General features: G+C 31.2%; 3 protein-coding genes across 3 annotated transcripts; 2 read left to right on the top strand and 1 right to left on the bottom strand.

Annotated features, from left to right (window-relative positions):
* Positions 1-21378: 21378 nt before the first annotated feature.
* On the bottom strand, positions 21379-112592 carry 5-HT2B (5-hydroxytryptamine receptor 2B). Its single transcript, XM_012493090.3, has 6 exons — positions 112166-112592; positions 53874-54106; positions 41380-41596; positions 33055-33385; positions 25116-25633; positions 21379-24567 (listed from the first exon to the last, which is right to left on the bottom strand). Exons 1-6 carry the CDS (start codon positions 112545-112547, stop codon positions 24071-24073), a joined length of 2178 nt encoding a protein of 725 aa, XP_012348544.2. The 5' UTR covers positions 112548-112592; the 3' UTR covers positions 21379-24070.
* Rpn2 (Regulatory particle non-ATPase 2) lies at positions 42772-46135 on the top strand. Its single transcript, XM_086910465.1, has 5 exons — positions 42772-42776; positions 42869-43203; positions 43940-44292; positions 44785-45127; positions 45771-46135. Exons 1-5 carry the CDS (start codon positions 42772-42774, stop codon positions 45839-45841), a joined length of 1107 nt encoding a protein of 368 aa, XP_086766591.1. The 3' UTR covers positions 45842-46135.
* LOC147657315 (uncharacterized) lies at positions 61743-69811 on the top strand. The gene is made up of 2 exons (XM_086910463.1): positions 61743-61788; positions 68997-69811. The coding sequence occupies exons 1-2, from the start codon at positions 61743-61745 to the stop codon at positions 69809-69811; spliced, it is 861 nt and encodes a 286-aa protein (XP_086766589.1).
* Positions 112593-143005: the final 30413 nt, after the last annotated feature.

Below are 143005 nucleotides of genomic sequence, written 5' to 3'. Positions count from 1 at the left end.
GCGAGATATTTAAGAAAAAAGACGAATATCGAAATTCCTGGGAACGAATAAAAATTTTTGTCCAAAAATGCGACTTTGTATTAGGAGAACATGATACGATAGGAGGTCGATCGAAACTTTTCGACAAAAATTCGCTGTATCTCGCTTGTTTGAGGAGATATCAAAAAATGTTTCGAATAAAAGTTACTTGGTTTCGAGGGGGGCACGTCCTGCTGCCGTTCATTTTTTTATAGATAGAAGGGTTAAGGAGTTATAAACTCGAATGTGGTTTTTTTAAATGGGACTGTATATTTTTTAACGGTTCTGTTGATGCCTCTTGGCATTCTCTATAAAAAAGTATTAAGCTATATATAGCAAAAAACTAATAGTTTAAAAAATAAACAAAGTTAAAGAATAAAAAATAAACAAATGTAAATATCTTTTTAAAAAATGGTTTTTTACTATAAATGGTCTAATACTTTTTTATAGAAAATACTACCGTGCATCGACTGATACCTTCAAAAGTATATGGTGTCATTTAAAAAAATAAAGTTGTCCTTGAGAAGTTTTTTATGCGGCCACCTACGAAAAAAATTAGAGCACCAAAACATAGCCCTTTTTAAATCGTGCAACTTTTGTTCGAAACTTTTTTCGATATTGTTAATAATAAGCGAGATATTTAAGAAAAAAGACGAATATCGAAATTCCTGGGAACGAATAAAAATTTTTGTCCAAAAATGCGACTTTGTATTAGGAGAACATGATACGATAGGAGGTCGATCGAAACTTTTCGACAAAAATTCGCTGTATCTCGCTTGTTTGAGGAGATATCAAAAAATGTTTCGAATAAAAGTTACTTGGTTTCGAGGGGGGCACGTCCTGCTGCCGTTCATTTTTTTATAGATAGAAGGGTTAAGGAGTTATAAACTCGAATGTGGTTTTTTTAAATGGGACTGTATATTTTTTAACGGTTCTGTTGATGCCTCTTGGCATTCTCTATAAAAAAGTATTAAGCTATATATAGCAAAAAACTAATAGTTTAAAAAATAAACAAAGTTAAAGAATAAAAAATAAACAAATGTAAATATCTTTTTAAAAAATGGTTTTTTACTATAAATGGTCTAATACTTTTTTATAGAAAATACTACCGTGCATCGACTGATACCTTCAAAAGTATATGGTGTCATTTAAAAAAATAAAGTTGTCCTTGAGAAGTTTTTTATGCGGCCACCTACGAAAAAAATTAGAGCACCAAAACATAGCCCTTTTTAAATCGTGCAACTTTTGTTCGAAACTTTTTTCGATATTGTTAATAATAAGCGAGATATTTAAGAAAAAAGACGAATATCGAAATTCCTGGGAACGAATAAAAATTTTTGTCCAAAAATGCGACTTTGTATTAGGAGAACATGATACGATAGGAGGTCGATCGAAACTTTTCGACAAAAATTCGCTGTATCTCGCTTGTTTGAGGAGATATCAAAAAATGTTTCGAATAAAAGTTACTTGGTTTCGAGGGGGGCACGTCCTGCTGCCGTTCATTTTTTTATAGATAGAAGGGTTAAGGAGTTATAAACTCGAATGTGGTTTTTTTAAATGGGACTGTATATTTTTTAACGGTTCTGTTGATGCCTCTTGGCATTCTCTATAAAAAAGTATTAAGCTATATATAGCAAAAAACTAATAGTTTAAAAAATAAACAAAGTTAAAGAATAAAAAATAAACAAATGTAAATATCTTTTTAAAAAATGGTTTTTTACTATAAATGGTCTAATACTTTTTTATAGAAAATACTACCGTGCATCGACTGATACCTTCAAAAGTATATGGTGTCATTTAAAAAAATAAAGTTGTCCTTGAGAAGTTTTTTATGCGGCCACCTACGAAAAAAATTAGAGCACCAAAACATAGCCCTTTTTAAATCGTGCAACTTTTGTTCGAAACTTTTTTCGATATTGTTAATAATAAGCGAGATATTTAAGAAAAAAGACGAATATCGAAATTCCTGGGAACGAATAAAAATTTTTGTCCAAAAATGCGACTTTGTATTAGGAGAACATGATACGATAGGAGGTCGATCGAAACTTTTCGACAAAAATTCGCTGTATCTCGCTTGTTTGAGGAGATATCAAAAAATGTTTCGAATAAAAGTTACTTGGTTTCGAGGGGGGCACGTCCTGCTGCCGTTCATTTTTTTATAGATAGAAGGGTTAAGGAGTTATAAACTCGAATGTGGTTTTTTTAAATGGGACTGTATATTTTTTAACGGTTCTGTTGATGCCTCTTGGCATTCTCTATAAAAAAGTATTAAGCTATATATAGCAAAAAACTAATAGTTTAAAAAATAAACAAAGTTAAAGAATAAAAAATAAACAAATGTAAATATCTTTTTAAAAAATGGTTTTTTACTATAAATGGTCTAATACTTTTTTATAGAAAATACTACCGTGCATCGACTGATACCTTCAAAAGTATATGGTGTCATTTAAAAAAATAAAGTTGTCCTTGAGAAGTTTTTTATGCGGCCACCTACGAAAAAAATTAGAGCACCAAAACATAGCCCTTTTTAAATCGTGCAACTTTTGTTCGAAACTTTTTTCGATATTGTTAATAATAAGCGAGATATTTAAGAAAAAAGACGAATATCGAAATTCCTGGGAACGAATAAAAATTTTTGTCCAAAAATGCGACTTTGTATTAGGAGAACATGATACGATAGGAGGTCGATCGAAACTTTTCGACAAAAATTCGCTGTATCTCGCTTGTTTGAGGAGATATCAAAAAATGTTTCGAATAAAAGTTACTTGGTTTCGAGGGGGGCACGTCCTGCTGCCGTTCATTTTTTTATAGATAGAAGGGTTAAGGAGTTATAAACTCGAATGTGGTTTTTTTAAATGGGACTGTATATTTTTTAACGGTTCTGTTGATGCCTCTTGGCATTCTCTATAAAAAAGTATTAAGCTATATATAGCAAAAAACTAATAGTTTAAAAAATAAACAAAGTTAAAGAATAAAAAATAAACAAATGTAAATATCTTTTTAAAAAATGGTTTTTTACTATAAATGGTCTAATACTTTTTTATAGAAAATACTACCGTGCATCGACTGATACCTTCAAAAGTATATGGTGTCATTTAAAAAAATAAAGTTGTCCTTGAGAAGTTTTTTATGCGGCCACCTACGAAAAAAATTAGAGCACCAAAACATAGCCCTTTTTAAATCGTGCAACTTTTGTTCGAAACTTTTTTCGATATTGTTAATAATAAGCGAGATATTTAAGAAAAAAGACGAATATCGAAATTCCTGGGAACGAATAAAAATTTTTGTCCAAAAATGCGACTTTGTATTAGGAGAACATGATACGATAGGAGGTCGATCGAAACTTTTCGACAAAAATTCGCTGTATCTCGCTTGTTTGAGGAGATATCAAAAAATGTTTCGAATAAAAGTTACTTGGTTTCGAGGGGGGCACGTCCTGCTGCCGTTCATTTTTTTATAGATAGAAGGGTTAAGGAGTTATAAACTCGAATGTGGTTTTTTTAAATGGGACTGTATATTTTTTAACGGTTCTGTTGATGCCTCTTGGCATTCTCTATAAAAAAGTATTAAGCTATATATAGCAAAAAACTAATAGTTTAAAAAATAAACAAAGTTAAAGAATAAAAAATAAACAAATGTAAATATCTTTTTAAAAAATGGTTTTTTACTATAAATGGTCTAATACTTTTTTATAGAAAATACTACCGTGCATCGACTGATACCTTCAAAAGTATATGGTGTCATTTAAAAAAATAAAGTTGTCCTTGAGAAGTTTTTTATGCGGCCACCTACGAAAAAAATTAGAGCACCAAAACATAGCCCTTTTTAAATCGTGCAACTTTTGTTCGAAACTTTTTTCGATATTGTTAATAATAAGCGAGATATTTAAGAAAAAAGACGAATATCGAAATTCCTGGGAACGAATAAAAATTTTTGTCCAAAAATGCGACTTTGTATTAGGAGAACATGATACGATAGGAGGTCGATCGAAACTTTTCGACAAAAATTCGCTGTATCTCGCTTGTTTGAGGAGATATCAAAAAATGTTTCGAATAAAAGTTACTTGGTTTCGAGGGGGGCACGTCCTGCTGCCGTTCATTTTTTTATAGATAGAAGGGTTAAGGAGTTATAAACTCGAATGTGGTTTTTTTAAATGGGACTGTATATTTTTTAACGGTTCTGTTGATGCCTCTTGGCATTCTCTATAAAAAAGTATTAAGCTATATATAGCAAAAAACTAATAGTTTAAAAAATAAACAAAGTTAAAGAATAAAAAATAAACAAATGTAAATATCTTTTTAAAAAATGGTTTTTTACTATAAATGGTCTAATACTTTTTTATAGAAAATACTACCGTGCATCGACTGATACCTTCAAAAGTATATGGTGTCATTTAAAAAAATAAAGTTGTCCTTGAGAAGTTTTTTATGCGGCCACCTACGAAAAAAATTAGAGCACCAAAACATAGCCCTTTTTAAATCGTGCAACTTTTGTTCGAAACTTTTTTCGATATTGTTAATAATAAGCGAGATATTTAAGAAAAAAGACGAATATCGAAATTCCTGGGAACGAATAAAAATTTTTGTCCAAAAATGCGACTTTGTATTAGGAGAACATGATACGATAGGAGGTCGATCGAAACTTTTCGACAAAAATTCGCTGTATCTCGCTTGTTTGAGGAGATATCAAAAAATGTTTCGAATAAAAGTTACTTGGTTTCGAGGGGGGCACGTCCTGCTGCCGTTCATTTTTTTATAGATAGAAGGGTTAAGGAGTTATAAACTCGAATGTGGTTTTTTTAAATGGGACTGTATATTTTTTAACGGTTCTGTTGATGCCTCTTGGCATTCTCTATAAAAAAGTATTAAGCTATATATAGCAAAAAACTAATAGTTTAAAAAATAAACAAAGTTAAAGAATAAAAAATAAACAAATGTAAATATCTTTTTAAAAAATGGTTTTTTACTATAAATGGTCTAATACTTTTTTATAGAAAATACTACCGTGCATCGACTGATACCTTCAAAAGTATATGGTGTCATTTAAAAAAATAAAGTTGTCCTTGAGAAGTTTTTTATGCGGCCACCTACGAAAAAAATTAGAGCACCAAAACATAGCCCTTTTTAAATCGTGCAACTTTTGTTCGAAACTTTTTTCGATATTGTTAATAATAAGCGAGATATTTAAGAAAAAAGACGAATATCGAAATTCCTGGGAACGAATAAAAATTTTTGTCCAAAAATGCGACTTTGTATTAGGAGAACATGATACGATAGGAGGTCGATCGAAACTTTTCGACAAAAATTCGCTGTATCTCGCTTGTTTGAGGAGATATCAAAAAATGTTTCGAATAAAAGTTACTTGGTTTCGAGGGGGGCACGTCCTGCTGCCGTTCATTTTTTTATAGATAGAAGGGTTAAGGAGTTATAAACTCGAATGTGGTTTTTTTAAATGGGACTGTATATTTTTTAACGGTTCTGTTGATGCCTCTTGGCATTCTCTATAAAAAAGTATTAAGCTATATATAGCAAAAAACTAATAGTTTAAAAAATAAACAAAGTTAAAGAATAAAAAATAAACAAATGTAAATATCTTTTTAAAAAATGGTTTTTTACTATAAATGGTCTAATACTTTTTTATAGAAAATACTACCGTGCATCGACTGATACCTTCAAAAGTATATGGTGTCATTTAAAAAAATAAAGTTGTCCTTGAGAAGTTTTTTATGCGGCCACCTACGAAAAAAATTAGAGCACCAAAACATAGCCCTTTTTAAATCGTGCAACTTTTGTTCGAAACTTTTTTCGATATTGTTAATAATAAGCGAGATATTTAAGAAAAAAGACGAATATCGAAATTCCTGGGAACGAATAAAAATTTTTGTCCAAAAATGCGACTTTGTATTAGGAGAACATGATACGATAGGAGGTCGATCGAAACTTTTCGACAAAAATTCGCTGTATCTCGCTTGTTTGAGGAGATATCAAAAAATGTTTCGAATAAAAGTTACTTGGTTTCGAGGGGGGCACGTCCTGCTGCCGTTCATTTTTTTATAGATAGAAGGGTTAAGGAGTTATAAACTCGAATGTGGTTTTTTTAAATGGGACTGTATATTTTTTAACGGTTCTGTTGATGCCTCTTGGCATTCTCTATAAAAAAGTATTAAGCTATATATAGCAAAAAACTAATAGTTTAAAAAATAAACAAAGTTAAAGAATAAAAAATAAACAAATGTAAATATCTTTTTAAAAAATGGTTTTTTACTATAAATGGTCTAATACTTTTTTATAGAAAATACTACCGTGCATTGACTGATACCTTCAAAAGTATATGGTGTCATTTAAAAAAATAAAGTTGTCCTTGAGAAGTTTTTTATGCGGCCACCTACGAAAAAAATTAGAGCACCAAAACATAGCCCTTTTTAAATCGTGCAACTTTTGTTCGAAACTTTTTTCGATATTGTTAATAATAAGCGAGATATTTAAGAAAAAAGACGAATATCGAAATTCCTGGGAACGAATAAAAATTTTTGTCCAAAAATGCGACTTTGTATTAGGAGAACATGATACGATAGGAGGTCGATCGAAACTTTTCGACAAAAATTCGCTGTATCTCGCTTGTTTGAGGAGATATCAAAAAATGTTTCGAATAAAAGTTACTTGGTTTCGAGGGGGGCACGTCCTGCTGCCGTTCATTTTTTTATAGATAGAAGGGTTAAGGAGTTATAAACTCGAATGTGGTTTTTTTAAATGGGACTGTATATTTTTTAACGGTTCTGTTGATGCCTCTTGGCATTCTCTATAAAAAAGTATTAAGCTATATATAGCAAAAAACTAATAGTTTAAAAAATAAACAAAGTTAAAGAATAAAAAATAAACAAATGTAAATATCTTTTTAAAAAATGGTTTTTTACTATAAATGGTCTAATACTTTTTTATAGAAAATACTACCGTGCATCGACTGATACCTTCAAAAGTATATGGTGTCATTTAAAAAAATAAAGTTGTCCTTGAGAAGTTTTTTATGCGGCCACCTACGAAAAAAATTAGAGCACCAAAACATAGCCCTTTTTAAATCGTGCAACTTTTGTTCGAAACTTTTTTCGATATTGTTAATAATAAGCGAGATATTTAAGAAAAAAGACGAATATCGAAATTCCTGGGAACGAATAAAAATTTTTGTCCAAAAATGCGACTTTGTATTAGGAGAACATGATACGATAGGAGGTCGATCGAAACTTTTCGACAAAAATTCGCTGTATCTCGCTTGTTTGAGGAGATATCAAAAAATGTTTCGAATAAAAGTTACTTGGTTTCGAGGGGGGCACGTCCTGCTGCCGTTCATTTTTTTATAGATAGAAGGGTTAAGGAGTTATAAACTCGAATGTGGTTTTTTTAAATGGGACTGTATATTTTTTAACGGTTCTGTTGATGCCTCTTGGCATTCTCTATAAAAAAGTATTAAGCTATATATAGCAAAAAACTAATAGTTTAAAAAATAAACAAAGTTAAAGAATAAAAAATAAACAAATGTAAATATCTTTTTAAAAAATGGTTTTTTACTATAAATGGTCTAATACTTTTTTATAGAAAATACTACCGTGCATCGACTGATACCTTCAAAAGTATATGGTGTCATTTAAAAAAATAAAGTTGTCCTTGAGAAGTTTTTTATGCGGCCACCTACGAAAAAAATTAGAGCACCAAAACATAGCCCTTTTTAAATCGTGCAACTTTTGTTCGAAACTTTTTTCGATATTGTTAATAATAAGCGAGATATTTAAGAAAAAAGACGAATATCGAAATTCCTGGGAACGAATAAAAATTTTTGTCCAAAAATGCGACTTTGTATTAGGAGAACATGATACGATAGGAGGTCGATCGAAACTTTTCGACAAAAATTCGCTGTATCTCGCTTGTTTGAGGAGATATCAAAAAATGTTTCGAATAAAAGTTACTTGGTTTCGAGGGGGGCACGTCCTGCTGTCGTTCATTTTTTTATAGATAGAAGGGTTAAGGAGTTATAAACTCGAATGTGGTTTTTTTAAATGGGACTGTATATTTTTTAACGGTTCTGTTGATGCCTCTTGGCATTCTCTATAAAAAAGTATTAAGCTATATATAGCAAAAAACTAATAGTTTAAAAAATAAACAAAGTTAAAGAATAAAAAATAAACAAATGTAAATATCTTTTTAAAAAATGGTTTTTTACTATAAATGGTCTAATACTTTTTTATAGAAAATACTACCGTGCATGGACTGATACCTTCAAAAGTATATGGTGTCATTTAAAAAAATAAAGTTGTCCTTGAGAAGTTTTTTATGCGGCCACCTACGAAAAAAATTAGAGCACCAAAACATAGCCCTTTTTAAATCGTGCAACTTTTGTTCGAAACTTTTTTCGATATTGTTAATAATAAGCGAGATATTTAAGAAAAAAGACGAATATCGAAATTCCTGGGAACGAATAAAAATTTTTGTCCAAAAATGCGACTTTGTATTAGGAGAACATGATACGATAGGAGGTCGATCGAAACTTTTCGACAAAAATTCGCTGTATCTCGCTTGTTTGAGGAGATATCAAAAAATGTTTCGAATAAAAGTTACTTGGTTTCGAGGGGGGCACGTCCTGCTGCCGTTCATTTTTTTATAGATAGAAGGGTTAAGGAGTTATAAACTCGAATGTGGTTTTTTTAAATGGGACTGTATATTTTTTAACGGTTCTGTTGATGCCTCTTGGCATTCTCTATAAAAAAGTATTAAGCTATATATAGCAAAAAACTAATAGTTTAAAAAATAAACAAAGTTAAAGAATAAAAAATAAACAAATGTAAATATCTTTTTAAAAAAGGGTTTTTTACTATAAATGGTATAATACTTTTTTATAGAAAATACTACCGTGCATCTACTGATACCTTCAAAAGTATATGGTGTCATTTAAAAAAATAAAGTTGTCCTTGAGAAGTTTTTTATGCGGCCACCTACGAAAAAAATTAGAGCACCAAAACATAGCCCTTTTTAAATCGTGCAACTTTTGTTCGAAACTTTTTTCGATATTGTTAATAATAAGCGAGATATTTAAGAAAAAAGACGAATATCGTAATTTCTGGGAACGAATAAAAATTTTTGTCCAAAAATGCGACTTTGTATTAGGAGAACATGATACGATAGGAGGTCGTTCGAGAAATTTTTCCAAGAAATGACGTCAAATTCTCGGAATCCCAGAAATTCTTGGAAATGACGTCAAATTCTCGGAATCTCTAAATTTCTTGGAAATGACGTCAAGTTTCCCGAATTTCTAATATTCTTGGAAGTGACGTCAAATTCTTAGAATTTTTAGAATCGGTTGAACGAGCGAACGTTTTGGCCAAAAATTCGACTTTGTATTAGGAGAATATAAGCTGATAGGAGGTTGATCGAGAAATTTTTCCAAGAAATTACGTCAAATTCTCGGAATCTGTGAAATTCTTGGAAATGACGTCATATTCTCGGAATTTTTAAATTTCTTGGAAATGACGTCTAATTCTCCGAATTTTTAAAATTCTTGGAACTGACGCCAAATACTTAGAATTTTTTAAATTTCTTGAAATAACGTTAAACTTATAAAATTTTCTTCTGTTTATAAAATTAGCCTGTTTATTTACATTTTCCGTTTATATATTTTAATTTTCAATGTTTATTTACATTCTCGGTTTGTTTATTTACATTTTCAATGTTTATTTTGAAAATTTTTGAATGTTGTCCATAATTTATTTAAGATACTTACCTTTACTTACCTTTTTATGATTATTGGTTTTCGAAGCATTTTTTCAACAGTTTTCTTAATTCTAAAAATACTTACCATTATTTATCTTGTTTTTACTTACCTTTTTTACAGCTACTATTTCTGGACGTATTAATTGTTTTTCAACAGTTTTCTTAATTCTAATGGAACAAGGAATATATCGGGTATCCTATGTAACATTATTACCTACAATATCTTGTTTTTCATATTCCATGTGATAAAGTTACATAGAATACCCGATAGGAAAATAGGGGAATATAAAAATGAAAATGTATTTTAAGATTAAAAAATAATCATTTATTCACGAAATTTAATTACAATTTTATTGTTATTGTAACAATAATAATAAATTACAATATCGTACAATATACATCACAATACAATAACATTTAATTACATAAATTTACGAGCTACGATTTACAATATTTTTCTACCCATCTGTCCCTGCTTCTCGTCCCATCAATATTGGTACACGTGGCCACGTATTATTGGTATATATCACTGGCTCGTTTCACATTATGCTTTATACGGCGCTCACTTATTATAATTTTCTCCACTTTTTGACTTATATATCCATATTACAATTTTCTCCATTCTTCTCAGAGAAAAATCACGAATTTCACCCATCCATAACATCTTTCAGCTCCATCATCAAACTCAATCTCTCTCCACAAAGTGATCCGTTCGCTTGTTCCGTGCCCGCAATTCCTCTCGACGTAGGCTGGTTAGCGTGAAAAATCGGGGGGGGGGGGGGGATATTTTCGAGGTGGTGGCCGTTGTTGATGAATCGACGTCATTCGGGGAACGAACATATTTTTCTTGAGGGTGTTGTGCGCCTTCTTTGAAAAAATAGATCCGTGCCAGCTTACAAAAGCAAGCAGTAGTAGGAACGGCTGCCAGTTGTAAAAGATCCGCCTCTTTATTGTCTTCCTCTTCCCTTCTGTTGTTGCTTTTTTTTTCCTCTCCCTTCTTTTTCCCCTTTTTCCTCGTTTGCCGGTTACTCCGCTAACAATGAGCCGAGGGCTTTGAAGTCGAAGGCCTCTTTCGCCTCTCTCCAATGTTCGTTTCTTGTTTATGCGATCGGTTCCGGATTGCAAGATTTCGGCGCGTGATTAAAAGTCCGCTCTGTTTGTCCACGAATTTCGTTTCCTCTTCGATTTGGATGAAATTGATAGGCGAAATTATGGATGGAGTTGCTCGGTCGGGGATGATGAGGGAGAAAGTTATTAATGGTCAGGTTTGTCTTCTGTGGGATGCTCCTTTGCAGGCTGAAACAAACGTGAAACAAATATTATTTATTACGTTGTGAGAAATTGAAGTGAGATGGAGAGAGAACGAGATAGTCTCTGTTATATATAATTACTGATGAAAAATTATTATACATAATATATAATTTTTGTGTTTTGTTTGCAGTATTGTAGAAAAAATGTAGATCGAATTTTGCAATAAATCCATTGTTAAATATTCGATATTGAATTTTGAATTTTGCAAATCACCAATTTTCAGATTTTCAATTTTCATGCTCGAAATCGTATCACGTGCATCGAAGAACACCGAAGGATTTCGTTTTCCTACTTTTCCTAAATTTTGTCAAAATATTTCAATAAAATATCTTCTTCGAGTAAATTTTAAAAATTATACTCTCAAAGGAATTAAAACGAAAATAATACGAGATTGTTCTATATATCCCTCCAATGATCGAAGATGTACTTTTTTTTGCATGCGAGAGCGGACACGTTCGTTGCCGATGAAAAATCCGTTTCTATTCTTGATACGAGATTTCCCTCGAAATAACGAAATTCGTGGGTAATCAGTACAGAAGGATATGATATATATTCCAACGATGATCCGACCAGCTGAATATATCTCGCATCGCCAACTTTATTCGACCTACTTCGTCGTCTAATACGAATTGATTCCCGGATATTAGAGATACAATGCGAAATATCACATCTTTCCTAATATTTCCTCGAATATTAACTCTTTCATGCTTCATTTTCCATACGTGCAAGTATTCTATTGCTCAACTTGCTTACTGATTCGTTCAATGATTGTCTGTCTTTCTACAAAAGTATCAGAATCTATTTCTACGATTGGATTTTTGCTTTTGAGGAAGAGAATTGAATTGATTTTTAGTAATATAATTGTAGATAACAATAGTGATTGATAATTAAAATAAATACGTAATATGCAATTTTTTGAAATGTGAAATTTCCAAATTGATATATCGATATGCTTCTTAATCACATCTCTCTAAAAATTTAAATATCTATCATTTATTGAACATCTCCATGCCAAATCGATCACTTTCGACTTGTATGATATATCAGAAATTTTATTCACAATTCAAATATGAAGTTGGTCTCGAATTTATTTAACAATTTGTATAGATAATTAAATCATACAGTGATTTGAATTTAAAATAAAAGAGATCATTCTTTAAAATTATTTAATTATCTAAAAATATTTTCGAATTATTTTATATATATATATGTGTGTGTGTGGAAATGATTGATCGATGACTTGGAAAATAGTGGAATTTCGAGGAGAGGAATACTTTGCTTTCTCGTCGTCGAAAGTTTGTTGTCGAATCGATCGAGTGATTATTTCCACGAAGTTACACGAGTTGATCAACAATGCTAATTACACGAGTGGAACAATCGACTACGGGGAATTTATTTGCTCGATGTGTGATTCTGATAGTGCGATCATCCACACGCAGGGAGAGAGGCATATTTCTGTGTGAAAACAAAATATTCTTTTTCTTTTGCAAGAATTACTTTGGAGAAAAATATGAGATAAAATCAAAGGTTCATTGAGAAATTTTTAAGAATTGTAATTTTTTTTTTATAATAAATAGAATTTTAAATTAAAATGTTGAAGTGTAAAGAAAAAAAAAAAGAAATAAATTTTTATATATTTATTTTGTCAATCTGTAAAATTTTGGTTATAAAATATAAATATAAATATATAAAAATTCCCAATGAATTCTTCCAAAAATGAATTAATGAATATTTCTTTCATTCGATTCGATGAATTCTCTTAATCTCTAAAAAAATTAAAATATTTTATATCACGATAATTGTTAACAAATTTTCCGAATGAATGACTTGAAAAAAAAAAGGAATAGTTACATCGAAAGGGGAAAAAATTGCAATGTAAATTAGGTGCAATCATTATTGGAATTGACCTTTTAACTTATTAGGTAACTTTACTAAAGCGTTCATTAAAGAAATCGCGTTTTCTCGATTAATTAAACATTATTTGTACAATAATTTGGTTAAAATTTGATCAAAATTGGTTCAAAGCTGGTTCGAGAGAAAATGGGTCAGCCTGCCTGCGAGGATATAGCTTGTATTTCTTTAAATAGAAAGTGAGAGAAAGAAGAAGTAAACAGAGATGAAAGTAGAGTGAAAGTATCGATAAAGGAAAGATGCAAGAAGTAAACCAGAATTCTTTTTGCGGACGGAATGAAACGAAATCTTTAAAAACGAAAAAAAAAAAAAAGTATTATCTTAAAAGATGCGCAAAAAGTATTTTTCAAGAATCCCCTCTTTCCAACTCTCGAAATTTGCTAATTATCTCAAGAGCATCGAAGTATCCACTTTAATTACTCGACCAAACTTAAGAAACTTCGATCCTCTTCAATGATCTTAACAACTTGCCATTTTTCAATAGCTTGCTCGCGTCCAACCCACTCGAATCGAAAACTGAGATCCCTCTCTCAAACAAGATCGAAAATCGAGTGCCTTAAAGAAATTCTATTAATTTAATATCCTTGATGCAATATTATGGGGAATGTATTTATAGTGAAAACATATATTTATAATACGAAATAATTACATATAAATTACAAAGTGAAACAAACACCTGTTCACAATTCCTTTTATCATAATCATTTATGAGAAAAAGAACGTGATTGGAGAAATTTCTAAATTGTTATAATTAAAATAATATATATATTATTCTGAAAAATTTCGCAGAATATTCTATCTGAATGTTAAACATTTTGCCATATTTTATGTCAAAATTGATTAATGAAACTGCGACTAGAAAATCTGCAGTGGGAACATAATTCAAGGATGAATTGTCGTTAAAGTTGCTAATTAATCGAAGGAAGCGAGGAAATGCTGAAAGAAAGGTGATCTAAACAAGAGAAGACAATACGCTTATATTAAGGGAGACGATGTCCAATGAATAATGAGGAACGATCATGTTGTAACATTTGATAGCTCGAGTCTTGTTTAATTCTTTATCGATATTCAATTTTCATTATGTAAAATCGCTGTAGTCGCAGTTTCATTAATCAATTTTGACATAAAATATGACAAAATGTTTAACATTCAGATAGAATATTTTGCGAAATTTTTCAGAATAATATATATATATATTATTTTAATTAGTTTATTTTAATTATAATGATTTAAAAATTATTCCAATCAATGTTATCAATAATCATGGCGTTGAGGTCACTTATTGCTTCAGATCCCGATATTTAAATCGATTATCAAGATGTGAGGGCGTCAAGCGTCTGTGAGACAATAGTTTTAAGCGTCGAGGAAACCCTTTTTTTACGATTGACTCTTTCTGGTTGTAATAGGTGTCTATAGACGCAGCACTCTGTTAATATTATTTATTAATTTAACGATCAAGTCGTTCTACGAGTCATTTATGATGATAGATTAGAAATTATGTTTCATATCTATTCTTTCTTCTTCATGTATCTATTTTTTCAATAATTAGTTATAATAATGACATATCTAAAATAATTGAAAATTCAATGGTTAATTGTATCCAGAATTTGTTTAAACTCTGTCACAATTTACTTTTAAAATTTCTATAATCATCACTGCATTTTTCTTCTTTCTTTAACGATGATGATCGAATCATTTATTCTTCGATATAAATACATTTCTTTCTTCGATTCTCATATTTTCAGAAATTTCGAAATCTGATATTTATTTGATTATTCCACGAGAAACGCAATCTTTTTCATTTCTGAAAGTTATGTTTGCGAGTGAGGGATGAATGTCTATGTATCTATCTCGCTTCTGTCTGTCAATTGGAAAAGAATCCATTTTTCAGTTGAATTGATAGAGAAAACGAGATATGGATGGTATATGAGAGTATTATACGCGCATCAGATAATGCATTGACAGCTATGATGAGATAGAAAATCGAAAACGAAAGTAAAGATTTTGTTTGGGAGAAGTTCTCAAAAAAAAAAAAAAAATCCATAATCATTCACGTTTGAAAGATAAAACCAAAATTTGAAAAGATTTTTTGAAGCGTTTGATGATTTGTAAAAATGTTATTTGTCAAAACAAATAGTATATTTTAAAGAAAGAAAAATTAATATTTCTCTATTGAGATTTTTATTAAGAGAATATATTGGTGAATTTCAAAAATGAAATCAGTTCGGTAACTGAGGGTGTTCTTACACTTTAGAATCGAATAAGTTTATCATGAATAAATAAAAAGAACGGAATAATGTTTAACCATTTGTTCTTGAATTTTCTTGGAACGAAACGAATCAATTCTGTCGCGCCAGAAACCATTGCAATGTACAACTGTTGAATCTTTTATAAGTAAACGTCTATATGGAATAGAATAACGAATGAGCAGAAATAACTATTTGTTGCGGAATATGATACGTTGATGAAATATAATAACGTCATACACGAAATTATGATACTATTGATGATGATATTAAACGGTTGAAAATAATTTCATCCTTTAATTGATATAACTTTAATAACCATAATAACTTTTTAAATTTTCATATATTTCATAAAATTACCCTTTTTGCAAAAATTAAAATAATTATTTTTCATTTTCAAGTAAAGCCTTTTAAAGTTAATTTCATTTTCGTTTAACACAATTTAATGTTAATATAATTCAGAAAAATTAATTTTTTTCACAATATCTGATCACATGATTTATAATACATATAACGATTATTTTATTCAAGATATAAATTTGTTTACCATTTCTATTATTGTTATTGCCATTTCTTGTTAACTGTATCTTTATTTAATCATTTTCCAGTAATCTTTTATTATCCCATCTTTTCCTTTCAATTTTCACTTGACCATTCTCCATCCACATTTGAAGCGAAACTGTTTTTCACCTTTCACTTTATCCTGTCATTTTTTTCCCCCTCCTCTTTAATTTTTCATAATTTTTCTTGCTTTACCTTTCACCTTTATGTATTATAACCATTATGTATTTCCTTTATTTCTGCTTTAAACCTTTTGTTCTCCCTTCTTATTCTGTCTCATTTCTTCTTTCTACAATTTTTTACTTCATTACGTTTTCCTTTTTTTTTTTCCTTTTCATTTTAATACTTCTTTTATTTTACATCATTTTATCATGTCTAATTTTAATTTTAATTTTTATTCCATCGCTTTTCAATATTTATGGTTCAAATTTTTATCTTTCTTCCTCTTTGACCTTTTTATTTATTACATACTCAATTTTATCTCTTAATAATAATTTCAACATTATTATTATTATTATTATATATATTTTTTAATTAATTTCTTCTTCTTTTTAATTTTAATTATTTTATTTCTAGCATGTATTCCAGTACACATTCGTTTCTTCCATTCTGTTTCTTTTATTCTTCTATTGATTATTATCGTTTTTTCAACTTCTTTTTTCTAATTAATCGCCATATATATTTTATTCCACGAAAATTTTCCATTTCACCTTGTTTCCATTTTATTTGTCCAGGTCAAAAGTTGAGCCATCCTCAAATTGTAAAATCAATTTTAACACAGAAAGCCACATTTGTTGTTTATTTATACCGTGACCACGTTAATCATTCTATTTAGACGTTACTCTCCTAGTGATTAATTGCAACCATCTGAAAGGCCGTTTAACAAATTCGTGTTACCCAAATACTATTTACAATTAACTATTTATTCAATTGTTGTTCTCGACTCGTTTATTGTTCTTATTAAATTGTTCACCATTTTTTTTTTCTTTAATCATAATTTTCAACTATTTATTTCATCCATCATATTCAAAAATAAATTTAAAATCTTGTTTTTACTTATTTGAAGAAAATTTATTAAAAATGATTGTAATTTTTAAAATATGAGATATTAAAATTATTCGTATAAAGAAAAAACAACTTAAATTTCCTTTTTTCTTTTTTGGCAAGAAAAAATAACAAAAAAGAATTCAGAAACACTATTAATAATAAAAAAAATTTTTTTCCTGGATTCTTGCCAATTTTTACTTCAGTCAATTTCATTTTTGCATTCTGCTCTATCTTGATAATAAACCAAAAAATTTAAATTAAATTTCCTTTGCTCGATTCAATAATTCCTATATATTTATCTTTTCATTTATATTTTATGAATTTCACATTGAGAGGGCCATTGCAGAATTAAACAAAAATTGAATGTGAAAACGCGGTGGCGAAAATTTTCAAAGAGCAAGATTTTTTAAAAAAAAAAAAAAAAAAAAAAAAGAAAAAAAATGAAACATCGAAGAAAAGTTTCTCGTTGCTGTTAGAACTTAATTTGGAAGAATGGTGGTGTAATGTAACGATAAATATCGGTGGAACGAAACGACATTTGGCGATCGAAGGTTCCCACTTGTGATTGCAATCGAGTTCAGGATTAGTGAAAGGGATTTCTGAATTCGGTTGGCCTTCCAATCTTCGGTTGGGATCTCTTCGAGATTCCTGTTGCTCTCTCACGCTAAGCTAGATTAACTAGTTTTCCAACTCCATTTGTTCCTTTCTTCCTTCGAATCTTCGCACAAAATTGCGATTTTTCATAGCAGTTTTCACACGATTGATGCATTGATGCAAATTGCACAAAAAGGATTTCGAACTTTATTTGATACGTTTCATTAACGATAAGATAGATTCGATTATTTTTTGCTATGTACAGTTGATTCTTGAAATAATATGATTTCAATTTTTGTCCGATCAACTGGTACGATGAAATTAAATTACACATATTAATCCTTTAACGACGATAAAAAATAAAGATATAGAATTTTTTTCTTATAAAAATCTAACATGTGGATATCTAAATTATACAATATCCAGATTATATAGTATAAATTAGAATTAATTAAATAAATCTAAACTTACTTAAGAACTTGCCACACAAATCACAAACATTTAAAAAAAATCTAATAAAATATCTAAACCGAATTAGTTATCGAAAAAATAAAATAAATTTTGAAGTAACATCTTCAAAAATTTCTTCCAATCCTCGTTATTCTATCTCAAAAAAATTTCATATAACGCCATAAAGTCCGTTCTTACGTTCTACCATCAATTGTTCGAATCATCCCCATATGTTCTTCTCAAATTTTTCGAGCCAAATTGCAATATCCACGAATAGACTCCTTAATATTCCATACATTTTTTTATATCCAATTGTTTGCTTTACGACACGAGCTCGAAGGATTCTGCAACGTGCACAGTTTCAATTTCCACCCTTCACAACTTCCGGTATCTTTGCTCTCGAGATCGATACGATTTTATGTGGGTTTTTTATCGCAGCAACCCTTGTTTGCTACGAGAATCTTTCACCGATCAATGTGATCAGTTCCTCTTGCTGGAATCGTGTTCTGGAAGAGGACCCCTATTTACGACCCCTCTTCTTCTTTCGTTCCCTCTTGGTGATCCAACTCGTTCGTGATTTGCTTGAAATGTGTTCGATTCCACGTGTAATTTGCCCATTTCTCGTGCTCTATTGCGAATAAAATGAATTTCGCTCTCTTTCACACACTCGAGATGCATCACGAGCATTTCCTGTTCTCGTGATCGATTTCACGAAAGAAACGAGTGAAAAAAGGAGAAAAAGAATTTTTCTTTTGTGCTCGATGCAGATTGTTATGCATAATCATTTTGGATTTTCGTTTCGCATTCTTTTCTCGATTTACAATTGTCTTTTATCGAAAATCAATATTTGGTATATTCGATCTTTAATATCGAAGAATTATGGAAAACTTTGAAAATATATCGTTTGCAAATTTAAGTAGTTAAACTAACAATAAGAATTGGAGAAATTTAGAAAAAGGATTTTTTTCTATTAATTATGAAAATATTTTCGCTGAAAAAATGTAGGTACATATCGTCGTCGCTCAAACGAAATAGTTAGAATATTTTTATTTTTAGTAAAATTTCATTGTATATCACTGATACATACAGTAGAAGCAAAAATAAATGGAGATATTTTTTTGATACAGATGCAAGAAAAGATATCAGGGATTGTCAATTGTGTTTGTTTCGTTTAATTGAATATTTTAACATAATTTTTCTTGAACTTTAATTTATAATTCAATCGAGAGGACACGGAACGTATTGAAAGTTGATTTAAGGAACCTCTTATATATTCTCTCTTATCACTTATTTAAGAAACAGAATAACAATTTGTATATATTATTAATCATTTCGATTAATAGAACTTTCTTAAGAGTTCTTTCGTCGGAATTATTTTTAAAATTCCATTGTTATTTGTATTTTTCGATTTGGAATAATCTTAATCCCATGTGGACTCATTGTAACACTGTATTATAATTATCAGGGCAAAAGTATACATTCACTAATGAAAACAAAAAAATTATTATTATTTTAACACGTTTCTATTTAATAGCAAAGATTTTGAAATGAAAAGTTCAGACCGAGATGTTGATATTATCGTGATTGTTCGTCAAAAATTTATCAAAATTTGTCCACAAAGGATTAATTATTTCGTTACAACTGTTAATCACTGAGCAATTTATTATAATAATAATAGAATTCTAATCGTAGCATTTTCGACAGGAACAATCGCATGTAACTCGAGAACGATAAACTATCAAGTGCACTTAATAGGAATTCAATTATCAACGCTTGTATCGATACATCGTTCTTTTTTTTTTCTTTTTTCTTTTTTTTTTTTTATTGTTAAACATTCTGCAACGATTCTTCATTATCTAGCGAGTAAAATGAAACAGCGGTTCCACCGATTTTACAATAATTTAATTCAAGATTAATATTTCATTACTTGCTCCTGTTTCCATAAGCGCCACTCAGCATCTACTTATTCTACTATATATCTTCGCGTTCGTTCAAACAAATCTCAGTCTCCATAAATTTCGTCGAAGCAATAATATTCTCCTTCTTTATTTCAACTTCAGTAAAATTGAACACGATATTAACGAAGAATGCAAAAGTTTCCAGTCGAATAGACTTTTTTGCACGAAATTTTTTGAACGAAATTTTATTATAAATTAATTATCGGTTTCATAATCTATATACGATTCGTGTTGAAAGTATTCCACTATTTTGAATAGCTCGAGAATGAGTCACGTGATCTCGATGTAATCGTAACCTAATCATTTAAAACAAACATAGTACGTAAAATAGTATATTTAGAAAAGAATAATGAGATTAATTCTTTGAAAGTATTTATTCGATATCAAATATATCTTTTTTTTTTTCAATTTTTTTTCAGAAACAAATATTCTTCACGATCAAAAACTCCTTCATTCATAAAAGTCTTTTAGACTGAATACTTTTGCATATCACTGCGAAAACGAAACAAAGAATCTTTCTTCTACATCATTTTTATCAATCATTTTCCTTAATCCTAATTAATCCTCTTTGACCCAACTCGTATGCTATTTTCACTCACGAAATTTCACGAGGCGACAAGTATAAAGAAGTTATCAACAGAGAATGTTGTTATGTACATATTATCATTGTCAACGTTGCAATTTCCTGTTGAAATTAGTGTTAATCTTTCAAAGGAGCGCGTGGAAAAGTCGTCAAAGATCGCGGAGCAGAGTTAAGCGAACACGAAGATTCGAAATTCGCGCCAAAAATACGATACGAGGCACGGGCAAAACGCGCGTTCGTTTGAAAACGTTCGTTTCGATTGGACGCCTCTCTCCGCGGCGTGAAACTGCGTAAAATTCGCCGGAAACGAAGCAGGCGATAACAATTCATCAGGCGAGGTTAATTATGCGGCGAATTCGTGTTTACAGGCCGCCATTACGGCGAATTCATCACGGACGAGCACATATTCGACGATTGATTTAACAGTTCTTGCTCGTTAAAAGTTCGAGGGCATTCCGTGCGCGAATTATAGCAATTCTCTGTGCCCTGGAATCTTGGGAATATCTTAAGAACGATGTAGCACTTAAGAACACAGCAAACTAACGATTAAGTTAGGTTAGGTTAGATCGACTAATAATGGTAATGGTTCCAACATCGAGCTTAACCTAGAAGTGAAGTTTATTTAAGAGGAAATTATTATGGACAAGAAAGGAGAATTGTTCTTTATTTTTTCGAGGGAAAAAAGGTGGGCGTAATGATTTTTCTTACGTAAACAATGATAGTTAAAAATTTGAAATCAATACGTGATACCTAAAAGTAAAGAAATTTATAAAATAAAAGATAATTCTGCTTAAGAAAAGCTCGTTTATAGCTTCAAATTCTAAAATTTGAAATCAAATAGCGATTTCTTCTATTTCGTATAACCTAAAAATTAGCAAAATTACTATGCTATTTTGAATTAATAATTAATAAGATAGTCGGTATAAATACAATTGATAAGATGATTTCAAATTTTCGATTGGTAATATAATACAAATTACTTAGATTCTTATTATACATTGTGCGTATATTGTACATAAATGTAACAAATCAATCCCTCCATTGCAACGAATCTTATCATTCTAAATGAGCTTACTTATATGAACTTTATTTACGTTGCAATTGTTTACACGATTATCTAATTTTCCTCAATTTATGCGCAATAAATCTTCTATGAGATTTTTTCCCCCAATCAGAATTGGATTTGTGATTGCGTTTTATAAAGAATATTTCCTTTATTTTCAATACTTAAATTTTTTTTAATATCTTCTATATGTTTCCTAATTTCTCTTTATTGCTTCCACGAATAATTGCTCTCTTGCAGTAATATTTTTCTACTAGCCGTAGCGGAAGGGTTAAAGCACGTATTTCAGCACGCAACCATTATTCGCGAGAAATCTTTGCCAAGCTTTTTATTGTAGCTCTTTCAAGCAGCGCATTTACTTTAATCGTTATTTAATCTTTTAATCTTAGAATGGCGAGTTAACCCCTTTAATGCTATTCAAAAGTATCTTTATTTTCTTAATTTAATTTTATTTATTATTTATCGTAATATTGTTGCATTTAATTTCTATCGTTGCTTCGGAATTAAGCAGTTTATATCAATGTTTATCTGATTAAAATAAGGAACTGCGATGTTTCTCTGGTAGTCTACGAAAGAATATCTCTTATTAAGTGACAACATGTAATTGGAAAATGGTGGTTTTATAGCATTTAAAAGAAGTTAACTCTCGTACATTCATAACGACACAATTTCCAAAAAATTATTTTTCAATAAAATTTTGTACTCAGATATAGAACCTGAAAATGTAGAAAACATATCTATTTACTATTAATTTCTACAATTTGTTGAACAATGATCAATTAAAATAATTTTGTGATAGAGAAAAATATAAAAGTAAAATCTATCCAACGATATGTGAAGTAAAGTAACGTGTCATCTTTATTTTCTAATTTTCTATTTTCTTCCTTCTTATCAATTACTTCGAGACAAAATGTTTATCGTATATTTTAATACCGGAATTCCAAAGTGTCAGACTCAGATAACAGATTGAAAGTCACATACATAGGAATTGTGTCTGATGAGGTAACTTCTGAGGTTTTAATAGGCCAATCCTTTCACAGTGTGTTGTTATACGAAACACGGAATAGCAAGTAAATATCTCGTCGAGGATGTAGTCTATTATCATCCAAAATATCTATCAAGTTTTCGTAATATTGGTTTGAAAATATTTACAGGATTAAGAGAACGTATAATACTCTCCATGAAACGATGAAAAGTGAATATCGTTCAGACACTCTTTGATATTTATCATTCCGAAATTTCAAATTTTTGCTTGCTGTGTTGTTAAGTGTTCAATGATTCCTCGTTTTAACAATTCTCATATTATTAAATAATAATCGAAGCGAATTCGTAGTGAAAGTGATTCTAGTCAAACTTTTGACTTTTCAGATAAGAATCTTCCGTTCGAAGGATTTTACAAATGTATAAATTATAAAAAAATAACATTGGATAAATTGATAATTGCTAAAAATATGATTATCATTAATTCTTATCGGATGAATGAAAATTAATTGTTTTCACGTCTGTTTCAAAACGTCTGTTTTTCTTGTTAAAAGTGAATAGAGCTACTATTTTATTTCATCTCAAATCATTGTTTTCTTAATTATGATTCAACAACAATAGAGAAAACAATACGATATTTTTAATTATTTCCTGTTATTTCATTCCTTGAGCTCGAACGAGGATACATCTATCGTTCATTTATCCATCTAGTTCGAAAATGTATAAGCAAAATTATCGAGTTAACATCGATTATACAATTAGAAAAATCACGTGTTCACTACGAATCCTTCAATTATTACTACACCAACTGTTGCAAGACTGGAATTTTCGAATTCCTCTTCGATTTAATCCATAATATCTAAGCGAATTTCATCCGAAAGATTCACTGGCAAAATTCGATGCTCGCTTATTATTAGGAAGCTCTTTCTCCTCGTCTTAACCCTACTTCACCCTAGTTCCCTTTATCGATATTGCAAAAGCTTGTCGAACCACTTTTCGAAGATGAAAACGCCCGCCTGGAAATCTTAATCATCGAAACTCCCTCTCTCGCTTATCCTAAACTTCTTAATCTAAATTGCGTGTCCCGACTTCTCGATCGAAAATCCGCCCTCCAGGAGGAAGAAACGTTTATTGCATCTCTTCGATCACTTGTGAACAACAACTTCCCTTCGATAATTTACAACATATACCGTCGTCTCAAAATTTCTAATAAAATAATCAATAAAACGAAAGATTTTCCACGTCACTTTCCACGAAAAAAAAAAAAATCTCAATTCGAATACAATCCTCAAAACTTTCTCCCTCGTTTCATTATTTTCAAAATTATTCCCCGATACTTTGATCGAACGAAACGATTCTTCGTCGCACAATAATTCAAACAATAACATCACTCTGCACTCATTTCTGGAAAACGATTTATCATATAACACCATCTTCTCTTCTCCAAATCTTATCTACGTTCCAAAGTATCTCCTCTTTCTTCACAACACGTTAAGGAGCAATCGACGATCGAGCGCGGTTCCTCCGCTTCCGGCCGGAAGTCGACGTTAAACCCTGGTGACAGCGATCCCCGGTCTCCCGGGGCCGAATGCCTACCTGGACGGTCTCCACGCTTGATTCCTGTACCTGCAGAGCAACACCTTCTTGAACGCTTGCCTGAACACCTTGTTGAAGATGGTGTAGAAGATGGGGTTCACCATGGAGCTGGCGTAGCCCAGCCAGGTGGCCAGGTCGAAGATCTTGTGGTCGATCTGCCTCTCGCAGTTGGGGCACACGGCCGGGATCAGGTTGAGGACGAAGAAAGGCGCCCACAGGATGACGAACGTGAAGAACACGACCCCCAGCACCTTGGTGGCCTTCTGCTCGAGCCTGATGATCCGCCCGTGACGCGAGCTGTTGCGTGACACCACGCTGCTCGTCCTCGAATGGTGGTGGCTGCGCACCGTCGTTTGGTATCTGTGGGGGCAAGGGGACGACGAGTTGCTGCTCTGCCTCGAGCTGACGCTCGCCGCTCCGTTGTGGGCACGCATGGTCGCCGCGCGGCGGATCGGGGCAGGCCTTGACGCGAGCAGAGAGGTCCTCGTGCTTCCTGCGGAGTAGATTTTTAAAAGAAACTGGGCTAGGTTTCTAAAAGGACGATTTCTTCCTCCTTTTCTCATATCGTATAATAACTTAAGGTTTTTATCGATATCATTCGCTCTTGTGTCTAAAGTTAGATTCTCTAGCGCGTCTATCATATTCATTTGAGATTCGATAATTCATATATGTCAGGTATTTCAACAAAGAAGACTTGTTTTCTTGAGAGATCGATCAATCTCTTATTTACATTCACATTTTCTCCTCCAATCCTGGAACAATTTCGATCCTCACGCAAAAATAATCAACAAGCTTGTCAAACACTTCGATATTACATAGAGTTTCCTCTTATGATCGGGAAAAGGATAATACTTTTAACAATTCGATATTACATCCAAATGTCCTGTCTTACTATATTATTAATTGCAATTAATTATTCGTCTCTTGCATTACGAAAAAAGGAAACGTTTGAATTCACATTTTCAATCCCGATAACCTGGATCAACCGTGAAAGAAAAAGCAATTGACAGAAACTGAAGAAAAGCACCTCCTCTTACCCACCTCCCAAACTAGACCCCCTCCTGCACCCCCTCCACGTAACAACGGAATTCAGCTCGTAGCTTCTGCTCCCCTCCATCCTGCCGCTGTTGCTCCTTCCCAGGAAAGCCGCCTCGAGATTCTTACCCGAGATCGGCTTCATCGTATCGCTGGAAACGATCACGATCTCGGTCGACGGTTGGGGCGGCGGCCTCCTCGACGATTCGCCGAAATATGGGCACGTGCACGGTGGGGGGAGGGCGATCTCGCCCTCCTGCTTGTCGCTCGACTTCCTCTGCGGCGTTTCCTCGTTCGAGGAGCTCTTCCTGGAGGAACCGCCGCGGCCGAACACCGGCTGCTCGTGGAAGCTGAACGATCGTTTCCTCGGCGAGGATCCCGATTCGCTCCTCTCCAAGTGTGCCTCGTTGAACGTGGACGCGCGTCGCCGTGGGTGCTTCCACGGCGTTGGGGAGCTGAGGTCTTCTTGGATCGAGAGGCTCGTCCTGGAACCGGAAGCGCTGCTGCCGCCGCTCTCTCCGCTCCTGAAATTTTCAACCGACGTGGTTAGAATGGTTCTGGAATGGCTAGGAAGTTTAGTCTTTACTTTTTTACAATTGGTGAATAGAAGAAGGTGGAGTAGCTTGTGGTGGATGAAATGAGGGGGAGAGAGGATTTTGTTTTTTGTTTTTTTTTTTATTGGAACTTTTGGTGGATATATTTGGATTATTGGAAGAAATGTTTTTTCTTTGGAAAGAAGAATGGTTTTTTCTTGAGAGAGTTTGTAGAATTTATTTTATTCTTGTGTGAGGAATGAAGGTATATATGATGGATGTTGAAAGGTTTGTAATGCGTATATATAGGAAAATTGGGTAAATTTTAAAGGACGAAGTTTTTAAATGATTCATTTATGAAAATTTAATGAATTAATATCATTTATCAGAATTCCTCGTTTTTTCGTACCCAAGGATTTACCGTGTTCCTGTGCTGAAAGATGTGCTATTTAATCATCAAAGTTTACAATTTATGTGCGATGGCGGCCCATCATATTTTCTTGTCGGGTTCTCAAGAAATATGATCCGTAGAAAGTAGATAGAATTTATACTTCACGAATTTATTAGTGATTTTGAAGTGCAATCTCGCAACTTTCATTACAACTTCTATTACAACGAGATTTATACAGTATTAATAATTACACCAAAATATAATATTTCATACACGAATAATTCACCTATCTTAAATTTAAATCTTTTATCTTAAATTTAAAATTCAAATCCATGAACCAATAATTTCGTAACCATCTCTCAAACCACTTATCAATGATTATCCGGTACATTAAAAACTCTCTCTCCAATTATCAATCTCCATTCCACCCTTTAATCGTATAATAATCGAATTTTTTCTTCTTTTTATTATCTCTTACCGATAAAATCATACCAAATTCTAACGTTGAATCAACAATCGGTAAATCTTCAAAATTTTATATCATAGTCGACCAACGTTAATACAAAAATTACAGCAGAAAGTTTTAAATCCTTCCACACACTCCTCCCTCATTTTATCCAAAACAAAAAATATAAAGTTCGTAGTGGTGGAAACAATTCTTCTCTACCGGAAGGCAGCATTTTTAGATCGACTTTCTCATTTCTCCACACTCTTTATCCCCCTATGTTGCTACAGAAAATAGTAATGGAACGGTCTGATTGAAAAAAGAAGGGAAAAAAAAAATACGAAGGGACGACGTGCACCCTCTGGACGAAAAAAGGTCGATGGATGCCGCGTGGTCGCTATAAATCCGACACATATGAAACGCAGCTGCACTTTTGACGCGTTCTATCCATTATTGGGGATCGGCCAGCCATTATTACATATCGCGGCTTTCCGTCCACGGCCAAAAGCAGTCGATGAAGTAACGTGATTCGTGACCTTCGAGTCAAGCTTAAAACACGGCGAAATTAAAGGTGAAAGATTCTGAGATCGATCTGAAAATTTGCTCGATTGTTAATCATACAAAAATATTTAGCTCGAGTGGAATGAAGATTAGCAATTGAGCTGCCAGATATTTCCAGTGGTGTAATTTAGAAACGATCACGTTTCAAATTTAAAAAAAGAATTAAAAAAAACTCTGTAATTCTTCGCATTAAGTTGAGCCTAATTATAAGGGATATTCAGAATATCTAGTTTCCCCCATCTCTGACAAATATAAATTCAAAAGGGAAAATTGGCGAAAAAAGGGGGAATTTATTATCCGATATAACCCTTTTCCTATATCCCTCGCTAAGTTATTTAATAATGCTGCCACGAAATACTGTACAATACTATCATCGAAGATTCTTCACCACGCGGCTTTTCATTTCCTCGGCAGGTTCATTATTGCACGAATTCTTCGGATAACTTCACCGGTGTTTTTTAAAATTTCATAGAAAACTTCCGACCATGTCCCATACAACTTCATAATAGCTTTAACATTTCTTTTCAAAGGGGCGATGGACAAAAGACGCGCCCGTGAACAGCGGGACAAAGGAATGTCGAGATTTTTGAAGTTGGAAAATGTTCCAATGATTTTTATAAAAACTAAAAATTCGTAAAAATGTATATGCTCGTGTAATGAGTAGAGAAACATTTGTAGAAAGTGTAAGGAATCTGAAGAAATTGTAAAAATCTTTGACAATTATTCCCTCCTTTTGAATTTTGAATTTACACATACGATAAAAATCGAAATTAGATTTATTTCGTGTATATTTCGTTCACCAATTGGTAAATTATGTTAACTTTGACAATTCATTATCTTGCTATGGTTCTCTCTTTAATCATTAGCCATAAATTGCATTCTCTATTATAGTTTCCATTCTCGCCACTAGAGGGGCACTTTAACCACGATTCTCGCATGTATTTATCCACTCACAACATTCATAACGAATTAGACACTAATTCTAAATTTTGTCTTTAAAATTAAGAATTTTTCAAGAGATTAAAATTGATCATTCGAGTGAAAGAATTACCATAGATCTCCGATCTCAAGTCTTATTATCGTTATTAAAAGAAATCTTTTTAATAAATTCTAACTTGTGAAATTTCACCAATATAATTATATTTTGATTGTGCAAAAAGGGCCGAGTAACACTTATGAAAAAAAAAAAAAAAAAAAGGATACACGTGGAAATGGTGGAAAAACATTGTTGTGAGGGAATTTCAGTTTCTCGATAGAACGATGCCGAAATACTTTCGAAATTGAAACTCGAATAGGATATTGTTGCCGAAATCGATTGTCGGCTGAGTAATCGTTGACCAAGGTCTTCCCATTCGGTCGACCGATGCGGTTGATTGAAGATGCCTCGAGTGGCTGCGGTAAAATCAAAAACGCGAACGTATCCGTTCCATCGACACTTCACATTTTTCCTCGTTCATGAATCACGTTTCAGTACCAGATATTCGTCCATTTTCCAAAGGAAAATGGCCTCGATGAGTCAAGAAGAGATTGAAAGAATTTTAGAAGCTTGGAACAGAGCTCTTGAAGATTCGGTTGAAGGCTCGATTCAGATTCGAAACAGTGAAAATATAATGGAAGTCACTTCAATTTCCATTTCAAATTCACTTTCCTTTCTTTTTTTCCTTTTGTATTTATTATAACTTGAAATGTAATTTGACACTTTTTAAAATTCCAATTTCGATATTATACACTGCTTAAATAAGTGCTTAATTTATTATTTTTTTCTTTCATTCAAAATGCAAACAATTATAATTAAACAATATTTTTAATTAAAAAGACAAGAATTGAGTTTTGAAAAAACCACAAATAAATGGCTAATACCACGAATTTAGAAAGACTAATTTCTAATTGAAAGAAATAGAAGAGAGAATTGAAATAAGGGGAATAAAAATCCTTCCATCTAAAATTATCGTTTGGAAAGGACATTATTTACGGGATAACCCAATATATATTGCGGTTCCCTTAGCGAATCGCACTTAGCTCGTAGCAAAGTGCAAAACGTAGGGGCGGCCACTTAAGTAAACTGCTCTTACCTGGCCCTCTCTCTAATAAAGGAATGCACTTAGCCGTATCCACAAAGGATTCGCGCTTTCCTCGTCACTTTGAAACCCTCTTTGAACGCGATCCAAGTTCAGAAGAACTTGGTCGAGTCTGGTAATTGTCCTGGAAACGATCGTCGTCTTTTTCCACCCATCCGGAAACCTTTCTAACCTTTCGAGAAGAGGAGAGAGAAAAGGAGTCGTCCACTTGTCCATGTCGAAACAACGATTCAATTAACGCGGATGGAACGGGCATTCTTTGTTTCCTGTCGTTTGACACGATCCCTGTCTTTCACGACACCTGTTCGATCGTTGTGGGAAACTGAGATTGGCGTTCTTTCTTCGTTTCATCCATTTTTGTGATTAATTTGGAGAATATTTTTTTGAGAAACGTTCGAGGAAGAATTGCAATTGATTTTTGGGATTCAATGTTGATTTGAATTTGGACGATGCAGAGAATATCTTTTGAATTGTGTGATTATTTATCGATCAAATACTTTTATTTTTGTGGATCTAAAGAGACTCTATCGCGATATCTTTTTATCAGATTCACGAATTATATTTAAATGATTTATCGTTGTATTTAGATAGATTGTAATTTAATGCACGTGTGTATAATTTTTTTTTTTATGTCTGACCTTTATACACGGATTTCGTTCAACTGTATAATAATTTTAACAAAAGTTTCGATCTCCCATAAAATTTCATGAATATTAACATGTACTTTCCATTATAATTTGCATATGGATTTCACTCAACAATTTGAAATCGATTACGTTTTATCTAAAAATACCAAACGATTCCTTTTTTCGATCGAACTCGATTTATCCATTGCTTTCATCTTATTTTATCGAACAGTACCATCCCTTTTCTCCACCGCGATTTTCAGTCTATCCTCCTTTATTATTGCTGAAACGTCAGGGGAGGGTGTTGTTTTCCGCGAACTGACTTTTTCTCTTCGCAAAAAAGAAAAGGGGGAAAAAAGGAAGAGGAAAAGGGTGGTCCCGGTTGAAAGGACTGACACGATCCTCTTTCCAGCGAGGTATACTATAAAGATAACAAGAGGTTCTTTCACTTGGCGTAACATCGCGTGTGAGATAAAGTTCTTATCATTCGTTTTGCGTCAGAAAGTCGTCAGCATCGAATGGAATTCGAATAATTGGATATTATTAGCGGCTCTGTAGATGCAGATTTATTTCGTCGTCACTTACAAGCCATCAGTTTTTTTGGAACAAAATAAAAAAATGTCAAATTTTGCATATTTCTGAAATATTTTCAATTTTGAAGAGCAATGATTAAATTCCTTTTTCAATCTTCTTGATAAAAATTCCATCATCATCGTGTCAAATTTCGTCAATATTTCACCACCAAAATCCCTTCGATCGATGGTAATTAGCGCACCCTAATTTCCGATGCTAGGCCAAGTTTCGCATATTTCAACCGAATGTGACTCCAAGTATTAGGCGAACTGTCTCGCGGCCCATACTTCATCGAACTCTGCATACCAGAAACGCTTGAGGGGGCGAGAAGTTGCGATATTATCGGGGGGGATACAGCCACTGGAGGAGGGGTGAATGTGGCTGCATCGGCATGCGACGTCGCTACCACGAGTCTACGTCATCCTTGATCGACAGTTTCGAGAATGGTGAAAGGATCGAGATTCAATCGTGATTCTTACGAGGTATTAGCCTCATCTTGCGTGGTTTATCGTTGAGAGTATTTATATAATCATTGCGTTCCGTTGTTATTATCTTTGTTGATATTGTGGTATTAGATTAGGTAAGAATTTTCGTAATGTATTACACATCGTGATCGATAGAGGAAAGAAGAATAAATAAAAAGAAAATTCTTTGAAGTTTCTCGTGACGAGTAAAATTTGAATTTTTAATAATAATATTGAATTATCAATTTTTTGAAAAATTTGCTTAAGAATTGTTTTCGTTGATTTTTATTTTGAATGTTTGTTTTCGCGTTGGAGATGGAATAATAAAAGAAATATTATAATATAGAATAAAAAATATTTAAAAATAAGTCAGAATTTTTGTATAATTTTAACAATTAATTTTTGAATATCTTCAAAGAAATTTTATTAAATAATAATCATACATTTTTTATTTCTTCGTTCAATCATAATAAATATCTCTTGATTTCCTTCTATCTTGAATTCGTTAAGCTTCTTCATTGTTTAACGGAGAAACGATTGGGCAAATTTTGTTATTGTTCCTTGGAACGAAGCTCGAGTTTAAGTACCTTCTCTCTTTTTAGTTGTTCGATTCTTCGCATGGTAATTGGTATATTCTGAACTGAAACTTTTGACGTTTCGAATGTTAAACATTTGATTACTAGTTCGAAGAAAATTTAACTTTTAAAAATAAATTAGCTTCTCTTCTCCCTAACTTGATAATTAGTAAAAGTTTTCGATATTTCAAATCAAAATTGACAAAATATTGTACAATACTTTTCACTTTCAACTGTATTGGAACAGATAGAATTAAGTTTTTTTGAAGTAATTTATCATTAAATTGTGTAATTGAAAAAATTTCTCTGATTTTCGTTATCCAGTTGAAAGTGAATATTGATTATCGATCGATGCAACGATTATTTTTCATTTATTTAATTGTTCTACCTTTTTCTTTTATATGCATTTTTATTCCTTAACCCGTTAATCGGATTCAAATCTTTATTCAAAATCCTCGACAATTATGAAAAATTAATCAAATTATAACCATATTGATGCGATTCAAAATTTCTAAAACCAAAAACTCTTCGATCCAAATTAATTTCCATCGAACCTCGAGTATCTTTGATTAATCGAGAAATCTTCGACGAATCGACACACAGTTCAATTTTCAAAAAGATATAAGAGGCGAAAAAGCACGAAAATATATTCTCTCGTGTTTCCTCCAAAATCGTGGAGAAAGATATTCACGAATCGCGGATTTCTCGCGCGGAAGATATTTTCCGAGTGGATGCAGTTCACCATGGGTGACAGTTTGTTTCGAAACTGGGATCGACAGTCAAGCGTCTTATATTTCATCTTCGAGTGAGGGATGTTCAATTTGCTGGAACGATCGAGACGAGGTAGGAATTGTCGTTTGGAATTTTATTTCACACGTGTCTCGTATTTGAGTGTCGATGACGAGGAGGTTAAATCGCGTTTCATGTTGGTTTTTTTTTTTTTTTTTTTTGTTATATTCGAAGAGAATGATTTGATCGTATGTGATTTTTCCCCCTTTCAATCAAATTTATTGTTTTCCTCGTTTCGAAAAATCCTGAAGAGCGGATTCAGATTTCAAATTTTTCAAATGAAACTATTCTGTGATTATTGAATGTTTGTTAATTTTATTTTATTTTATTTTTTTTTTTTTTATGGCAGATGTAACTTCGTTCGATAAGAAACGCGTATCGTTGAGTAAATTTCTACGTTCCACGTGTATATTTGTAGTAAACAATGGTATTGAACACAAATATGAGTGGGTGATTCAACTGTAGCTCAATTTCAATATTTAAATGTCTATAGAACGCAAACAAGCAAATATTGGCCACTGGTGAAAAATATCCAAACACTTGCCTGCTTTCGATTCAATTTAATTTACTTATATAAAATTATATAAATAAAACGATCGCTTCTTACGATCACTATTTCTCCCAACAACTATAATTTCTACTACATTCCTATAACTTTTAACTTATAAAATTTCACCATTTTATCTATCTATGTAACATCAAAGAATGAACATCATATCCGACCAATCTGACCAATCCTGAATAAATATAAACACATAACTCAATATCCAAATTTCACAAATTTTCACAAACGCGAAATTGCGAAAGACAGAAGTGAATGAGTTGCATCTTGTATCTTTCCTCGCATCTCTCTGAAAAAAAAAACCTACAAAAAAAGAGCAACCTCGTCACTGAAAATATCCACTCTTACCCGTGACGAAAGCTGCACCTGTGCGATGCTGACTGTTGCTGATGCTGCTGGATCGAGTGTTGGGGCGTGGACCTCGGCGTGGCCATAGGGCTTCCAGGGCTGGTGATGCCCTCCAGGCCCCTCGACAACTTGAGCATCTCAGCGCCGAAGGCGTGAAGGGCGAACATGGCCGAGGGCGGCGGCTCGCTCTCCGGAAGCCAGAGTTCGTGGGTGTCGAGCGTCGTCAGCTCGGTGTCTGTCGACGTGCCGGAAGTGTGCTGCGGCGTGCCGCCGCTTCCGGCCGGGCTTTTGCTCAACAGGAACCGCTTCCACGTACCTTTTCTGTCCAGGCCTGAGAGAAAATTAAATTAATCGAGATAATTCTTCTTTTAAGCACGGTTCAACACTATGCCTTCTGTCTACGCTTTTAGTGATTCTAAAGAGTTGAATCTGGATTGAAGCAAGGATAATGAGATCGATGAAAGATTCTTCTTTGTGGTTGCAGTTTTTTGATGAGCAAGATGAATATGTGGATTAAATGTGGTTTATATATTGTGATTCTGGGAGTGTGATTGGAACTTTGAAAGAAATTTGAAGAAGTTATGAGGGTGATAGTATTTGATGAAGAATTGGATTTAAAAATATACGCAGGTTTTAGCGAGTGATTTATGGAAGAAAGTGTTCGAATTGATACGCAAAAAGTACTAATGAAACTGTAAAATGTACAGCTTCCAGTATTTCTGGAATTCGCTGTTTAAGAGTTGTTCGATGTGGAAGCATCAAACGGGATGAAATTTAATCTGAAACTCGTTTAAATAACCGAGCAAACTTCGATAATTCTACTTCGAAATCCTTTAATTTCTCGTCGTAGTTTATCCAATTCTCCGATTGAAAAATATTGAAACGCAAATCAATGCGAATTTAAAAATCATCATAAATTACATTCATTAACAAACTATATAAACATTGTTAACTAAAATTTATCAAAATTAATCAAAATTTATCGTTCCTCATACATCTATCTAGATCTACAAAAGAAAAAGAATGCAACTTCTTCTATTATTCGTCGCGATATAGAATCGAACGTGTCACTGAAGAAATATTATATTTTTGGATACAAGTTTGCATAAAATCGAGGTATACTGAAAAATGTCGGATAGTATTATCGAGATATTTACATTGGAAATTGGATTTTTATTCCTGTTATAGGAACTAGATTCACTTATTGGAAATGGACAATTTTATTTTACATACATGTATAAAAAGATAACAAATGAATTTCCCATTCTTATGTATTTTTAATTGTAATTTTTCATCTTCTTGTAATTTTCTTATTACTCGCAACAAGCTTCTCCACTATTTACTCTACTCGATTCATTCCTTTCAATCGTTCTTTCAACGTCTCACCTTCATTCACCTATTCCAAAAATGAAAAGAAACGAAAGACTCGAGTGTTTCTCTGATTTCGCTTGATTTATATCCCTACACCGCCTTCTCCCTCGTGTCTGTATCGATTAATTTCGCCCAACGATTATTCGGAAGCGTCCTTTTTACCATACCGTGCCGACTTTTGCATAATGGGCCACGATTTGCATGAAATTTCTTATCGTCCATCGTTGGATGCAAAAGGAAGTGATAAGAAGTGACACGCGCCCGATGGACAAAGAAAAATGTCGGCCAACAACAATCCTGTCGTACAGGAGAACACGAATAGCCGGATCAAAACTTGATTTGTGATCCAAGATGAGTAACTGCACGATCGAAAGTTTCGAATTCTGACTCTCGAAATTGACGAACGAATTTTTTCGATCCAAAAAATTGCAGAATGCTGAATATTCATTGACACGATCAGAAATAAGTATTCAAAAGTATTGGACACTTATGGAATAATGAGACAACTAGTGTTACAAGATAATTGCACGATCGAAAGTTTCGAATTCTAACTCTCGAAATGATTGATTGACGAACGAACTTTTTCGATCCAAAAAATTGCAGAATGCTGAATATTCATTGACACGATCAGAAATAAGTATTCAAAAGTATTGGATACTTATGGAATAATGGAACACCTAGTGTTACATTTTGTTAGATGTGGATATATCGTCCGTTTCAACTGGTGAAATGTGTGTCAAGAGAAATCTTATAATTGGAGAGATAGACCACCCAACATTAGATCGTCTCAATTGATTATCTAATATTGTACACACTGCGCCAAGTACTCGGTGCCACTTGGGAATATCACGTGTTGGTGGTTCAAAATCCACTTTCAATTGTAAGTTTCTTGATGACCATCGATTGATGCTAGTTAATAACAGTAACAATAATAACAATCGTGAAATTTTATGCAATGATGCTATTATATTCGATGGATCGATTAAGATCGTTTTCAACTCTCGTGGATGATTATTTCTATTTCGAAGCGAAGCAACATGGATTAATTTCACTTAAACTTGTCATTAAGAAAAAGGATACTTGAGATAATGAGAACAGTAGTAAAATTTCGTCAAATTATTAAATTTGGTTAAAATTTTCATTTCATCAGAAGAGATTAATATCCTTCGTTTTTAAATGTGACTAAAATGATGTGTTTTAAAATGTGATTATATTAAAACCGTTAAAAACTTGATCAAAATTAAACGTTTTCTTTAAAGAGTGTCACTTCTGTATTTAAAGAAGTTCCTAATTAAGACACGATCCACTTAAGGAGTTAATTATTAATAAGCATTATATCACGTTTATATTAGCAAAGATTAAATTCGCCTTTATTAAGTTTTAGCTCCGTGTCTAACGTAATTTCTGATTAAAAAGCAGCTAGAGGTTACTGGGTTAACCTAATAGAAAAATGCTTCATGACACTTCTTCGTTACCACGTTTATAAAGATAAAAAGTGAATCACAAAAATGTTATTAATTAATCGTCACGTTAAAACTAAATAATTAAATTTAATTCCCTTTTATTGTTATCACTACTGAAATGAAAATTAAAATTCTTATTTCGTTTCAGAAATTTTTCTATTTTTACCCTCTGCCACGATTTCTTAAAACATTTTCGACGATCGAATATTCGATATTTCGAGAGGGAGAGGTATATCTCTTCTCTCTTCGAATCGAAATACAGTATTCATTTTCTTCGAATATACCAATGTCATCCTCTACATATTTCAAACCAGTTCTGTAATTTATATCATCCGATATAACCGCCAACACAGGATTTCGAGAGTTTCTCCAGTCCGTGCAATGTCTGGAAGCACGGATTGACAGTTAATTTCCTTCTTTCGATTTTAGAAAACAGTATACGCATTTTTAAAAACTAGTCCATTGTCGTGGAAATATCGCGAGACGAAATTTAGATTATTTTATGAAGAAAAATATCAACATTATCATCACTAAACGAAATTTTATTAATTTTGTTCGTGAACGAGGAATTAATGAGTTGATTGGTCGGATTCTAAATCCAACAGTTTCTTTATCAATTTTTCGTAAATAAATAATATTTTATCAGGTTACTTATCGACAATTTCGAGGGTAAAAAATTGGGTAATTAATCTTCCTTTACAAAATTAATTAAGATTCTCATTATCCTGTTCATTAGTTGGATTTCAAGGTAGACATCTTTGATCAATTATGGTTCCGAACAAAATATTGAAATTCGTCGTTTAAATTTCAAATTGAAGTAAACATCTATGATTAATTACGTAATATATTTGTTTTTGAAAAATTTCTACGATCATAGAGGGTTAACCAATTCCGAAAATCTTCTCGCCGAAATTAGAGAATTCAGCCGGAGGAATCTGGAGCAAGTCTGATTTCTTAAACCGTTGCCTTTTGTTTTATCGACACTTTTGGCGCATGTTGCGAAACACGAACGATCAATTTGCAAGTGAAATCGTTCGATGCAAATGTACGAGTCGAAGGAGGCGTCGGTTTGCGCCCCAATTTATGCCCCGCTTTAGGCTCACGAAACTTTTTCGGTATTCGTTGCAATTTGTCAAACTTTGTGTCGAACAATAGAAGGAGTATCGTTACTTGCAAGAATTGCGATTTTTTCCTTTTCTTCTCCTGTTTGTCGAACGAATTTACTTAATTCTCTTTTATAATTTTAATACAGGATAGACTTTTATTTTTGTAAAAGTTAATTGTCGTCAACTTGATAAGGTTGATTAAAAAATTATTATTAGTATTGATTTATTAATATAACTAAATTGATAATAAACAGAAATTTGAATTATTTTCTATTTATATAAAATTAAATTAAATCTAATAATTCCACCTACTATTTACATTATAATATATACTTTACATCTCGAGAATTGATAATTTAACATTCTTAAAGAAACAGAAATTTCGTAGATATTGTTTGAAAAAGAAAAAAAAAAAACTTTAGCCAGGATAATAAATCATGCGAAATAATAATTGGAATAAAAATTTAAATACGACGACACCAAGATCTCGATTCGAAGGATAAGGAAAAGGATTTAATTTCTTTCCTCGAGGAGGCTGCACCCTCGAATAAAGAGGGCAGGCCGATCTATAGAATTTCTTAATCGCAATCTCCGCCGAATATCTGGCCTTGGATTACAACGAAATTCCACGTAATACTCTCTCCTCGTTCAACCTCCTTGTTCGACACTGTCGGCTACTCGCGTTTACGTTCGATTCTCTCTTTCGGTTTTGATTAAAAATCGACCTCTGCCACCGAAAATGTCGTTATCCGACTTTGATCCGACGACCAGACAAAATCGGATAGGATTTTATCGTCTTCCATCCCCTGTTTCATTGTCTTCTTCTTTTTCTTCTCTTCTTGTTTCTTCTCTTTTATTTTATGAGTTGAATTTGAAAAAATATTTTTGACATTGTTTTTGTTTTTTTTTTTTTTTTTTGGTTATTATTAATTAAAAATCAATCGAAATACCTTTGAATACGAAAAATTGCCAAGTAATTTAAACTCGATGAAAAAAATATATTAAAAATTAGGAAAATCTTGAATCGCTATCACTTCGAAGATATTGACTTTTCATCAATGAATGAATGATCATTAGAAACGCGAAAGCTTAAAAATGCATTTTTATTTATCTCGATACGATTTTCGATCTTCGAGAAAGAAATGAGAATAAAGAAATATGCGAAAGAAAGGATAATTTTTATCGTTTACTATTTTCATTCTTGTTGGTCTTATTCAAACTTTTCTCGTTTCGTTGATCTATCCTAAACTCCAGACAAATGAGATTCTTGAAAGATCTTAATACGCATTTTTCGCAAGAAGGAAAAAAAATACTTCAATGGTTTCCACCATCTTTCGAGTGTGATTTAATAAATAATTTTCAGTCGAGTTATATTGTTTTATAATTAATTGGAAAATATCTACGAAGGAATTCAATTAATCCATTTATATCACGAGGATAATAATTCTTTTTTTTTTTTTTTATTTTATGACTTTGAAATTGTATTGCAATTTTGTCTCGAGTTATTGGGGAATATCGATGAGAGAATTTGCGTTGAATTGATGAGACAATCAATTTGTATTATAATTTTATTTCGAAACGATCGATATCATTGGGTTACAGAAGATCGAAATAGTTTTCATTCGAATCGAGTTAGATGGTTCGATTTTGATTTGCATTTAATTGAAGTATATATAAGATAATTTAAGTAAATCAATTTCCTATCAAAATCATTGCTAAAATCGAAATTAGAAAATTTGAATAAATCAATCTCTATTCGTGATATTAAACGTCGATATCATTTGGAATTATGGAATTAAGTTACATTCATTTAAAAAAAAAAATCTTATTATTTTTGTACTTTTTGTCGATAACATATATACGTTCTTCTGTGCTCATTTTACAAGATTTTCTGTCGTCCATCGAGGAAAACAATTCGTGCTCTAAAAAATAGCACGATAACTCGCCTCGTTACGTTGAAATCCAGAAAAATGGCGTCTAAAAAACTGTCTCTTGGAGGTGCAAGTTACCAAGCGTGACATTTCATTCTTTCACAAAAAAAAGAAAAAACTTTTCGTTTGAACAGGGATAATTCTTGCATCTAAACAAAGAAAATGTTAATAATGATTAAACGGACGAGCAAGAAGATAAAATTCTTCTATTGCTTCAATTAAATAAAATTGTGGAAAAGAAAGGAAGGAAGGAGAATTTTCAACGAATTTGTACTATTGCACGATTTTCATAAAACTCGTTGCAATATCCTCCTAGTTATTACTTCGTTGCTTGTTGCTTGGATTATTTCGAACGATTTTTTTCCATTTGTTTTTATGCTCTGTGCTCTCTCTTTCATCATTGAGCACAAATATAATTTACTTTGTATCGTTTTTGTAAAAATAAGATACATAGTCTTTAAATTCGATACGTTAATTTTCTTTCTTCTTTTCTTTTTCTCTCTCGTGAAATTCGCAATTAATAAATATAAATTCATTCATTTTTATTAAGAGATACAATAACTTTCTTATTTTTTTTATGAAAAATGTTAATAGAAATAATTCTGAATGAGAAATTATGACAAATCACATGTGGCCAGTCTCAATGGAAAAGCATCCTGAATTTATTACATCGATGATAATTTAATAATAAAGTATATATTTGGAATAATATTGATCGAATTCTGTTGGGAATTATTTCGAAACAGTAGATGCTTTAAAATTATTTATTTTTTTTTATGACAAATTAAAATTTATTAAAATTTTTTATCAAAGATAATAATTTTGTTAGTCTTTTTAAATTACTTTGTCTAAATAATTCCAAATAAAAATTTATACAAAAAATTTCTTACATTTAATAATAGAATATAACAACAATATTTCTCTAAAATGATTGATTTCTTCATTATCTCTATATCTCTTGAGATATAACATTAACCTTTTTACATTAAATTATTCTCGAAAGTTTTCTTCGCCAAGAATTCTCCCAAGAATTTTAAAAAGTTCTCACAAATGATAGGAAAAAAAAAAGCATAAGCTAATTAAACTTAGTATCCTTATAAATATCTTGTTACAACTTCTTCTTCGTCAGATCGATTCGATTGTCTGCCTTTATAAAATCAATAACCCTCGAACAATCTGAATTCCTCTTAATGGATTAATCGTAAGTAACAGGCAATCATGTAAACTTTTGCTTTTTATAAGCGTTACACTCTTTTATCTCGTGCTTGTAGTTCAATCTTCCCCTTCCCTCTCGAAACAAATAATTGCAAGAACTTTCTTTCTTGCAAGAAACGCGTTTGCTATAAGCCAAAGCTCTTGTAAACTTCACCGTGTACCGTGATATTGGAATTCTAAGCGCCAAGAAGCTCGTTGAGAACACTTTGTAAAAATCTGATATCCTGCTATTACTTTATCCTTAGTTTTAAAACTCAAGTCGATTTGATCATGTTTTAGAGTAAATAATTCAAGTCGATTGTGTATTGGCAGTTAATCTTTATTTTTTTTTTTTTTTTTTTTGTGTACATCGTTGGATCTGTCGTTTCCTTTTCATCGTGGTGGGATTTTGATTAATTTTATTTTTGTAATTATATATTATTTATACTTTCTGCTTGAAAAATATTTTGTCTTCTTTAATATTCGTCTGTTTTAAAGATTTTTGGTATAATATAAGTTTCACAATTCTTTTTTTGAATATTTTAAAAAAAAATAAATAAATCTGTTGATTTTTTTATTATTTAGCAGAGCTTGGAACTTATATATCCTAATTTCCAAGCTTCGATAAATAATATATGTCAAAAAATCAACAGTTTTCACTTAAAACTGTTATTTAAAAACGAAGCATGATGACTAATTTTTATAAAAAAAATTTTCAACCTCCAAATTCATTATAATTTACATCTTAAAAAAATTCTCATGGAAAACCATCACTAACGAATAACAGAACCTAAAATATTTTTCGTTAATAAAATTTTTTTCTTTTAAAAATATATACGTCGCACAAGATACAAAAATAAAATTGTATTATATAAATCAGACACGAAATGGATCAATCATGATACATCAACCTCTCGAAGATGGGCCCTTAAAATAAAATCAAACACACACACAAAATAGATAGAAAAGAAATCACACCAGAGTCTATTTCATACGAATCAAAGAGATAAAGCAGAGACACGATACGAATGCATCGATAACGAAATGAGCCTTTGGAGGATCGTATCTGATAATACTGATAACTAACCTCTCCAAGATGGAGAGATTCTTGAAATAAAATTATCGAAACGAAACGCAAGAAGAATAGAAGAAGCTACATCGTACGAATCGAAAGGGATAAAGCAGAGAGACAGACGTGAATACGAATGGATCGATATGCCTTTGGAGGATTGCATCCTGTGTACCTGATAATACACTAACCTCCCGAAGATGGGCCCTGCGGGCCACCCAGCCATCCGGAGGACCAGCCAGTAGTTCCTCCAATATTCTGTTGCTGTTTCGCCAGCAATCTCACTGTCAACGCGTACGTAAGCAGCATCACGCCCAACGGTATGTAAAAGCAGATTATGCTGCCGATCAACTTGTACAGAGGATCCGGTATTTGACAGGCGCCGTCCACCAGCACCGAGTCGTCCTCCTGGAACACGGAATTATGCACTTAGTGCGGAATTATGTATTCGTGCTTTGATCTTCCATTCGGGAAAAAATTGAATTTTGACGTTGGGGGATTGATATTATTTTATTTTTGGACGATAAAAACCGATGGAAGGGATTCTATTGTAATTTTTTTTTTTTTTTTTAGGAAGAAACGAATAGATATTGGTTTAATTTCTAATTTTTTTCTAAGTATTTGGAACGTCCAAGTATTTGGAAATTTTTGCGAAAAAATTTTCTTCAACAGCAATTTTTTTTAATTTAACGTTATGGAAAGATAGGAAATCGCAAGGAAGTATAAAATATGAAATTTTAGTAAAAAAAAAAAAAAAAAAAAAAAGAAATTAACAAGACGTTTAACCTTTTTCTTTTGATTCGAATAAGAATAATAAAATCGTTTTGCGCTTAAAAATATTAAAATTATGTTCCTGCAGAAATATAAAATAAAAGATTAAAACAATCTGAAAAAATCTTAAAACTCCATAATTTTATATATTTCATAAATATATTATTATTATAAAACGTATTATTTCTTAAATACACACGATTCATATTTATAAATAATAAAATATTCCGAAGATGGTATAATTTTACAAAAATAAAATCGAAATAACGAGAGAAATCAAAAAATACAAAAATACGTATTTTATTAAAATTATTACTTAATTATATACTTAATTATATATAAATATTGTTAAAAATGAGATATTTTATCTTTTTCCAAATTATAGACGAGATATTCCACGATCGTATCGTTCGTGACACCACGGTCGACGTTTCATACAAGATTGAATGTCGAGGGCACGGCGAACGTCGACTCTCGTCTTAATAACAAAACGAGCTACGCCGTTCGTGACATCGTGCAAATTATATTCTATCGCGGATTATCTCGCTTAATACTTTATTTATCTACCTAAATAGAGTAATGAGAAGAAATGTATCGCCGTGTTGACTCATTTTTCGATTATTTAGTTACGGAATTGGTCAGTTTAATTTATCGTAGCTATATTTATTGGTAAAAAAAAAAAAAAAAAAGTACGATGGACGACTACAACGTATGAGCATTGTAGTTATGTTTTATATATATATATATATATATATTTATATATTAAATATTTTATAATTACATACGAAAATTCGATGTATGAAAGGAATACAATGGTGTTAAATAATTTAAATATAATAATTCTATAATTTCTGAAAAAAAAAACGATAATAACGAAAATATTCAATGGAAAAACTTGTTTTATTCCAGAACGCCGGAACAGTGTCCCAGCGTGGTCTCACTGTTGGCAGAGAGCTACAATCCTCACGTAAGATACGGGGCAGCAATGGCTCTAGGAATCGCTTGTGCTGGCACCGGTCTCAAGGAAGCCATAGCCCTTTTAGACCCAATGACGAACGATTCGGTGAATTTCGTCCGCCAAGGTGCTCTGATCGCCTCTGCGATGATTCTGATTCAACAAACGGAGGCCACCTGTCCACGTGTCAAGGATTTCAGGGCATTATACGCGAAGGTCGTGGTGGACAAGCACGAGGATGTAATGGCGAAATTCGGCGCCATTTTGGCGCAAGGGATCATCGATGCTGGTGAGTACTCGACGATTCTTGGGACGTTAAACCTGGTCCTTTTCGATGCTCTTTCCGATAAGACTCTTAGCTGGAAATATGATACAGATCGTCGATCAAAGAATTTCTTATTTCGAGGCAGTTGTCGACAGAAAATAGCGAAATCGAAGATCCTCCGTTGAACGTTGGTCGTGATGGTGTTATTGGAGCATTGTTCAAAGAATTGACGAGGATGTTGACGAGCTCCTTCCGTTACGATCGATGGATTCAACGTGTTCCGATGGTAAACGGATTGCGGATTTGTTTTATTTGTAATAGTCTTCGATTTTTTTTTTTTTTTTTTTTAGATTTCGATAAAATTTTAAAACAAACGATTTACGAATATTTCTCTCATCGATATTTTTATTATACGATATAGTTTTCGATAGCATCTTTTTAAACGAATTCTATTCGATCGGAATATCGAGATTGAAGATGAGATTGAAATTTTAAACTTATTATATATAAAATATGGATCCAATTCAATAAAATCATCTTTAATGATGTTTTAATTTAATGGTCACCGAATTGAAACAGAATAATAAGTAATTAAATCGGATAATGAATAATAATTATTCTATAAACAAACAAATAAGGAATTTAAAAATTATTTAAAGTAAATTATTGGTTCGTCGATACGATCTACTCAAGAAAGGAAATATTTTATATTTTACAATAACAATAAACATTTTACGTTTTAATTTTAATTTCATTCCAGGTGGTCGTAACGTGACAGTGTCACTGCAATCGAGGACAGGCCACACGAACATGCTCGCAGTAGTCGGTGCATTAGTGTTCACCCAGTATTGGTACTGGTTCCCATTGGCCCATTGCTTGGCACTGGCCTTCACCCCAACTTGTCTGATCGCTCTGAACGCTCAACTAAAAATGCCAAAGCTGGAATTCCGCTCGAACGCCAGACCAAGCGTCTATGCTTATCCTGCACCCCTGGAGGAAAAGAAACGCGAGGAAAGGGAGAAGATCACCACTGCGGTTCTCAGTATCGCCGCCAGAGCGCGTAGACGCGAATCTGAGAGGCGTGCACGTGATTCTCACGAGAAGATGGATGTGGTTGGTATCTCAATTTATAATATTATTTTCAAATCTTTGGAAAAATTCTTTTATCCTTTTTCCTCTTAATACTAATATATCGTATTGTATATTTTCAGTACTTTATAATTTATACTAGATATCTTTGTTTTTTATTTGGGTAGAATTTCATTCTGTAAAATAAAAGAGAATTAATATTATTTCATCTTCATTAATACTAAAAGATATCACGAATTTTATAATTTAACTTATATTTGGATACTTTAGGAATTCTACAAAAAAATTTTATTCCACATTCTTTTTATTTTTATTTTCGACCATAGAATCTTCTCTATCTCATTTATATACGAGATAATCATCAACTGTTTATCTTTCAAGCTGTTATCATTCGTTCTCCCAACGAGAAGAGATCGTTCCCTGTTACATTGATTGACGGCGAAGCTTAAAGATAAACGATGCTTCCGCTCAGATTAGAGATTTCTCGTTTCCGTCATGTTTAATTTTTAATCGCAGGATCCGCCGGAGACGGTGAAGGAGCCGGTCGAGGCGGCGGCCAAGGAGAAAGAGGAGAAGAAGAAAGAGAAGGAAACTAAAGACGTGAAAGAAACGAAGGAGAAGGTGGAGAAGAAGGGCAAGGAGGAGGGCGAGAAAACGACCGAGAAGGAGAAGAAGGAGGCCGAGCCCAATTTCGAGATCCTTCAGAATCCTGCTCGTGTGCTGAGACAGCAACTGAAGGTGATACAGTTGGTGGAAGGAAGCCATTATGTGCCCGTCAAGGATATTCAGATCGGAGGCATCGTGATGGTGAAGCACATCCAATCGGATACCGAAGAGGAATTGGTGGAACCAGTGGCCGGTAAGTCGATATTATTTTTCTTTTTTTTCTATTTCTATTTTACGATTTTTCTGATGCTGCAACCTTGTGTGTAACGAGGATTTATTAATTAATTTAACGCGTCTTCGATGCAAACACAGTTATGCAAAAATGCAAAACGGCTTTTACAAAACGTCGTTTTTGTAATAATAATATTTACAATAGTTTCTTTATCTTTCATTTTATTATGCTGTATTAAATGTACAAATGAAAAACTTTAGTTTCAGAGAAAAGTAATTTTAACTTAATTGAATTAGTCAAGCTAGCAATTAAAATAATAATATCTTCGAATTAATCGTGTTTTTATTTTTAATTCGATAAATTTACAATAAAAATTACTGAATGAAGAAACGACAAATCATTTTACTCGATTCTGTTAACAACTTCGTGTGAAAATTCTTCTCTTTTTCGTCGATAAAAAATCATTTATCGCCGAAAAAGAGCTTACTATGAATCGACGATTAAAACTACAATCTCTTCCCTTCATCCACATTCTCCTTAAGACGATTTCAACTCGGAAAACCATTACGCAAACTCAATTATTCAATATCTGTCGCACTTCGTTAAATTCCTCTTCTTTTCATAAGAAATTATCCTCACATCTGTGATTATCATTCTGTTCCAGCTTACGGTCCTCACCCGGAAGAGGAGCAAGAAGCGGAACCACCAGAGCCATTCGAGTACACCGAGGATTAAACGAGAATGCGTCGCAGAAAACTTTACTGTGGCTGCCAACGTCGCAATGCAAAATCATTTGTTCACACACTTGAAATAGTTCAGTAGAAACGACACGAGAGAAAAAAAAAAAGAAAAAAAAGAAAAAAATCATCGTCATTTCCGTTTCGCGTAACGCTTACAGCGATACTTCCTGTCTTATTTTTATATAATTAATTCTTCGCCACTGAGTGGCTGTTTCTTTATATTGTTCATTCATCCAAATAGTGCTCTGTTTCTTAATTATTAACAAATATATATATAATTTGCTCTGATCGTATGCTTGTCATTTATTGAACAACCTTTCCTTTTTAGAGTAAAAGAGGCGAATATTATCGAGAGTAATGCGACAAATTTTGTTTCAAAGATTTTGTTGGTTTTTGTAGTTTTCGAATGTTCAAAGTAACTTTTTGATAACTCTTTGTTTTTTTCTTTTTTTTTGGAAATACAGATATGAAATTAAAAACTGAACTTTATAAAGACTACTCTTACGCCGGTTTTTATAAAGAATTCTTTTTATATTTTTGAAAAACTTCCAATGTTCTTTATATTATTCACAAGCTACGAATTATAAAAGTAGAGAGATTACATTATAATATATTTTATGATGTAAATGTAAAAACTCATAATAATTGTATATCTGTGTTTAATATTAACACAAGATTGATGAATAATAAAAAAAAAAAGCAATCAAGAATACATTTTATATTAGTATCAAACGATTAATACAATTATAATATGGATTTTGATAATTGTATCAAATTACAAGAAGGATTAAATATGGTAAGTAATCTTGAAATTACACCTTTTACATTTTTACCTCCCAAATTATGATGTTTATTTTGCGTTTCGTCCAATAACATGCATTCCTATACATTTTTCCTACTTATATTTTATCATCGCTTTTGAAAACTGGAAAAAAATCAATGTTGAACCATCACTTAACATTTACAAGTATTGAATTTATACTTTCAATAATTGTTACACTTTCGAAATTTAAATTCGAAATAATCAAGTTACACGAATATTCCTGACTTCGATTAAAGTTCTAATGATTATTTTATAAATCTTGCAAATATTGAATAAACAAATATTATAATAAACATTTTCCATTCTTCAATTTGAAATGCGAGAAAATTTCAACAAGATCTCCACGTCTTTTAATATCGTACATTATTTTGACAAATTTATCCATCATTTAATATTAGAAAAACGATTAAAAGAAAAATTAATAAATAATAATTTTGCTTCGAACGATATATAAATCATTATTTTAAATTCTTTCTGAGCGACTGATTTAAAAAAATTTATATTCAAATAACGAATTCTCGAGAGGCTATTTCAAACGACTATTTCGATAGAATTGTTATCGGGAAATTGTTGTCCTGAATACTTCGTGTGATTGATTTCGAACGAATGCCTTAATTGACAGATGCTCAAAGACTTCTTTCAGATGAATAATTCTGAAAGATTAATCGTCGAAAATCGAAAATTGAAATGTTTTACTCCTCTCCATTGATATCTCCATTATACTGAAGCAGAAGAATTTTAAATTTCTCATTTGAATTTTTAATTTACATTAATTCTATAAATATTTATTGTTCCAAGATTATATAGATTAATATTAATATCTTGCATTTATATTAATAAGATCCTAATTAATGTAACGTGTCTTTATAATACGTTCGATATATCGATTGAAAAAAGAAATCTTTTCAAAATGAAAATTTTTATTATAATATAAATAATTGATTAAAAGATGAAGAAGAATAGCTCTATTACCTCTTTCTTCAAAAAAGTAATTATCCTTAAACAAAAGAGAAGAAATGTAGTATTCACGATTATCGAAACAAATAAACTCCGCTAATTATATGTGTTCATTTATTTTGAAACATCATATCTTTTAAATGGAGATGATAATGTATAAATGAAAGTGTAAGTATATCAAAACAATGATTTAGCACGATCAACAATATAAATACAAATGAAACTATCAATAGCGTTCAATTGGCCAAATCATACCGAATCGTGCAAAGCGTCTCTCCATCCATCTATTCATCTCTTTGTCGTTAACTGTTCGTTTTGACGAGATATCGGTGTGTCGTAGAGCGATTGACGAATACCTCCATCCTCTGTCGATAACGACCGATTCAAATTGTCGGTAAACGAGCGAGCATCTCGCTTGCATTCGTGAATTCAAAATAGAGGTTAGGTGTCTGTGAAAGAAAAGCGTGTTTCCAAGAGCTTTCGCTTCGTTGTCAGTCAATAGTGACGAGACACCTATCAAACATATATACACCTGGTATCGGACTATAAATAAAACTTTTTAGTGCCGCAATAAAACTTTTTTCGACACTTGCGACCTGTCTTGATAATTCGTTAAACGAAATTATTGGGATGGAGCGAGATATAATCGAGAAAAAGATGAATGTGTGATAGTTTTTCGAAAAGTAAAAAGAGGATTATTCACTTTGAAACGTGTATTTTCTAATTATTTCAAACATAACCTCACTTTGTAAATAACGTATCGAGCATAGCATCTAATAACGCTTAAGGAAATAAAAAGTTGCTATAATATCTTGCCTACTTTGCAATTGTGACCAGATTTTGTTTCTTTGGAGAAGCAACGATTGACAATATTCATAAATAGCATAAATATCAAAGTGAATGGAATTAAATCTTCCGCAATATTATTTCAAACACTTCGCAAACGAAAACTGGCGATTATCAATTTTACACGCGCGTGGGCGCCAATTTCATTCATGCTATGCGCGCCCGCCGAGAGGAACGCGCGAATTACCATTTGAAATTTGAATTTCCATAGACGAGGTTCGAAATTCACCTGTTTCCTCCTTGGTGAAGGATTTTCGGTTTCACGTGTGAAACGAAAGCTTTCCATATTGTTGTTCACGAATGCAAAAGTTGCAAATTAAACGCGACTTGGACCATCCATAAACCTCCCCTTCTCCATGTTTAACAGCGTGGATCGAATCATCTCTCTTGCGTGAGAATACACCGTGTGTCCGACAAAAACACCCTCTCCTCCTTCGGTCGCGTGCATCGTGAAAATACGATTCCTCTCGTTTCGGTGCTCGTTTATTTATCGTCCTCCACATTTTCTCCTCAGAAGAAATTACAATGGGAAGATTGATAGCTCGTGAAACGATCAAAAGGGAGTTATTGTCTGTTTAATTATTGTTTCCCTGTTTGATATCGTTTCCCTTCGTTGCCAGAATTGGAGGGTGTCGAGGGATCATAGTTGAAAGAATGGAAAGAAGTTTTTGGTATTTGAAATGTAAACAGTTATAAATTCTAAAATTGACGAAGTTTTTATTCAGAAAATTAATTATTGTTCGTGGATTTTATGAAAATTTGATTTTATTTTCATAAAATAGAAGTAGAAATTATTAAGAAAATCAAATTTTGAAAGATTGTTAATAAGTTAATTTTATTAACCAGCGAAACATTCAAATTTTATTATTGTTTATATTACCATTTTAAATTATTAAATAAAAGATGCATGGATAGAATCAGACGATACAAATGTGTAAATTGATAAAATATTTTCAATCTTTACTCTTAATCGTATAATTCATCAGTAGAAAATTAAAATATGTATTTCATTAAAATAATGAAAACGCGTTATTGAAATAATTCTGATGTTTTGAATATTAATCCCGTCCATTTCAATTTTAATGAAAAATATATCATTCCATAGATTTCTTTTAAATTCCAACGAAGTTTCATCGATAATTTCGGATTTCAAAATTTCCCTCCAATCCAACAAAAATACAAATCATTATCAAATATAAATCTTAATACCATATATCACATCGATTCCAATTCGAACTTTTGCATTTCTTGCAAAATTTGCTCGACGATATTTCTTCAATATTAAGAAGATATTTTTACGTCAAATTTTTAATCATCAATCCTTCCAAGAGATAAGAAAAAAAAAATAATCCTGCGAGATTGCAGCCTGTTTTCGTACGAACTTTCAAATTAACCCAAAGAAAGTCTGGAAACTGTAAACAGAAACACTGTTTATTTACGTTAGCGGGTAACTTTGCTTGAACGAATTTAAAAAAGGGGATCATGGACTTTCTTTTAATATTCAAATAATAATAAACGCGAAAATGATTGAGAAGATATAACATATATCGCGGTCTCTCTTATCAGTTGTTGAATTCGTAATTGGAAATGAAAATCGAAATTGATATAAAATGTATGAATCTCGTGCTAAAGCGAGCTTAGAATAAACTAAACATGGCTTTACAACTTGTTTAAGCTGGCTTTTAAAAGTATGTTCATCTTCTTCCAAGAGTAATTTTCTACCTGCGATTAGTTGTTAAATAAAAAAATTATGGAAATAAAAATATGGGAATATTGCAGAAAAAATATACTATTTTATGCGAAATATACGTAAGACGTGTAATAAAGTATATTTAAAGTATATTGTAATAAGAAATCTTTTATTATTTAAAATTTACCATTGTAATTTGTATTAAAATAAATTGGAAACATGGATTTCCGACTGAAGATTATTTCTTACAAAATAACATTTTATATATTCGTACGAAATCACCTTTAATTTCTTCCATTTACAAAATTTAAAATATAAAAATCTATACATATATTATCCTTGGACCTGTTCTACAAATCAGAATTATTTGAAAACTTTAGTAACTGAGTAAAGAAAATCTAACACAATTTCCCTTACAATTTAATAATCCTAAATTTCGATCGATATTCACTTTATCCTCTTAATCTTTTTTATAGATATCCCACCAATATGTTGATATAAAATGATACATAAAAATGCGTATTTGCTTAAAAATCCTTAAATCTAGCATACAAAGTTGATCGAAGACAAAAGCTCGAAATGCACGATCGCTTTTTACAACAAACGATATCCAGTCGTTAAAAAAAAAAAAAAAAAAAGGACGAGTATCGGTGGTTGTGATAATTCATATTGTACACTGATCCCATTTTTAATTCCGCTCGAGTTAATTGGAAACTGGTTCCCGCGTTGGTCATCCACCGTGCCACTTGGTTTCCAGAGCCAAGTTACATATTTTAACGAGTTTAATGAGAGACACGCGGAGAAATAGGATTTAATAGAGCGGGACAGGGCAACTTTTCTTTTCGCTGGAAATTACACCTGTTTGCACATGTCGCGTGCCTCCGATAAATCCGTAAGATCAACGAATATATCAGCTCTCTTATCGTCAGATTTCTAAGTAATAGTATTTGAAATAAAAATATTTATGCACAATTTGCAGTAATTGACGTAAAAAAGTATGAAAAATGTAATTTTAACTCTAATCATCCGATGAAGAAATTTCGTTTTCTTTTATTAAACTTGAAAATTTTTTAAATAAGCATCAATTTAAATACGATTGGATCTTAATCTCTAGATCTGGTTATTGAATTGGAACACGATCGAGTGATGTTATTATTGTAAATAACAATTAATCGTATACACATCGTTTAATTATATGTTTTATAGCAATCAATTATCGACGTATTAATTTATAAGATTCGAAATACAATTTTTCTTTAAACGAAAAAATTTTATTTCACTCGTTTACTTTACTCGTTTCCCCATTTTATTCCTCACGTAGAATAATCTTTCACTAATTATCTGTTCGTATCCTGTTGGGAATAAACCAGGTGCACGTGCACTTGACTGACATTCAAATGCATCTTTCCCGGGAACAAAACCTCCAACACAAATTTGTTATTCTTGATTTTCGTCTTATTTTGCGCCCGCTCGTATCATGAATTAGCCCACGCAGTACGTGCAAAAACATTCCTTTTAACTCGATTGTTTTTCCGCCCCCTTTCTAAAAAAGTAAATTCTAAAAAATTAAAGGAAAACTGTTTGTTCAAGTAACAATTGTTCAGTAGAAGTTGTATTTAGGAATAAGAATCGAGAGAAATCATTAAAACGTCATCAACAAAGAAATTAACAATTTGCAAAATTTTTGTTTCGAAATATTTCAGGTTGAAAAATGAATGTTTACACGAGATTGTGCAAATTACGTCGAGCTACCCACGCGAATTACGCTACGTTCGAAAAGAAAAAGAGAAAAGAAGGGAAAAAAAAGCCCACGTTTTCTTTTACACCCATGGAGCATCATCAAATTTACAAAACGAGATTTCGTAACTTTATGAATTGCAATTACCTTGATCATGCTGGCGTGGAATTTGTAAAAATGCAAATATGAAATTCTGTGAAATATTGGCATGGATATTCTTGATGAAAAATTCAACGAAGCGATTCATTATTTGAATTTTCATACGGAAAGTGGCTGGAATTTGCGCGTGTAAAATTATATCGATATTTTATCGCGTCGTATTTGTCTCTTTCTTTTCTCGTGTTTTTATTATTGCCTTTGTCGTCGTGATTGAAAATAATTACACGATATTTTGAATAAAAACAAATACAACTGATGAAATAAATTATTAATAATAATAATAATAATAATAATAATAATAATAATAATAATAATAATAACGACAAAAGTAAGAGTAGTATATACGAATACAGTTTTAATTTTTCAATTATTCATTATCGTGATATTGATTAAGATTATTAAATTTTTGATTATATGTTCTCTCTCTCTCTCTCTCTCTCTCTTTCTCTCTCTCTCTCTCTCTCTCTCTCTCTCTCTCTCTCTCTCTCTATAACAAAGTGCAAAAATTTCTTGTCTAAGATTAGGGATTAAGAATTTCTGAATTAAATTTTTCTTGAACTTCTTTTCTTTAAAAGATTTTGGAATGACGTTCCTGAAATAACTCAATATTGTGTATCGCAAAGATTTTAGAATTGCAGTTTTAAGAATTGCACGCATTTAGTTTCTACGATCCATGTCGGAAATAGAAGAACAAGAGAAGAAAAAACTTAAAACGTTTCGTGTTGCACGAAAAGTCCATAAATGCCTATCTATGGTTTAATGAACAGGCAATTAAAAAGAAAAATCTACACTTTTTTCACTTATTTAAATTTCTGTACTATTTTCTGTATTATTTTCTAGTATTTTTTTTTTAAATTTCGGCGAATTCAACTAAATTACAAAACTACTAAATTAGTAATAAATTTAAAAAAAAAGGATTCATAAAATTAATAGAAATATTATGGAATTTGATAAATTATAAGTTTTATTTTCTATAAAATAAATAAAATTTTAATCCTCTATTTCGTTTCACTTTAATATGTTTCTTCATATCAGCTATGTATTCAAATTCATCGCAGATGGAAAATAGTGGAACTTTACTTTTCCATATAAAATCAGAAAAAGTTACAACGATATCAGAAATGTTTTAATAAACATTTTTCAAATCCTCATTTCTACGCGCAATTCGATACAATGAATATCAACGTATCAGTTAATTCCTATACACCTTCCCAGTATTCCAAATCGATGCACGCTTATTCTTCACGAAACTGCGCCACCGAGCATGTAGTTACGATTGGTATCAGAAAATAGCTCTCGAATTACAATATTCATGCTTCCAATTTTCTCTTTTCTTCTTTTCCCCACGAATGTTCGTTTATCTTCACGACAACGCGCATTACGACGTTTTAGCACAAATATTTTACGTTTTCTAGGCTAACTCTAACGTGCTCTAAATAAGATCTCTCGGCCTCGAAATATCGCGTGATACTTATTTTTAAATCGCACCGCGAAAAAAAACTCGGCGTCGATTGGTTCGCAGAGATCCTAAAAACTGATTCAAGACGAGTTCGAAATTCGGGATACTTTCAGCGATCCAACTTCGGTTCGACTCGGCAATGATCGGCTCACGACCACAAGGCTCACCGCGTGCTTTCAAGACGATCGCGTCCGATTATTGCCGAACTGACCCGAATCGAGATGCGATGCTTCATCTCACCCGAAATCGCGCCCGAATTTATCCGAACTCTCACGAAATTCCACGAAGATTCACCACACTTCCTATTCATGATGCAATCTCATATATGCCTATTGTTTCGTATTAATTGTCTCACCTTCGAGTACATCAGACTGAGTGGCAAACTCATCGCGATGCTGAGAACCCAGACGAAGCTGATTTTCAACATGACCCGCCGCCTCGTCTTATTCCGACCGAATTTCATGGGATACCGTAGACTGAGGTATCGGTCCACGCTTATGGTGCACAAGTGCATGATGCTCGCTGTGCATAATAATACATCCAGGCAGATCCAAGCGAGGCAGTAAACTGACGGCAGAGGGAAATATCCTGTAATAAAAACGAATGTTTTCTGTATTACACGCGGTGGTTATGTAACGGTGGTTATTAAATTCAAATTTGAACGACGGATAAAAATGTGTCTCGAGACAAGTGACAAATAACAAGTTTAAAAATAGAACTTATTAAAATTTTCATTATCGTCACTTGCTCGATAAACTTCAAAAGAAGTGTATACACACAACACCAAGCTCTCCTCATATACAAGGTATACACAATATACCAAGTATACAACCACAATTACTCCAATGTTAATTTCCTCCCCACAAAGTTCCAGTGGAAAAAAGTTTCGTCAGAAGAGTGGATTCTTACACGATGCATCTCACTCCCAAATTACGAGCGCCAATTCAAGTTTTCTCGCTATCTTTTACCCTTAAAATCACTTTTTCCAGAGTCTCGCGTTCACGACGAAACTAAACTTGGCAATATTTCCGTGCGATTTTATCTCCTCGCGGTTCAAGGATGGAAAGCAACGACGGAAACTCGGTAAAATATTTGGCGAGCAATTAGCAAGTTCGAATTCGCGGGATGCGGGTCCCGGAAGCGCGAGATACGCGCGAGGATTGATAGGAATCTCGGTGGCGACGGTGGCACGTGTGATTTCTCGTTCCATGTTCGCGGCAGTTGCTGGCGGATCGGATTTCCGGGATCGCTTGGCTCGCGGGCATATTCCGCCCACGCTGACGCTTTCCACCCCCGCATTCTATCCCGCTCAACTTCGCCCCGATACCCGCCTATTTTCTAGTCGTTTTGCGAACCCATGTGAAGCGTCGCGTGGCGGAAGGATCAACGATTGCTCGCACGATATATTGGATATATAGGGAATTTTCTATTTATTCTGTATCTAACGTTTTTTTTAGATTTTTTTGATTGGATTCATTCTATTGCTCCTATGGTGAAATTCGTAATGTGTATTGCTTTCTTCTCTTTTTGAGATTAAATTAACTATTTAAAATTATCGTGAAATTAGTTTTTGCATATTGAATAAAATTTGTTCTCTCGTTTTTAAGATAGAATGTGAAACAATTTTGGGGAAAATTTGTACGTTTATTATTTTTTTAACGAAAGCAGGTTAAGTGATATTTTGTTCACGAATGTTAAAGAGCTCGGGTCAATGATGTTATTATGTGACGTCTCGTTTTTTGATATGAAATTTGTAATAATGTGTATACACGAATATATCTTATTGTTTTAAATACAATTGTTATATCTAATGTAGATTTGAATTTGACAATTCGAAGAGGAATTTTCTCGAATTCTTTTTTAAACATATCCTTAAACGATGCGTGATCGCATAGAAACTCGATAAGAAAGTAGATGGTTTCGTTGTTGCACAATGTCGATGAAAGTATCTTCTTTTCATGGAATATATGGAATATTGTATATATACAATCCCTTTTGTTAAAACATTCCAGTTCATAAATTTCGGGCTTATGCCCTTCCTCCATTCATAAAAGCAGATTTATGCTGCGTTCATCCCCACGTTAACGGAATATTATTTATTATACGATTTAAAAGAAAATCAAAAAGTGTAAATTTCAATTACATTTTAAATCGTTTAATTAAAATCGAATATTTTTGCGGGTTTTTTATTTTTAAAAAAGCATCAAATCGGTTGTTGCCAAAAAAAAAAAAAAAAAGATCGAAATTTATACTTTTTAATTTTTTTTCTACGGCTTGACAGACTTCCAGTATTTAATTATTTTTTTTTCAATGTTCAATTTTTTTAAATGTGCATTTAAACCGATATACAAACAATATTACCAGATTTACAAACAATAATATCGAACGTAAACGTTTGTTTGTTTTCTCAAATAATAACAAATTTTTCAACAAATTCAATAGTGTAACGATAATAACGACTATCGTTAGATTGATGGAGAATAATTACAGAATCATAATATTTTACTTTTCATTCATTTAACGAGCGATAAGCATTAATTTACAACTGATACGTTTTTGTAAACAAAACGATACGATATAAAACTCATTCGTTTTATCCTTTTCTCTGGTATTCTGCTAGAATTAATAAACTTTTCAATGGTTTCGATTGTAGGAAAACTTTTTGTTTAAAAAATTGCAGTGAGCTATACATGTATGAAATGATTGGAAGAGAAAAAAAACTTCTGTGCAATAATATCTCCGCGATCTTTTATATTGGAAAAATTGTGCATTAAATGCGAAATTTATTACAAGTGTAAACTGTAATAATTGATTCTACCAAGTTCATTTAATACACGTAAAAGGAACGAATGAATTGAAAATCAAGAATTTTAAACTCGCTGCAACGTATCCAAAATTAATCTTACAAAAGCTTCCTTCTTTTTTTTTTCACACTCAAGATTTAAAAAAAATTAAAAGCAATCCATTTCCAACTATAAGAAACTATAATCGTACAATTTTAATTCTTCTCCATTTTCACGTATTATTTCACGCATTCTTTGGATTCGATTATTTAATACAAAAAAAAATATATAAATCTTTCGATATTAAATATTCACAAACGCATAACAAAATTACCTTCGCTCGATCAAATTCAATAAACATCTTCACGTAAATTTTACATTATAAACAAATATCGTGCAATTATTTGCCAAACGCCAGCAACAACAACTTAATAATTTGAGAAATAAATTGTACCACTTGTACACAACTTTTCAATTCACGCGGGGCAAAAATGTAAAAAAAATTCTCGCGGGATCGTTACGAGACAATTGCATCCTTAATTGAACGTTTCAAATTGTCCCTATTGATCGCGTACACTGCGATATCGGAAATAAACCGAAAAATTAAAAGCGCGATCGTCGGTTGAAACAATCATCCCTCTCCCGTGTCATTTCCTCCGCTCGAAAATAAATAAATCGAAATTGATCGCGTTATAAGATGATTTTCATCTCTCTTCAAGATGACATTAATCTGAAGAAAATTATTAAGAAATAAATTTTTTGCTTACCTTTTGACATGTTTTTTCAAAAAATAGAGCAGAATCGTCTGCATTGAAAAATTCCATTAAATTATTCAAAGATTATTTTCTATCTTTCAAAAAAGTAACTAACACATCATGTTGTAAATAATTAAAATCAAAATTATTTGGAATCAAAATTATCAAGCGAACTTTCTTGTTCTTCTTGTTCACTGTTGAATGATCGAACTGAGCTTTGCACTCTTCCCTCGACATAATTTATTCATTTCGCCAATATTCGTCTCTCATATATATTTTCTTCTGGATAAATCACAAAATGTCCAAAATGTATAACACCGACACCGATACAACAGCACATTTAATGCAATAAAACAGTGGCAGTTTCATAGAGATTCGTATTTTATTTTCTTTTGAAGGAGAGGAAGAGGCGTTTCGTATTCGCCTCGACGATCATTAAAATTAAACGCATTCCCATTTTCTGGAAACAATTATTCGTTTCACGACGCCGCGTAAAAGGAACGTCGAATTTATGGTCCGCAATTACAAGCGACAAAGTGAATCGTGGTAATAAAAATAAAGGAGAAATGTTTGGATATAAACAGCGAGCTCGATTTTCAATCATTTTTCGCAGATTTGAAAAGAATTTATCATCGATAATATCACGTTCGAGATGACGAGAAGGAATCACTTACGCGAGTTCAATTAATAAATTATGAAAATTAACGAACGAAGATTGTAAAAAACATTGTAAATGTCAAAATTAAAAAATTCTTCTATAATAAATGTAAATTATACGTACATATGTAGAATTTTAGTGCAAGTTCCTTTTATAAATAGTTAATAATAATATTAAAATGGTACATGTAACGCCATCTCTGTAAAAAATGTTGTAATTAAGTATCAGTCAAATGTTTCATAAATGTCAAATTTCAAATTGTTTGATCTGTTTCGATTACAAAACAAACGTTTTAACATTCAATAACTCAAATACATCGGGGAATTTTTTATTTTTTTTGCATCGAAACGATGAATTTGATGGTTTTTTTGGCGCTACTTTTTATAAATGAAACAATTGATTTTGGTGGGAAATTTTTTGTTATTTTTTGAAGTATTCGAGCGAAGAGTTGTTTTTTTTTTTTTTTAAATTATGGAGATATTTCTTCTTTTCAATTTTTACGTAAAAATTTCCATAGAACAGGAACGTCGTGATAACTTAGCCTTACTTTGTAATTTCCAAGAGCAATCGCCTTTAAAAGACGTAATACCTTCTCTCACGCTATTATGGTGACGTATAACGTGCCAATTTTATGTTCATAGACGTTTTCATGTTGTGATAAAACAAATATACCGAAAGTGGATTAAACTCGTGACCAGATATATTTTTATGCATTTTTCTTATGCATTGATAGGATTAATAAGTTTTCAAGATATCTCTGACTGTTTGTCGATATTTTATCGTAATACGACGATTTTTCGTCCATCCATCATACGATATATAATTTGTATAAAAATAAAATTAAGAAGTATTAACTGGTTATTAAAATATGCTTGAAAATCTCTCTTTTTTATTTGATCGTATGCAACAAAAACTTTCTGCATAAATAAATATTTTTGGGAATTCCTCGTATAGAAGATCGTATAATTTTATAATTTTCTTGAAGTATATCCACATCCATTGATGAAAATAGATATTGAAATCGTAAAAGTGTTTGATGCTTATTCTTTTTTTTTATTCCTTGTCATTTCGTTACGCGCATAACATTTTAATAGCACGAGATAGCACCAAAATTTTAATCCAATTGTACAAACTATTCAAAAATTCGAGTCTTATCTTACGAGTTATTTCTTAAAATTCAATATAATTTATAAAAAAAAAAAAATTAACATTGTTAGAACTTTTTGAAAGATTGCATCGAAACGAATAACCATAACGCCATTAATGTGAAAACTCACGATCGACAAATATAATTACAAAAAATTGAATTACCATTAAAAGAATCATTAATAACAACCAATCAAATTGCTCAAATCAATTAAATATAATAAATATAATTCTTATATTCTAAAAAAAATTCAATCGTACAACAATCTAATAATAAATAATAAAATCGGAATATCGTTAATTCTTAAAAATTCTTTTTTCAAAGAAATTCACGAAAGACAAAACTCTCGGCGAAATAAGAAGAAAAAAGGAAATAAGATCGAAAAAAATATGAATCGAAACGTATTATTTCACGCGAGAAATTTTAATTTCGCCTTCCGGCCTTTCGAATCTATCTCGCCTTTGGATAGAGACGAAATTTAATTTCTCGTTTTCGCGCACCTGCTCGGCGTGGAAATCATTTTAAATTCGTTTAATACGACGCAAAAGAGTTTCATCTCACTTGTCGTGTCTATCTTTTCGCGAATGATGAGAAGAGGAATCGGCCAAGCCTAAATTGAAAAAGATTATTACTATTATTATTATTACCATTAACTCGTTATTTCTGATCAATTTACTTTATATTTTCGCTATATCTCGCGCGAGAGAAAAGTTTGAAAAACCGGCTCGAACGATTTGGAATCAAAAGCCACTCGAAGCCGCCATTTTACCATCCTTCCCTCAGTTTCCTGGCTTTTCTTTGATCCACGGTGTCTACTTGCGAATTCTTTCGATCTTCTGAGAATTTATATTCTTCTGGATTTATATTTGAAATGCGTATTGAGCTTGTTACGTCGGGGAATTTGAATGCTTATTTATGTATACAGTTTCTGGAAGTATTAAATGCCATGAGTTTATAGATACATGATGTTTAGGACGGATAAAGTAATTTGAATATTTTATCGATGTATTAAATGATAATTATTCGTAACATCAAATTCTACGTTTCTTCTTTTTATTGTGATGCTTCAGAATTTCAGAAGATGAGAATGATATACGATATTTTTTATATTCTTTTTAAATGCATTAATTTATGAAGAACATTATAAGAAAGGTATTAATATTTTTTAACAATGAATATTAAATTAATTTAGGAAATAATTTAATTTGAATTTCTTTAAAATGTTTCATTGAAAACTGGTTAATTTTTTTCTTTCTGTGAAAATAACGTGGAATTTTGTTTTCTTGAGCAAAGTATTTTCGAAATTAACAGAGTGACAAAAGGATGAATAAAACTCACTTTTATCTTCAACTTTCAACATAGTTCTAACTTTAGTAACTTTATATATTTTGTAAAGGATCGTAAACTGTGTAAAAATTGAACTGTTTTATAAGACACGTAAAGATGATAGGAATAAGAAAAGTTTTGAGATAAAGTTAAACCTCACAAAGATCCAACATTATAGAAATTTGCAAGATATATACATATTATTAGTGTAGTTCGTTTACAGATACTAAATACTGTATAAAAACTAAATTGAAAAAGTTGGAAGTAAAATTAATATTTAAGTTTTTTCAAATATTAATTGTTTTAACATCAAAAATATATATTATTTTATATAATATAATTTTTATCAAATAATTAGCACGAGGAATTATTTAAAATGTAAATCTTATAATTTGAAATATTGATTCGTTTGATTTATGAAAAACACGGTATTTCTATAGTTAATTATCTTACATTTACGTTTATGTTCCATAAATTTTCATTTTTACGTTTTACTACTATATTATCTTTTTATTGGAAATTTTAAAAACGAGCAGAACATTCATGAAAATTAATTAAAGTCATTAAATTGTTAAATTCTCTCATTAATTATGATATTCTCTTTCAAGAATAAATTAAACATTTAAATACTAATAAAGAATTATACAAGTAAAATTCGTTTATTTCATTAATAATAATTAACTTTATTATTAATTAATTAGAACGAAAAAAATTAAGATTAATCCTTTATCGATATAATTTATTTGCGAACAATTCAACACGTTATTATAATACCACTCAATTCAGAGCTTCGTTAAAGTTAACAATTTTTAAATAATTGTAATAATCGTTGTATTATTTTGAAAATGTGTGCTGAATTGTAAATAATTATCATAAAGAAACAGAACTTAAAAAATTCAAAAATTAATCATCCAGTTAAATTAAAAAATAGAATATATTTTATTCGATTCTTGTATAATTAAATTTTCTATAATTATAATAATATTTAATGACAAACTTCGATCATTTGATATCAGTCCTCTCGATAATAAATCGTGCTATAAGTCGAGCTCATCGAAATTCGTTCGTCATCGATTTTCAAGAATAAACCCTCTTTGCAATCTCCAAGTATTTATCCCGTAGTATTTCACGGATCTGGCCATTCCGAAATTCCAAAGACCATAATGGCTCAGTTAACCTGCAATTTCAGAATCTCGTTACCTTAAAGCTCTCAAGCAAGAAATTATTCTGCAATTTAAGAAGCTGGTTGCGCAGACGTTTCTAGATCGCGACAATTTATATAATCTTTTTTGAAATCGTTTTACCATTTTTTGATAATCTGCGCGAAAACATTTATTAACGATATCTATCGATTTTTAACTATAAATATGCATCTTCACGTTTGATTGTAAATAAAAAATTATGTTCATCCACAATATATTCAATTATAGTGGATTATAGTGAAAAAATAGTCACAAGTAGATACGATAAATTTCGTATCTATATCATTTTTATTTGTTTTTATTGTCGTTTATTTAAATATCGTCGTAAAACTTTTTTTCTTGATATATGCAAGATGCTGATGCAGGTCTACTCTTTGGAGGGTAGAGGTTCTAGTGAAGGTCCAGTGAAATTCTAATGAAATTCTAATGAAATTTTTTTGATGGAGTTAAAATTATTTTTCTATTCGATATTTTATCGATAATATGTTTCCCAAAAGGAACAATAATCCTTTGACGTTGTTAACCAGTGATGAAATACCGTTTATATAGGTAACGATCCACCTTTTCCATGTAAAAATATTCAAAGAATATAACGAATAATTCATTGCGATGGCCGTATTTTGATCGAACGTGAAAAAAAGATACGCTTTCGTTTATTGTACATGCTGTAACATCATTCGTGTGTATTATTGTCCTAAACAATTTCTCTTTTTGTTAATAAATACGAATGATAATAACATTTATCAGATCTCTTATATCTTATATAATTTTTATCCATTTTTTATTATTATTGCACGAATTTCCATTTTATTTTTGTTTTATTTGTATATAACAATAGAGTATATTTTCATTGGAATTAAAAAAAGAAAAATCAGATACTACATTTTAGGTGTGAAATTGAATGCATATAACATATCGAAAATGCAGTTGATGGTTTTACCAGTTTTACATGAGACGAGAATTGACAAACATCGCGATAAATCGTCCTATATATTTTTTTGATCAATAATTTATTTACCCCGCTTTTTATTTGTCCTCCATCCCGCGTTTTTCGTTTATTCCGATAACAAATCGATGGTAATACGATCGCGTTATTCGTGATTAGCGAAAAGTGAAATTTAAAAAAAAAAAAAAAAAAAAAAACGATATCGAATAAATCTAACATTTTAAACCGTGCATCATCTAACAGTCAAAAAAATACGGAACAAATTTTTTTCACTTAAAAATTAATCTATTTTCCACAAGATAAAATTTTCAAATTCGATTTTTTCTAAAAACCAATAATTTTTATTTATTTTCACGATAATCGATTCGATTCGATGAAAAATTTTTCAAAATTTTCAATCTCGAAGAAAAACTCGATCCTCGAGCCTCGAACGGACAAATTGTATTTATTCTTTCTTACGTTATTGCATAGAAATGTGGAACTTAACTCTCGATCGAATGAATCACTGAATTATATACCAATATATATCAACACATTTCGCTTAAATTGTCGGGACAATAATAACACATAAACGTTCGAATTGCTTATCTGGAAAATTATCGTGTGATAATTCCAATTTTCCAAATGAAGTTAGGCGGTTTCCGGTTTCACGTGATAATTAGCCGGCCGGATTGAAACGCGTACGATATCGTAAACACGCAAAATTTTGCGCGCCGCGCAAATCTGTGTAAATCCATTAAGGTTGTTAGCACTGAACGAAAACAGACCGCATCAAATTGGTGCTGGCACAAGGTTCACGCGGTTACAGTTTCGGCTGTAGCTTGTTTGACAACACACGCACACAATCAAACTTTGTTAACACACGATGTAAAATTGCACATGCGACGAGTTTCGTCGATACAAACCCTTTGATCCGGATTGTCGCGATGATCTTTTAATCGTTTATTATTATTATTATTATTTCATTCGATATTGCAGACATCGTACGTAATCGTGGAGATTATTTATTATAAAGAAATGTGGTATTGTTGTGTATAAGTTGTACAAAATAAAATGTACTTTGAAATTTTTTGAAACTTCGTAAAATTGCGACGAGTTTCGTCGATACAAACCCTTTGATCCGGATTGTCGCGATGATCTTTTAATCGTTTATTATTATTATTATTATTTCGTTCGATGTTGCAGACATCGTACGTAATCGTGGAGATTATCTATTTATTATAAAGGAAAGAAATGTGTTATTATATGTGTATAAAATGTAAGTTGTACAAAATAAAATGTGCTTTGAAATTTTATCCCGTGTTAAATACCTCTTATAGAATTCATCAATGAATTCTACGTGGAACGAATGGAGATATAAAAAAGAAATCACGTCCCTTACTCGAGGCTAATACTCGTAAAAAATAATCCCCTCGAAATCCTTTCTCCAATTCGCTCGAGCTCGTTTCGTTTCGTCAAAATAAAGGAAGTACCACGATTCAGTGGTAGAAATATGGTATAGGTTCGATACATCGATACCTGAGAGAGACAGGGATAGATAGAAGAGAGAGAGAGAGAGAGAGAGAGAGAGAGAGAGAGAGAGAGAGAGAGAGAGAGAGAAATATATCCCTGAATACCTATATAACTCCGTTCGGTTATTGACCCAGGAGATATTTGCCCTGACAAATTCAGAAATAGATCGTCGAATGGACACGATTGGCGGATGTTATAAATCACCGATCACTTTGTTTCGACGAAATAATTTTTATTCTATTCTATTTTCAAAATACTGTGAACATTAAATGTCCAATCTATTGATACAATTCTGGCAATTTTTTCGTTCTTCTTCCAAGATGTAACAATGACATTTATTCTGTTATATTAATCCATGTATATTAATTATATTATCAAGTATCAAGTTAAATTAAATGGATTAGTGCTTCTGGCAAAAAATTAATATTAATTTTTATTTTTATATCATATAGAAAAATAATCATACTTATTCATATATATTTAAATATTTAAGTGATATATCTTGTTGTATTTCTTTGCGATGTATTAATATACATTTTTATCTTTAAACAATTATATACCAATATTATATGTAAATATCGTATATATTTATCTACATATATTAATATTAAGCTTTGGATTTATGTACGATATAAATATCTGCACGATTAAAATATCTTCTACTTTAGAAGAAAAAATTAATATACCTTCTATTTATTTCACATTTTCAAGTGGAACGTATCTATATATTATCAGACAACGTATTCAATCCTCGAGTCCTCAAATCAAAGATCCTACTCCTCGTTATTTCTTCAATTTGCACGAAAGTCTCTACATTTATTCCTTTTTTCATAAAATCGAAATTCTTACATGGATTAAAATCAACCAAAAAATTAAGATTCCTCGCTTTTCAATCAATCAATTGCTTTTCGATCGATTTTTTTTTTTTTAATAATCAAATTAAAAATCGTCTTTTCGTTTTTGGACGGAGAATGAAGCAACTGAACATATGATACCGCAAAAGGAATTTAGAAATTTATTGGACAAAGGAGAGTACATTAATAATGGCGGGTTGCAGTATCGTGCGTATACAATGATAATCCAGATCCATGAATATGCAACATTCATGGCAATTTTGTTCGACACGTGAAAGTCCGTTGGTAATTCCACGTTTCTTCGCCTATTAACTGTCCGTTATTCAGTTATTATAAGATTTGTAAAATATTTCTCGATGTCATCGTTTCGAGGCCAAGAAAGCTCGATATCTCGTTCGAAAGTTATTTCGAAACGAGACGAGACGTTTTATTTTTTGAAACGAAATATTTTCAGCGCTACTTTAATAAAGAATAAACAAGTGAATCCCGTGGCTTCAATGCCATCCAGTGAAGCGGCGCAGAATATAAAATGAAATATGAAAACAATTAAAGGGATGCGCAGAAATTTTCTCTAGTTTCCAGCAGTTAGAATTTGATCCTGATTTCTGATCGAGATTCAAGTTTAATTTGTATCCTTTGAGAATAATAGAGATAATTAATAATTCATTTTGTTTCACGTAATTTAAACAAATTACTTCGAATCGAAAAATCGAATCTTCCAGCTATTTCCTTACCATTGTCACAACTGTTTTACCAACTTCCTTCAGAAAATTTCCACCACAATCCTTCTTTCTCATCTCGTTCCAACTTCAATCCCATTGTAAACGAATCGCATCGTTCGTAACCAATCTGGTGGCTAGAAAATCAACAACCATTTTCCACGATAAAAATTTCCATTCATCCCAAAATCCTCGCAACAACCACATTCTACTACTTTTCTCCCTCAGAAACTTTCCATCACTCTCTACAATCCTCCTTCCATTTGATTCCGACTTCGATTCCTGTTGAGAAACAAAGCGTCGTTCGTAACTCCCTCTCTGAGTCGATTTCACGAATTTCGAGTTTCTTGGATTTCTTGCGAGAGATTGGCAAAAAAGTTAGGCTAATTTACTTGTACTCGGTTATTAGATTTTCCCACGATGAAGAGCAACTTCCCGCTCACAGCTGCGTCCACGGGGGACGATGTCTTCGTCGCGTTACACTAACTTCTTAATAATGTAGCAGCGCCGCCTGTTGCAATATGTAGTCGACTAGCGGAACGACTAGATGCGGAGAGGAAGGAGCCAAAGTCAGGGTCGTTGGTGAACGTTCCTTTGCCAACTGTATGGCAGCGTTCTCGAAAACTTGCTCGCTCTTCCTCGTAGTTGCGAACATTCTCAGACTCTCTCGATGCCATCCCGCTTCGTCAATGTAGACATTAGATATTAACTCTTGTGTAATTTTATCATTGCATTTGATCGATTTCGTAATTTTTTCCCCGTAATTTTTCATATTTCGATCGATATTTTATCGATATAAAGCCAATGTAGACTTTAGACTGTTAACCTTGTCTAATTTTATCTTTGTCGGATCGATTTCGTTTTTTCCGTAATTTTTCATATTTCGATCGATATTTTATCGATATAAAGTCAATTTAGACTTTAGACCGTTAACCTTGTCTAATTTTATCTTTGTTGAATTGATTTCGTTCTTTTTTCGTAATTTTTCACATTTCGATCGATATTTGGTCGAACCAGTCGAATTCGATCATTCGTTCCTTAATTTGTATTACATTTTTTATTTATGTGTTTATTTATTCAAATTGATGAATATATTAGAGTTTGTTGGTTGGGTTTGTTCTTAAATGACGAATGAAACCACTAACTAACGATTAAATAAAACCAGAACGTTCTTTGGACATCGCAAACGTAACCTAACCTCACTTTATTCGAATCTAAGTTTTAAACCTTTAACGAATAATGGATAAATTAATATTAAGTTACAGGTATATATTCATAAAATATATATTTTTATTAGGTCAGAAAAACTGCTATATGTGAGTGTGAAAAAAATTAAATTTTATTTATTCGGAAATATAAAAAAGAAATGAAGAATGAATTTATGAAAAGGTAAACATCTTAATCCTGAATTTTATCGATCGATCAAACCATAGTTTCCACAGATTATATCTTTATTGCTTCTAGAAAAGTATAATCTCTCTTGAGAAACATTTCCCACCATACGACTCACTCGCAGATACTAAAATCTTATTACATACCCTTATTACCAGACCCAACCAAACCACAGAGGGTTTTTCCAACGAAGATAAGGAAACGGTATCGTTTTAAGAGTGCTAGTTTCGACATGAAAGGCCACGAGCTTCCCGAGCTGAATACACGTCCGATCTTAACCTGGCGGTGTACACGCGAACTTTTGCAACATATGATTCCACGTGGAGTGGATTCTGCCTCGAAACTCAAGAAAAGAGTTGAAACCTTTGAGTTGTCGAAATTTTCAAAAAAGGTTTAACGAGTGAAAATTCGAAAAGCTTTGCAGGAAGATTATTTCCAATTTTAAATTAATTGATAATCTTTCAATAGTGACAAGGAGGAGAGGATAAGGAAATTTAATATTTATATTTATATATTATTTATAAATATAAATATATCAAAAGAATGTTTTAATGAAAGTTGTTTGGTTCAAAAGGAAATTATCAATAAGTGGTACTTTTTACAGGATAAGTAGATTTTTAACTTTAACACTTTAAAAAAGGAAAAAAGAATAGTATATCTATTGACAGAAACAATCTTCAAGCTCGATTTTTTTCCATTTCCCAAACTTCGATTGCAACAAACGAGCAAACGTAATAGCGTTGCAACGAAGTTCTCACATTTAATATAATATATTTTTCAATCCTTGTTACAAAGCTTTCCTATTATCACGTGTCTCGCGTGCCACGTCCATGTTTAATACAAGCGTTTGTTTACGCATCTTTGTGATTTGCTTTAATTGAAAGCCGCGGGTTACGAACATTCAATTCGATTTGTCGCTTTGAAATTTCAATGAAAACGAAGGGTCAAATATCGCGATGATCATATGGAACTAGCAGAACTAGAATCGTGAAATCCCTTTGAGAGATCGCCATCAAAACGGCGATTTTGTTTCTATGAGTCGAGAGAACGTACAAAAAATTGATAATTGAAATATTTGCATTTTATAAAACCTACTGTCGATCAATTATGGTGAAACGAAGAAATTGAAATTGTATCGTTGTAATTTTATCAATTATTAATGATGAAAAAATAATAACGCGAGTTTTTTTCAAAATGATGTTATTAATACCTGCTTCATCCAAGAGATGTACGTTTTATATTTCTAATTATAATGTATATAGCATGAAAAGGTTAATTCCAAAATTTCCCGATAATTTTTTAGGTTTAATGTATAAATTTTGAATTTTAATATTTTTTATAATGTATAAATTTGTTTTTTAAATATTATTTTTAAAATTTTTTCATTTTGTTGTTTTTATCGCCTTTATTATTGATCATAATATTTTTCATTTTATATTATAAATTTGTACGAAAAGTTTCAAGTTAGTAAAAATTATATTTAAATTAATTATATGTCAATATACGTTTCATTATATCCACATCTGTTTTTCTACTAAAATGATACATGTATTTAACATATATACTTAAACACAATACATCACATGCAGAAATAGATCGATAAATTATAGAGAATGATTTATGAGAATGCAAATATTCATTTAAAAAAAATCAATTTTCAAATATAAAGAAAAAGAAAAAATAACGAAGAGCAAATAAAATTCCATTAACACAACATAAGTTTAATGGAACGAAAGAACATATTACGAAAGATACTTATTACATCGTGATAAGATAAGAGATATGTTAATGAGGCCAACTATAAAAATCGAATCGATACTTTTAAAATTTGTCAGTTTGCCTCGCGATAAGTAATAACATAACTTCTTAAAATCAGATCAGATATTATTAAGAATGAAAGGTAAGGAAATATCTTCTCGGTATACGCATAATCATTTTAGACTTCGTTGCATCTTTTGTCGTTTTACAATTGTTTTTTATCCAGGATCAATATTCATCGACTTCAATTTCCTTTAATTTTTGATAGTATAGAAGTGCTTACTCCACTCATCTCATTACGAAATATATCCATGTATAACTCTAACTCGTGTACAGACAAAAAGTTGCCACTAAACAGGCGATAGCAATAAATATACCGGCCATTCATAACAAATTTAATAATATTCGTTCTTTACAAATTTTCAGGTTTATATCTATTGTTTGTTGCCATCGCCTTGGCAGTGGCACACACTCCAAAAAAGCCTAATTGCGTTCGATACATTGATTGTCCAACAGAAGATTCTAGCGAATTAATGTTTATCAATGATCCGGAAAATTGTCACAATTTTTACAAATGCACAAAAATGATATGCCCAAAGGAATGCCCAGACACTGGCAATGGAAATCGATTGGTCTGGAATTCGAAAGAAAAAGTCTGCGATTGGTCGTTCAATGTCCCCAATTTAACAAACTGTCCCGACATTAATCCACCGACATCGTCATCGTCATCGCCATCGACGTCATCGTCATCACCATCGACGCCATCGTCATCACCATCGACGCCATCGTCATCGCCATCGACGCCATCGTCATCGCCATCGACGCCATCGTCATCGCCATCGACGCCATCGTCATCGCCATCGACGCCATCGTCATCGCCATCGACGCCATCGTCATCGCCATCGACGCCATCGTCATCGCCATCGCCATCGACGCCATCGTCATCGCCATCGACGTCATCGTCATCGCCATCGACGCCATCGTCATCGCCATCGACGCCATCGTCACCGACGCCATTGCCATCAACGCCATCGATTTCAAAGTGTCCAGAAAGTGGGACAAAAAATATACCGCACGAATCAAACTGCAACCTATTTTACCAATGCAATAATGGAAAGAAGACGCTTAAAAAATGCCAGCAAGGGCACATTTTTAATCCGATAATCTCGAGCTGTGATTTACCGGAGAATTATCCTCCTTGTCGAAAGATTATTTTCCCCCGAAAGTCATTTTATTTTTAAACAACCGATCGTTTCATTTCGCACGTCCAATTTCTGAGAAAGAATAATTAGAAATTTGCCAAATTGCTATGCGTTTAAAAAAAGATCATGTTTTTTTTTTGTATATCATTCTGATATAAAACTGTCAATAAAACAATCGAGTAAAATTTTATTCATTTCGATCTGGTATCTCTTATTTTGCACAAATCTGAGGAAAATGATTAACTGGTGTTTCATTTTCCTTTTAATTTGAATCGTGCGGATTGAAAATAATGGAATGTTGTCAAAATTGCGAGAAAAGAAAAAGTGATCATCAGAGCGTTTATTAAATTTGTTCATCAGTTTAAATTTGTAATAAAATGTTAGCACAGTCTATTCACTTTTGTTCTTTTATTTAGCTTAGTCTCTTCAGTTTATTAATTTAATTTTTATCTACCATAGATATGTAGGTTAACAATGCTTAATAGCATTTCTTAGAAATATTAAAACATACCGCATTTTTAAAATCATCTATCTCATCTAAATATCACAATTAGAGACTATAATCATCATTTATCATGCTAAGACATTAAATCTAATAGTTTTTAATATCACATGAGCATAAAAGCGTTACGTCATTTTAGAGATATCTATCTGGAATTTAAATTCTTTTTCATAATTAAAATACGCGTGAACAGGTATAGGTAATTTAATTTGAACAACAAAGAAAATTAAAAATAGATTTCGAATAATTTAAGCAACATCTTAACATCTTATATGTAATTAAAGAAAGTGTTCGTCGTTTTTTAATAAAAATTGTTCGCTTCATCATTGCATAAGCGTTATAGAAATTAAATTATTATTAAATCAATTTATTCATCAATATTATATATCACGATTTAATTAAATTGATTACATACGACATCGTATGCTAATGAAATTCGACCATAGTCTCTCCGAGAATATCTCTGAATTATGTCAATACGTATTTCGTCTCTATATTAATATTTCATATATAATCAGATTAGTTTTATTGCTTCTTAATACGATAGCTTAATACGAAATCATTGTAGAAGCACTTGTCGTACGAGAAAAAGTAATTAATCTTTTTTGAATCGAAAATTAAATATTAATTTAATCTAGACAGTTTTATCTCCGCCATATCGTGCCTTTTCGCCTATCTCGCTTCATCTAATATAAATTTCAATTGCTTAATAAAATTTCGATTCCATACTTTTGCATGTCAAACTTTAGTATTTGTTCTTATCCTCCATAAATATACTAACATCTAACATTTATTGCACGTGAAAGACATTCGTTTGTGTAAAATAAATATTGTTCAAAATTGTTTTTCTCAAATTTTAACGAGTAATTTTTTTTATTAAAAACTTTTCGAATTCGATAATACAATTTTATTTCTTTTATTTAATTTATTATTTATTAAAAAAAAAAATTATCGCGCTTTCTCATAATTTTTGTTAAAGAAAATTTATTGTTATCGAATATTGTTTAGGGAACGCACAATGGCTCAGTCGACTGTACTTAACACGTTTCCATTAAAACCATTCACGAAATGTACGTCATTACTTGTTTTACACGTGTGTACGTGTTGGAAACGCCAATGGCTCGGATGGAAAGATCAAAGTGCACTGAAAATGATACAAACCTACGTTTAAAATTACAATATCACCGATAAAATCGGTATATTTCACCACTGAACTTATTAATATTATGCAAACGAATGAAAGATGAACAATTACGTACGATTTAATAAAAAAAAAAAAAGGAGGAGAGGAGGGGGGGGAGGGGGAGAAAGAACATACGCACATAAATCGTCGCTTCATTATACGTAGCTTTAATGTAAAATTGATGACATAATTGGCTAATGGGATAATAATATAATAATATATCATTATCTATTGTAAAATATAACGATAAATAATATAAAGAGCGAATAAAATAATTTCATCAGTTGGAATATCTTACTTGTTTTTTTAATAATGTTGAAAAATAATTCGAACAAAAATTGATATTAATAATTTTTTTGACAGAAAGATCAATATATTATATTTCTATTAAATGTAATTAACACGTCTTCCCTAAAAAAAAAAAAAAAAAAAAAAAAGAATATATGAATTTTCACCAAAAAAACTATTACTATTTGGAAGATATTGATACAGTAAAAATAATTCCGTTTAAGAAACAGCGATATCTCTGTACATATTGAACGACACGATTATGATGTAATTATACTTTTGAAAAAAATCGTGCACGATGTATAAAATAAAATCGCGCAACCAAAAAATATACGATTACGTGAATTAAATTAAATATCAAATATTCCAGAATATTCTCATATGGCTCTTTTTATTCGGGATAATTGGCTGAACTCTGTATAAGTTTTAATTTCTCATGGGACACGCCGTGTGCAACAATTATGCAATCCCTCCAATAAGCTTGTCCGTACTTCTTTTCAACGTTGTTTCGTTCTGAAATGGATTCCACATCGAAATGGATTCCATCCATTATAATAAATAAACAGTGATTATTATTCAAAGTCGTCAACGATTATTCGATTCCGTTCTCTTAAACACGAGATATCACGAAATTCCTTCCTTTAACATATATAAAAAAATAATTATAGATAATTATCGAGGTTGATTTATGACTTTATCACGAAAACGTCAAGTGAATTTATAATCATTATTATCCAATTATTATCGCGTTGAATTAAAGCAATAACATTCTTACACGATTCTCTGGCTGATTTTTGTTCAAGGTCTTGCTATCGTAGTTTGTTTGTTCGATAAAAAATATTTAGTCAGAGATAGATTTTTATATATTTCCCATACGGATTTGGATTTATCGTCAGATAAAGTCAAATTTACTTCGAGATGAAGTGTTGTACACTCTCTGGCTGATAAGTTAGGATTAAATAAATCGAGATAAATCTGTGAGATATTTAAAATAATAGCGAATATGATGAGATATAATAACAATACTTATATTTTTACTTATTATTCGATTTTTTTATTTTCTAAAAATTTGATCTCTTGCTCTATCTTATTAATTATAATAAAATAAATAATAACTTTGCAATATTGTATTTCACTTTAGTTTAATTTCTAGCAAATCGCAAGCCTTAAATTCTACCACATTTCAGTTCATAAAGAAACGAAGAAATTCACGATAACAAAGAAAATAAAACAATAATTTGACGGTATTTCCATCCTCATACTTTATTTCATTATTTTCAATTTTTATTGAGTCACAAGTTACAAAAATTCAAACCAACTCATCTTTTATTCCATTAATTCATAAAAGAAAGAAAAATAAGAAAAATATGACTGGATAATTCAATATCACGCTAATGTTCCATTCTTATTTCATTAATTCGCAAAGAAATAATAGATAAATAAAAATATAAGTCAATTTCATTTCTTTTTTTTTTTTTTTAATATCATACTCCGTCCCATTACCCTGAATCACAACTTGACAAATTCAAATTCTTCTCAATTTCTTCTCAATCCATTGCGCTCCTACTTCGAAGTTAATTCGAAGAAAGAACAACAAGGGAAATTAAAACAATACCAATAAAACTCGACGATATTTTCATTCATCCCTATTCTCCATTTTTCATCGATTCCTCTTCAAAATTTCATTTCCTTGATTGCTTTCTTCGAGCGTCGTCCTCGAGCACAATAGGCATTCCGTAAACACAGACGATTCTATTTTCGAAATCAATTTCCCCCATTCCGAACCAATCGTCCCACTGATTATCAGTCGTCAACCGGTGTTCTCCCTTCAATTAGAATTATGCCACTCCCGCCCCTTCTGCCTCGATCTGGTGTTCAAAGGGTGGAGATGGAGGGAGAGGAGGAGGTGGAAATGCGCGTTTTAACGATGAAACGCGGGGGTTGGGCTCGTGTTAACCATTGGAAAGTGATGATGGGTCGCCATGTAAAAGCGATATCGTGAACTTTAATAACCAACCATCGCCATCAGCGAGACGCGAATTAGAGCGGTGCTTTCAACGGATTCAACCCATGGTTGAAAGGTTACTCTAACGTTCAATGATAAAGATACGCCTCCCTGATCTACTTTCCTACTTCATTATTCCGTGACTCGTCGTGAAAGAGATGGAATCGGTGTGTTTAAATTATTATTATTATTATTATTAAGTATTGATCGATTTAAATCTATAATTTGATCGATCGATCAATAAGACGATGTTATAAGGAAAAAATTGTGCGATTATTCTCTTTTCAATAGAAACTTGTGCATTATCGAAGAGATATGATGAAAGAAACATGTTTTGCAAAAAAATAAAAAAATCAGAACTTCAGAACCTTTAAAACGAAATCATGCTAGATTTTGAAGATTAAGGTTTGGATTATAGAATAATTTTTATGTACGTCGAATAATTAATTTCATCCTTGTTTCTTTAATAATCATGAAATTTGCTTTTAATCTTCAAGATCTTAGTAAAACTTATTGCAAACATTAATAAGAAAAGAAAATACATTCTCGTAAAAAACCATTGAAATATAACAATTATCACTAAAATAATAATAATAATAATATTATTATTCATAAAAAAAATTCAATTTCGAATATCAAGAACTACTTATATCACTATTTCCATAATTATTCTTCAAATATTATAATTCATTTCATTTTATTTCGAGAGAAATTATTAATCCAATGGTTAATTCCAATATCCAATTTGTGATTGTTTTAATGATGGTGGATTTGAAATAGTATTTAATTTGCGAAAGATTACAGTCATTGCATTTGATTAATTAAAAGTGTATCGCATACGTGACAGCTAACATGTTACCTTATACCCGCGTGACGGTTCATTTGAATAATGAGAGCACAGAAATTCCGCGAACTCCTTACAAATGGTTTTGCAAGTCAAACTTACCAAAGTTGAAATCGTGTGACATGCAGGCACAAGTTAGGAAATAGTCATCCCCAATGATAATTGTTCCAGTTACCATGGATTCTCCGAATATTCCTACTCGAGAAATACGAATTATCGTGTAAGATTTTCCACGTTGCCAGTTATCTTTGAATCGAAACTACGAATCCGAATAATAACCAACTTATGCAATTTCATTGCGTTGAAGTTATTTATAATCAGGAAATTTGATGACATCGGATATTTGATACTTCGTAATATTCGAATTGTGGAAAAGATGGAAGAAAATTATATATCGATGTATATATCTATTGTTGATGCAATTTTCTTTTTATCTATTTTCATTAATTAGCAAAATTTGTTCAAATCTTCGTATATAAATTCTAATCGTATATGATTCTGTCAAACTTATCAAATCTATCAAATTACAAATCATTTGTATATCAATTCAAACATTTTAAATCAATATTTAAATAGAAAACATTCCATTGATAAAATTTTATAAGTGAGTTTTTAAATAAGAGCTATCAATTTGAAACATAATTTCTTTATCTATTTTTACGTTTGGAAACAATTTCTCGTTCCTTCTATCGTAACTTTTGTATTATCGTATTAACAAATGAGTGATTAATTGATGAAATTAAAAAAATTGAAGATATATTTCGTTCCACCGTGAAAATAAACATTCTGTATTCTTAAAAATGCTTGAAACGTATCCAACATTTGACACAAATTTTTCTCAAAAACGAATCCCATGTGGATAAAATCTATTTTGAAAGTTCGATTCGTTCTCGAGCAATAAATCTACGTTCGTTTCCAAACTTTTTCTGTATCCTATATCTTTTTTATTTCCACATATTTCGATTCGGACAAAAAAAAAAAAGTAGCGAATAAATTCTTGTATTCAACACGTGGCAACATAAATTTTCCATATTCAATCCATTCATTGGGATAAAAATAAATAAAAATAAGAAACGTAAAAGGATGTATATTTAAAATAATAAAAAAAAATAAAAGAATATTGTTCAAATATTGTGCAACTAATTCGTAACTGTTTTCAATTCTCACGAGGAAATAATATTTTTCCATCAGGAGATAAATAAAATGCGAATGTTTTAAATTGAAGTTTATTTCATTATTTCATTGTGACGTTGTTCTTAAGAACAAAAGGGCTGTAAAAAATTCTTCCAAAACGATGACGATTCTGATTCGATCTTGCTTCTAAATATAATTTAGATAATTTTATCGCTTGAAAATGAATTAATTTTGGTTAAAGAAGAATATCGAATGGTACATTCTGTTATGTTTTATCAATTCCATGAGATTTTTCTCTTTTTATGTCTCTTAATAATCTCGTGAATCTTGAATTAGTCTTGAGTTATTATCTCATTTAATAAAGTATTTTGAACTACATTGTAATAACTTTTGATACAAGATTCTTAATTCGATGCTGGAAAATTTATCAAATTAAAAAAAAAGAAGTATTTTCTTTCTATACTTTTTATATGTTATAAATCTTTGTCTTTTTTGCAATAAGATTGTGTTGATTAATAGAAAAAAAAAGACGAAGGTTATTGTACATTTCATATTGTCGAGATGATTACAATTTTTAGATTAGATTCGTATATTTCAGACATTTTAATTTTAAAATTATCGTTGAAACGTGAAAACATCTTCGGAATATTTGTGATTTCGTAAGTAAAAAGCGATATCCAATTTACCCAGAGAGAACCGTTGATAGTATCTCGAGGAACGAACAAAACCCTGTGGAGTCCGACATTACTTTGCGACCTCTCGCTTCCATGGCTTAACCGTGAAAAATAACACAGAATCCAATTAAATAAATTCGATAGAGTGGCTTAAATTTTCGTTAAAATAATAGTAGATTCTTGTACGAGCATCCTCGAAATTTATTTTAATAATTAAATATTAATAAATTATTCGTTCATTTTAAAAATGATACTGTGTCATTTTTAGACAAATTATGCTCAATTACGTATCTATATATATATATCAAAATCAGACCAAAATCGCAAATGAAACACAAATTGATTTCTCATATAAAAAAAATATTAAAAGAAACTATAAATTTTGTCGTCAAAACTCATTTTTTATTTCGATATCTCCATCGGTTGCCAAGATATAAGACTCAAAGCGTGTAAAATTCTTAAGACGATTTTGCATTGCGTCCGCATTTTTCCTTGGAAAAAATGTGTGCCTCTTCCAAGAATCGCGTCTGTCGTTTGTCTGAATTGTTTGGGATACATCAGCGAGACGAGGTGCGAATGAGAGATCCGAGCAAGAGAGAAGGATGAAGATAGTAAGCGATTAAAAATTATCCTTTTCTTTACGCGACGATAACTCGAGAACCGGAAGTCGTATCGAGATAAATAAAAATACGTTTTAAAGAGGAAGGTTTCCCGTTTCTAATGATCGTTCATTAGTTGACCGGAAGAGACTATCTTCGGAGTTATAGCGCTTCGAAGTTTTTATAATTTTAATACGACTTAATCAGGTTTGTAAGTAAATTGTACGAGAATATCTTCGGAACCGGAAATCGTATTTGGATAAACAAAAAAACGTTTTAAAGAGAAACGTTTTGCTCAATCGTTGACCGGAAATTACCATTTTTTTTAAGTTATGGACGTTCAAAGTTTTCTAATTTCAGTAAGATTTCATCAGATTTAAGATAAATTGTACGAAGATACCTCGAGATGAATAAAAACGAGTTTTACAGAGAAAGATTCTTTTACTTTTAACTTATCATTTACTCGATCGAAAATAACTTTCTCTTTACACGCGTACGTAAATGTAAATTTCTTATAGATCAATAAATAATCTATCATAGATTCTTACATTTCATATTTATATGCGCATTGCTAAGCTAAGTAATGCTACTTACAAACTTTTCTGACAGCTTCAACACGTGCATCCGATTATTATTATGACCCTGCATATTCGAAAAGCCGCACTCTTTAATCGAAGATTATTAAAAATTCCAATAAACTCGGAGGAACGAAGTTCTACAAGTTCCTGGGCACGCGTCGGATCGACGAGGTCATTAATTTAACTAATTACGATTCAATTACGTTTAAAATCAACCGATTAAAATCATGTTCAGAATTCAAAAGGATCCATCGAATTTCTCTTATTGTATTTGGAGATGTTCTTCCAAAAAAAAAAAAAAAATTCTAATTGACATACGCAGATAAAATTTTTCCAAATTCTATTCCGATCATAGAAATTAATCACGAATTCTACTCAAGAATATATATTTCCTTTCCTTCCATCTTCTTTCCAATATATTGAACGTATCGAGAAAGGAGTGAAAAATCGCGTGGTTTTGCCATGAATACTCGTGCGAAGAAGGTGGCGACTACGATGTTTAGGGTTAGGGGAAGATAACGAGTCGGCCGATTTTCTATGCGGAGAAATTTTTGAAAGGTGCACGAGACACGATCGATCATAAATTCTTAAACGATGAAGATGGATGAGCCGAGGGTCGAGACGAGGGCCCGCATCGAGAATCGTATTCGCCACGAAATGGATGATGGTAATGGCCCCGCCGCCCTATGTTGCCGTTATCTTTGCAAGAAGAGAAAAAAATATATTTTTTTCTTCAATTTAAAAACACATACGTATATTTCACTTATTATCCTATTCTTCCATTTCTTCATCTTCTTGTAACCAAATTATCCTAATTCTCCTTTACTCCTTCGTTTCACTCCATACTTATCATTTACCATGGTTACATCAAATACTCAGAATCTTTCTCGCCCAAAAATCTTCTCTAAATAAATTTCGCATTATCATCATCAGTAATCGTTATTATTATTATTATTATTATTGCCATTACTTTGCGTTCTATCGTCACGACAACGTGCCATTGTTACCTGCTGTTTTACACGGCAATCTTCGAACATCGTGTAAATGGCAAAGATGGCAGGGGGGGGGGGACGAATAAACACCTGCGCCATCGGTGTTTGCCACGATTCTACGCTCTGTCTGCGCTCGCGACAGTTTCCCTCGGCAACCTCGTTCTTACAAACTTACGGTCACAACTTTGTACTTAGGGCACGGTGGAATAGAGATGCATTTGTTGCGTGTGCATCTCTGGTGGAAAAAGGCGATTGTACCGAATTTTGTCGCCGAGCCAGGGTAATAAAATTTAACCTTCCTCGAATTCAGATTAAAATTCTCATTATATTTTAATTATATAATCCTGCGATCCAATTCTTTTCTCTTCTTTCATTTCTTCGAGAATGAATTATTCTTCTTCTTTTCTCAAGAAAGAGATTTTTTTATTGAATTTTGATAATGAAATTTCTTTTTTTCTTTTTGCACAAATCTTTATTCGTTTAAATACAAAGAAAATTGACAGTTGGTTATGGAATGATCAATTATCATTCATACTACAACATGTGTACAACAAATTACACCGTGGCTGTGGAAAACATGGGCGAGGCGATATTTTTAACAGGCAAACCTGAGAAATGTGTTTGACGGTGGAAAATACCTTTGCCGGATAAACTTGGATCAGCCATAACCGTGATTACAGAAGTTATTCTGGAAGTTGAGACTCTCTAAAGGGAAAGATCTTTTGGGGGGGTTGGGGTATCTATCTGCTGCTCGGTGGAAATGCAGTTTGGAAAAGTTCCAGGATTGTCGTAATAAGTTGGCCGTGGTCAGGCAAGAATGGGAATCGGCTTGTTGGGAAAAAGATCTCTTTGAATATTTCTTTTTCTTCTTTTTTCTTTTTTCTTTTTTGAATATCGTCTATACTTTTAGATTTTTAATCCTGCTCTGAATATCGATTCGATAGAAGAAAGCGAGGAAAGAAATTAGCACGTCAATATTTTAAAAGTTGTTGAGAGGAGAAAGTTTCTTTTTTCTTGAAATTTATGCTAAGAAGGGGAAAACAATTAAAGAATTTTGCAATATTTTTGTGTCTGTTTCCATTTTACTTTCTAATGTGAGGGGATCATTGAAAAAATTCCAGAAGCTTCGTTTAAAATGATTGTTCGCTATTTTATTTTCATTATTAATTCATTTCGCTAAGAATTAAAATCTTAACAAATTTCAACATCGTCAAACTTAGGTTCATAGTTAGCCAATAACTATTCTTAAAAAGATTAAGTATTTATTTAGTCTAAATACGAGCTCAACTTATTATTATTCGAATGAAAATAAAAAAAATAATTCAAAATTCGAAGAGGACGAAAAAACACAAAATGAATCTCATTCCCGCAATCAGATTCGCCATATTCATTTCAAACGGTTTGAAATTCTATCTCGCGCATGATTTCTTGACTTTTTACCAAAAGAAAGTGAAATTACTTATGAATTCACCGTTTTCCGCCTCGAGACGAAAATTCTATTGCGAAATATTTATCCGGTATTTCCCTCCAACATGATTTGCAACAGTTTCCGGAAGACAATATCTTTATACATATATCTTTTATTTACTGGAAAATCTTCGATCGATGATGCAGTTCTCAAATAAACGAAATGAAAAAATCAAATATTTTCTTTCGCGATGTTATTCGCGTACAAGAATTGAGAAGAGTCGAATGGAACGAATATAGGTGGTTGGAATAGAAGAAGGTAAACCGCGTTAAATGTACGAGGTAAACATATGGAATTGCATTTGTTGGGAAATAATATTTTTTTTTTTTCACGCAACAAAGATTTCGAAGCTCATAGTGTTAAGTTATCAATGATTCAATTTTATTATCGAGTAGACGAATGAAATAGATGCTTTTGTTGCTTCATCTATTTCAAACGGCATAAATTAGAATTCGAAATCCGAAAATTATCGTTATTACGTTACTCGAATTATTGGTGTTACCATCTTCCTGCATTATTATCACGATTATTGCATTATTGATGTCGATGCATTATTATCGTGGAGCAACATTACCATCAAACATTACTACTTATACCACTCCTCTAATAGCAAAATTGCCTTTTACCGTGTTCTGCCTTCAGATTATTTCTCCATCAGAGGCGATAGAAATGTTTCATCTTGAAAAAGAGAGATATATTTTTTTTTTTTTTGAGTATAAATGCAAATGGTTTTAATTGCATTTGTTTCATTCTACCTATTTCTTCCATCTTCTTTCCAATTTTTAAATATTATTACGTTTACTATAATACAAAGTATGAGCGTGATTATCAATTAAAATTAGATCATTAAAAAAAAAAAAAAAGATAAAACGTCCTACATTCACAAAACTTTCATTATAAATGCAAATTTATTTTAATTGCATGTTTAATTCTATCTACTTCTTCCATCTTCTTTCCAATTTTTAAATATTATTATGTTTATTATAATATAAAATATGAACGTGATTATCAATTAAAATTAAATCATTAAAAAAAAAAAAAAAGGATAAAACGTCCTACATTCGCAAAACTCTCATTCAAAAATTAATTCCAATCCAATATATACCAATATTTCAAAATTCTACACAATTCTACGCATCTTCTAAAAAAATAAATTTCTCTCAACATGATCATCAAAAAAATCCAATGGAAAAATAATTACATTCATTTCAAAAGAGAATTCACCTTGCAAAAAAATATTTAGATAATCCAGCGACAATTTCCTTTTACCGGAAGTTGAACACACGCGCAAACTTCGCTGGTTTACGTAATTACTCAGAATTAGAGTAGAAAGACTAACAATTAACACGATTATGGTCATTCTAACCCCTCCTCTATTTTATCTCTTGCTGAAATCCTGCGAGACATATCTGTCGGTCGGTTAAAGAGGACGCCATTGTTGCGACGACACTCTTGTTAAGATGCATCTTGTGTTTGCCATTCGTCACGGTGACTGCAATGCAATTGCTCAGATTATTGCTGTGCGACAAGCACATTTTTGGAAATATCGTTTTTCGATCCAAGAGAGATAGGGCTCTTTGTACTCGAAAATATTTCCTCCTATTCTTTTGTTTCATTGGCACGCGTTAGAGGTTGTTTCACGTGAAATACTCGATTTCATAGAACTGTTCATTTCATAAAAAATGAAAAGAAATATGCGTACTAACAACGTATATTAATAAATTTTAAAAATTCGACAACTCTCCGCTGAAATAAAATTAGATCAAAAGGGAGGGGAATCAATTTCCTCTTTTAAGTCTGTTCTCGATACAAGCAATATTACGAAACTGTGAAATTTATTCAATCGTTAAAACTTAATTCCGACTGGATCGAACAAAACGTTCGATTTCAGCGTTAAAAATTACGAAAATCTTGTTTACCAATAATCTTTTTTAATTCTTCCCGACAGATGTGCAAAATTCACAACAGCCGAGGCAGATGCGTATGCATCTGTTGTTCGAAATATCCTTAACTCAAATATCTCTGGCAGTGGTTTGTACACAGAGCTTACGGTTTCGCGCGATCGCGTGTCACTGATTTGTCCATGTTTGCTTATCCTTCCGTTTCCGGTGTTAGTTACACACCGTTTCTTCCTGGGCTGCAATTCTGGTTTATTCTAACCACGCGTTGCCCTCGTGGCACAGCAGACACAGAAACAACAGAACGACCGCAACACCCAATTCGGATACGGGCTAACACGTTTAGCATTAATTTGTAGATACAGCGGGATACTGTGTATCGGCTTCCAACCCCTTGTTCCGTGTGCATATATTTACCATACTTGTTTAATTTATGAATTAGATATATATATATATAAATCAACTACGATCAGGTAATAATAATAAAACGATTAAATATTAATAAATATCGTTACGTTGATATCAAATATTAATAACATCGATAAACATTGATCGTTGATAAAATTAATAATAATAGTAAAATTTGTGTCCAATAATGAGAATTTCTTCTTTCTCTCCTTTTCTTCATCATATCGTTTCAAATATTCTACGAATCTTATTTTCTTAATTGCAAGAAGAGATTAAAGATGGCGGTCTCACGATCGCAATTCTTATCGAAACACTGTATATTAATAATCTGTAAAAGCCGTGGAGGAGATTCCACTTGTTCGAGGATGATATTTTAAATTTCTTCTATCGACGAATCAGTCGATATATCAGAACTGAAAACTGAACAACCTGGCTTTATTCTATATCGATCGCCGTGTCACAATTCGTAACGCAGAATGTAACAATTCCTTCTCTCGGTGGAACAAAATGAGAGGCGCAGTTTCGAGGTCAATTTTCATGCTTGTCGGCTATTTCTCAGCGAACGGGGTCGCATGCAGACACGTTCGAGTCCACCTGGTCTGGTTAAATAGCCCGCTATCGCAGTTACGAAAGTTGTGCAGAGCCGGGGAGGCCATTTCACCACAAGTGGAAACTTTCTGTTCCGCTCCGGCAACATTCCATTTTGGCTACGCGGGAGGATACTTATCACGCGAGTTTTCACCTTTCCACGAGTCGGAAAAATTTATTCCACCTCCCCCCTGTTGATTCAACTTTACGAAGGAAAAGTTTGCGAAGAAATTCGAAATTCGTTTTGTGTTCCTCATCGATCCGAAAGATTTTTTCTTATTTAATAAAATACTTTTATCAATAATTTTCACGTGTTGCAAATTTTCGATCGATCGACAACAGTGTGTGATTGGAACGAGTATTATTTAAAAATTATATTTTTAAATTAAATAAATAGTACGTCAACGCTTTTCAATCTTCTTGCATGTGCATGATCTATACATATTTGAGAGTAAATTATTCCTCTCAACAATTATTTTTCGTTAATCGATGCTTCGAATATTTATATCGTCGAGTAGTGAAAAATATTTTCTAATTTTAATATGTCGTTACGAGCAGTGACAAGTAGTATTGGGAAAAGTATCCCAGTGCTAAATTCACGTGGATCTGTTGACCACGAATCGAATCATAGGAACAGAAGATAGTATAATTTACTCGTGGAAAAAGAAATGTAAAGATGTGAATAATTTTTCGAAATTTTCAGGCAAAATTGTAATCGTAAATATTCCAAAACGAGCATATATTTCGTTAGTAAGAGTACACGTTTCCTTTCGCAACATGCGTAACTTTCCACTTGATATCGCTACTTTGCGAGATTTGTCAGGAAAGGGAACATTTGCATCGATTCGTATTTCAAAGTTTAAAATTTCCAACCGTACTTTAGAAGAGTTGAGAAAAATTTGTTAAAGGGAGGGGGGGAATGTCATAAATCCAGTAAAGAAAAGTTCTCTCCAGAAATTCTTCTCTTTCTCAACTTGTCGCCATCTTGCTATATTTTATTCATATTTAAGAATGTTTTCGTTAAAATTTACACAAGGGAGGAAATATATCGTCTACTCTTCGATTCGTATGAAGCGAGATTGCTCGGATTAAGATTGTTTCATCTCGACGTGTGAAGTATCTTTACTTGGACATCGATTGTAAAAAAAAAGAGAGAAAAAAAAAATAATAATCGAAACTTTCTATTCAGGAAGTAACAACTTTGTATAAAAATTTTGCACTTAACTCGAGCATCTTGCATGAATATTTCATTTATCGAATATTTTGCACAACTTTTTCCCCCCGGTAGACTTTTCCTTCTGGAAAAGTTCTTGCACGAAGGAATCGTTCTTGTTGAATTTTTCTCCTTTCTTCCGTACGAGATATGATCATTTTAAAGTTTCCCGTTACAGAGATGACTTTTTCAAAAAGATATAAAGTCTCGTAATATTTCGAGACAGATTATTAAATGCACTCTTGAGACTCGTTTGAAGTGAAGGATGATAATGTTGTACGTCATAAACTCATAACTTATCCTTCTATCTTAATAATATCCGAGTATTTAATTAAAGAAATGACCGGATCGCGCAGAGATATATAATTTTTAAATCGTACATTGCATTAATTTGCATATATAAGCAAATTTATTCACATTTTATGGGGGGAAGGGATTTATTTAATTATACGGGGTGACCGATATTAATATGCATGTTTACTAACCCGTTGGAAACCTGCAATTGAAATAACGAACACCACCAGTTTTACAATTTATTTTACGGTTTAAAATGTAATTCAGTTTTATTGCTTATAATTATTATAATGTTCATTTTAATAAAATTAAATATCTTTTAAAGGATAACGAGCTACATTGTTACCTGCATTAAAAATTATAATTCAAAATTATATTTTACGTGCAATTTATATTCAGATACAAATTTCAAGAGAGAAAGTCACGAACGTATTTCTTTTCATGACAATTTTTCTATCTACCACTTTTTAATTAATCTTCCACTCAAGCGTTACACTAATACACCACATATCTTATTATTATTCTATTAAAGAGATGACGATTCCCTAACTAATTCTAATTAATCCCAATACAAATTCAACTACCAATTATTTCTCCTCTGTGCAAAATTCAAAGACACTTCGTTGTATCGAAAGAACGAATATTTTCCGATAATATTTTGAACAGAAGAATTTTCCAATAATATCCGAATATTATTCCAACTTTAATATTCCAAACTTTCCACCAACTATTTCCCCATTATCCATTATTACAACATATTTTCACATTGAAAACATCTATCCACGTTGAATATTTATTAAATTAAACATCTCTCTCTCTCTCGACCACGCATTGAAAGCAGCATCGCGTGATCTTTGCTCCGCGGGACCCAGAGAGGCCCGTCCTAAGCATTCGTTTAAATATTAACGCGATACGAAATTCCTCGCGAAAACACGCGCTAACACGTTGCAATCAATATTGCAGCAACGCGAGAATTTCTAAACGGTTCCTCTCGAAATTTCGCGATTCCAGTAGATATTTTCGCCGCCAGGAGACGCGACATTTTGAATGTTTAAACTTGGCCATCAGGCTGGAAATTGATATTGTCCCTTTCTATCTTGTCACCGCGGTTATTTCAGTCGCTTCCATAATGGAGATACGTTGGAAAGATAGAGGGAATGTGTTTTTCCGTGTGACGCGACCATCGTTGAACTGAGATGTTGGGTAATTCGTTTCGAATCGAGAGAGAGAGAGAGAGAGAGATTCGTATGTGGGATGATGATAAGAAAGTAGGTGGTCAAAGTTTGATGCTGTTTTCTGAAGGAAAAATGAAAAATGTTTGGACAATTTTTGGTGGGGAATTGGGTGGAATGGAAGAACGTAGAATTTCTAGAAATAATTTTTAACGATTTCTCCAATTGATAAGTAAGCTTTATATAATTTTTTTTAAAGAATATATTTTATACGTTTCTTCATCCTTAATTAGGATTAATATCAAAGCTTGAATATTTCTTCGACACTCTATATGTTCGAGGAGAGTAAGAAAATTTCGTACTTCATAAATACGATGTATTTATAGATATTTTGTTAATGAAAATCTTGTGGAAAATGTAATTCGTTACATCTCTTTCGAATTTCTTATGAGATATTATAATAACGTTAGAAGTAAAAGCGTGGAACAATTGAAATGAGCTACCGCCTTATTGCAGAGAAGAAAACCATGTTTTATCCACTTCCCTTAATATCGCTCGTAATTTAACCTTTTGTACTGTCGCAATGCATTCAGGTTAAGATCTAGAAACGTTTCGTAACGAAGAGCAATTATCCTTTTTTAAATCTTATAACTTTTCAAACTTGCCAAGATCTTGGCTTAAATTTTAAACAGAGAGGTACACCAGTGACGATATTTTTATTCTAAAATTTACAAAATTGTTAAAATATATCCTTCGAGAGATCTAATTCGTAATTTTTCTAATTCGTTTTTTACGACGCAAAATTAAATTTCTGAGAAATCTTTCTAACCCTACCAAAAGATTATTTTGCTCGAAAAGAAAATTCGTGCACACATAGCAAGAATATTTTTGCACATTTTTTAGTAACTTAACGTTATTTTAATAGGGCGATGTTACATGTTCCTGACAAGACCATATCTTTCCTTTTCGCTGCTTCGAATACACAACACATCTTCCTTTCATAAGCTCTTTCTAAAAAATACATAGGTTGAACAATGTCTTCCTATCTTGTTATAATCACAATTGAATTCAAGTTTTTGAAAAATACTGAATGTCTCATGAAACTGAACCAAATTACACAGTTCACAAGATAAAATTAAAAAGTTTCATATGTGTGAAGTCACTATTTTTAAAATTGTTATAGTATTCGATATTTTTTCGCATCAGAATTATGATCCAGATACCATGAATCATCCTACGTCCTATATTCAAAGGAATGATACACAAAAAGCTTAAAGTTCCTGTTACGTATAAAGGTTGATAGTATGTGAAAAAAAAATGTGAATCCATATCAAGTATGGAAGCTGAAAAAATTTTTTAAAGAAAGAAAAATTTCATTAAGGAATCCAGAGAATTTTTTTCTCAAAAGAAAAAAGAATTTCTTTTAATTATTTTATCTTTATTTTATCTTTATGCAATTACCTTTGAAAAATGTAATGAAGAAAATTTACTTTAAACTTTCGACCAATATTGCTCAAATTTGATCGATTATTCTGATATAAACATAGAATTTAACGTTTTCGAAGATATAAGATATAACCCAACATCATTGTCGATGAAAATTGAAGAAATAGGCGAAAAGTTTCGACCAATTTCTTCTCTCAAAAAACTGAGAAAAAGCAAAAAATGCAAAGAGAAAAAAAAAATTAAACACATCGGTAATCGTCGCTGTAATCCCAATAACTCAACCCTTTCGTCACATCATCCGGACGATCTGAATGAATCGTCGCCGCGACATTAGTGATTATTGATCGAACGAAGGGTTACGAATCATTTCCCCAAGTTGTAGATCTCGTAATATACTCGGCAGTGCGAAACTCTGGAAAGTGATGGTATTAATGCTCCGATGGTTTAATCTTCGCGAGTTCCGTTCCACTTCTTGGCCGCTGTTCGGCAAACGAGTTCCAAGTTTCCAGCTTTGAAACGAGACGGATGCAAACAGATATTTCGTTTTTCGGATAAGATAAAACATCGAGCCTAATTACGCGACTTCTCTGTGGATTGTGGCATTGTTAGAATTCGATTCGATGATATTTGAATTACGAGTGGTTGGTTCCATTCTTATGTTTTTATTTTAGAATTTTAGAATTTTCGTTTCGTATATTGTGATTGATGAATTTCTTGTGTTTATAAGAAAATGTGAAATGTTAAATAATGTGTAAGAAATAATTGCACAAAATATGAAAACTGGTGGTGAAAGTTAGTTGGAAAATATTTTTAGAAAAGAAATTATAACGATAGTATATTTGTGCTTGACAAATAAAATTCCTTTTAAATAGTTGGACAATCATAGAAATTGCAAACTTAATTTATGATTGAACGAGAGAAATATAAGGCGTTCCATGTTTGCTTCTTATTTTCAGAGAAGTATACACAATTATAGAGAAGATCGAAGTAATAAACCTTAATGTAACAGTATTCCGTGATCGATCGTTTCTAGGTTTATGATAGTTCAATATACGAGCTGCGTAATACTATCGATTCGATGTTATAAAACTGTTCTTAATTTATCATTGGAACACTTTCTATCGAAATGATCGACGTTGTCTTATTATATCTAAATAATCGTTTTTTTTATTTTAAATTTATAAAATATATAAAATATATTTTGATAATATTAATTTCTCAAACTCTTTCAATATATTAAATTTTTATAATGATGTAAAATTATACTATATAGACTATTATAGCCTTCTTAATATTTTAGTTCTCAACTCTTCTACACAACTTCTTTCTTGTGACACATTGTGACACATAGCAACAAATCCTCTATCATTTGATGTGCGATTTTATTAATTATGTAGCTTAGATATTCGTATTATTTTCATTCTCTCAAATCAGATATGGACTAGTTTCAAAAAACCGTGCAAACTCGAAAACGTGCAATAAATATTTCTTTTGTATTCTATTTCATAAAATTTTTAATTTTCAATTACAAATCGTAATTATTCAATGTAACTTTTAACCTAACGTAAAATATTTATCTTCCTTATCTAAAATTGTACATTTAGAAGAAATTGACAAAAAAAATTATAAATCTCATTAATTTTTAGCTTCTACGCAAAGTAATTAACATTTAATTTACGTATAAAACTCCAAGTGGTTAACCTTAGTAGTCGGAACACGGATAACGTTGGTCGGCCAGTAGTAAGGTTGTGGCATTACTCAGACCCAAGCAAGACGGTCGAATAGAGCCCGCAGTGATAACTGTGGCGCATTAGTCAGACGGAGTACAAGTGATAGCGCATAGCATTCTCGGTTAACAATACGCATTACGCCCAAGGGGAATGTTATCGCGTTGATGAACCACCCAAGATATTCCTCCAATTTGTCTTAAACATTTTTAAATTGTTTGTTGGGAACGAGGTGAATGTAAATTGAAAAGATACTTGATAAGCATAATAAGCATAAAAGAAGAGTATTTTGTAAATTGTTGTTAATATTTGAATGTGTATCTATGTATAAATGGTGATAGCGTAATGAAAAATGAAACTCATCAATTTGAACAGTTTCAACGTTAATTTGCGGATAAACGAATTTTTTTTATTTATAATAATTTTATTTATTTTTTTGTAACCATTTATTGTAGATTTCAACAAGATTTGATGATACAATTGTTATCTCTTCAAATATGTATTCTACGATCTTCGATATTAATTTCCACTTATCGCACGAGCCATTTAATACTTACTCGCGTTTTACTGCTTTTCTTCACTTTTTTCTTCACTGTTTATCATCGTTCCGTGTTAATCAAAATAAATGTTACGAGAAAGGAAAAACGAATTTAATATTTCACCCGTTTCATCATAAAACTTCATATTTCGAGATATAACAATTTCACGCCACGAGTTCAAAATAACGAATATTAATACCAGAGATGATATTAAAATTGTAAAAAAAAAAAAAAAAAAATTGATCCGAACGATAAATTTCATTCGTTTTTATTGGATAATATTAAAATAATATGTGGATTAAAATGATAGTGTATATACAATAAGATAGTATATAGTCAATCTAGTTTTAACAACAACTAGAACTATAGTAATGTTGCAAACAGAATTAAACAAAGCAATAAATCAATAATGTAGCAGATTGATCGAGTAGTTGTGAATGTTCTTGATGGTATTAATGATCCGTCATATAGAGCAAGTGGAACATATTAGTGAGACAGTGGTAAGCAGTACGCAATGTCCGACGTTCGGTGATGGCTCGATACATTAATCGGCCAATAGCGAGATGACCGCATTGGTGATGATCGAGCTACGTTTCTGCCTCAGATACAAATTTGCTCGGTTACGAAATTTAAGTGGTTCATGTGTCAAGATTTTAACAGCAACGTTTTTCTTCATTTTTATTTTAAAAAAGAAATTTAGAAATTTATGAATATTTTTTTTTAAATATGTTATTAACGAAACAAGTAATATTATAATCTAATTTATTATTACGGTATTTTAATAGAAAAGAAATTTAAGAGTTAAAGAATTTTGAAAATAAAAAATAATATATTTTATTTTAAAGGATTTAATTTCATTCTATGAATTTTTATGCGTATAATTGTTTCTGTAATATTTATTATTAAAAAGGAATGAGCCAATATGAAATTCAAAAATTAAATATTTATTTTACATAATTAGTTCGTATTATTCTTGCATGTTGTTAGATTATTACTTATAAATGGGTGTTCCAGTTCTAACACGCATAAAATATTCTACAATAAGTAAATAGCTAACCTAATAACCTGAAATGGAGTAATTTTACATTTGAAAAAAAAAATTTAATCAATCAATTATAAGTAAATAATTGATGATTGATAAAAAAAAAGAATAAAATAAAATTTTCTATTACGAATTTTCTATTGTATCAATTTAAATTGAATTTAAAAATTCTTCAAAAATTGGCTCTCGCACAATAAATCCGAATTTAACGCCATCTATCATATAAAATACAATAAAGCGGAATTCTATGTACAGAAAAAATCCGAAAAAACTGTAATTTTTCCCAAAGAGAAAAATAAAACTTAAGAATCTTAAAAATCTCACTCTCATCGCGTTTAATTTCACTTACATCTTCTGCAATTTCAAAAATGACAAATAAATTCCTCGATAAATCGAAGCAATATAAAAATTCATTTTTATTACCCTTAAAGTTCAAACCATTTGTCGATAATCAAAAAGGAAGAAGAAAGAAATCTTTAAAACTTTCACTTTCGTTCCCTTTCAAAGCACAAGTTATTCTCGAACGAAAGAAAGTATTAAATATCTTGAGAAAAAAGAAAAAAGCCGAGAATAATCACCATCGATATCTTTTATCTCGAATAATTAACTGGCACAGAGACAACCCATTACGATCGAAACTTTCCATCGTTCACCGGTTAAATCGTGGAGCCAATGGCTCGAACCTCGATAAAAATCAGCCATTATCGAGGTGGCGAGGTCCTCGAAGAAGTTCCAAGCTACTTGGCAGGATTAATCATTATTATCGGTAGAAGTGTCAGTTTAGAACGGTCGGTGACGCGTTATTGTCTTGGCCGAGTCATTAATAATCGTTTCCATCAGGACAGAAGCGTTTCCGAGTGATTTCAAGTTTATTTTTTATTATATGAGTTCAACGAGAAGTTGGTGAACTTCATCCAGTTAAGAAATTTTGTTTTTTTTTTTTTTAAATAATTGTCGACTAGAACTAAAATAATTTATTAGGTACATTTATCTGTATCATAAAAATATCGATATATTTATAATCATGTTTGTATCCGAACGTTTGTATCGAAAATGGAGTAAAATGAACAAAATAAATTTGAATAAAAATGAATTATGGTATATAATATAAAATAAAGTGAAATTATGGAATGGAATTTAAATTTTACTTTCCTTAACATTACTCTCATTTATTCAATTAATTTAATGAAAATGAACGATATTTTCTCTATCGAAGAATTCTTAAAATTTTCATTTCATTTCGAAATACTCTATCAAGAATAATTTGATTTTCGATCAATATAATTTTTAATTATTTAATTTTTTAATTTTAATAAGATGAAAATTTTAGAAAATATGAAAAAGTAATAATGAAAATTCTAAACCCTTCAAAGATCGAGTTAATTACATTTTTGATACACAATTTTTCATCAAATAATTAACTCATCAGAGAAGAAGAAGAAACGGATGGAACACGTTTATCATTGCTCTTCCATTTCCTTTTTTTGGAAAATTTGTGAAAGGATTGAAACGAAGCGAAAAAAAAAATGAATCTAAACATAAATCACAGATGATTTAATGTTAGATCTGTTCAACCAGTGTCCAAAATTCAATTGAGTCAAGATAAATCGAGGAAAGGTTGTTGCGAGTCGAGGAATCCGTTTCCGGATTCGAAGCGAATCAGAGAGGATTAAATGTAGTTTAGGGGGATCGGTGAGTGTTTGGCCAGATTGCTGTGTAATCGATTCAAATCAAGTTCTAGTGGATTCAAGAAGGTCGAAATGTTTTCAAACCGGCGAATACATCGCATTTCCTGTTTTATTATTACTATTTCGTGCAAATAAGGATACAAGTGGAACCATATGGATTGTATTCAATGTTAATTATTTTCAAATCGAGATTGTCAACCTGTTAATGATGAACACGTGAAAAGAGTATCTGGAGAAATTTTGTTCGGTGATGAAGGAATTAAGTATTAAATGATTAATTGATTTTCAAATGTAAATGCTGATATATTCATCCTGTGTTCGGATCGTTTGAATAACCAAACTTCGAATAATCGAATAATCGCAATAATCCTGTAATATTTTATTGCAAGAATAAATATTTTATTCGAATGTTTCGTTCGTTATCCTCATCAGAAATATTTATTATGTTAAAAAAATAAATTATTTAACGCAATCTCAGTTTCAATAACAATGATTGCCATATATAAATAACCGAATCGATTCAAAGTGTATTGTTCTCCCCATTCCTAAAAATCGCACAAAAGAAGTAGAAATGGAATTTTCCGATACTCGCGTATAAACACGAAATATATCATCCACGAGTAAAGATTTACAAAAAAGTTAACTCGAAAAGAAGAGACAATTACGAGAATGCATTTGAAAAATTGAAAAAAATGTGGGGAAAAAATATAGCAAAGAAATTAAAGCAATGGAAAAAAAAATATTGTAAAAATTAAACGAACCATTGAATAACATTTATAAAAGTTATATTACAGATGTATGATAGTATATGCTAAACAATATATATGTGTGATTTTTATGATTCGAAGATTATATTACGTTCGATTTTTGAAACAGATTTTTAAAACGTGTTATTTTTGAACCTATATCGTCATAGCTGTACAAATGCTAAATTTTATTTATATTAAAGTTAAATTAAAACATTTTGTACATCGTAATTCGTGATTTTCGAATTTTGTTGGATTCTAAATCTCGATTACCCTATTTCGCAACTGGATGCACTATTGATTTATATAAAATTAAGTCTGGACTGCATAATCTGGAAAATGTGAGTAAATGAAAATTGTCTTTCAACGATAATCATAATTTACGACTTGATACAATTGAATTTTGAATTTTGAATTAAAGAAAATTATTAGATTGTATTTTTAAGACGTTATATTTTATTCCAAAGTATTTCTTAAGATTTTTTTTTTAACAACTGTAATAAAATGTTACTTTAAATTTTAAATTAAAAAAAAATTATTATAAATATATATTCATTCAAAATAAAGAAACATGTATTTTGTTATTTGTAATCAAGGATATAGATATAATGTTGAAGTTTTTGCTTAACTTTGAAACAAAATATTTCGTATATAACAGGAAAATTACAAATAACTAAATAATAGACCCTGTCAAAGTTACTTACTATAATTTAGTCGTTAAAATGCATGAGATTGTGATTTGAAGCAATGCACGATCGATATACAAAGATGATTCAAGCTTATCATCATACATGAAAAAGGAATGAAATTTCTTTGTTAACATAATTATAGAAAAAATTATTCAAAGATTAATACGAATGGTTATTCTTTTCATCGAATAAAGAAAATAATTCGTTTGTCATGAAAAAGAGCCAAGAATATTAACTTGAGCAAAATGGTTCTTTCATAAATATTTCATCCTATCTTCTAACACATCTTTTATTTAACAAAAAAATTCTATTACAAAAAATTGCTTTAAGTAAGATTAGAAGCAGAATAAAATACTTTTAATTTTTTATATCGAAATTACGAAACTACGTAAGACTACTCTCCATTTCCAGATTAATGTAGCAGAACGTTTTAGAACATCTTCATGGATTATGAGAAGTGAGGAAATGGAACATTTGTAGCACCAATGCATAGCGATGTTACGCTTTATAAACCCTTAAACGACACTATATCATTTCACTCATAAAACTTCTAATCGTACGACATTTGGAACACTTTGAAAATTGTTTTATAACAACAACAAAAAAAATAAAATTTTGTCAGCAACATCTTGGACTGATTGGATATGCAAATAAAAAATTACAAAATAGAAAGGGTGCTTTGAATATGGATGCACTATCCAAAGAATTCACGAAAAAAAACCTAAAATTCGATCACCCTTCGATTTGCTCGGGTACGTGGGGTCGCAACTGCCCAAAGGACTCACGAAAGACGACGCTTAAGGTTGAGTATCCATTCGTTACGTATTCGTGTATCATACCGTATGCACGATACGCAACAAATGAATACCTCTCAATATAAAGTCGTTCGGTCCTCCCTGCGGTATCATTACGAGTAAAGATGGAATATGATGAGCTCTATTATAATAAATTTCGAATATTTCACGAGCAATTCGAATATGGCGCGAAAAAAATACTTTAATAGATGTCCACTAGGCGGCGTGGCAGTCGCATTAAGTCTTCCCCCTAGTTACTTTTCTCTCTCCCTGAATAATGTGACATCAGACTGAAAATCTAAGGCCTCGCCAGACAATTCTAATTATAACTTACAACACGTAATTTACCAACGACAATTTCGCGAGAGAAACTCGAGATTCTCCTTACAATTATCCCCTTATAAATTCGTATAAATCTTTTCAAACGTTCGATAAAACTTGTGATCGTTAAAATTGATTTAGATACTTTAAATACTTATGTTTGAACTTGATCTTCCGTTTCTAATTGGTAGAGGAATATCGTACGGGCGTGGAAAATTGGCCAGGACCGGTAGAATGCGTAGATCGATGGGGGGGAGGGAGGGATAGTCACGGTGGTCGAATGAAACTACGCCAACTCATGAACCACGAACAATATCGACGTAACCGTGCGAGGGTGTACGATCTGTACGCATTCGGGGCTAACGAAGCGTGTTTCGCGCGTCATCAGGACAAACTGCCATGCTTTTTCACACCGGACGTGTATTGACGGACGTGACGCGCGGACCGGATTTATGACCGAATCGCGCCATGGTTTCCGGTTCGAGTCTTGGATATTCGTTGTTCGTTTATCGACGCAAGGCAAATTTTGTTTGCTCGTAGATGAAATTAAATGTTTTATTTTTTTTTTCTGGTATAGAATAATCGTAATATAACAAATATAGAATTGAGATTGTTTTTAGAGAAGGTTTATCGTGTAGGAGAGAGAAGAATCGATTGGAAAGAAATAAAAAAATTCACACGTCTTTGAGACTACTATTAATATTCCGTTCGTATTCGATTTTCATTCGAATGGCAATATATATATATATTTTAATTTATCGTCGATAATTTTCAAAGCGTTTCACAACTTTGCAACATTTTCATCTCTTTTAAAACACGCTCAACGTAAATCTGCAAAAACGGGGAACACAGATGAAAAAAGTCGTGGTATAATTGGGCCCTCGAGGAAGCGGCCGACCGATGAGTAATTTTCACAATTACCGGTCACAAAGCGGCTCAAAGAGAAAGACGGAGGTGGAAACCAGTCGGGTGGTAATTACCTCCGTTCTTGTACTAACTCATGAAAAGTAGGCACTATAGCCTATATAAGTGATTTATATCGTTAATCTTTGTAGCCGGAGTGAACTGACCGGATAGAAGGACCGAAGAGAGAAAGATATCGAGAATGGTCGAATCTCATTACCTTTCTTAGAACGTCTCTATATTTAACGATAAGTGCATTTGCATTTCGATCGCGGAGTGGACTCTTGTACGAGTGGGACACAATTCACGTGGAAAATTTGCAGCGACCGTACACGTTCATTTTATTCATCGCCTCGAATAAATTATCTCACGGTTAAATTCCACACTAATAAAATTCTTTTAGCTTGAGAATCGAATATATATATATGTATATTGTATAGATATAATGTGCATTGTGCGAGAACATAATTCAGTTTTTTTACAGTGCAATTGTTAGGTTCATTTCGCAGCTTCGAGGCATTTTTGTTCGCGTGAATTATTAGCATCGTGAAATATGGAAGATTGAACTTTAGATCGGACAACGTTCGAGATAATTGGATCGTTTGGATCGTTGCAATATGTGAAATTTCTTCGTCCGGTATCTTTTCAATTTTTTGAATAATATGATATGTAAGATATGCAAATCTTTGGAAGAGTATTTGATTAACGTTTCGAAGAATACTTCGAGGAAAAGTATAACTTATTTTCTTTGTAAAAATTGTTCTTGAAATTTTTGACTTACTTATCTTGACTCGTTAGAATTTTTTAAAAGCAAAGAAAGAATATCCATGTGTCTGAATATCCATGTATAAAGGCACGTTACACGATTTATCTCATTTTATTTTACGATTTCATTTACATTAATCGCAAATACATCATGCACGATAATACACGAATAATCTGTTTACATGCTATCTCGGTCAGAAATTAATGTTACTCAACCAAATTCCAAATTTGAATTTGAATTTAAATTTTGATTTCAGATGGATATAATTCCAATCTACTCCACGAAAATTTTACCTAAACATCGATGTACATAATATCTTCTCGTTAATCTTTCTTGTAATTTATATCAATAATTCGCCAACAATCATTTTCGAAATCAATTAAATTTTTAATTTCAATTTTATTTTAGACTGTAAAATTTCACTGAAAAAAAAAAATTTCAAACAAGTTTCACAATATTTATTCGACACGTTTCGCGTGAAATTTCTCAAAATCATTCGTTCGATTCTTTTATTTACATCTATTCTGAAACTCCTTTGACTTCACGAAAAGCACGAATGTATAAAGCTACATCTCGTATCCTTATCCTTTCTTTTAAATCACACTTGTAATTGTATTTTTATCAATATTAAAAGGAGTGAGTTTTAAAAATTTTAAAAGTTTAAAGAATCGATTAAATTTACAAAATTTACAAAAGTCGACGTCAATGCACCAACTCGGTCGAATAACAGAGACGATCTGATCGATATCGAGTATTCGAAATAACAAGGCATCGAGGAACGAGCGTCCTTCGGCTGCGAGATCGTTTCGCTCAGAAAGACGAAACAACCTCGTATATTCGATTTGTCGATTCTCGAATGACAGAAAAACGTCTCGTCGAGTTGCGTTCCACGCAAATATAACGCAGAATCAGAGGCAATCGGCTCGATTGATTCGCTCGGGGTGAAAATGCACCGAGATCTATCGATGGATATAGAGGGGAAAAAAACTGCTGTTTTCACGGGTATATTCAATTTGTCATATATATATATATATATTTCGCGTCGATTGTAACTCTCGTTGTAACGTAGAAAATTGGAAGAGAACGATTTTACCTATCACGTGTCGGTGAGCTTCACTGTTCAATGGTACGACGACATTTATCGAATGGAATATTCTGCTCGAGATTTTGGATCGAGCAGATCTGAACTATTGGAATTGTATTAAAATTTTGTTTTTGTTAATTCAATTGTAATTGAGATAATGAAAAAGGGTCTTTAGAAATTTTCGTTGAAATTATATACTTTGATTATTAATAGATGAATAGATGATGAATAGATCTTGTTTCTCGTTTCAATCTATTAAGAATAGTTAGTCGATTTATTTTTATCGTATTTCTCTTAGATATTTTATTACTTTTAGAACTATACGTTACATTAAGAAATATAATAACACTGTACGAGCCTTTGTGATGATTTGTTACAAGCTCAATTGTGATAGGTAGTACAAAGTTCGTTGCAAGACTTGTTAGAGGAGTTACATGAAATTTACTGTGAGATTCACTGTGAAATCTATTAGAGGGTTAACTACAAGATTCATTGCATGGATACTATGATACTTATTCCAAGTTCACTTTGGAATTTAACACGATGTTCTACAGAATTTTGTTCTACAATTGTAAGATCTGTATCATAATGCATGTCATACAAAATCTTGTCAACTTTATATTGCCTTGTAAACCAATAATTATTAAGTCTTCAACTATTCTTTTCCAATTATTTGACAAGATCTGTAGCTGTTTAATAATAATGATGTAATGTAAATATGATGATCCTTAGAATGCAAAAATATAGTGATCTTAATAAAAATAATTACCAAATTCTTATTTATTTTTGAGATTGTAATCAATTGCATGAAATAATCTGATCGAACAATCCATCTAAATCGTACAATTATTTAAAATTACCAAGAATTTTATATCATTCGTCCCAAATTTACTCTCGCGGTGAACAATTTCTCAACGAAAGAGCCGCAGTAAGCGGCAATCCTTCCAATCGTTTTCTAGGATGAAATCAAATTTCCAAAGTCGTCTTTTATCGGTTCTCTCGAGCGTGATTTGCCATTCGATCATTTCTCAACGTTCGAAAAACCTGGATACTTTCCTCACCGATCCTTTCTCCAAACGATCCGATAGAAACAGAACGAGACTCTCAAAGAAAACAGGCTTTCCAACAAATATTTTCTCTTCAAAGGTGGCGTGGAATTCGTTTGAATTAATTGATACGACCGACGATATCTTTCCTCCTCGCCTCGTGCACCGCGGCAAAGCTTTCGTGTGTAGTTTAACGGATGTAAAGGAGAGGTTCTCCTTTTCCACTTTGCTCGCGTATTGTAATGCTGTTATTTCGAATGAATTTTAGATTGGATTTTAGCCTGAATTCTCGTATAATTCTAAGTAATTTTTCTGATAATTATTAAAAAGTGATATCAAACGTTCTTCTACTCATTTTTTCTTTTCTAATATATCAGTCTCGTTCCAAAAGTAATGTTACAATTTCAATCTATCAATCGTTATTAAAAATCAATAATAAATATTGTTTAACACTATAACTATCGATCATAATATACATATATGATTAAATTCAAAATATCGTTGTAAAAATAATTAAATAATTATTTCTGTCTAAATAAAAATTATAATATCAATTTTTCCAAATCTTAATCCATATTTTTGTACATCAACTTTTGTATTTTGGCTTCTTCCAAATCGATATTAATACCGTAGATGATATTGATATATAACCGTTATATTTTATCACGATATATCAGTATTTTTTTTTTTTTTTTTGATATCCAAAAGAAAGTTTTGGATCAGAGAAAAAAGCGCAAGAAGAATGAAAATCCTTGCATAAAAACACAACAATTCATCCTCAGCGCCGTTTCAGTTCCCCAGACGAGCCACGTCTAAGAAGAAACCAAGACCTCAAATGTATTCATATTTATGCAAGATCCAACTACGAGTGTGCCTGCTACATTTACGCACAACTTTGAAATGTAAATGATAGGAATTTAATTCGAGGAGAGGCGGATTGTTAGGTAAACGTCAAAGGAAGAATTAATTTTTCACTTCTTCTTCTTCGCTTTTCGCCTCGTTTCGCCTTTTTATTCTTCGTCCTTCCTTCACGCGTCGAGTTGAATTCGATTGAAACTCGAGATAAATCATAAATTTTGGATCAAGGAAATATTAATATGCATGCGACGATGTGGAGGTTGTTGAAACTTTTTATGGAAATTAATGTGAGAAGAGAGGTTGCTGCCTCTTTTACCTGGAAAAAGTTTGTCCAGGTGTTATGGGTATTTTTAAGTTCTCGACGTGATTTATGGATTGCAGAATGTTCTCGACACCAGTTGCCAACCAGCTTAAAGTGGAAACTCGAGTTTGGTGGATTTTCGAGGCTGACAATTTATAGACTGCGTTTATCATTTTGCATCCAGATTGTTTGGAATCAATCTGTGCAACTAGAGAAAATTCCTCGAACAGAAATTCTAATTTCCTATTTTGAAAATCATAATTACAAATATTCGTTATTTTTTACGATTTTTATTTATATAGATCCATTTTGTTCAAAATCTACTTCTTATAAGTTGTATACGTACAAATTTAACTATGAGGAATGACGAATGACTTTTACTTTCATAAATAAAAGAAAGATAATTCGTAAGCAAATAATTTATTTTTTTCAATAAAAAATGAGATTTCTCACCACTCGATAAAGCATAAATGCCATCAACCAGTTTACCGTTAACCTTTCCAACCCCCATACACCGCAAAATTGACCGCAATTATCAACGTCCACGAGACGTCTGCTGTTAAGCTGTCCTATATTCACGCGATATGGTTGATACACAGGCATCTGCCAGTTTGGAATGCAGTGTGCAGCCAATAGATCGTCCGCAAGAACCGCCTGGTAATTAACGCGCGATTATCGTCGCTTAAGGATACCTCGTCTAGTGATTAATTAACTTTCGTGAAGAGGAGAAGGAGGAGAAGTCTTAACAGATTGACCTCAATCATTATCTATTTTCAATTTTCGTGCATGATTACACATTGAAATACGTATTTTAGATAAATAAATATATTAAATATATTCCTTTTCTCATATTAATTCTCAATAATAATTCTTTCTAGTATCTTTATTGTACTGTTATATAATTTGAATAAAATGCTCGTGTGTGAATATAATTTTTTATTTGGAGTAATAATTTTTTTTATCAAAAAGAAAAACGAGAAATATAAGTATCAATGATAATATTAAGAATTATCTGATCAAAATCTATGAAATAAAATGATTTAAATATATATTTGAAATATTTTGGATAAAATTTATTATAATTGTGAATGAGCAATCGATAATGAAATATTATATTTCTTTTTTTTTTTCTACAAATATAATAACAATTTATCAAAAAATCAATGAAATGTTAGGTATATTGTAATGCAAATTATGATAAATAAATGTACATGATAAAATTACTGTTGCTTCGCAAATTTGCGTGTAACACGTATATGCATATACTCCACATAATGTGACATATATTTTAAATAATATTACTTTCTACATATCAGTTGAATATTTAAATACGTTTCAGCTGCATAAATTCGAGAATATGATGATGATAATAATAATCAGATCGGATAAGAATGATGACAAATTTATCAATTTGTTTAATCACACAAATATGAATATTCAATGAACCATGTTTTATATAATTCATCAATTTCTTGCATACAAAATTTTATTTCTTTCTTTTTCATAATTAATTAATCTTTTCTTTCTTTTTTTTTTCCTTTTTTTCACGAAATATCTTTAATCTAGAAAATGCTGTGGCACGTAAAATAACTTGTAATGAATACGTAGCAGGTCAAACGATTGTCCACAAAAGTAGTAAAAGTAGTAGTGGTACAACAATGTTACGTTTATTTTTAATATTCATGAAAATGATGTTATCCACCAACGTATTCACTGTCAAACTTTTAACGAGGATACTTCTATTACTGTTATATCTCGGCAGAGAATAATAATAATAATTCGTAAATGAGTTGAAAATTTCGAAAAAAAAAAAAAAAAAATTTGAAACAACGTTTATACACGAAATGAACAATTCAAATAAGGGTGATTAGAACTTTCCAACAGATCTTTTAATATCTTTTTGTTTGATAACAGTTTAGAATAAATGCTTAATGTCTATATTGCATTACTATTAAACAAGGTGGATAATTTTCTTCTGAGGTTATAAATCTGGAGTTAATTAAACTGGAACGCAGTTCTTTTTTATCTATTTAATATGAGATGATTGGGTTAAATGATGAGAAAGTAAATGGATTATATGATTATGCAACGATTAGTCTTGAATAATGCATAGACTATTAGCATTAATGCCTTGCCTTAAAATTTAATCAAAAGATGTCGGATCAAAAAGTGCTATTTCATTTCCAATCCAAACTTCATATAAGAAGCAATCAAAATTCTGAAAAGATGAAAATATTTAGAATTATCGATATTTATATGGAATACAATAAAATTTACAATAAATAGTTTTCAAAATTGTACATTATTTCAATTACATTCTTATGATGTCTCACAGATGTCATTATAAGACAAAGTAATGCGATACTAGCGCCACGTGTCTAGTAATTAATTTCTTTAATTATTCATTACTTTTAAATATTCGATATATCATATTTATTTCTACAAATGTGACAAGAAATTTGCAATAGTCATTTAAAACAATCCATATTTATAAATATATTAATATGCAATAAAAGAATAATTATTTGATTCTTGTGATAACATCTATCTAATATAAAAAAAATTTTTTTAATATCTTTCAGAAGAAATAGAATAAATAGATTTCCTCTATTATCTCCTTGAGCACCAATTTATCCAAAATTTATTCAAAAATTATTATTATTAACCCTCGATACAATACATAACGGTTTCCCATCGATTCACAAATTTTAGAATGCGATTCCAAGGGCTAATTAGCTTAATCATCAACGTTCGACCACGGCAAATTGTTGGCTTAACATAGCAATTCCAACTTACGAATCCGATTAACGAATCGGGATCGACGTTATATTGAAATTGCCCGTCTGAATAGCTTAGTCGATTGTCGTTCACTTTTTCCAGATTCAACTCTCTCGAACCTAAAGAGAATGTTGTCCAATCGATTTAACGAATCATTTAAAATTTCGATAGACGATTTTTTCCAATAATATTTTGTTTCGAATTATAAAAATGTTTATTAGATTTAAAATTTGTTAATACTCAAAGTAACAATGTAAAGATGAGATCGATATTTTATTCTTGCCATTTTTATTGGAAGGAAAAGAAATTTTGAATTTTTCCTTTACGCTTTTCCGTTTAATTTATTCAATTTGAAACACGGTCATCCTTTTCCAGATTTGCGCCATTCCAATCGATTATAGCATAAATTAACAGCGGGTCGATATAGGACGGTATCGGGCCAATATCAAAATCGCTGCTAATGTATTCGGTATATTGTACGTGGATTGCATGCCATCGTTCGATTTACAATTAACCGTGCACCCTTGTGTTTCCTGTCGTCCTCACGACGAACAGCTAGGATACACAGAATGTTTGTCTGATCTATATCGTGACCCAAACACTTTCACTCGACTTCTTGTCAACTTTGAAATACCACCAATCAATTCCAATGATTTCTAAAATTTAATTCTAGCTCAAAATCTAATTTTTATCACGTCAATATGGTAGTAGAAATATTTCCAGAGACAAGACAACGTTTTATATACTTTTATTGTGGAAAATAAATGATATTTTTCTCGAGATTAGACGCATATATCTGTTTACTCTTATTCAAGTCTGTAAGTCTTACTACAAAATATTGTGATATTGTGATCCATGGTCTAACTCGTTGAGAATTAATATCGAGTGGAAAAAAGTATATCAATACGAGCTTATTTTATTCTAATTAAATATTATACGTTCGATTTTAATATTTTTCAAGAAAAATAGATTCGAAATAATCCTTACGATATATTTCAAATCTCAAAAAAAAAAAAATCGATGACGAGAGATAAAAACTTTTACCTAGAAGAATTTAAAATTTATCTTGCCACGGACAAATTTTATCAATAACACGATCCAATCCACGCTCTTTGAATAAATACGTAGATTTTCGAGATTAATAAGTCAAAGTATCGAATTTTTAAAATAATCATCCACAATAATATAATTTTCATCGTGTCATAAATAATTACCAAATACCCTCCCGAATCTAGCACGTACGCTCATAATTATTCATCGGTAGCCACACAATCAGATGAATTTCATTAATTTGATACACGGTGTAATCGTCCAACACCGTCACAAGACCGGTTTACAGCCCGATTAAATTTGTTTAGAATTCCCGTATTATATTACGAGTTATTGCGTGTTCAACGCAATCCTCGTGTAACGCACCATTGAAAATTAATTTGTCGATGTGTGCAATGTCACAACGAGCGCGTCAGATTTATCCTGCATATTTGAACTGATACTTATGGGAATGTTTCTAGAATACTAATCAAGCGTAGGTTAATACGCAAACGGGTGGATGCACGTGAATATTTTTCATAGCAACAATTTAGTGCTTATAATTCAACGACAACATGTTGAAGGGACGATTGATTTGAATTGAAACAGGTTGTTTTTCTTTCAAGCCAATTAAAAATTTATTTTAAAATTCGATTAAAGGGAAATTAGAATTAGGAAAAATTGGAATCGATGTAATTACGAAGCATTCCCGATCTTTTTATTAATTAATTATACGAAACATGAAAGAATCTTTTTTGCGATTTTATCCTTCGTAGTAATTATAGCTGTGGATGAAATACGTGAAGATGAAAATGAAAAAAATTAAAGTTATACGAGTATTTTTAATGAAAAAACTTGTCCCTTGTCTTTTAAATTAAACGTGCAAAAGTTAATTTCTTTGAAATGAAATTTCTGATTCCTCTTTCGAATTTTTATTTCTCTATTTTATAATATAGCAGTAATTAGAAATTGTGGAAGAAACTCGTTTCAACTTTTTTTTTTTTCTTTTACGCGCCCGTTAATCGGCGAATAAGGAAATACGTTTCTTCTTTGTCCTTTTTAATTTTTAAATTTTACTCATTCCTTAATCGTTGGAAACTATAATAAGCGATATGATCTCGATTATATCTTTGCTCTTTACACATCTCCAACACTTTATCCGCTATTCCAGCTGTTGAAAAAGAAAGAATTAAATTTCTTCAAAAAGAAAGATTCAGATCCTCGAGAATCCTCGTCTCAAGGAATCAAGATCTTTTGTATTCGTCAGAAAATTTAACGCTTTTGGCTCGAGCCATTCTCTTCGACGTCGAGAGAATGCTTACCCTTTGGCAAAAGATGAACTCGTATTATTCTATTCATAGCCATTCTTCACAATCGTATCACAACAAACTTGGAAACGAAAATACTCACGCGTCCCTGCAAGCTTGAAACATTGAACGATATGAAGTAGTCCGTGTATAGAAACAGTGAATGGAAAACGCCCACCCAGCGTGGGCGGTCGATTAAATTATGAATCACGTGTTAAAAGCGTAACGCGTTGTTTAACCATACGATTCGATCGTGGAATAACGAGGGGGTGGATAGAATCAGGGACAAATGGAAAATTAATTGCGCGGCTGGATGCTTTGAATCCGAAATATTTATCGATTCGTATTATTCAGCGTTCAACTCGTTGTGAACATTGTTGAACATTTAAGAAAAATACGAATCTTTTGTGCGAGTAACGCTCGAATCTTAGATTATTTGTTTTAAGTCATGAGTTAATAGTTGAGAGATAGTTGATTCAAAGTCTAATCCAAAAGAAAATATTTAGAATAACTTTGAAAGTATATTTCAGGAATATTAAAATCGAGGCATGGACTATTTTTAATAATTATCTTAACTTAATTTGCAGTCCTATATCCAGATGTTAGGAAATGCATATTAGATTGCATGTTAATGATATATCAATGAGCATGTCATTTGCAATGTAAATCATTCGTTTAGAATGCTACAAGAAAAATAATTGTTTATCTTTTATTTAAAAAGAAACAAAGTATTCTTATATTTCTCCAAATTTGATCTGCTCGAGTAAATCGCAAACGTATACAAATATTATCATAGTCGATATCGAACGAAGTTTTAAAAGTTGCCAAATGTAACCATTGATTAAATAATTTCATCTCGAACAACACGTTTTTACAATTTATTATTCGTTCAACTTGTTTAAAAAAAATATACAACTGTAATAAATGCAACTTTAATCGACACTACTTCCCCCTCATAAAACTTTTCATCTCGTAAAAGTAAAAATTCGAGGGAGAATGAAGGAGAGAACGGGATGCAAACTTGAAGGATCCACCGATTGTTAAATATTGCGAGAGATGTGGATCTTTCCCGGTTTATTAAATTTTCCACGCCCACTCGAAAGGCACGCGCGCGAGAATTCCACGAAACGCGGACAAAGGCTCGTGCCTCTGCGCATTGTCTGCGAAATATTTATCATCGTTGCATCATTCAACGCGGCCGCATTTTTGCATTCGAGCAATCTTCAATCCGATCCAATTTTAACGAGATTGAACAACCGGGGCAAAAGTGTAGGGAGATTATGGCCCTTTCTTGATTGATTGGACCGATAATACCGGCATTCTTCCATTCTTTCCCATTCTTTGTCATTTTGTATCTTCTTGCCAGAATTCGAGGCAACGATTGGATTTATTATGATTATTTCTTCATCCTTCTTCTCCTCTTATTATTCCTCCTGTTGAATATTGCTGTTCGATTCTTCCTGAAATTCTCACACTTCAACGTTTCATTTCTTCCACTTTCACCATTGAATCCTTGGAGAGAATGTTACGAGTGAAGTTGAAATTCAATTAAAATTTCTCCCTTCTTTCTGATCGAGAGATAGATTAGTTGCAATTAAATTTCTATTCGAGCGGAAACCACGTTATAGATGGATCGTTTCTGACATAAACATAAATGGCACAATGCACGTCGAAAGATTTCCAGCCAAATTGTTATTGGAAAGGGTTGATTGCCTACTTGGACATGGGGGTTGCTATCGAAGCGTGCCAGAGGGGAGAATTTTCATTGGATCGAAATTCCGTAAAGGCCCCGCTTCGATGCGCCGACATCTAAACGCATTACCATCCGCAAATCATCGATTCCCTCGTTAAACCGTTACTGAATTCTTCGCGTTGCTTCTTCCAAGTTTAAAAATTCGTTTCATCTTGCTTTTTATCCTTGTGAAAGAATCTGTTTAAAAATTTTGGCGGTAGGATTAATCGCTCTTTTTGTTAATGGTACGTTTTCACTAGTAATTGCTAGTTATTTTTATTGTAAAAAAAAAAAAAAAAAGAAAGGAGTTAAAAAGAAGGAAGAGCTCGATTATATTTGAATAAGAATATAAGTATTTGCATTTGGATTGAATTTTATAAAAAAGGAGTATTAGGATAAGTAAGAAATTGTTTATAACAAAAAGTGAAGTAGGATAAAAGAAAATTCATCTCTAAAATTTAATTCTAATATGTAACTTATGTTATTTTTCTAATAAGGAGAGGCAAATATTTTCAGGAGCAATTACTTAATAAAGTATTATTATTCTTTTTCTTTTCTAAATGAAATTCATAGTAATTTTCACGTAAAAAAAATTGAAAATTCCTCTACACTTTCAGTATATAAAACGAATACATAAATTTCCAACAACATTACAAACAATACACTTTCCACTTCGAATATTGAATTCTCCATAAAAATTCGAACGTGGCACAAAAAAAATATGACCGATACTATCCACCCACGTACACGATAAAACTATGCGAAGATGACGATCCGTAACGTTGCCATAAGTTGCAGACAACAATTTTTCCTCATTTCAGCCTGTCCCTTTCGTTACACGTTTCTTTTTTTTTTTTTCCCCTCCCATTCATTCCTTATCGTTGTTACTTTTACGCTTTTTCTACTTTTTTCCTTTTCCACCTCATGCACACACGTCCGCTCTTCTCCTTGTCAGCCCCCTTTTCACCACACTTTTACGAGCTCAGCCTTCATCTTTAGTTTCTCGAAAACGATAGAACAGGCGTTCGCGGAATATGAAAAATTTGTTCGAAAAGCGAAACAATGCTTCGAGACGTTACTTCCTCCTCCCCCCCTCCCCCTCGATACTTTAAAATACGTTGGAAATTCAATAAAATTAGAAAAAAAATTATAAGTAAAATCTAAAACAATTGAAGTAACGAAAAAATCGTGTCATTATCTTCAATAATTTAAAAAAAAAAAAAAACGACTTAGATAAATATTCAAATATTTTTGCAACCAAATCGAAAGTGCAGTCGATAAAAATAATTCGACTTCAATAATAAAATGTTATTTTCGTCTCGTAGAATTTTGAGCGGAAGAGAATTACGATCTTCGACAATCTAAAATTTTACACGAAACACCACCAAATATCATACATGTACTTTTGCGATCAATTGTGCCGCATTGTTGAAAAATTCAGATTGGAACAAGTTGGGAAATGGGTGAAAAATAGGATGGCACAAATTGGCCACTTACATTTCCATCGACATTTACTCTACCTATATAGTGTATAGGAATTTCGAGAAACGGATACGCCATTCGTCTCCTTGTCGTTTCCTATGTCGAAATCTCTTCAACATCGTTTTCTTATTCCTCTTTAATCGACCTCTCTTGTTGCCAATTAATGGCATTCATTCCAACCGATTCGTGGTCGCAATTTGCAATTTTGAAGAGGAACATTGTAATCGAAAATTGCTTTGGAAATTGCTCGTAAAGAATTGAAAAAGTTGTTGGTGAATACACGATGCAAATTTGGAAGATATCGTGATTACTTCGAATTGTTTAAACTTGTCCTTGGATGAGTTGAGAAAATGAGCGAGAATGAGAAAATTTTGGAATTTTGACAAATTCTAAAAAAAATATAAAAGATGAATCAGACACATTTCTTCACAAGTTATATAAAATCGAACTATCAGAAATATTTATCATTCTTTCCAATTGTAATTTTTCGTTCAACGTTGCCTTCGAAATTGTTTCGCGAATATGCGAATCATTTTGCCAGGAAGTTCGAGAAATTGGGATTTAAATCGAACGGAGAATCATCAAATATCGATTAGAAACGTCAATTTTCGAATTGTTTGCAGATAATTAGTCCACAAATGATCGCTTTTCTCGCGTGACAGGTGGAAGAGCAAAAGATCGCCTGTCGTCGAGCAAGCTTTCTTATGCATAATGGATTAGTCGACAGGAAGGATTGCGAGAAAAGAGCAATTACCATCACGATTTCTGGCGACGTTGCGGAAAATACCGTTTAAAAGGCTGGAGGGGGATCGTCTATTTTTCAAAAGAAAAACGAGCAAATTCGCTGCAAAGGATAAACTATTCGAGGATAATTTAATTTTTTTTCGCGTCAATAAATTTATCATAGTTTAATCATAGTTGCCAGATCACTTTTAATCCACGTTAAACTCGAAATTTGTCAGGGCAAATTGTAGAAGGTTTTATTACCTTTAAATAAATCATGCACGGATGAAAAAATATACATACACATTTACGATTGATTTGCATACAGAATTTTGTAAATCACGATTGACCAGGCATCAATGGACCGTCGATATTAAAACTTTTATATTCATACACTTTGAAAGAGGAATATCGAAAGGAGCCAATTCAAAGAATAAAATGAGGCAAACATTTTTATTTATTCCCTTTCAACGTTAATACGTGTTCCAAGCTTTGTACCAAGTTCTAAAAGGATTACGGTGTATCCGCGTTATTGGAGGATCGTTTCTCGCATCTTTATGCGAGATATCTAACATAAGAGCCTAAATATAAGTCTCGAAAGGTAAACTGAAAACTTGAACGGTTTACGTTTCATTCTATTGAAAAATCCACGTTCGTGTAACTTCGCTATAAACGAGGAAAAGTAATCCAAAGGGAGCAAAGTTGTGAAGATCCCAAAAACCTCGAAATAGATAGTCTTGGACTTGTGCCACTGGCGTTTAGATCTCATTTATAAGTAAACCACATCTTCCTTGTAACAGAATTTCCTTTGTAACGGATATTTCGAGATAGGCGTATAAAAATTATAAATGAGCTTTTGCTTAAATTTTTATCTATAAAAAAAAAAAAAAATGAAAAAGAAAACGAATCGAACGTTGGTAAAAAGAAGAAATAGAAATAGAAATAATCCTATAAATCGTATCATCAATTTTTTTTCTTCGAGGAAGAATGAAACGATTGCAAGTCAATTCGCAAGATAATGTGTAAAACTCGTTCAAGCATCGTTACAACCAACATTTGGCTGAGCAAATGTCCTTCGTTAATTAAAAATTATTTTCGCCACTCTGACATTTTTTTTCAATTCAATCGTTCCTCCACTTTTAATTTACCTGGAGAGGGGAAAAAAGGAGAGAGAGGAAAAAAAGAAAAATCACACACAAACGAAAGAAGTGGATTCTCCAAGTCGATCTCTGTAAAAATGAACTCTCTCTTTCTCTCTCTCCCTCCCTCTCTCTCTCCCTTCAATGGAATCCATCCGACGGATTGTTAAAAACGAGAAACGAAACAATTCGATCGCGATGGTAGGCAATATTTAAACAAAAGGAACACCATCGATTCTCGTTTGAGAAATGGGAGAGCGGAAATGGGTGACGTGGCCACCGGAACTCGAGCATATAGATAGACTCGTGTGCGTTGCTGAATCTTCGTCGAGCCCCTAATCTCCGTGTAATCTCGGTTACGGAAGGAAACTTGGATTCAAATGCGACTATCGTGCTGAAAATTTCGCCATTATTGGAAGAAGAAGTATTGGAATCGTTTGATGAAAGATAACTTTGCCGATAATTATGCAGAATGTTTATTCTTTTTGAGAAACTTTTTTTTCGGATTATCTATCAGCAATTAGATTCCCCTTTTTTTTTTTTAAGAAATAATAGAAAATTTTCGTTTTAAATTAATATGGTGTAATTTAAAAATTAATTGTTTCATCTGATCAATGATATTTATTGTTTAATCTTGTAGACATATTGAAACAATCATGGATACATTCGATATACCTCAAGCTTATCTATCTTCTTAGAGAAGATAACGTATATGTATGTTAATACTTTGCTATTCATCGATGATACACGTGTATTCTTGAGATTTCGATATAGACGTTTTCAAGTATCGATGAAAATGGCTGCAATGCGGTAGAAACCTGAATAGAATATTTAAAGAACATACGAGGACAATAATTTTACACAAGAATTTCAAAAATTATTCGCGTATTATTGTATTACATTCCAATTCTTATCTAGATGAGATCTACGTAGCTAATTAAAAATTTATTAATTATTAAAAAGATGTCGATGCACTTTAGTTTGATGCAAGATATCTATTTTAAAAATATCCGTATTAACTTTATTTAAATCAATATCTGCAAATAGCAGATAAATTTATCGATGATGTAACAAATTTCGAAAGATACACGATTTGATATTAATTTTTTTTATCTAAAAAAAAATATTTTAAAAATTGCTTCTTCCTTATTTTTTAAGTTTATATTGGTTATTATTTCATTCTTGGATATATTCATTCAAAAATTTCACAATTCATTTAAGATGTATTTTGTTTGTTCATCTTAAAAATGGAGATGATGTGTAAATTAACATTCGATCGGTATTTTAATGGAATAAAATATAATAATAAACATTGGATAAAAATTTAATTTTACATAAGATAGCTATTATTACTAAGGATATCACAGATACGATAGCCACAGTATAGAATGTCAACACTCTATTTGGCAGCTACAGGAATTCCAAGTTTTGCTTGCTTCGCGACAGAATTCCGGAAGAAGATCGAATATCCGGAGATATCGAGTAAACACGAACAACTCCTTCCTGACATTTCTCACTATAAAGATGTGTCGGCATACGAAAAATCGTAAATTGTATAAATTTATTCTTATAAATAAACGATTTATCAAGCACAAAAGGAAGTCTCCTGATTGTACTATTTTTTCTTGAAACTAGATTTTTGAAGCTGCGAATTTTCACGTAATTAAACGTGTTCGAATATTCGATTAATACATAAAAGATAAAATTATATTCTTATACACTCTACATCGCAGCGAATCATTGCATTCAAGTCCAAAGTTAGAAAAGAAACTCCATGTAAAAAACGAGAGAAGAAATGAAAAATTTTTTCATTAAAACCCATTCAGAAAACAGAGGAAATCATGCTATCGAAGACCCTTTTTGTTTTATCGCAACATCTTAATCGGTTTTCGAGATATAAACACTGAAAGATTCCATAATACTTAAGACAGTGCAGAAATTATGAATCCATTATTATGTATTTTTTCTTGGAAATACGTACTATACTCTTCCAAGAATCGTGTCTGCCATTCATCTGGAGTTTGGAATAGGTCAGTGAAACAAGGCGCGAGCGAAAATTCGATAAGGACAAAGATAATAAGCGATTAAAAATTACTCTTTTCTTCGCACGACGATATCTTGGAAGCCAGAAATCGTATCGAGATAAATAAAAATGCGTTTTAAAGAGGAAGATTCCAACGATCATTCATTCGTTGATCGAAAACCGATTCAAATTTTTCCTAACTTCGATAGAGTTAATTTCTAAAAGAATATCGTTTACAACGATCTTACTAATGACACATCTAGATTTAAAAAATTCCTTTCTAGTTGAATCGTGATTTTTATATTCATATTCCGTAATATAAAAATCTCCTAATAACTCCTAATAACATTAACTGCTACTCTTCCAACTCTCTCGCACCCAAACACTTACCTCTGACCAAAGTGAGTATTCCAAGAGGCATTACAAGCACCGCGACCAGCAAATCCGTGATTGCCAAGCTCATGAGGAAGTAATTGGTGACGTTCTGCAATCTCCTCTCCCTGGCAATGGCCAAGCACACCAAAATATTCCCGGCTGCTGTGCCCAACACGAGGACCAGGGCGAGCATCGCCCACCAATTGTTCAATCCGTCAACGTCCAACCGTGTCCCGTTCACCGAGTCGACCTCTAGATCGGTGTCGTTCAGTACGTCCAATCCGTTGCAGAGCGCGCTGCTGTCGTTCGCCAACAGCAAAAGATCCTGGTAACAGCTGTCGACCACGGCCTCGTGAGGATCCGCGCGATCGATCGTCGCCGTCGACGAGTCGATCATCGCTCAACGAGACAGCTGATCCGGGTATAGCTCGTCCTTATTCGGTCCTCTCTGGTGAAATCGGGGGCATCTGCGTGAATGTGGCCGCGTCGACGTCTTGGATCGTCGGTTTTGGATGTTTTGGTCAGTGCATTGGATCGTGCATTGGGCGATCCTTCTGGAGAGATTTTTTGTTTTTCGTTAATCGGATAACAGGCTTTTCTTGGAATTTCGATTTGCGATTTGTTGAAACTCGATGATTCGAGTTGTTTCGTTCGACGACGAGAGATGTTTAAATTAAGGGTGAAGGTGTGAACTTTTCGTTGCAATTTGATGATATTCTTTTTTTTTTTTTTCTTTTTTTGGAGAAATATTTAGTCGATGATAGGCTCTAATAGTGATTGGGCTCTTAGCGCAATGAGATTTGGTGTGATGATTTAACGATGGTCTTTAATGATTTATTATAAGGGAGAAGGAAGGAGAGATTCTAATTTTGTAATTTATATTACTGTTTGAAATGTATATCACGTATTGTAAATATGTAACACTTGTTATCCTTTATCGATGACATTTACTCGTTTGAAATTTCATTTGGTTTTAATCGATATTTGACAAATATGTCACTTCTCGTTTCACGTTCAATATATAATTATCATTAGTATATATTTTATTCTTAAATTATCAATGCTCAATCATGTACCTAATTAATATTTTATATGAAATTAATGTAATTAATAATATTATATCGTTATTATATCAAATATAATATTATATTAAAAATAAACTTACATATATATCGAATTGTGTCACTCTAAATGTAATAAATATTAAATAATTGTCAAATAAAATTTCAATAGCCTCTCAAATTTATTTATAAATAAACGATTAAACTTTATCATAATCTATATTTGTAAGAATTGAACGTTCATGGAAGAGAGAGAGAGAGAGAGAGAGAGAGAACGAAATTTATATTTTAATATTAACAATTTTTTTATAACTGCTTTTATCAATTTCTATTTGAAAGTTAAACTTTTAAATTTTTTCTCCTCTTTCACGTATTCTAGCTGGAATTGAAAATTCTATTATATCTCGTATGTTTCTGTTTTCTCATATGCTATCGACTTACGAATTTACCACTTGTCAGAACCATTTTAACGTCTTTTGTGTGTTTGAATTATCATTTAAATTGAAATAGTGAAATGCTCTGCATATCTATTCTTCCTTTAAAACGATACTCGCGAATTTGTGTACAAAGAATTCCTTTTATTTATTTATTTATTTATTTATTTTTTAATTTTCACTACATCGTGCATTTATTAAAGCATAATTTTCTTAAATGTAAAACCTTCCTTTTTTTTTTCTGAAGAGAATAAATTAAAAATAGAAATTCAAATATATTTCAAAAGTAAAAATTTTCACTTTTAAAATTAATAACACACACTTCTCGTCGTTATGTGTAATCAAACACAATACTTACAATACGTTTCAAGTCCCCATTAATATTCTAGAATTGCATTATCATACGATAATTTATCTTCTCTTTGAATCGCAAAATAAATGAAAATAAACGTACATGAAAGTGAAAAATGAACGAACGCTCATTGTAATCTGCACTTTATTTAAATTTTAATCATATCACGTATCAATTATCTCTCACCTCTTTATCTTACGAAAATGCTAATAGATAATAAAATTTTTAATATTTTCATTTTTCTATCACGCGAAACTTTTCTCTAAATTTTAAACAACCTTTCTTTCACATCTTCTATCAATTAAAAACAATCAAATAGCCAGATAGAACAGTCAGAAGGAAGTTTGGACTTATGCCAGAACGAAGTATCCACAAATATTCATTATCGTTATTAAACGAATTATTACACGTTACATTTATCGAATGACAATTGACACAATCGTGGATGTTACATCGCACAAGGCAAAGAAAAATATAATATTAAATTCATCCTCGATATAATATGATCACAGCGCATCATTCGTCTTTTTCAAACTTTACACGTTCGATTCTGAATATAAATTCGAATAGGATTCGAAACAAGTGATCGTCCCCTGTGTGCGCGATTGATTCCCCGTTTCCATTTTCCGACCGCGCGATCCCGATCATCGTCACCGCCGTCGAACGTGACAATGTTGATAGCGAGACGGAACTTTGATCGAGTCGAGTTCCCTCCTTTCGCTTGTCTTATCGATCCGTCAAACGCGTCCAACCGCGTTTCGAGAGAGAATTCGCTTTTCAAACTCGTTGAAATATTCACCAGAGCTGTTCGATTTTTCGTACGAATCCCGCACGACGATCCTTACTTACTGTATTTTATCTGGTCAAAGTTATCGTCATTTGGAATAACGAATAAATTGTATGATAATGTGAAAATGGTAATGTTAGGCGAATGTTTATGAATTGAAGGAGGAGGCGTGTGAACACTTGTGGTTTATAATTTGGAGAGAGAAAAATATGATGATGGAATAATTTTAAAAATATTATTCGTTAATTTACGAATCGAATGTAGAATTATACGATATAATAAAAGATGTAACGAAAGAATATTTTATCGATGTTGGTAATAGCAATAAATAGATAATATTCGAAACGAATAAAAAATAGGAAGGAATCAATTTCCTTAATCTCGAAACAACTCTCTAACTTATTCAATATGAATTCTAATTGAAATGTGTGTATTTGAAGATTGATGAAATTTATAAATAGATCGTTAAAAGTAACTCTTTGATGCGAGTTATTTCGCGAATATAGTAGCTTTCTGTTCAATAACCCAAACATTAAGAAATGTGTGAATGTTCTATACGAGACAGTTTATATAGAGTTGGCTAAACAGATGATTCTAGGAGCCACATGTTTAAAAAGACTCAAGGATATGTAACATCATTTGTATAAATATACGAAATGATCTTCTTCACTGTCAAGTACATTATTTATTCGTAGAAATATTGAATTGTCCGTTTCTACGATGATCAAAAAGATTTTTTTTTTCACCTCATCATTCGCAAATATATATAAATTAAATTAAATCCATTGCTGTTATTCAAACTTTTCTCAATTTGAAACGATAGATTTTTGAACTTGAATTTTCTTTCAAAAACTAAATTTTATAAATCACATTCATAAATTCCATCATCCAAACAAAATTTTCTCTTTGAATATGAAGAAAAAACATTATTTCTAACATTTCATTTTTCACATTTGCCAAATTAAAAGAAACAATCAAAAATTTTTTTCACCAAATATGAATCTTCTTTTCAGAATAATTGAAAAAAAAGGAAAAAGAATTTTCATTCCTATGCAAAAGAATAGAGAAATAAAGGAATATTCTGCATCAGCTTTCACCGATCACAGTGCCAAAGCTTTAACGATTTAATCCCATTTTCCATTATTCAAACCAAGCCCCTTGTAAGTGGTGCCATTTCACCGTTCAGACGATTCATCGAACACGATTTTCTGCAATTTTCCACCATTTTCTACGATTTTCTTTGAAAGTTTATTATTTTCTTTTATTCCATCTCTCTTTCTCTCGTTTCGTCTGAATGATTTCTCCGATGTCTAATTTCTAATTTCCACGAAATACGAAATTTTGAATCAGGATTGTACAAGTGAAAACGATTTTTGAACGCGAACTAAATATCGAGGCGGATTTTTTACCTCGGTGAAAGAATTCGATTTTTCTCTTTTTTTTTTTTTTTTTTTTTCTATCTTTTTTAAATAGTGGTAGTGTATAAAATGTTCAAATATAAAACTTCGTAAAGGATAAAAAAATCTCGATATTGGCGAAGTTATTGGAAAATTATATTAAAATAATTGGCAAATTGCCAAAAAAATTTTGTTTTCAGACAATATACACATTTTCACAGAACTCTTAGTGATTGGTACTAGAATTCTATCTATTTCTTGAAGATAGAAAATTATAGAAAGGTATGGTAATAAAACATGGATAAAAATTGGATCATTGGATCAAATTGGATATAACAAAGAATGTTATACGCGAAGAGTAAAAATATTATAATGTCATACTTTAATTACAAATTAAATTTTTTTTAATTTTCCATCATATACTATGTACTCATCAGTTTTAAATTAAATAATAACATCAACTAATATAAGCTGAGAACGATACATTGTAACCAAGTAACTTTGTGCATTGATAAAACAATGTGATATTATAGAATTTTCAAGAAGGATTATCTGGATTGAAAGTGCTTTGTCTTGGAGGAACAAGTTTCATATAATTTCCATACTCCAAAGTGTGCATAATCTTAATTCCAAGAGAATCTATTTAATTCTATGAGATCAGGAATTTTCTATAAGGTAAAATTAAAGTATATTTTCGTACAAGAAAGAGTATCGTAAAAATTTGTGATTTCAAAAAACAATACATTTCTATATTAATATTATATCTATTTATTTGATTTTATTATTATTATTATTATTATTATTATTATTATTGTACAAAATTTTAAACGATGTATTGTTATTCACGAGTTTTCATTAAGCATTCCTGGTGTTAAATTATGCTTGAAACGATTTTCAAAAGAATTTGCCCAGGAAAATTACAGAGGAAGAAAACTTTCATTGTAATAAACATACGTCTGATCAAAGCTAAACCATTTCTCCTTATGTTTCATTTCGTTGTCATATTGTTAGTCGTTCATTTTTAAAACGATTTTCGTATTTTATTAAAAAATAATACATCGTTTTAGATATTGCTTATTATTATAATTATTATTATTTATATTATTATTTTAAAATTTTTTCCCAACAGAATTATATGAAAACAAATAAAATTTATGCAACCTTAAATATTCCTTTATAATTTTTTACGAAATAATGGAACGTTTCTAATTAATCTTTATTTCTCCTAGAAATATAAATATTCTATATTTTTTATTATTTCTCTTTATACAAATTTTAAATTACATTTCATATTGAATTATATCTTATTGAAATTTAAAAATTTTGATATGTAAAAATTTTATATTTCCATAATAAAATTATATAATCTAATAAAATATTATCAACATGAAAAAAAAATCAAAAATTGCACATTAGTCTCATAATACCGCACATTATATCCCATTTCCATATCCTCCTTTCACATATAATAAAATATTCTCGGCCAAATCTAAAAAGAAATCTATTTCTAATGCGATTCGTCATCTTATTCGACGTATTTACCTTAAAAATGCAATGAAAAAATCTCAATTGGAATTTAAAATAATCGAATTACTTCGAATTAAATATTATATTTCCAATCGAAATGTGCCCGAAGATAAGGGAGAAATCCTCTTTGAAAAATGTACAGCGAGCATACGTATTCCTTCCGCGTCTTATGGCCAATGAAACGACATTAAAGGTGAGCACTGCTTTTGCTCCCTTCGCGGAATTCGATTACGTCGTAAAGGGTAGAGACAAGCGTCCGAAGAAACCTAATTTTCACGAGACATCGATCGTCGATAATTTCGAGAGAATAAAATAAAGGAGGAGAAGGAAATGAAAAACTAGAAACGTTCGAATCGATAAAAATTTCATTAAAAAAAAAAAAAAAGAAAGAAATACGCGCGTCTTTATTGTTACAAGTGTATATTGCTGGAATAAAAAAAAAATTTAAGAGTAAAATTTTAAACACGAAGTTGAAACTGTTTCAAGAATTCTAAAATGAAAGATTATATCTAAATCGATATGAATCAATTATGTCGTTAAATTGTCAAATTACTCTTCGAAATCGGTCAATTTTTATTTTTAAAACATCAACTTTCGAGATATTCATTCGAGGATTGACTTAAATGGAACATTCTGTATAAAACATGATTGCTTAATTCGTACGCCCGTAAAATATAGATTCCAAGAAAAATCTGATCGAAATTTCGTGTGCAGTTATCGTTTTTTTTTTTTTTTTCGAACATCTCAATTCTCTGCATCTGCTTTCTTCCCCCCCCCCTCTCTTTTTTACTTTCTTTAACCTGGATTAATATTTATTACGGACATGAGATTCACCGTAAGACCATAATCTACACGTAAATACCATAAACTGCACTCGCTGCACACGCTTATTACCACGTTATTATCGTACGTATTTAAAGAACGATTTGTCAATAATTTTTTTTTCTTTTCTAACAGCCTTAATACACTGCAAAACATTTTACGTACTTTACGTGTATTTATCCCAGATATAAAAATCAAAATTATATCAATGATTCCAATCGATTTGCAATTTTTCCAACATTTTCTTTTCTTTCTTCACACTTAATTAACTAATTCTTTTCCGAACAATTTCCAAAAAGAATAATTCAAAATTATTCGTTCGATTCAATTCTTCAAAAAAAAGTGTCATTTTATTTTGAGTGTATTATAAGAGTGATCGAATACATTTTACCCCGAATATTTTTTTTTTTTTACAAAGAGTTGTAAATACTATATATAACCCCCTCCAGTGAAAATTCTCGCTCGACATCACGTTACTCTTAATAACAATTGGCACAAAGTGCGGAACAATGCCAAAACCTGGCGCAAAATTATCGATCCCGCGAAATATGAACCGGTCTATAAAGAGGGGGAGGGTTAAGGGATGATCGGTGTTGTGTACTGGGTAATTCCCAGTTTCGAATTTCGTCGAGTCGTAAATCCTTCGATTATCCTTGCTCGCGATATATCGAGACGTTGGCTTTATACGAAATTAATCGCATAATCCGAGTTGAAAGCAAATGTGAGTAACTGACATTAAATGTAATCTCGAAACGATAGTGAGACGGTGATGAAATTTGTCGAGCGGATGAACAGTTTATTTGGGAACAAAGCGATGAATAGATAGATAGATAGGTGAATAATAAATGTGGCAGGGATTAAGATAATATTAGGATCATGAATTGTGGGCGTAAATTGCATCAGGAAGGGGTATTTGGGTATAACGATTTGTCTCAACCCTGACTTAAGGGATGTTTTGAACGAGAAACAAAAATATATCCTTGTTGCACATTGATAAGTTTGGAACGATAATTTATTATTACATTGTTATTTTGATCGAAAAGATGTTGGATCTGAAAGTATATGGCATTATCGTTCATCTGAAGATCTTCTAGGAATTGGATGTAAGAAATAACAAAAGAAAGAATCTAAAGAACACGTGGAAGAATAGAATTAGTCATGAATTAGTTGAAAATAAAATTTGTTTAATTCTTATATTTTTCTATTGGATATAATTATTATTTGAATTAATATTTAACGAATTAAAAACCAACATATATATATATATATATATATACTCGTACTCGAATATATATATATTCGTACAATTTAAAAACTTGATAGTGAATTATGACTGAAAACTAAAACTCTACTAAGTTTCAATCCGAGAGACATATATACATAATCGCCGTTTAGCGGCTATGTGAATAAAATATTGTTGTATACTGCATTCAATTCGATTGCATCAAGTAGTGTATAGACGATGCTTTTTTACTTTTCTTTTACGAGTGTTCTACAGACGACAATATAGAACATTCTATAAATAATGTCCTTTTATAAGTTTTAATTGGAAATTTCTAAAATAAAATTATTTATGATTGCAATTTATAGCGAAGGATTAAGCAAGTGATGAATATTTTACATATTTTTGCAAATTTGTATATCCTGTTGTCTTTTGTAAATAAAAATGTATAAAAATTTTTATTGAAACTATGCTTTCAAAATATCACCACTTACTTGTAATATATGTAATTTTAAAAGACGAATGAAAATATTATATTTCTAACAATCTATCCTGTTCGCTAATATGGTAAAATAATGTATGATAAAAATTTGCCTGATAGAATTTTTTATAGATAAGGAAATGAACTATTATCTTTGATTGATTGATCAGAATACCTAAATCGCGTATACAGAAACTAGAAGGGAAAGGGTAATTAGTACGCTCTTGCTTCTAATAATTTGCTGGTGCATTCAATTGGAGAAATTCGAATGCACCAGCAAATTAACAGTACTGATTGAGGTTGCCAATAATTTATTCCCATATTCTATGGTAGATTGCACATATTCACATTTACTGATATCGTTAATAATAAAATAATCTCAAGTATTTTTTTTTATCTCTAATTTTTATATTTTATCATTTTTTAATATAACTGAAGAAAATGTTTATAGGCAAACGTTATTTCATTTGACATCTAAATCATAACAAAATACTATTTTCTGTTCAATTGAAATAAGTATAAAGACAAAGATGATAGAATTCTTTATAAATATCAGGAAGAAAAATCAATAGGATTTCATAGTATAAAATCATATTTCATAGTATCATTAGGAAAGTTATAATATTCCAATTAGGTCAAGACCATGCATTTGCTTATTATGGAACATGAAAATGTCTAGGAACAACCATAGAAAATAAAGGACCTGGAAATCCCAGTAGAAAAGTGATCCAATGTTCAACAATGCTCGACCATATTCTGCTATGTGACACAAAAGTTGTTACAGGAAATTCAGTGGAAACAATAGATACATCCACCTTACAGTCCGGACCTCGCGTGTTATTTCCATGCATTTGGAGAACACGCATCTAACTGGAGAACGTTTCTATTTGAATACAAGTTGTTTGAAAATAAGAAGCAATTGGAACAATTATTGGAGCTAATTTTAATTAAAAGTTCTTCTGAATTGATTTTACACGATTGCGATTATCAAAAGAATTCAAACTCATTTATGTATTTAGATGTTAAATGAATATTTGATATCCAAAATTTCCCTAACTTGTTATTTTACAAAATTCAATTAATCAAAAAAAATTTGATCAGATTTACCATTTGTCAAAAGTTTACATTAGATTTCGATGAAACCTCATGAATTAAAGCAATAATATTTCAAAGAAAAATTTCTTATTACAACGATTTTCAAAAGAAAGAGAATTTACATCCGATTAATACAACAATTTACACAATTTTATATTCGAATCGATAGAAAAATCTATAAAAAAAATCGTCCTTGTTTGTTTACTAATGTAAAAAAAAAACAAAACACACACACACAGAAAATCGACTTTCTCTGTACGAAATCGACGATCGTTATTATCCTTGTGGGGATATAACGTGCACTGAAGCAATTTTCTCACACGGTTTTGCGTTACAGATGAAAATAAAACGAGTTCAATTATATGATCCGTGTTGGGAGGAACGAGGAGCCACTCAGTCGGATTAATTTATTAGCGGCCAGCGTGGAATTTGAATATTCACGAGGAGCAGGACGAAAAACTAAAGTCTTCGCTAGAGATATGTATAGTGCAATCGGTTCGCCGCAGGGAAATTCAAATTAAATCGTAACAGCGGTGCTCGTGGAAAACCGGAAATGGAAGGCCTTCGTTAACGTGAGCAAACGATGATTACAAATGTTTGACGATTTATTAATAGAAGAACGAATCGAGGATCAATTTATGGAGATTTCGCGAAAAGATTTGGATTTCGTTGATGAATAAAGGAGACTTTGAGAAGATGTGAAAATTGGAAAATTTATTACTGATTTTTTTTTTCCTTCAGTATTATTAAGTTGATGAAGAGTCTGTGTATACGTTAAGTGCAAAAAAAAAGCTCGATTAATGAAAACTAAATAATTAGTATTGAAGGAAATTTGGAAAATCGAATTTTTAATCCAATCCGTCGATTGAAATTTCGAAATTTTATTCTCGAAAAATTGTAAACGTAATTGTAAACGCGATACTGTAATTAACATTAAAATTTATCATTTTGAAATTTGTTAAATTCTGTCTATTAAAGTTCATACATTATATATATTTGATTCAGAATTATTTAGTAATTAAAATTATTATTTAAATTTTAATCAAATATAACCTTCAATAATAATTCTCGTTAATGTTAATGAATTCGCAAAATTAAATACACGTGTGAATACACTTTTTATTTTAAATTTTTATAATATTTATGTAGATCAATTTGGAGTAATAATTTTTACTGATTTAATATTGTAACGGTGTAACCAAAATTTTGATAGCAATTACCATTTAATTTAACTTCCACTTAAAATAATTACAATTTAGAACTAAATTTCTTGATAAAATTATTCCTCCTAAAATTTGTTCTTCCGCAAATTTAGAATTACGTAGAGCACTTGCCTTCCAATTACTAAATTTCAAGCATGAAGTTGCGTATCTTCATCTTCTAAAAGATTAAATAGTTTCTGACATTTTGAGAAAAGTAAGTGAAATGTAGATTAAACCCTAATTAAATTATAAGTCTCATGTGTAATCTACGCTGACAGTTTTCCATTTAACCCGCTTGTTTCTATTTTAATCGTTTTTAGATTTACGAAATCTATGAATATATTCAGATTATTAGATTCTCTTTTTCGAAACGAATTTTCGTTAATATAAAAATATTGTAAAACGAGAAATTTTTTGTTAAAATAATTAATATTATTTAAATTACCGTACCACTTTTTCCATTTTTTATTTTCAATAATTTCTTTTTTATTATTTTTTGTATATAAATATTATATATTTTCTTTTTGTGAATTTATCACTAAAAATGAATAATCAAATAAATAGCACAATTAAATATATATGTTACGTTTGTTAATTACTTTAATACAAAAAAAAAAAAAAATGTCTTTAAAAGACAAGACATTTCTTTCAAAAATCAAAATTTCACATTCGAAAAATGAAATTTCATATTAAACGATAAAATTTCCGAAAAAAAAAAAACTTTCTCTCTTAACATATAAAAAATCCATTATTTAATAATCCACTCACGATTCAACTTTAGTGGCAAAGAACAGTTCTCCCCCTCCCCCCTCTCCCCCAAAAAAGAACCTTTTCTCTCTCTCCAGCATTCCCTCGCTCCTCCCTCAACAAGCGATAATTAATCTCCAGACAAAAGTAAAGATCAAAAACTTGGATCCTCTCCTCGATCAAAACCTTGTAACCTTGAATCCCTTAAAGAGAACCGAGGCACAGGCCGATTTTCAAACTTTCTCTCCTTCCTCCATCCAATTGGAATTTAATTTACGCGGATTCACCTTCTCCTTCTATATCTTCTGGATTAATTAAAAGGCAGCCACGCCGATGGACACAACTCTTCCTCGCATCACTTACAACTTTTCCAAAGAGAGAAAAAAAAAAAAAAAAAAAGAACCTCCTTCCTCCTTTAATTTCGAGATCTCCAAAACTATAACCACACGATAACCAACACTCACACGCTCGATGCACCAACACCGCACACAAACACCGAATTTCAATGGGAAACAACAACACTGCAACAACACAAGTCTCATAACAGACTTATAACCACACGAGAGTCCACGAGACGTGTCGCGCGCGAAACACGTGACTCGCGGCTGCCGTACTTCCGGTTCACGAGCTTCTGCCTCGCGCGTCACTTCCTCGTGAAGAGGCGAGAGGAGCCGCGCGACGGCCGACGATCTACTGAGACGACGTTATCGCGGATACTACTAGCCCACTGGCCCTCATTCCTCCCCTTCTTTCGGCCGGCGTGCATCACCCCCAATCCTGCCCGCGATCCTACTGTTATAGGTTAGGTTTTCGAAGGCGTGCGCTTGCGCCCGGCCACGGACGGCCCACCAACGCGACGACACACAGACCGCGGACACCTGTTCGCCCCGGCACCGCGAAGGGGATGCGATTCTGGTTGCGGTTCTCGATGCACGGTTTAACGCGGTCAAATTTACTTCTGAATTAAATTCCTTTCGAAACGAATTCGTTGAATTTTCGCCTTCTTTTTTCTCTTCCTCTTACGATTTGACAAATTTGAAGCGATGAAGAAGTTGCGAGAGTTTTTAAAATGTGTGAGTTTGGCGGGAACGAGAGATCGAATATTATATGGAGAGTGAGCTTGAGAGCTTGGCGATACTGTGGTTAAATTGTTATTGTTGAAATTTGACGAAATTAAATTATTGCGCGAGTAATAATCGATGTAATAAAGTAAATAAATTTTATTTATTGTACGTCGATGTGTTGATATGTACGTCGTGGACGTTAAATACAAAGGAGAGGTGTGTTTGTGGATCGAGATCTGTATAGAGTTTTGTAGATATGGTCCATCAGATGATTTGGAAGAGATGATTCTTTTTTATTGAGGAAGTTTGTAGAAGTATGCGTTGAATTGTGGTCACGAATATTTATAAAACAGTGAGATTAAAATATTTTAAAATTCTAGAATAAATATCTATGTAAATTTCGACAATATAAATGAAAATAATACATCTTACTTAGAAAAAAAATTGTTTAAATACTATAAATTTCGTTATTTTTATTTTTCCAAATTATATTAAAACGATGAATAAATATCTACAAACCTCAAATACCATCACGATCCATAATCATAATTTCCAATTATAAATAGTTGTCGAAATTTTGAAATTTTACTCTAACTTACTTTTACTCAAATTATTACTTTCAATCTCGCACCACATTATGAAATTTCTTATTTTTGAGCACCTATTGACTTTATTCTACGTAACGCGACCCAATTTGATCGCGAGAGACCTCAAGAGAATATCACACGATGGTTCATAAGATTCAACCTGTTTGTAAAATCAGTGCACGACCACTCTTATAAAAGAGTGGTGAATGTGTTTTGAAATATGATTAACTTTTAGCTCGAGAATAACCGAAGTCGGGATAAGCTTCGGAATTCGAAATCGGTATAATGATTAAATTGTACGATCGATCGTTCTATAGTTTTAATCTTGCAATGTCCCTTGAGTTCATTTTCCAGACCGAGTATATTTTTTTATCGTGACAAGATTTCTTAAACTTGTGGAAAATATGAAAAATTCACAGCTCATATATATTTTTCGTTATTCAATCTTTTTCTTAAAATAAGAACTCTTTTTTCGTTTGATGAATCAGAAGGAAAATTAAAATGCAAAAATTTTATGACTTTTATTTGAAATACAAAAAATATATAATATCACACTATGTATATACGATAAATTATTTCAGTTTCAGCTTTATCGAAGATCGAATAAATAATTGATCACAACTTGTGATTAAGTTATCTCTAAATTTTACTGAACAGAAATTAGAAATATTTTAAATTGTTTTAAAATATTTGCACAATAATTAAAAGTGTAATTGTAAAATTGTAAAATGTAATTGTGATATCTAAAATGTAATTTTTTTTTATTTCCTATTTTTATCTTATTTCGCCCTGTATCCAATTTCTATCATCTCGAATTAAAATGTAATTCTTTCAATTGAAGTAACAATACCCTTTCGAAACGACGAATTATATGGAAAAAAAACTCGTGTACTGCGAAACGACACGCACCCACCAAGGTAAATTCGCGTTTCTCACGTGAAATGGCTGTTTGAATTTCATGGAAACACGCGAAATGACCGAAATGACCGAAAACCTAGATAATTAAGATTAAAAACCTGGATATCCGTTATGATATCCGACTAATTTCTAGCACGTAAATCGATCAACCGTCTGACAAGTGACATGATGTACGGATTCCATATATTCTTGGCTTTTTCCGATCGACCTAGAGAACTACTTCAACGTCAGTTTGAAAAGGCTTCGAAAAATCGAAAGTCCATTTTGTTAAAAGAATTTTAAAACGCATCGTTTTCAGGATGGAAATTCACAATAAACGATTATAACAAAATTTAAAAGAAAAATTGCAGAAGAAAAATTTATAGAATAAACATTTAAAAAGATTAAAAATTTTCGATACGATTAAAAGACAGAATAATTTCACATTGAAAGAAATAAAAACGAAAAAATGTATTCGTGAAATTTAGTTTAGAAAAAATTAAAAAAGTAAATTTCCTTGTATTTTCAATATCAAAAAAAAAAAAGGATATTCAAGAAAGATTTATATTATTAAATTTTTATATTAAAACGATAAATAAATATAAATTCAATTAATCCTACTTTTATAACAAATAAAATAACTCAATAAATCAAATTATTCATATGAAAAAATTATTTCCACTTCACTGTGAAGATAAGTATTATTAACCAAAGAAGAGAGACTCTTTTTATTTAATTTATAAGAATGAAATGCGACAGAGAACAATGTAAGCGCAAAATTGCGCTGCACGAAATTGCAATCGGTGTAAGCTCGTTTGACAGTTTTGATCTGGCTCTTTCATTGCGCGGATATTAAATTTTTTTTCCTCCAACAAAAATTCACGTATCGTGGTGTCGAGTTTGGCATATTCATATAAAACCATAAAAAATTGAAATTCTAACCGAAGAGACAGATCCAAATTTATCCGAGTTCACAAAAATCGTGTCTCATCAAATAGTTTCCATGATTTTAAGATTAAAAAATTTCGAATCTAATAAATCTCATGTCAATTCTTATCTCTTATACTTTTTTTACAACTTTTAAAAAGTAAACCAAATTTTTGAACTCACACTCGTGAGTCAAAATTTTTCTTCGTCGAATATCTTCTTTCTATCGTTTTTATAGAAAAAATTATGGATACCCTGTACATTTGGTAAATTCAGAAATAAGTTATGTTAGTCCAAATATAGGAGTTAATTTTCTACGCATATTTCATAATTAAGTGAAGCGATATATATATCTATCCTAGGTCCAATTCAAGAAATATGCATGGATCTGCAGGAATTCGTGAGATTAGCATTCCTCAACTACTGCAAGAACTGTCCTTGTAGTTTGTAATACCTTATGGAAATACCTTGCATTATTCTGTTCTAATGAATAATCCTCGATCATTGAATTAGGATTATTCAAAATATCAATCGACTTTTTATCTTTTTTTTTAATAAGATTTAAAAAAAGCAAGCAAACTTTTAATAATAATTAATAAAAAACATTCGCATATTAATAATTTCTTCCCTATGAAATAATAAGAAAAAATATAATATCAAATCTTTTTTCTTTATAACTTAGTCTTTAAAAATTTTAAATTCACTGCATAAATAATTTTTCTAACAAGTGTGATATCAATACAATTAATCGCGATATTTCATTTCTCAAAAAAAAAAAAAAAAAAAAAAAAATAGAAGAAGAAAGAAAGAAAAGCAATATAAAGTTTCACTAATAATATGCAAAAAAAAAACATTTGTTTTCAATCGTCCAACAAAATTTTTCTTTCTCTTTATTTATTTACATAGCATCGATAAAACGAAATACTTTTAAGCGAGCATCTAAACAATCAAACTTTGATCCCGTTGAATAAAGAAAATAGAAAGGAATTGAACATTCCTGGAGAAAAACTTTTAACAAGAGTGTCAAACCGACGAATGCTTCTCGAACGTAGGAAAATGCATCTTCCGAAACTCCATCCGGAAGAGGATTCCTTGCATGAAACAACTCGTTTCGCCGAAACTTTTCCATTGTTTCGATAAATTTTAAAACCCGTATCGTTCTACTTGTTTTACATTCGACGTTTATTCGAAACTTTTAACACGCAACGAATATACAACACGCTTTTCGATTTTACTTTTTTCCAATATTTAATTTGCAAAAATCTATTCCCGGATCTTTTCAATATGAAAATGAATGAGCAGCATATTTAAAAAATATACTTGGAAAAATTCATAATGTGGATTTTTAGTTGATTAAATTTTTTATGGCAAATTTTTTTCAGTAAATTCTGAAAAAATTTTCTTCAAAATGTCTATCTTTGATGTAGAAGCCGTTGAAAACTTCATTAATTAAATTATAGTAAAACTTGGTTAAATATTTAATTTAGAATATTTTACATTATTTTTTCTAAAATAAAAAACGCGATTAACTTTAATTTTATTCGAAATAAAATTTAAACGTGAACACAAAAATTTGTAAATTGTAAATTATAAACAATTTATTGTTCTGTGAGACACTGTTTCCTTCTGAATTATCTAAGTCGAAGATAGCAATGAGCAAAAAAGTGGAAGAAAATAGTAATGGTCAGACAAGCAGATTAACCTAAAAGATTTTAACTAAATCAAAAAATAAAAATAATTTTGAATTTCGATAAAACGAATAAAAAATACATTCGATACGAACTGAGTGTTAGGATTCAAAGGCTAATTTTAAAACAGGAAAAAGTTGTAAAAATTCGAGCAACAGATACTTTGAAACAGTGAAGTACTCTTTAGTTGATATATTTTCACTCGAGAACCTGGAGAAAAGCCAAGCCCAACTTTCAGCTGAATTTCCAAGCTTCCAACATGTTCAACAGTAACCACCACAACTTTACTACTGTTTTCATTTCGAACATCGAAACATTTTCTAAACAGTCGTTGCACGTATTTCTACATCATCGTCGATCGAATGGCATCGAGTTTCTTCCCACAATTTTAAATATTTCCGATATTTTTGATATACGATTCCATTGCTGATCGAATTAATATCCTCTTATTGTTTATTAAAAAGATAATAGATAGAAATTTACAAAATTTATACTATTTTTTTTTAAATATGTAAAAATTTATTATGAAATTTGAGAATCTTTTTTGATACAATTTTGATTCGATGATCAAATTATTTCATGCATTTATATATTTTTTGATTGAATAATAAATTTCGTTTGTGATAAAAAAAATGTAAATATATCTAAGAATCATATTGCTGTCAAATTTTTTAAAATAACAAAATAAAAATCGACGAACAGACTTATTATATCCTAATATTTTGAAGATCCAAATATTAGAAATATTTTAATGATTATATGATTTTCCAAAGATTGCCTAATTTTCTTAAATCAAATATAAAAAAAATCTTCTACAGAGCTTTTGATTTAAAAAATTCATGCAATCTATAAAATCAATGTATCAACACTCGATGTGTCGAAACAAAAATATAAGGAATGAAATATTAGATGATGTTCTACCTCTTCGAGTCGCAAATTCCAAGAGAACTTTGAACGTGTGGATAATTTCTTGTTCGTTGTATCCGATTTAAGAACGGTATAAGATTAAATTGGATACGCGCCAAGAGAATAGAATATTTATTAATGAAATTCGATTAAATTTGAGATGAAATATGAAAAAGATTGAATGGAATCAATATGATATGTAATTTATCATGATTGTATATTGATAAGTTAAAATGATTAAAAATTAAATTTTGAAGGTATCATTTTTGAAATTGAGAATGATATTTGAAATGGAATAACTAAGATCAACATGAAAATTATTTTTTATATTATTTCTTATTAAAAATCTAAATCTCTATCTTATTAAATTTATTCCTTATTTAAAATTAACCTACAATTATACCGATTAAATTTTTATTATATTGTCATACTCTTATTGTGTATTTATTTTGATTAATTAAAATAATAATTCTACTTTTTATTAATCGATCAATTATGTTAAATTATTCTAAAATTTAACGCTCGAGAAATCAGTCGACGTACTACGTAAGAAATTACTCGACCTATTCTTAATTTATGAGCTGTTTAATCCGGTTAAGGAGCTGCTTAAGCTGGACGAGAAGTCGTTTAAGTTAGTTGAGACGATAATTAAGCTGTCTCGAAATGCAAACGCTACTTCCGAAGCATCGTATCCGTGGAGTGAGTGAAATACTCGTGAACAGGGTTCAAGGCTCGATTGAATTTCTGTTACCACTTTCCCTCTTACATAGTTTGCTAACCTAAAGATGATTTAACGTGGAGTATCGATGGTGCAGAACCTATCTAACTTTTGTTTAAAAATTGACTTTGACAAATTTTTACCAATTCATTAACCAACTATAATGGATGACACTAATTGCATCAGGAACTTCTTCAATTCTTATCTGATTTTTTTTCTTAAATGAAAAAGCTAATCGTACAATTTACGAGTATTCTCATTTATTATAGATTCATATTTCATATCACAGATCCATTCGTGAATATAATCATATATAATAAATATAATCGATCTACCGATAAAATAAGGGAAAACTTTATAAAAAAATTATTTGAATATTGAAAAAAAATTGATATAATTTTCTATCTAAAAACAATTGTAAATCCCAAAATTATCTTGGATAAATTTGATCGACACGACAAAATTATTTTCTTCGCGTCATTTAATATAAAAAAAAAAAAAAGATATTCCTTTGTTTCTTCAAAAAAATAATTTCTAACACCCCCGTATAAAATACAAAATCAACAAGGGATAGAATTGTTCCTCGAGAAGAAAGTTAGAGAGATCAGACCAACTTGGAAATCTTTCTTCTTTCGATTCGACGCATGTTTAAAAGGATAGAGAATCATTAGAGGGATGGAATGGATGAAGAATATAGCGGATATGAAGAGTTTCACAGAATATAAAACCTGCCACGATTGGTAGGGATGGTCGACCCCTTTTGTCGGCCGTTTGCAACTTCCTGCGTCGCACGTTTCATTTCCTACCTTTCTTTACTTTCGTGTGCAGCCACCGTGCCCCGGCTGCATTAATCAAACGTCTCTTTCTCTCGTATATCATACTTTATCATCCATTTCATCTATATCATCTAAATAAACAAACCGTTTTTATTATGAGTAACGACGCCTGCGTAATTTTCCCTCCCTATTTTTTATTTATTTCTTTATTCTTCCTTTTTTCTTTTCAATAAATCAAATTTGAAACGCGGCGGTTTCCGAATTTTAAGCCAAATTTTCGAATTGCTTTACTCGGTGGTTGATGCATTCCTCGTGATATTAGGATAATCATGTTAAAATAGAGAATATTTCGTTAGCATAGATTGCAAAGTGAAATGAAATTCTTTCTTTATAGTCAAAAGTGTGTTGTAATCTAAATTGTATTTTAAAGACAATTATTCATAAAGACAAAGGTAAATAACTCACTCTATCATATATGTCTGTATACTATCCAATTATGTATAGTATCTACTGAAGAATCCATTCGTGACAAATCGACATAAGCTTTGATGATTTCAATTATTAATATTGTAAGGAAGTATAATAACTTATAATGAAATTACTGCTTTTATTATTGTTTTGTTCGAGGATAGTGAGTTAATTTTTAACAAATCATTATAAAAATGTTAACTGACTGGTCTGAAAACAACACCAAAAATTTCGTTTTGCATCTTTTCCCCCATAATTAATTTTTATAAATTTTACAAGTATATATTTTACTAATTACAAATTATTCAATGATTCTTTCCCGCAACTCCGTAATTCACTAATCATTAATCGATTTATTAATCAACAATTTATTTTGCAAAAGGAATTTTTCTTCGCTTCCATAAAAGAAAAAATTGTTGAAATTTTTTTCATCAAAAATAACATTACCTTTTTGGTAATTCATCGTGATATATCCTTTTTATGGTACTTTAAAATCAGTAAAATTTATCATTGTGATTTCTAATTAACTAACGTAAGAGGAACAATGAGGAGCAACAAGTTCCTCGTCGACTTTTCGATGCACGATTGTACCATTTCAGTTTCACTCGCTTTATTTCTTCGTTAAATCGATCTAATTAGGATAAAAGCACTCGTGTCGTTTGTTCCGTAGAACAAACAGATCCGAGCGGGAAGACCGAAATATAATCACGCTGATGCGAAATTCTACGATAAAGATGAAATTACACGAATCAAATGACGATTTGTGGTTTGGTCAGTAATATTAGCCTAGTTCTATCTATTTCTGTGTTCCTTCTATTTCTGTTTCGAACGTTAATCGAAGATTCTATATATTGATAAATTTACACTAGATTGAAAGCTCACATTTTATTTAGATTGGATTCCATATTGATCGATATTCTCCGAAGAAAATTTAAATCGAGTTAAAACAGATGTAATATATTCAGAAAAGTAAAGTATTTTCATTATGTTATTTCATTTGTTATATTATTACGTTTAAATTATGAACAAATATTATTTGTTATTTATACTCGAATTCGGTACATCTAAATTTTTCGTTTTAATTGAAATTCAATATATGCATCGAAGATAATTAAGTTCTATTTTCCATTTCTGATTTCCTGCATTATTCTCTCTCTATTCCATTACGCCAAATAATTCACATTTCAAAATAATATTTGTACGAGTTGATAATTTAAAAAATGACGAAAAAGCAATAAACAAAAATAGAAAAAACGAAAAATCGTCTTCTTTAACTAAAAAAAAAATTGAACAATTTATAAAAAAAAAAATTCCAATAAATTTTTGTTCTCTTTTCAGAAGTAACAATTACACATCCTTTATACAATATTTCCAACAAGTGTACGAAGTGTTCTCGGATCAAACGATCAAACTGCGCCAGTATGTTCTACGAGTGAAAATAAGAAAAGAAATATTATATAAACATCTGCAAACGCTTTATTACATCGAAAAAAAGTTTGTTTCCAAAGTGTTGTTTTCCCCATTACGAATGCAAGCTTGAGGAAACTGAATTTATCACTCTCCAAATTTCATCTTTATACTTTATATTTTTTACTTTTCAGTTCAGTAAATATGTTATTAATCCTTTCTATTGGTTCTTGCCACGAATTGATGACAATCGACAATACACAATTTTCACTATGTTTCCCATAGATAAAAATGTAATGGTGTAAGATCTCAAAGAGCAATGTGTCCCCTGCGACCAATCCATCTTTCATGAAAATATTCATCCAACCATTCTTTAACAGATCTCGTGTAATATGTCGGACACGTATTTTATCATAACTTTTTTCTAAAATATTTTCGAATATTATATTTATACAATATTCTTCCCTTATTTTCACTCCAAGGGGCACTATATTTAATTGAAAACACGTTCCTGCGACTAACAAATAATTAATTATCGTTAAATAAAAATGAAAAATATACAATTTCTCGTTTCTCTTTCGAACCAACAATTTATCGATACAAAGGATCAAGATGGAAAAGCAATTTAAAGGAATCGAAATGATATATTCATTACATTCGAAATATCGAGTGAACGATCTAAGCGCGCTCATCCAAACGATTAAACATACAATATCTCGCTCGATGAAGTTTGATAAGAGGCACAAGTGAGTGTCGACCAGGAAAATTTCGAGTTTAATGTGTCGCGCGCGTGTAACTCATTCGACGATGATCGAGTTACGCTTAACACGCGTGTCAATCGCTACGCTTTCTGCGGACTTTAACGTCACGACAACTTCGTTCATCGATCCAAAGTTTGATCAGATTTTATCCCTGCTAATCTTCGAAACGATAGCTCTCCCATTAAATCTGTTTAATTTTACGAGAAAAGTTTCGGATACGCGGTTTTCGATTCCGCAATTTTATAAACGCAAACGATTTAAAGTTTGAAGTATCGTATTTGAAATTTGATTAAAGATATCATTGATGATGTAATCGATTTTTTTTTCTTTAATCGATTTGTTAAATACAATTTACTCAACTTTCATTTTGAAGCTATCGTATTTCTTATCTCTTCTATGATAAAATAATGACGATGAAGGGAAAAATGAAGAGAAAAGAAAATTTTTTTGTGATAATCCTTTTTCAATACTCCTATCTAAAAGAATAATTTAATTTAAAATGATTGTAAAAGGGATTGATGAATAAGATGTGGATACAAACAGTATTCTAAGAATCTCAAGACTTATCTCAATCCTTAGCTGAACAGAGATCAATCGTAAATGACTGACGACTCTGAAAATATAAATTTTGTGATGTGTAACGAGTTTTCACAATTTTTAAAAAAATCTTCCGATCTATTCTTTATCTCGACAGCATGATCGTAACGAAAAATTAATTAAGTGATGCTTTAGATCCTTAATCAACGTTGTACATTGCCTAATGTTCATAACTATCCATCATTTTATCTTTACAAACTGCTAACTAACTATATTAATCTCATTATACCACAGAGCTTATTGTTAACTTATTGAAGAAGCTCATAGTACTTTATTCTAATAAAAGTTCCTACTGCAAATATTCACAAGTAAAACAAGGAATTAATATTCTCTTTGTCGCAATCTGCGTTAGACGTTTCTTTTCCTTTCTCCAAAAAAGAACATCCTCCAAAGTCTTCTCCTCTCTCATTTACAAAACCATATTATTAACCACTCATACTATCGATCAAAGATGCAATATTCAAAATTTCACATTGCACGAAACAAGGTATTTACTTGCACGCTCGTTTTAATCAAGCCACGAGAAACAATATCATTCCATCGAAAAATCAAAAACAAAAGAATCCCTTTTCTCTCTTCGTAGATCCATCCTCGTTAACATTGCGCGAATGAAGATCCATCGGCGTGGACTCTTGGATCAGAATGTCGCAATCTGCGACCTCGACCCGATCTCGGTGTCGTCCTTGCAAGATCCATCGAGTTTTCGAGGAGGTCAGCCAAGGTAATGGCCGTAAGTAAGTTTAACGCTTTCTCGAGAGGAGACTGAATAACGTAGAACACGGTACCTCCATTACCAATGAGCTTCTGCTTCCAATTTCTGCTCTATAGATGGGACAAAGGGTGTAAACAGATCGATAGAACGATCCATCAAAGGCGTTTACTGTCTCGTCTTGATCCTATAGCGTTACTTATCTCGTGCCCCATATTAGGATAATTATCCAACTCGTTCCATGATCGAGACAAAGGGGATGAAGGTATTGGGAATAATCTGTTAGATGTGATTGTTGGAAACGCGTAGATTATTCACCATTATCGATCCCCTGGCATTGAATTCCGTAGTGTTATGATTTCATTGAATAAGAGATTTTGATATGATAAGATAATGGTAATACTAACTAATCAAAGTTGGACGAATCGAAAAATTAATCGGTTAAAATTTTGAATAAATTCATACTTGTAGTGATTGATTATCATAATTGACCGTTCTTTTCGTATAACTCGAAATGTTTGATGTAATTACGATTATTAGATATTTTGAATGATAAATTGTATAACTTTTTCCCTATCTCCGTAGCTAACTGTTATTTTTTTCAACTAAAATGATCGTTAAAATATCCAGTTCTTTTAAAGAATGAGTTGAGAGAAAAAGAGAGAGAAGAAAATATTCTGAATATACTTCATTATTGAATATTTTTAATATTGATATAATATCAATTGGTAAAATCGATGCATTATGCATCATTGCAATTATAACAGCAACATCTGAATCTCGATTAAAAAACTTCAAATGTTAGTTTTAAATAGAATTTGAAAGAGAAAGAGCAATTAAAAGCAAAACGTTTGTCTTTCATGCAAATGGACAACTAAAAAAAAAAAGAAAAAAAAAACGAAACATACAAAGAGTTTAATTAAAACGAAATTGTCCACAGAAGGCGCGAATTAGAGAAGCAAGATGACTTTGAGTCGTGGTGCAGAAAACGAAGGAAATGGAAGAAAAGGGGGCGGAGTATATACGAGATATAAGATAATGAGATCTTGCGTATGCAAGGTAGGAGACAATGATCGTTTGAAAATAGTAAAGTTTCAAACTTCTGTGGAATTAAGCGAAATTCTGTTACGTGCCTCCACTGTGATATACGAATATAAATTCTTGTGCAAAATTTCGTACAACGTGTAAAATAACAATAATATTGCGCATTGCACGTAAAGAGATTTATTTTTCGATGTGAAAAAACGAAATACAAATGAAAGAGAGATGTCCAAAGAGAAGATTTGATTCAAAAAGTATTTTTGAAGCACTTAATAATGAAAATAGAATGAAATTAATATTGACATGATATTTATACGTAATTAGTGATTATTAAAAAAAAAGTTTAATTCACGACTGTGATATCAATCATTATTATGAAGCAATACGAAATAAAGAAGAATAATAACAGTTAAAAAAAATAGAATTCTATTCAATTATAGTCTACTTGATCTGTATTAATACACTGACCTATACTATTTGCCTGAAGATCATAAATTATCCTATTCTATTCATCTGATCATGACTTATACTTATCTGATCGTGAATAGTTTATAGTGCTTGCTCATCCGACAGAAAGTGCTTGTCTGACCATTGTCTTGTTCCACTCGTCCCCTACCTATTACCGTCTTATACGATAAAAATATCGATATGTGAATTGTATGCTCCGAATAATCGTGTATTATTAAAAAATCCAATACTTTTTTACTAATTTGAAGATTTTTCACGTTGCATAATCGCGTAACAGTGTATCAGTTTTCTAACATGATTTTCTCTTCTTGTTTTCCAATAATCACGACTGAACATTAAAAACCAAATTTCAATTTATCATTTCAAAACTTTCCTTTTACTGCTTTTCCTCCAATCAGAGCACGCGTCGATCCACAATAAATATATGCATTAAAAATCCTAAAAATAGCTTTTCTTTCACCGTCAACCTTTCACCTTTCAAAAACGGTAAAAAAGTAACCGTTTATCAAAATCAAAAAATTTATTATTATATTTCCCTTATTTTTCTTTACTCCTATGATCTCTTTTGACAATTTTTTTCCAAGAAATTTCGCGAAAATCGAAAATACAATATTTCTTCTCTTCGAGATATTTTGAACGCCTAAAATAAAATTTCAAATAAATCAGAATCCTCGATAGATTATAAAACAAAAGAAAAAGGAGAAAACACAAAAAAAAGGATAACATAAAATTTTGACGGGAGACACGACGGGAGGCAAAAGCTTCCGGAGCACAACTGACATCCGGTCCCTTTCTTTTCATAGATTTCCCGGCGGGAATGTTTATAGGCGATCGGCGAAATCCGAGGAACGTTACGATGGGTATTTCTCTGACAGATAATCGATGCCCCTGTCCACGACTGATTTTAGCCCCTCGAAAAATCGCAATCCAACCCGGCGAAATCGAATACCCCTTTGGAATGAGATAGTCTGTTATCCGTGAAATCGTTTGAATCGACGAAATCTTGCGTGATTGATCGAACTAGCGATTATTTGAATTATGATTTTCCAACAGATTTTTCATATCTTGTAAAATTTTCTATCCTACATTTTCATCTTTTCGTGATAAAATAATAAATTATCGTTAGAATGAAATAAAAGGGACGATAATATCGATTGGTGAAAAAAGGAAAATTTTAAAATGATAAATAAAATTTACAATGTGTTACGATCATCGACACAGTCGCTATGATTTTTTCCGTTAATTATTCGAAGAAATCTTTCGATTTCTTTAATTTTATTTAACGATCAAAAATTTCAAAAAAGAAACTTTCTATTTAATGAAAAATCATCCCTGTGTATTTGAAAATTATTCGTCATGAATTATCAAATTATTATTAATAATATTGTAACCACAAAAGTTGAAAATTGATTAATGGCATCATCTCCTGGATAAAAATAGAGATCATAAGTTCTCATTGGAAAAATGTATTTATATCCAACATTGACAATGAGTCTCCTCGCATATGTCAATACGTCTGGAAAACAAAAGTTTACTTTTCTCATTTCAACGGGACATCGCTTCGTCGGTGTTCCTTTTATATTTACAATTTCTTTTCTTCTTATTCTTCTTCTTCTATCTTTTTTTTTTTCAATAAAAAAAGACTAAGACTCTACACATACGGAGAAAAATGATCGTCGAAATTCAGCGTTTATAGACGAAAGCCTCTTTCGTTATACGATTCTTGTCTCGAAAATGACGTAGAATCGATGAAAACGACGGAATGCTCCATCCGTCTGACAGTTCACGATGAAACCGATGATTCTTCGTCAATTTGAGGATCCATCAGTTTGAAAGCTTTCAGACTTTTCTTCAGATCTGTGCGGGAACGAAAGCCCCCTTTTTCTTTTCAAAGAATTAATCTCTTGTTCTTGGATAGAGAAACTTTATCTATGAATTATTTTGTTTATTTCGAAAAAGTTAAATTGTTTTATTATAAATATTAATAACAATTATATTAATCTTACTTTTTTCCCTCTGTGACGAATTATGACGAAGTAAAAATTGGGATTAACAAAAGTAATTTCAAAAGTAAAAGTAAAATTGAAAAAAAAAAAAAAAAATTGAATATTTCAACGTAAAAGATTTATTTAAATGCCTCTACTGTATCGAAATTTTTTCTAACGAATCAATATAAATTCGATAATTACATTTCTTTTAAAAAAAAATTTCTACCGTCAAAAATTTCAATGTGATTAAACAATCGCCTCAAATCTTTCCCGTGAGATTTTTAATTAATAAATTAAATATATTACACGAATCCTCTTTACAAATTTTCTAAAGATTGAACAAATTATATACGATGCTCGATCCTTAAAGACGCCTTCTTCGTGCAATGAAAAATTAAACATTGGCATTTTCACTCAGCAAATGTACGTTCGCGGTGAATCTCTCATCAATCATCGCCAAAAGCCTTTCCCACTATTCTGCATAGCTTATTCGAACGTATATATAAGATGGAATTTCACGAGCAAACATTTCTTCTCCAGATGTATCTCTGGACTTTTGACTTATCGCATGAACGAGATCTCACCGATGAATAGAAAATTTCGTGAAAAAAGATAGATGATTCGCGAAATCAAACGAAATCATATATCACGCACGTTTAAAGAAAAAAAAAAAAAGCAAAATTGATTTGCAAAAATTGTGTATATCGATAGAATTAATTCGTAGAAATCAGATCGATATATTTTTAAACAAATTATTTTGTGCATATCTATCTACGAAAAATAACTCGCATTTGTTTTCAACGTGGCTCAAAATATCGTCTTTCTTCGTGAAAAAGAATACGTTTAATACGAAACGAAGCGCGTTATCATTCTTCAACAACAAAACAAAATTTTATTATTAAAAATGAAAAATGAATAGTTCACATAAAAAGATTGCTGGAAAAAGAAGAAGCATGATGATTCAAACAAAAATATGTACATTTTGAACGATCTCTATCGATTATACGTCAAAATCCGATTTTAATTCACTCAAACAGGCAATAATATTTTAACGTTGCCAGTCTGATTGCTGTCAATATTAACCTACTTATGTTTGCGCGAGCGTTATCTGATTCGTGAATTCTCGATTGGAATCTCTAGTCGTCCCTCAAAGTTTCATCCCGAAATTTTCGTGATAACATTGACGACTACCATCTGGTATCTTTCCCTCTCATTATAAAAAAAGAAAAAAAAAAAAAAAAGAAAGACAATATTTTCTTTTTACATCACACTTCTAATTTCGTTTGCATTCCGTTGAACGAAATTGTTTTCAAAAGGCGCATTATCGAAAGTGTCTTAAAATCGATCAATGTGAAATGGAGTGTCCTGTTGGCGAACGTTCGCTTATGCAAGCAAACAATTATTTGCCAGGCAATATTTGATCCTAATGCCTATACGTGGAAGCATACGTATGCAGCCTTCCATGGGCCGTGTTCGTTTCGTATCCACCAAACCAACGATAAATATTGCAAAATGGATCGGCAATCGAATGAGAAACGATGTTTGACGGTCGATTCGATGACCGCCTCAATTATTCATTGCATATCGGTTGCGGTGTGAGCTACGATATAAATGCTCGCTGACCGAAACAAGTAATTATCGCTTAAAAGAGTATTTTCCTTCTCGAAACATGATTTCCTTTTATAATATTTGAATAACTTTTGGTACTTTTCTCGTAATTATATAAAAATATATATTTAATAGGTAAAGAAAAAATATTTTTTTTTTTATTTATATCAGATTGTTGCGGATGAAATTTTTTTATATGAAATATTTTAATGTTTATATTTATATTTAGAATATTTAGTTATATTTAGTTATTAACTTTGTAATTGGAAATAATATTAATGGAAGTTTAATTGAACAATGTTAAATAAAATGTTTGATCAAGAATAATGATTCGATTCAATGATTCTTATTCATTGAAAATCAAGATTAAAATTATTACAATTAATTGGTTTGATTTAATTTAGTTGGTGATTATTAAAAATTCTTTTGTTTTTAATTTTTATAAAAAAAAAAGATATTCGAATGTTTTGATGTTGAAGTATAATTCATAACCTACAATATACTCTTTCAAACGATTTTATAAATTTGCGAAATTGGCTATTTCATTTGTAATAATAAATCACACGAGATCCGAATGAAATAACGAACCGTATCGAATAGTAAAATAGATTACGGAAATATGAAAATATATTCAAATTATGAATAAAAAGATAACTTATTCAACATCGACAACTATTAAATAATATCAGCTATCACTGGAATCAAAAAAAAAGTTAATTTTTTTTAATACGAAAAAATTTTTGAACAATTATAATACACATATATTTTAACGAAGTAAAAATATTAACAATTTTTCATTTCATTCCGTTTTTTCAAAAATTTTTTAAAATCTACAACAATTAATATCTAATTGATGAAAATAAAAATTCCAATTCCAAAACAACGCGTTTTCATCAAACAAAATTCTCACCTATGAATCCTCTTCAAATTGCAAATAAAATTCAAGCTCAAAAACGATTAAGATCAAACGTTTAACAAGCGTGGAAAGTAACCAACACTTGACCTCGTGACTCTCTTGATCGTTCTCGTTTCAATTAACGCTGATTTAATCTCATAGAATACTCGTGGATTTCATTCGAATATCAATCGGGAAAAATTGCACAAACGAGTTAATACAGTCGTTTATGCGTCGATTAGCGTATCAAGCGATACCCAACCCTGTAATCGCATCGTTATTTGACCGGCGGCGTATCAAATCTAAATTAGTATCGGCTATGCAGCTCAGTTTCATCGAAGTTAACGAACCGAGTAATTCGCCGACATTACTATAATTCTACGGTATTTACGGTCAGAAATGTATCATTAATCTATAAAACGAGGGTAGTTCAATCCTCCGATAAAAACGATTAAGATAAAGCTAATAAAGCTAAGTTTAATTTATTATACCTTTTCTTATCCTTTTTGTAAAAATCGCTCGACATTTTATTAATATAATCTTTTGGAAATTATAAGATGAATTCTTCGTCATTATTATTGTATTCAAGTATTAAATAGTATAATTTTTTTTAACAGTTTAATTCATTACGAAAAAATTTTTTTCATTCATTTTTTAAATCACTTCGTTACCCTCAATTAAAATAAACTAAGTAATTAGTTTCCGAATAGCATCTACATTCGAATATCCATATTTTTAAGAATATAATTTATTTTTATTTGATTTTGTTCTAAAATAGCTATAATGTTATATGGAGATAATTAGCAGTTGAAACATAATTCAATGTCAATTTTCTGTAATGTTTTCAAGCAGACTTTACACAACTAAATGTACTCTATATGTCACTGTCAGTATTAAATAACGAGACGCAGTAGCATACGTTCCGTTAAGATAATAAAGTACTAATTTTTACGTAAAATATATTTGGATTTTGAAATCCGGATTAAATATATTTGCTAGTTAAAATTTAAAATATTTTCTATACTATTGCTTTATATATATAACGAAAACAATAATGTCATCCATTGAATATGAAAAATTAGGTATAAAGAAAAAATTATATCAAACACAATTTATTATTCAAATCACACAGAAATCGAAAATGTTTTACAATTCTATTATTTCTCACCGAAAATCGATTATAGATCAAATCACAAAATTATTTATATATATTTGTATATTATGTAAATTTCATGAAAGTATAAAGAAGAAAAACAACGTGAGATAAAAAAAAAAATGGAACTCCAAAAGTAGTGCCATCTGTTAGAGTTGGGGTGTTAGAAAAACCGAAGTACCGACAAGAAACAAATTGACACGATATCTTATCTTTAAAACAATATGTTCTGAAATATCAACAAAAAAGATCAATCTGCTTGCGCCATCTACCATATTAATCCGTAAGTACATACACAATATTATCATTCAAAGATACAAACAAAGAAAAATCTTACACTTAATAATCTTAAAGATAGACCCGAAAATTATATCCGTTTAAATGAATAAAAAATTGTATTTACGAGAAATATAATCGCGCTCGCAGCCAATTAGCTCATATTATTTCTTATAAAATATATATTCGTATCACCGATATTATCTATACAATAATATAATTATATATTGTATATTAAATAATATATTATTTCTTATTCATATTATTCATATTATTCTTATAAAATATATATTCGTATCACCGATATTATCTATACAATAATATAATTATATATTGTATATTAAATAATATGATTTCCCAGGTCTCACCGCTTGGAGGGTGCTGCGAATTGGAGACCCACCCTAACCACGACGTCCCATCCACCCATCCACCATTATTTATTTAATTACAAATAAATTATCCTTTCGATGTATATTTGCAAAACGTTCAAACTTTTGATCGTTGTGCAATATCAGCAACAAAAGGAGTTAGAAAAGAAAAACCGACGCGGAAGACTAAATCTGAAAAATAAAATTTAAATTAAGAGATTTTCCATCAATATTTTACACTTCCATCGGTATGAAAATGAAAAATGATTGATAGTAAAAAGCGTGCGCAAAAAAAGAAAAAAAAAAAGCGAAATAAGCATCCCAGAAAGCAATACATAATTTCTACTTATCTACTTTTCACTATCTACATTTCTACAATACACTACTTTATTTAATATTCATAATTATGCATGCACTTAATTCTAA

This window comes from Apis florea, unplaced genomic scaffold (assembly GCF_048593485.1).
Source record: "Apis florea isolate Af1SG1 unplaced genomic scaffold, ASM4859348v1 contig_3192_pilon, whole genome shotgun sequence".
Classification (NCBI taxonomy): Eukaryota; Metazoa; Arthropoda; class Insecta; order Hymenoptera; family Apidae; genus Apis; species Apis florea.
Note: the sequence above shows the minus strand (reverse complement) of the source record. Positions and strands in the feature narration are given on the sequence as shown.

What these genes read in the sequence shown, in the direction of transcription:
- Rpn2 (XM_086910465.1), top strand. An exon ending in CTCACGAGAAGATGGATGTG is followed by an intron (nt 44,293 to 44,784) that starts GTTGGTATCTCA and finishes TTTTAATCGCAG; the next exon opens with GATCCGCCGGAGACGGTGAA. An exon ending in ATTGGTGGAACCAGTGGCCG is followed by an intron (nt 45,128 to 45,770) that starts GTAAGTCGATAT and finishes ATTCTGTTCCAG; the next exon opens with CTTACGGTCCTCACCCGGAA.
- LOC147657315 (XM_086910463.1), top strand. Translation starts at nt 61,743, where the DNA reads ATGCTGATGCAGGTCTACTCTTTGGAGGGTAGAGGTTCTAGTGAAG. An exon ending in GGGTAGAGGTTCTAGTGAAG is followed by an intron (nt 61,789 to 68,996) that starts GTCCAGTGAAAT and finishes ACAAATTTTCAG; the next exon opens with GTTTATATCTATTGTTTGTT.
- 5-HT2B (XM_012493090.3), bottom strand. Translation starts at nt 112,547, where the DNA reads ATGATCGACTCGTCGACGGCGACGATCGATCGCGCGGATCCTCACGAG. An exon ending in AATACTCACTTTGGTCAGAG is followed by an intron (nt 54,107 to 112,165) that starts GTAAGTGTTTGG and finishes TTTTTATTACAG; the next exon opens with GATATTTCCCTCTGCCGTCA. An exon ending in TCAGTCTGATGTACTCGAAG is followed by an intron (nt 41,597 to 53,873) that starts GTGAGACAATTA and finishes TCCGTGTTCCAG; the next exon opens with GAGGACGACTCGGTGCTGGT.